Consider the following 140,702-nt stretch of genomic DNA (forward strand, 5'->3'; position numbering starts at 1 on the left):
CATTGCTCTGATCCCTCCGCCTCTACCTTCATGTGGCCTTCTTACCTGGGTCTCTGGTTCCCAAATTTCCCTCTGCCTTTCTCTCACAAGGACAGCAGTCATTGGATTTAGTGCCCACTCTGATCCAGAATGATCTCATTTCTAACTCCCTCACTTAGTTAACCTGCAAAGACCTTTCCAAATAAGGTTTCATTTACAGATGCCAGAATACTGGAGTGGGTAGCCTTCCCTTCTCCAGGGGATCTTCCCAACCCAGGAATCGAACTGGGGTCTCCTGCATTGCAGGAGAATTCTTTACCGTCTGGGCTATCAGGGAAGCCCCACCGGTGCCAGGAGGACGTATCTCTTTGGCAGGGGGTGGGGGTGATGGAGGGGGATGAGGAACAAGGCAACCCACTCTACCATCATGTAACCAACATCCCATATCAAGAACCAGAACACCAGCACAGCCCCCCAACACCCATCGTCTCTGCCTGGCAGGGGGTGAACCGCCATCGTGACTTTTTTCCCCTCAACTTTTTATTTTGAAAAACTTTCAAACTTTCAGAAAAGTTACAGGAATAGTACATGAACAATTCTCTAAGCTTTGGCTAGATTCACACATTCAACTGTTAACACATCAACACACTTGCTTTCCCTTTGTCTCTCTCTCTCTCTCTCTCTCTCTCTCTATATATATATATATATACATATTTATATAATACATTTTTTCTGAGCCACAAGGAAGTTAGTTGCAGATGTCATCATAGTTTATCCTTAAATCCTCCACTCCCTAATCTCCAAAAAACAAGGGCAGTCTCCTACCCGAAGTGAAGTGAAGTGTTAGTTGCCCAGTCATATCTGACTCTTTGGGACCCCATGGACTGCAGCCCACCAGGCTCCTCTGTCCATGGAATTCTCTGGGCAAGAATACTGGAGTGGGTTGCCATCTCCTTCTCCAGGGGATCTTCCTGACCCAGTGATTGAACCTGTCTCCTGCATTGCAGGCAGATTCTTTACCATCTGAGCCACCAGGGAAGCCCAGTCTCCTACATACAACTATCCAATATGTAATCTATTTTCAAATTTTTCCAGTTGTCCCACGAATATCCCTTAATGTGGATTTTTTTTTATTTTTATTTTTTGCTTATTTGGCTGCACTGGGTCTTCGATCTTCATTGCCGTACACAGGATCTTTGTGGCCTGCAAACTCTTAGTCGCAGCATGCAGGATCTAGTCCCTCCAGCCAGGATTGAATCTGGGCCCCCTGCATTGGGAGCAGAGAGTCCCAACCACTAGGCCGCCAGGGAAGTCCATTTAATGTGGGCTTTTTTAAAATTGAGAATCCAATCGAGAGTTTCACATCACTCTTAGCATTCATGTTCTGTTTTTAAAATCATTGTTATTGCTTTTGTAATTTTCTGGCAAGACAGAGAGTTGGCAATCTTATGTCAATTCCCAGACACTTTGGGAAAAGTACTGGTCCTGGGAGTCCCTGCTCTTGGCCAGCAGCACAGTCCAAAGGACATTTGTGGTGATGATCTATAGTTTGTGCTGCTCAGTATGATTGCAAACAACCACATGTGGCTTTTGAGCATTAGAAATGTGGCTAATGAAACCAGGGAATGGATTTTCAAATTTTATTTAATTTTAATTAAAACAGCCACACGAGCCCTACGGCCATCAGTTCAGAAGGCTTGGTTCTAGACCAACTTGAGCACAAAGCTCAGGCAGACTGTGGGTCTGAATTCTCTTGTCCATCCCCACGGAGGTGCCGAATGATGGGAGGAGGGGAGAGGGAGGGGCCCTGAGGTCTAAGGTGGTCTTCCCATCTTGCCGGCCCAGCATCCTCATGTCGTTCCTTCCTCAGTGCTCCATGCATATTTATTGAGGACCTACTATGTGCTAGGCCTGAGAATAAGGTTTGAACAGTCTCTGATGTGGTTTTGTCAGAAAGTGAAAGTGTTAGTCATGCAGTCATGTCCAACTCTTTGTGACCCCAAGGACTGTAACCCACCAGGCTCCTCTGTCCCTGGAATTCTCCAGGCAAGAATACTGGAGAGGGTTGCCATTTCCTTCTCCAGGGGATCTTCCCAACCCAGGGATTGAACCTGGGTCTCCCGCGTGGCAGGCAGACTCTTTACCAACTGAGCCACCAGGAAAGAGGTGGTTTTGTCAGAACGGATGATAAATGTCTGGGGACATGTCTGTCTCACACACTTTTGCCTCTTCCTGAGGTCAGGGGCCTGGCTTGGCCCAGTGTCCAGTTAAATAGTTTTTGGAATGAATGAATGAACAGGATGAATGAAAGTGGGGGGTAGAGATTGGGGGGGGGTAGAGGCTTCCAGATTTCTTCCGAGAGGCCAGGACAGGATGGACAGGAGAGATAATGCTGTTTATCGAGAAAGGGCTGGCTCAGCTCAGGAGACCGTACTTCCTGTCCAGGTGCTGGCCCTGACTTGCTCTGTACTCTTGGCAAATCTCTTCCCTCCTCCGGGCCTCAGTTTTCTCATCAGTAAAAAAAGAGGTGGTTGGGCTAAGATGAGAGCTCAGGGCTCCTCTCGGAGTCAAGGTCAGGATCAGCGGAGATGGGGAACTGGCCAGCACTTCCTCTTAACCTTTGGTTAGGCTGTGGTGTCCTTGAAATCAGTTCCTTGAAAGGGTTCAGGGGCTTTAAAAGTTGGGGAACCCCTGAGCCAGAAGAGGCTCCCAGAGCTTGTAAGGTCAGACTCAGGACAGCCTGAGTGGGGTTTTGGGGAAACTCCCTGGCTCTCTGCTCTGGGGCTGCACTTGCCGGAAGGTGTGCTTGCCAGGACCTTTCCTCTGAGATGACGATGCAGCCTCTGCAAAGCATGGGGGTGCGGTTTGGGAAGTGAGCCTTGAATCTGGGGGTAAAAGGGGAGGGGTGTGTACATCTCACCCACACAGGGACTGAAGAACTGGAGCCTCAGGGTTTGTGCAACTTGCCTCACCCACACATGGGTGACTCAGGCTGAAACTGGATGCTGTGTAAGGCACACACTCTGTCTAAGCCTCCTTGGACAGTATCTAGAGAGTTGCTTAATTGTCTTCCACCAATGCTGCTGCTCTGACAGGTGGGCCCAAACTGGAGGTTGTCAAAGCTGCAAAACCCTGCTCCTTTTTCACATGGCAAACTCCTATTCACTCCTCAAAACCCAGCTTGGGTGTTGTTCCTGCTGAAGACTTCCCTGACCTCTGTCCTCTCTCCCATACAGTTAATCACACCGTTTTCCAATGTGCACACTCTGGACCCAGACTGCCTGGCTTTGAATCTCTACTCTGCCACCTAATAGCTGTGATATCTTAGAAAAGTTACTTAACTTTTCTGTGTCTCTATTTCTTCCTCTGAGAAATGGGAAAAATAATAGTACTCACCACATTGTATAGTCATAGGATTAAATTAATTCATACATAGACATATTTAGGAAAGTACCTGAGCTCAATAAAAAGCTGACCACTATTACTATTTTTTTTTAAATGTTTAAGAAATACCTGTGAATATAGTGAACACAGCAGATAAGGGTCCTGCTGTCACAATGATCTCAGCCTGTGGGGAGAGATAGATGAATAAACAGGAAATTCACACTGAATTATGAAAAATGCCACAATAAGGGAAGTGGTGAGTTGAGGGGAATCATGGGAGCATGGAAGGGCCCCCCTTCCCGGGTCTGGCTGGTCAGCAGCAATTTTTTTTGGAAGAAATGACATCTCAGCTGAAATCTAAAGGATGAATAAGAGTTGGCCAGCATAGGGGGAGGGTAGAGAGGGGAGATGTGGGAAGGGTTTGAGGTGGGGGGCGAGTAGAAAGTGCAAACACGCAGAAGCCAGAGGATGAGTTTGGAGGGATAGAGCAACAGAGTGGGTGGGCGGACGCCCTTGGCTTGTACTTATTGAATTATTGAATGCAGGTCTTTGTGGCTGGTCTCCATCCTGGTTTGTGAGCTCCTTCAGAACAAAGCTCATGTCCTCTTTCATTCCATCTGCTCAACTCCCAGCACCCATCCTGGCACTCAGCAGGGCTTCCATAAATGTTTGCCAAATGGAAGTGAGAGATGAGAACCTTGCCTTTCCCATCAGGGAGCCATCTCCGGCAACCTTTTCCTTTGTTTATACTTGTGAGTTAGGCATTCTTAATAGCCGTGCAGAGTCAAGTTCATTTGTGTGTTCAGAATTGTCATCTGCTGTACACCCCAGACTCCTATGAGTAGGAGGCTTGTGTCAGGACAAAGTCAAGTTTCTGACCCAACAAGGGGACCACAGCCCCCACTCCTATGAGGCTCTCTCCCTACACCTTTGGTGTCTGTAAGCTATCAAGCTTTAGTGTGGATACAGATGGCCTGGGGTGCATGCAGGTGATGCAGATTCTGACTCAGCAGGTCTGGGGCTCAGCCTGAGAGTCTGCATTTCTGACAAGCTCCCAGGTGATGCAGATGCTGTAGGTCCATGAATTATACTTTGAATAGCATGATGCTAGACAACAACTCGGAGAAGGCAATGGCAGCCCACTCCAGTCCTCTCGCCTGGAAAATCCCATGGACGGAGGAGCCTGGTAGGCTGCAGTCCATGGGGTCGCTAAGAGTCGGTCACGACTGAGCGACTTCACTTTCACTTTTCACTTTCATGCACTGGAGAAGGAAATGGCAACCTACTCCGGTGTTCTTGCCTGGAGAATCCCAGGGACAGGGGAGCCTGGTGGGTGCTGTCTCTGGGGTCACACAGTCGACACGACTGAAGCAACTTAGCAGCAGCAGACAACAGCTGGGGCTTCCCAGGTAGCTCAGTGGTAAAGAATCCACCTGCCCAGCAGAAGAGGTGTGCACACGGATGCACAGAGGGAAGACCATAAGAAGACCCAGGGAGAAGATGACCATCTACAAGCCAGAGACCTCAGAGAAAACCAACCCTGTCGACACCTTGATCTTGAACTTCCAGCCTCTGGGGCTGTGAGAAAATAAATCTCTGTTGTTTAAGCCCCCCAGTCTGTGATACTTTGTTTTGGCAGCCCCAGCAGACTGACTGATACAGAGGGAATGGATTTAAGATTACACAGGTTGTCAACTGTTTGGATGACATGGGAGTGGGAGAGCACATAGGATTACATGCAGATGGTTTAGAAATTGGGAGGCTCAGGGCGGAGAGAGTGCCATGGATAGAAGCAGGAGGGGGACCCCACAGGGAGGAGCAGGGCTGGAGAGAAGTGGGTTTGGACCATGTTGCCCTGGAAGAGGCTCCTGGAAACGAGGCGGGCAGTGCTTGCAGTTGAAGACGCTCAGGGGTTGAAGCGAAGCAAGACAACGGTCCTTGTGTCAATTGGGGCCCTTGGTTGTGAGCAATCAAAACTGGTTCAGGCTAATGTAAGCAAAAACGAAAGGCATCGAAAAGGTTTCTGGAGCCTCCCAGCAGTAATGGGAGGCCAGACTAGGAAAGTGAGCTGGAGGTAAAGGGAGCTGGTCCGCTGTGGGCAGGGATAGCCATGGAGAACTCTCAGGGCCGCTGGGCTGGCAATGGCACTTGCACTCAGCAGATTCCTTCTCTGCCTCAGATGGGGCCTAAGAAAGACTGTCCATTACTGGGTAACCAAATAAAGACATAACTCCCATCACCATGTAATGAGCTCACTGTTGCTGTTTAGTCACTAAGTCATGTCTGACTCTTTGAGACCCCATGGACTGTAGCCCACCAGGCTCCTCTGTCCATGGGATTCTCCAGGCAAGAAGACTGGAGTGAATCACTCCCTTCTCCAGGGGATCTTCCAGACCTAATGATCCAGCTCGCTTCTCCTGCATTGGAAGGCAGATTCTTTTTTTTCTAATCCCTAAGTCTCCTGTCTCCATAGAGGGATGCTAGAGAAGGATACTGGGTCAGGTTTGCTGGAAGGCAGATTCTTTACTACTGAGCCACCAGGGAAGCCCCCAGTGAGCTTACTACTCCCATTCTAAAGATGAGGAAACTGAGGCTCAGAGATGGAAGGTCATTTACACCCAATTCAAGTCCAGGGCTGTCAGATTCCAGCCCCTTCCACTGCACCAGTTGTCACATGGTAGGCTTTTCATGGAGCGTGTGGTTGCAGCTGGAAGGGCCTTGGTGGTGGTCTCCAAGCCAGGCCCCTTCTGAGGCCAGGAAGGAGTCTCATCAATCCGCTGAAAAGCGGAGCTCTCTCGCCCTGTCTTCTGGGCTCCCTGTCTTTTCCCGCTGGAGAAATCCCGCATCGCCTCTCCTCGGGGGCTAGGCTGTGGTTTCAGACCTCAGGAGACTTCCAACACTTGCCCTCCGCCGGCCTTCCCGCTGCATCCGCGCCGAGCAGGGGCCATCTTCCCGCATCCCTGCGCCCGGGTTTCAGGCGTATCCAAGTCCCAGGGCTGCGTGAGGCTCGAACACATCTCAGCGGGCTTTGTGAATACATTAGTTTTATTTTCCCCTAAAAGGCCACGGGAGGGTGGGGCAGGGGGAAGAGGGGTGGAGCACTGGAGGTCGATATGCAAATACATGCAGATCGCATCCAAATAAGGGTGTCCCGGGATTAATGGGATTCTAAGGCATTCAGCCGGCCCAGGGCACTGCAGCGGAGCAGCCAGAAAACGGCTCTCTCGGGAGGGCTTCTCGGGCTCCGTTTCAGAGCGTGTGCTTTGAAGCAACGTCTCCGCAGCACAGGGGAAGGAAGAGCTGCGGAAATAGGTTCTGGATACTTCCTGGCAAAATGTTCTCCATTGCTTCAACGATGTTGGGGGTGGGCCGGGGGTGGGGAGGGGTGGAATCTCTGAGCCTCTCTCAGTTACCACAGCCTGCGGGGGTCACTGATTTGGAAACCTGGCGAGCTTGCTAACATCCAATTCCGGGCCCCACTGATTACTGAATCAGAGTCTCTTGAGAATCTGTTTTCAGTGGGTTTTTTTTTTAAGTCCTCAGCCTTGGGAAATACTGATGCAAACTACAGGCTCTTAATCCGGAGTCTCTTACAGGTTTCAGGGGCTCTGTAGGGGTTGCTCTAATTCCTAGCTGCATATGAGAATCGTGGGGGGCTTTAAAAAAAAAATCCCAGTGCCCAGGCCGCACCCCAGACCAATTAAGTCAGAATCTCTGGAGGTGAAACCCAAGCATCGCTGTTCAAAAGAAAATCCCGAGAGACTCCAATGTGCAGCCAAATTTAAGAAGCACTGCTGAATGGATATTCTCAGGAGACATTTGTTACACCTGTGTTCTCCTCCGGGCTAAATTTAGCTCCAGGGCCTCTGCCCTGGTGGTAAAGAAGAAGCCTCTCCTTCTAGGAAGGGGACTGTAGTTAGGGCTGAGGTTCAGCAGGTAAGCACCTGTTGTTAAGATATTGAAATATTTCCCTACCCGTTGGTAACAGATGTTACATGGAATCCTTTAAGTGCCCCAGAGCCCTTAGCCCTCTCCTCCAGACCCCAAGGCCTACAGATCCAGGAATGAAAGGGTTTATAATGGTCACACATGCATATCCACTCTCTGTGGGGCCTCCTGGAGTTCCTTGGCTGGAGTCACTTCTGACTGGTGCAGGGTGGTAGTGGTAGTGGTTGTTAAACACTTGTTTGTGTTTGTTGAACATCAATCCTAGTTATCATACTGGGGTGAGGATGATCGGTTTTGCAGTCATAAAGGGCGAGATTCCCACCTAATTTGGGTGTGACCTTGGGCAAGCAGCTTCATCTCTCTGAGCCTCAGTTTCCTCATCTGCAAATAGGGTCAAAAACTCTCCCTCTCACCCCTAATTTATTTGGCTGTGCTGAATCTTCCCTGCTGTGTGGGCTTTTCTCTAGTTGTGGCCAACAGGTCTACTCTCTAGTTGGGGTGCAAGCACTTCTTATTGAGGAGGCTTCTCTTGTTTCTGACCACTCAGGCTTTAGTAGTTGCAGTTCCTGGGCTCTAGAGCATAGGCTCAATAATTGTGGATCACGGGTTTAGTTGCTCCACAGCATGTGGGATCTTCCCGGATCAGGGATCAAACTCATGTCTCCTGCGTTGGCAGACAGATTCTTTACCACTGAAGGCCCTCAGGCCTTCTCTGCGGGCCACCAGGGAAGCCCCTCCCCTTCCCCCTTCGGGTGAAGCTCAAGTAAAGCTGAGGTCTCAAACTTGAGCGCACCTTGGAATCGCTTGGCAGATTTGTTAAAACAGAAATTGCTGGGCCCCACCCAGAGGTGCTGATTCAGTAGTCCTGGGGTAGGGGGTGGAAGGGGAGGGTCTGCATTTCTAACCAATTTCCAGATGGTGCTGATGCTGCTGGTCCCATGAGTACTTTGAGAACCGGGGAACTAAAAGACATGTGAGAAAGTGTGCCCGGCCAAGAGTAGAGATGCAACCCAGGCACGTAAAAGGGCCAAAGCGGCTGCCAGTTGCCCTGTGTGCTGTCTGGGTTTTTCTCTCCTGCTCTGTTCCCCAGGGTTCTGCATGTATCTGGCCAGGACAGCTGAGCGACCATTGAATGTTTAACCTGGGGTTTCCTGAGAGTTAGCGCGCCCCACCCCCCCCCACCCCCCCCCCCCCCCCCCCCCCCCCCCCCCCCCGCCAACACACAGACACACATTGTAAACAGCACCAGATTTAGACCTTTCAAGGCTGCAAACACTGAGAGTATGGTTCCCCTCCCCCATGTCATCCAAAGAAAAACAACACTAAAGCCTAAAATGACTATATAAGGAAGTCCACCAAAGATCTGACTTTTCCCATGCAGGCTACTTTAAGGTTTTTTTTTTTTTTTTTCAAATATCAAAAACAATCTTTGTGGCAGGAAGGGATGAATAAGTGGAGTGCAGAGGATTTTTAGGGTAGTGAAACTACTCTGTATGATAGCATAATGATGGACGCATGTCATTGCATCTTTGACCAGACCGATAGAATGAGCACCATCAAGAGTGAGCCGGAAACTATGGACTTTGGGTGATGGTGATGTGTCAATGAAGTTTCATCAATTGTAACAAAGATACCCCTCTAGTAGCGGATGCTGAAGACAGAGGAGGCTGTGAATGGGTGAGGGCAGGGGTATGCGGTAAAATGTCTGTACTTCCCCTTCAATTTTCCTGTGAACCTGAAGTTGCTTGTGCTCACTCAGTCATATCCACTCTTTGTGACTGTATGGACTGTAGCCTGCCAGGCTCCGCTGTCCATGGGATTCTCCAGGCAAGAATACTGGAATGGGTTGCCATTTCCTCCTCCAGGGGAATCTTCTCGACCCAGGGATTGAACCCTGGTCTGCTCTAAAAAGATTAGTCTTAATTAAACAAATACAAAAAGTTTTTTAAAATACAAGCAACCTTTTAAATGTGTATTTAGGGGCTGCACCTGCTCTGCTGGGACCCCAAGCAAAGTGTTACTTGCCCGTGGGTAATCCCATGCCAAAGGAACTGGTCTCAGTGCATCCTGTTTCCCCCTCAATTCGCACACCTCTCTCTCCACAGTGTCATCAGTTCTCAAGGTCATGAACTCACCTTAAGGGAAACTCTACTTGACTCTTCCTCTGCCTCTTCTAGCTACCTTGATCTTTTCTTTACCCTCTTTTATTCACCCCCCTCCATTTTTTTTTCCTACAGAGCCCAAATAACCCACACCTGTCCTCTCTGTTGGTTCCTAGGCTTTAACCCCTTTCAGCCTGTCTTCTGGGCATCTTCCACCCCCCAGGTTGCTTCCCCCATTGACTTCCTTCTTGCAAGATCCAGTGACCGGTTCTTAGCACGAGATGTGGAGTCAGAAGGTCTAGGCAGGAGCTCCGTCACTCATCAGCTGTGTGACGGTGAGCAACATGAAGTGCTTCTCTGGGCCTGGGGTCCATCACCTTAAAAATGGCTTCCAATTTCTGCCTCCCACAAATGCCAAGGGATTCTGCAAGCCCAAACTCAAATAGGATATTGAGAAGATCAGCCGTGAGGCACTTGGATACGCTGTCAAGTGCCCCTACTCCAGCGCTGACAGAACCATCGAACTGAGGTGGCGGGGGGACGTGTGCACAGCAAGGAACAGCATGCTGTGTCAGATGTGGGTTGAGTCCCAGGCCAGCTCCTTGTTAACTGTGCAGGCAACTCCTTGAGCCTCACAGATTCTTCACCTGTAAAATGGGCTCATGAGTCCTAATTTGTGAAGTTCATTGTACAGGGGAGAGCACTAGAGTGACAGAATCCTAAGAGGTGATTTTCTTCCCACCTCCATACCCATTGTGTACTGAAAACTTGCAGTGTCTAATCTCACTTAATCCTCCCACAACACTTTGAAGTAAGGACTGTTTTCTTTCCCATTTTACAGATGAGGAAATGGAGGCAGAGAGAGACAACGTAACTTGCTTAAGGCGGCACAGCCTGAAGGAGTAGAAGCTGGAACTTGAGTCCAGGAGGGCTGATCACAAAGTCTATACTCTGTGACTTCCTATGTTGTTGTTGCTCAGTTGCTCAGCCGTGTCCGACCCCATGAACTGCAGCACACCAGGTTTCCCTGTCCTTCGCTATCTCCCTGAGCTTGCCCAAACTCATGTCCATTGAGCCGGTGATGCCATCCAACCATCCCATACTCTATCGCCCCCTTCTCCTCCTGCCCTCAATCTTTCCTAGAATCAGGGTCTTTTCCAATGAGTTGGCTCTTCACATCAGGTGGCCAAAGTATTGCAGCTTCAGCTCTAGCATCCAGTCCTTCCAATGAATATTCAGGGTTGATTTCCTTTAGAATTGACTGGTTTGATCAGAGTCTTCTCTAGCACCACAGTTTGAAAGCATCCATTCTTCGGCACTCAGCCTTTTTTATGGTCCAACTCTCACATTCATACGTGACTACTGGGAAAACCATAGCTTTGACTATATGGACCTTTGTCAGCAAAGGGATGTCTCTGCTTTTTTAATATGCTGTCCAGGTTTGACTTCCTATAGAAGGAGCTCAACGCAGATAGGTGGTAGGCACAATAGTATTGTTATTATTATTAGCGTCTCTTCAAGTCAGCTTGGGAATTGCCAACACCCTGGAGCTAGAATGGTAGGTGCGTTTGTTGTGGGGGAGCGGGGCAGGCACTGGAATGATGCTCTCCCCTCGGGGCAGGTGGTGTCTTGCAGTCCACACACCTTCCCGCTTGGTCCCAGACAACAGTGTCTTCCTCATATCCTGCCAGGGCCTCTCAGGGCTGCCCCTCCCCTCTTGGGCATGTTTGGGAGAAACAGGCTTGGAGTTCCCCCTGTCTGGAAGCAGGGAGCGAAGCCTCATCTCGTGAGGCTGACCTCGGTCTGGGGGCCTGGAGTTATTAATAGCAGCCTGCAGGGCTGTGTCATCTAGCTGGTGACTCAGGGCTCCAGGATCAGCCCCCTCCCCAGCCTGATGGGGCCTCCTGGTTGAGGGGCTTCGAGTCCAAGTTCTGACTCCAGACAGGGTTGGGGGGCTGCTCACCTGGGGGTGGATCCTGCTCTCCCAGAGTCTTGGCTAAATTCTGTTGTGGTATTGGGGAAGGAGGGGCTGGGGGAAGTGGGGAAGGGATGTGGTGACAGAACCACTTCCTGCCACTGCTGTGTTGAAGGCCGAGCTCCCTCAAGTTCCCCTTGGTGGGGGTTGGGGAGCCCAGAGGTAAAGGAGGAAGTTGGGAGGAGTGAGGAAAGGCAGGTTGGATTGACTCCAGGAATCAAATTCTGGGGTTCCTGGCGGGGTTCCCTCTCTCTGTTCCCCAGTTGGTAGGAACAGCCAGCTGGCCTGGAGGGAATCATAATTAGAACAGCAGCAAGCACTGTTACCATGGGTCAGGCACTTTATCTCTGTGAACTCATTTGGTTCCCACAGCCCCATGAGGTAAGCGCTGTTATTTGCCCCCATTTTACAGATTGGAAAATCGAGGCACCGGCAGGTTATGTCAATGACTTCCAGTAAATTGGTGCCAGAGCAGAGACTTGAACTTCTCAGCTCATTTCCAGAGCAAGCCTCTTAGCTACCACTCCTTTTTGCTCCCCTCCCACTCTGTCCCTGGCTTGCTCTGTGACCTAAGGGAGGTAAATTCCCCACTCTGGGCCTCAGTTTCCTCATCTGTATGATATTGGAATAGATAAATATGCCTCCTTCTTGTGATACATGTCTCTCCAGTACTAATTACTCATTCAGTTTTTCCCTTACTGGACTTTCAGCTCCATGAGCTTGGGGACAAAGCCTATTTTGGCCACTGCTATATTCCCCAATCTTAGCACGATGCCTGGCCCATAAAAACTCAACAAATATTTCTTGAGTAAATGGTCCTTAAAGGTTTGAGGATTGTCATCAATGGCTTGAATATGTGATCAAAGTTCTGGACCCTTTACATTAAAAAATCAACATATATCAATAGTTCTCAGCTGAGGGTGTCTGTGCCCTTCCTACCCACCCAGAGGACATTTGGTAATGTTTGGCAACATTTCTGGTTGTCACAACTGGCAGGGGGAGGTGCTACCAGCATGGCGTAGAAGCTGGGGGTGCTACTCAACATCCTACACTGCAAAGCAGAGTCTCTCGAAACAAAGAATTATCTGGCCTAAAACATCAATACCATTAAATCTGAGAAATGTGACATATATACACAGATAATGGCATTTTGTACAACTGATGGCAAGTTGGTTAAAGCCTATGTCTGCTACCAGCTGAAGATCCCCTGGATTGGAAGGTGTCTATGTTTCCGTCTCTAAGGTCATGGAGTCATTCTGCTGGACTTCCCTGGTGACCAGTGGTTAGGACTCTACCTGCCAATGCAGGGGACACAGCTTTGATCCATGATCTGGGAAGATCTCACATGCTGTGGAGCAACTAAACTCGTGTGCTGTAACTACTGAGCCCACGCACTTTAACTACGGAAGCCCATCTCTAGAGACTGTACTGCATAACAAGAGAAGTCACTGCAATGGGAAGCCTGCTCGTCGTAACTAGAGAAAGCCCGCGGGCAGACACACAGACCTAGTGCAGCCAGAAACAAGTTAATTAATAAAAATAAAGTCAAACTATATTGCTGGATGATTCCATACTCTCAAGTCTGGAATATAGTTCCCCTGAGGCCCCTGTTGCAACCTCTAATCCCCAAAGACCCAAGCTTCCTCTCTGATCTTCAGTGGACGCCAGGGATTAGGAAAGAAGGGTCCTGTTTTTTTCTCCCCTCCCCCATTCCATCTCCCACAACTCCCCTCTAACCTCTGGTCATCTCAGTTCCTATAAATGGTAATAAAGATGAAAATTTTCAGAACCAAATAGCCCTGGGCTTGAGTCCCGATTTCATGTATTAACTCACTGTGTGGTCATAGCCAAGTTCCTTAACCACTCTGAACCTCAGCGTCCTCCTCTAGAAATGGGAGGGGTACTCATTAAACCTACCTCACAGAGTGATGGGGATGAAACGAGATGCTTATTAGGAACTTAACAGAGTACTCGACATGGTAAATCTCTAAAAACTGCATTATTATTATGGTTCGGAAGTGAAATGACTTGCCCAGGGTCACACAGCCAGGAGATGGCAGAGCTGGGACTTAAAACCAGAACAGTGTGATTCCAAAGCAGGTGCTCATTCACTGTGAACACCAGGGCTTCAATTTTCCTATAAAGGAAGTTAACTGTCTCCATCTCAGAGACTGACTTATGAGATAAGCCTATAAAGTGCCTGGCACGTAGTAAGTCCTTTAAATACAGCAACTTGTCAGATTGTTGCTGTCATCCTTCTCAAATAATGCTTTGAAGAAGGCAAATATAGATCTCGCTGCACACTGGCTGGCTGGGAAGAAGGGAGGGAAGGAGTTTGCTGGTTATTGGCATAAGGGGTGATAACTAGGGCTGGAGTTTGTGCCAACTTCCCTCTACTGACAATCAAAGAACTCTTACAGGCTGAGGGAGGGGGCTACATGCAGAAACAGCATAGTCAACTCTGACAGTCATCTTGACGTTGGTCATCGGTGGTCTGACCGGCATCACCTTGATTGTTTTGAGGTACGGTTCATCTTCAGCTCCAGGGTCGATTTGTTTCCATTTCTTGAGGCCAGTTTTTGGAACTGTGGCAGCTGATGTCATGGCTACGTCTGGTCATCATGTGGTTAACTTTTCACCTGGTGGCGGTTTCAGTATCTGTAAGACAGCTCACAGGATATGGCTCAGAATATTACCTGTAGCCCTTGAGAACAAACTAAAGGTCCCTGACATGTTTAATGACTAAACTAGTATCATTTGGTCTCCTTTCCTTTGTTTCTGCATATTCTCACTTTTCTGATTAAACTTATTCTTTGGCTAAAGTTTTTCCACAGACAAAAGGCAGGCTGAGGACATGCAGGCGGGGGTGGTGGGGGAGCAGCAAGGACCATAGTGTCCTGCTCTGTTTCAAGGCCACACAGCAGATTAGAGTCCAAGACCCCCCTCTTCCGATTCCCAGTCCGATTCCTGGTTTTGGCCCAAATCATGAAAAGTGATCACAGCCAACTCTTGAATATTTGCAACATACACAGTCCTAGGTATTTTATGTGTTTGATCTCATCCCCACATCAATTTAGGGACAAAGAACCCTTTTAAATGTATTTTTATTTATTTATTTTTTGGACCTCACATACATTTATTCAGTTGACTGACAGGCAGTGTGGGGGATACAGATTTTTCTTTTCTTCCACACAAATCATCAGATGATTACACACCATCTCCCCAAGTGGAGAAGTCTAAATCAGTGGATAGAGAATATAGTCAGCAGCCCGCTGGACAGATATTTACACGTAATTACAGGGCCTCTGGGCTTCCTTGGTGGCTCAGTGGTAAAGAACCTGCCTGCTAATGCAGGAGAAGCAGATTCGATCCCTGGGCAGGGAAGATCCCCTGGAGAAGGAAATGGCAACCCACTCCAGTATTCTTGCCTGGGAAATCCCATGGACAGAGGAGCCTGGTGGGCTGCAGTCCATGGGGTCACAAAAGAGCTGGCCACAACTGAGCGACTAAACAACAACAACAGGACCCCTGCCACAGAATGTGCCAGGCCTGCCCCACCCCACCCCACCCCTCCAGTCTCTGCCCAAACCCTCCTCTCCCATCCCAACCTCACTGCCTTCAGCTACAATAAGTACCCCAGGGCCTGGGACATAGCAGACCACTGAGAGGGCTGCCGCCCTGAATGGCAGGACCCAGCCGGCTATGGAAAAGGGGTAAAGTTCAAAAGGGCCCCTTTTTACAGCCGAGGAAACAGATTCACAGTGGTGAAGACATTTGCCCAAGGCACTGAAGGAATGAGGCCATGTCTGCTGGCTTCCAGACGCCACAACACTCCCACCGTCCCCACCTGCTGCACACCCCCCCCCCCCCCAACTGCTGTGCTATTCTGAAGGATCCAGTCTGTTGAAGACCAGGAATTGTCTCCATGGAATTCCCCGATTTCCACCAAGCGGAGCCCACTCCTTCTGCCCCCAGGTGGAGCAGGGAGAGGAAGCTGAGTCAAGGCAGGCTTCCAGGGAGAAGAGGGCAGAGCCTGGGAGTGTGAGGAGGGTCCACGGAGGGCATCTGATCAGGAAGCGGGGATCGTCTGGTTCAGACAGAAGTCTCAGGAACTTTCCATCCTTTTCCCTTAGGCTGATCTCTAGGGGGTCTTCCGATGGAGGGCTCAAGGCCTCCTCCAGCCAGCCCTGCCTGCCCCCCTTCCTCTCATGCAGTTCTCACAAGCTCTGCAGTTTGCAAAACCCAATCCTTCCCTTGTGGGCCTGTGGTTTCCTGTTGGGTCTGGGGTCCTGCCTGACTCGGCAATGGGGGCTGCGGGCAGGAGGGAGGGGGGGAGGTGGTGTAAGCCCGTGCCTTGCCTTCTCATGCTGGGACTGCCCAACACACACACACACACACTCACACACTCACACACACACACACACACACACACACACACACACACACACGCCATGTCCTGAGTCAGCTCTTGCCAGTGGCCTGTCAGAGAGGGGCGGGGTCACTGACTCAGTTGACAGCCTCTTTAAAGCCCCCAGGAGGGCGGCTGCAGCCAGACCAACTGCTATCCTCACCATGAGCCCCCGGCAGCCCTTGCTCCTGGCGCTCCTGGTGCTAGCCTGCTGCTCTGCTGCCCCCAGACCACGCCAGCCCACCGTCGTGGTCTTCCCGGGAGAACGACGAACCAACCTCACCAACAGGCAGCTGGCAGAGGTAGGCACACTCCCCCATCTAGAGTTGGGAAGGGCTGGCCAGGAGTCCCAGGAGGGGCGCAGGGTCTCAGACGAGATACTCTGGGGCTTGTTGTGGGGGGGAGGTGATGGGCACCTCTGGAGAACAGCACTGAGAACGGGCACTGGGAGATTCTGGACAGGGACTGCTGGAAACAGGCTAATGAGGGTTGCCTAGATGGGCAGTGGGAAATGGGGAAGGGGCACTGGAGGGTTCTGGAGTGGCGATGGGATGAGGGCTAACAGGGGTAAACCCTAGGGGGCCCTGAGGGAGGCACTGGACAGGGGCATCCTGGAGTGGAATGGAGCTGAGGATGTCCACAGGGAGGGGAGATTCTTGGGGTGGGCATGAGCCCTGGTATCCAGGGTACAGAGTACTGGACACTGTCTGTTGCTGGTCCCTGAGAGCAGGGAGGGATGCAGCCCCTGCCCGGTAAGGCAGAGGACGGGCTGCGGGCCCCGCCGCATCTCTGCCCTTGCTTCCGCAGGAGTACCTGCACCGCTATGGCTACACCCCGGGGGCAGAGCTGAGCGAGGACGGCCAGTCCCTGCGGCGAGCTCTGCTGCGTCTCCAGCGGCGCCTGTCCCTGCCCGAGACTGGCGAGCTGGACAGCACCACCCTGAACGCCATGCGAGCCCCGCGCTGCGGCGTCCCGGACCTGGGCAGATTCCAGACCTTTGAGGGCGACCTCAAGTGGCACCACCACAACATCACCTACTGGTGCGCGGCGGGGCCCCGCGGGGGCGAGCGGGGCGCAGAGGGTGGCGAGAGGCGGGTCCCCGCGCGGCGCCCGTTGGCGAATACGTCCCATCTTAGGCCAGTCCATGGCTTTCTCTGAATGTGCCCGCCTTGAGGCAAGTGGCTCCCCCTCGGAGCCTCCGTCTCCCCCATCGGGGGGAAATGGACCTCGCCATCTGACTCCAAAGAGAAAAATGCGTCTGAAAGTGCTTTCGAGCTGAAAGCGTGGAGCGCAGGCAGCGCTGTGTATCTGAAGTCTAGGAGACACCGGGTGGTGCTGCTGGCCCCGCTCCCGCCTCTCACTTCTGCCCTCTGTCCTACTGCCTTTTCCCTCCAGGATCCAAAACTACTCGGAAGACCTGCCGCGCGACGTGGTTGACGACGCCTTTGCCCGCGCCTTCGCGCTCTGGAGCGCGGTGACGCCGCTCACCTTTACTCGAGTGTACGGCCGCGAAGCCGACATCGTCATCCAGTTTGGTGTTAGAGGTGAGAACGCGAAGAAGGGGGAAACCGGGAGAATCTGAGATGGGGACAGAGTTGGGAGGATCAAAGAGAGATGAGAGGGGGGCCCTGGACCTGGATTTCTCTTGCCTGTCCCCGAAGCCCTGGCGGCCGCTCGCCCTTATGGCGCCCCCTCCTGACCGACACCTCACTGCACTGGGACAGCAAGTGTTGGACAGCGGCTCTTAGGCCGGATTTTAGCCCGCAGTTAGGCCAGCGCCCTTGGGGAGTGCACAACCTGCGCAACCGCACGCGGCTCACTCTCTTCTCCACCCGCTTCTTCAGAGCACGGAGATGGGTATCCCTTCGATGGAAAGCATGGGCTCCTGGCACACGCCTTTCCTCCTGGCGCAGGCATTCAGGGAGACGCTCACTTCGACGATGAAGAGTTGTGGTCTCTGGGCAAAGGCGTTGGTGAGATCCCGAGCTGCCCTGGCCCCTACTCCCTTCTATCACGCGCATCACCGGTCCCCCTGACCCCAGTCCCCCTTTCCCGCAGTGGTTCCGACCTACTTCGGAAACGCGAAGGGCGCCGCCTGTCACTTCCCCTTCACCTTCGAGGGCCGCTCCTACTCCGCCTGCACCACGGACGGCCGTTCCGACGACATTCTCTGGTGCAGCACCACCGCCGACTACGACGCCGACCGCCAGTTCGGTTTCTGCCCCAGCGAGAGTGAGTGCCCACCCTCCCGAGGGTCCAGAGCGCTGGCTCTTAATCCCAGCTCTGCCACTCTTAATCCCAGCTCTACCACTGATGCCGAGGGTGGCCTGCGAACCCCTCTCCTGTTCTCTGGGCCCAGTTCCCTCCTCTGTGAGACGAGGCGAGAAAGGGGAGGTGGACACAGGAGGCTCGTGGGTCAGTAAACTCGCGGCACCTTCAGTTAATCGTGCGGGCCTCCCAGGACTTTACACCAACGACGGCAATGCGGACGGCAAGCCCTGCGTCTTCCCGTTCACCTTCGAGGGCCGCTCCTACTCCGCCTGTACCTCCGACGGCCGCTCCGACGGCTACCGCTGGTGCGCCACCACCGCCAACTACGACCAGGACAAGCTCTACGGCTTCTGCCCGACCCGAGGTACCTCTGACCCACCTACCTGATTCAGCCTCCCGCCCTCATTCCGAGTTGGTACCCAAGCGTGGCCCTTCCACCCGTCCGTTTGTCTTCCCGCTCCCGTCGGTGCTCAGGACAGCCTCGACGCTGCCTGCAGTCACGCAGCTTCTCCCCTAGCCCTCCAGATGCCGCCGCCGCCGCCGCATCCGCGGAGGCGTGGCCTTTCAGCCAGGCTTGCAGCCTCGTCCTAGGTCTGCGATCCCCGGGCCCCGCCCATCATTCTAGCCAGATGTCGGCTGTGCCCCACAACTCCCCCTGGGCTTTTAAAATAAGCCTCCCAGTTTCTCCAGCTTCTCGATTGGCCCGTCCCCGGCTCTTCATTGCCCCCCAACACCCCGCCTCCACTTGGCTCACCCGAGATTCTGGTCTCTCCAGTCGATGCGACGGTGACCGGGGGCAACGCGGCGGGGGAGCTGTGCGTGTTCCCCTTCACCTTCCTGGGCAAGGAATATTCGGCCTGCACCACAGAGGGTCGCAATGATGGGCACCTCTGGTGCGCCACCACCTCCAACTTCGACAAAGACAAGAAGTGGGGCTTCTGCCCGGATCAAGGTGGGCGGGGTGCCGAGGTTCCGAGGCTGGGGCCTCAGCCAGGGCAGTGGTGACGGGGAGGGATGCCCCGGGCTGGGAGCTCGGTCCAGGGCTCCGACCTCAGGCTCCCTTCTTTCGTCCAGGATACAGCCTGTTCCTTGTGGCCGCACACGAGTTTGGCCACGCGCTGGGCTTAGATCACTCTTCCGTGCCAGAGGCGCTCATGTACCCCATGTACAGATTCACCGAGGAGCACCCCCTGCATAGGGACGATGTTCAGGGCATCCAGCATCTTTATGGTGAGGGCGTGGGGCAGGGGTAGAGGGAGGAGAGGGAAGGGCTAGGTTCTGCCGGCTCGGAGCACCCCGAGAATGGGGAGGAGGGGAGAGTTAGGACTCCGATATCTGTCTTTGAGAGCTCTTGAGGCTGGTGGGTACCTGTTGCCAGGTCAGTGCTTGGAGATGGTGATAAAGAACCTGGACTCTAGAGTGAGACGGACATAGGTTCAAAAGCCAGTCCAGCCACTATCCGGCTAGATGACTTTGGATAGGTTACTTCACCCCTCAACTTCCTCATCTGTAAAGTGGGGCTAACACCTGCCTCATGGGGTTGTTAGGAGGCTTACGTGAGTTAGAATAATGCCTGGCATATAGCAAGCACCATATAAATGTTTGATAGTTTCATTATTATCACCATTTATTATCATTAGTATGTTTCCGCGTCAAAAAATGAAAATATTAAAGAATCTGCTTCATAGGTTCCCCCCCCCCCCTTTCTGAAGATCGAAGGAACTAATGTGCGTTTATAAAGCTCCCAGCACTGTTTGGCACCCAGTTTGAGAGCTCAAAAAAGGTTTCTCTCCCACCAGCCTGGTGGGTGTGTGAAAGGAAGCTGCCAGCCCGGGGTGGGGGAAGGCAGGCTACAACATCTGAAGTGGGGAGAGCGCCAGGGACCTCCAGGTAGGCACAGGGGAGCAGATACTCCAAAGGCACAGAGATGCAGGAACAGGGATTGTCTTACGTGGTATCTCTTTTCAGGTCCTCGCCCTGAGCCTGAACCACGGCCTCCTACCACCACCGCCGCCGAACCCCAGCCCACCGCTCCCCCCACAGTCTGCGTCACGGGGCCTCCCACCGCCCGCCCCTCAGAGGGCCCCACGACTGGCCCCACAGGGCCCCCGGCAGCTGGCCCCACGGGTCCTCCCACGGCTGGCCCTTCTGCGGCCCCGACGGAGTCCCCGGATCCAGCGGAGGACGTCTGCAACGTGGACATCTTCGACGCCATCGCGGAGATCGGGAACCGCCTGCATTTCTTCAAGGCTGGGTGAGGGGCGGGGCCGCGCGGTCGTGGGCGGGGGCTTGGAGGCGGGACCTGCCTGTGTCTCCCCGCCCACTGGCCGTCGGTTCCAGGCTCAGTGCCCCGCCCCTCCTTTTTCGCGTCCCCAGGAAGTACTGGCGACTCTCTGAGCGAGGGGGCCGCCGGGTGCAGGGTCCCTTCCTTGTCAAGAGAACGTGGCCTGCGCTGCCCGGCAAGCTGGACTCCGCCTTTGAGGATCCGCTCACCAAGAAGATTTTCTTCTTCTCTGGTTAGTTTCCGTCTTTCTTCCTCCCCTGTGCTGTGCTTGGTCGCTAAGTCGTGTCCGACTCTTTGCGACCCTGTGGACTGTAGCCCACCAGGTTCCTCTGTCCATGGAGATTCTCCAGGCAAGAAGACTGGAGTGGGTTGCTATTTCTTTCTCCAGGAGATCTTCCCCACCCAGGGACCGAACCCGGGTATTCCTCATTGCAGGCAGATTCTTTACCGTCTGAGCCACTAGGGAAGCCCTGATATTTAGCAGGGCTGAATTTCAGCCCTCCTCACAGCACCCTGGCGCAGTCCTACCGAGGGGCTTTGCTCCTTGGGCACGGAGACTGCGGGCACGCCTGGCGCGGAAAGGCCTCGCTGCGTTCTCTCTTGACATTCAAAGGGGGTGTGTACCCCACTCCCTGCCCCAGACCGATGTGAGCCTTTCTCCGGCAGGGCGCCAAGTGTGGGTGTACAAAGGCGCGTCGGTGCTAGGCCCGAGGCGTCTGGACAAGTTGGGCCTGGGCCCGGAAGTGGCCCAGGTCACCGGGGCCCTCCCGCGCCCTGGGGGTAAGGTGCTGCTGTTCAGTGGGCAGAGCTTCTGGAGGTGAGATTCCCGGGGACCGCCAGCAGGGGGAGCCCGGGCGCCTTCCGACTGCCGGCCGACTCAGCATCTGTCTCCTCGGTGCCGTCCTGCAGGTTCGACGTGAAGACACAGAAGGTGGATCCCCAGAGCGTCACCCCCGTGGACCAGATGTTCCCCGGGGTGCCCATGAGCACGCACGACATCTTTCAGTACCAAGGTGAGGGCTGAGAGCCAGGGTCAGGGGGAGGATCCCTCCCAGAGATACCTCACACGGTAGGTTCCCCTACCCTGTGTTGTTAGTCGCTCAGTCGTGTCTGACTCTTTGTGACCCCACGGACTGTAGCCCGCCAGGCTCCTCTGTCCATGGAATTCTCCAGGCAATAATACTGGAGTGGGTAGCCATTCTGTTCTCCAGGGGATCTTCCCCATCCAGGGATTGAACCCGGGTCTCCCACATTGCAGGCAGATTCTTTACCATCTGAGCCACCAGGGAAGCCCCTGCCTTAGTGATTGGTCAAATTCCCAGCCAGAAAGAAAAAGCTGGTGGAGACTGAGGCAAATGCCCCGTAGTGATGAGTTCCCTGCAGAGGCAGGGATCTTCCCAGACCATTTGATGACACAGGGCCACAACCAGAACTAGAATCCAGATTTCCTGCTTCCCAGCTGGAAGCTCTTTCCCCTATAGCACAGGACACCTGGTTTGCATGGAGGCTCTATTAGACCATATTTATCACGTGCCTGTAATATGCTAGGCACCATGCTGCCACTGGGGATACAGTGATAAATAAGACATTTCATAGATGTGTGTGTGTGACTTTGGGCAAGTCACTGCTATTCACAGAGCCTCAGTTTCCCCATCTGTAAAATGGGGATGGTAGCTGGAGTTAACCCTTTCATTCTCTTTCCTACTGCTCACCCCCAATCAGCAGACAACTGCTGTTGACTCAGCCTCCAAAATATTTACAACCTCCTTTGCAGATGCCCTAGTCCAAGCCACGCTGGTTGTCTCAATACCTTCAAATATATTTTCTGAGAGGAGGGAGGGGCTAGGAGGGGGAGGGCATGCAAGGTCGAAGGAACTAACACAACCTGATCTGACCCCTCTCCTCCCCCCTCCCCACCCCCTCCCCCTACTCCTGTCATCCCCTTTGCTCTGCTCCACTCACACCAGCCTCTGGCTGTTCTTTGCACACATCAAGGTCATTCCCAGCTTAGGGCCTTTGTGCCAGTTGTTCGCTCTGCCTGGAAGGTTTTTTCCCCAGATTGTCACTGGGATGCCTCCCTCTCAGCCTTCGGGTCTCAGCACTCAGGCCACCTCTTCAGAGAGGCCTTCTCTGGCCCTCATTATCAATTCACTCGACTGCTCACTTACATTTCCTTCATCGCTTTCCCTATTGTCAAAACCAATCTCCTTTACTTATGCATTTGCTTGTTAATCATATGTCTTACCCCACCTGCATGTAAGCACCCAAAGAACTGAGATCATGCCTGCATTTTCCCTCTGCTGTAACAGTGCCTCTAACAGTGCTTGGCGTGATGAATGTTGGATGGATGAGTGGGATTTGTTGAATGAATTGTTCCGAGTATCGACTGTGTGCCAGGCCCTGTGTGTGCCTTGGACATGGAGGTCTGTGCCCTCCAGTATCTCCGGGGTGGGGTGGGGAACAGACATGTCTTATGGAAACCTTGGGAAGATTTCAAAAGGGCAGGAAGCGAGACTGTAAAGACCACACTCCTGTTGGTGTCCATGTGTGGGGGAGAGCTGGAATCACCCCTGTTGGTCCATTTTCTCCCTTGCAGAGAAAGCTTACTTCTGCCAGGATCACTTCTTCTGGCGCGTGAATTCCTGGAATGAGGTGAATCGGGTGGACTATGTGGGCTACGTGACCTTCGACCTCCTGAAATGCCCCGAGGACTAGGGCTCCCAAGCCTGCTTCAGCACTGCAGTGGAGGCCCCCTCCGGGACCCTCGCAATAGGGAATGAGCCAGTCTGCCGGATCCCAACTAGTGGATCTGTTCTGAAGGACGACGAGGAGGGGAGGTGGGCTGGGCCCTCTCTTCCCACCTTCCTTTCTTGTTAGAATGTTTTTAATAAATGTGGATTCTTTAACCTTGAGGAGCAGATTTATGTATGGTATGCATGCCTGCATGTACGTATGTAACTAGCAGAGAGCTTACAATACGCCAGGCGGTGTTCTAAAACACTTCATAAATATTAACGTTCAATCCTTCCTATTAGGAAGGTATAACGAAATTATTCCTATTTTATAGCTGAGGAAATGGCCAGCCTAATATTCATTCATCAAACATTTATTGAGCCCTTACATGGAGCTGGGCCTTGTGCTGGGCCCTGGGGATAGAGAAATGAGTTGAACTACATTTCTCTCCTCAAGGACCTCTCAGTAGCCCTCAAATTCTCAGGTGCATGAGAGCCCTCAAAACTTGTTTAAAATGCAGGCTCCAAACTCCATCTCCATTCTCAGAAAGTCCACCATAGTTATAAGTGATGATTCTGTAGCTGGTGGGGGTGGCATCACACTTGCAGGTGTGACCCTTTATTCTAGAATAATGGGGTGTGTGTGTGTGTCTGTGTGTGTGTGTGTGACTCTGCATGTTGTGGTTACAGTCAGGAAACATTTCTCAGCCAAGATGACATCTGAGCTTGAACTAAATCTGGAAAGGTGAGCAAGAGTTTCTTCCTGGGCAAGGAGGACTGTCTTAACCATCAAGCCTAAATATGTTCCTACTCTCTGACCCTCAGCCATGTGTGCACAAAACAACACCTAGATGAATGTAAGCTGCATCACTGTTCAGAGACTGAGACACTGGCAACAACCTAAGTACGCAGATCTAAGGCAGTGGATACAGAAAATCCAGTGACGTACATGATGATAGGAATTACTCCTAGGACAGCACTGACTATATTCCGGGCACTGTTGCACATGCTTTGGTGTGTTAACACAGCCAGTCCTTAAAACAACCCTATGAGAGAATGGATACATAAATATGTATGGCTGAGTCTCTTTGCTGTCCACCTGAAACTATCACATTGTTAATGAGCTATACTCCAACATAAAATAAAAAGTTTAAAAAAACCCCACAACTCTATGAGAGTTGTACTGCTCTTAGAGGTACTATTACTATTGCCATCACTCCTTCCCCCGCTTTATAAATGAGGTAACTGCTGGCACAGAATTACATAGCTCACCTGCACTCTCTGAGCTGGTAAGTGATGACCCTGGGATTGGAATGTGAGCTCTTGGGGCAAAAGCTGGGAGGAGAGAAAAAGCAAGAGGGCATTTCAGTTCAGTTCAGTCACTCAGTCGTGTCTGACTCTTTGCGACCCCATGGACTTGCAGCACGCCAAGCTTCCCTGTCCATCAACAACTCCTGAAGCTTGCTCAAACTCATGCCCATTGAGTCGGTGATGCTGTCCAACCATCTCATCCTTGCTCGTCACCTTCTCCTCCTGCCTTTAAGCTTTCCCAGCATCAGGGACTTTTCAAATGAGTCAGTTCTTTGCACCAGGTGGCCAAAGTATTGGAGTTTCAGCTTCAGCATCAGCCCTTCCAATAAAGAGGGCATTTGGGGCAACTAGAAATGGCTCAGAACTCTAACGTGTGGTTTGAGCAGAGAGGGTTCTGGAATGGTTGAAATAGGGATGGGTGGTCTGGGCTACATGAGAGAAGGTTGAAGTGGCAGGCTGAGGAGGATGGATTTGATCTTCTAGGGAAGCAGAGGAACTTGACCGAAGGGTTGTTGCAGGTGAGTGGAGGTGATGGCCTTGGTCAACTTTGATCATCGTCCACACCCAGGGTCAAGTGGGAGTTTAAAGAGGGCTTTAGACAACTTTCTCCTAAGATTCCTGTGGGTGGGGCCCTCTCTCCTAATTCTCACTCAGGAATGATCCACTCCCATTGGAATACAAACGTTCCTTAATATCACCTGTTTAAAATCTCTCTGGACCTCTCTCTCTCAGTTCTGTTCCATTTCTCTATTCCCCACTCCCAACTACAGGAAAACTTCCCCAAAGTACAGTCTAGACTGTCTCCCATTTTCGCCTCAGTTGTTTGCAGCCTAGTTCCCACTCCACTCCTCCACTGAAATCACTCTTTTTAACACCTATGATCTTCCTTAGCCGGATGCAGTAGGTACTTCTCTGGGCTCATTTCATACCATCTCTTGGCTTGTTGGACTCAGTGAATAATGCCTTTTCTTCCTGAAATTTTGCTTCACTTGGTCTCTGGGTCAGCCCTTTCTCTGCGTTCTCTTCCTCTCTCACTGGCTAGATCTCCTGCTTTCCAACCTCTAAATGATGGCATGCCCTTGTGTTCAATCCCTTGAAGTCTTCTCTGTGTACACTCATTCTTTGTGATCTCTTCTAATCCCGCAGCTTTAAATAGCATCTCTCTGCTAAAGATTCTGTAACGTACACCCCCAGCCTTACCCTCTCCCCTGAACTCTCAGATGTTCGACTGCCGACTCCACATGATCCTTAGGTGCCAAAGAGGCATCTCAGCCTACCTGTTTCAACTGAGCTCTTGGGCTCCACCTTCCAAACACACTCATCCATGGGTAGTCAACCACGTTAATAAAAGACAACATCATCTGCCCTCAATCAAATGTAACACCTGATAGCCCTAAAATCTTGGGACCTGTTAAGCTCCTTATCCCGGCACACAATTTCTCATCCTTGGCACTACTGACAATTTGAACTGAATTATTCTTTGTTGTGGGAGACGGTCCATACATTGTGGGAGGCTTGACATCTTCCTCCAGGAGGTATTGGGATCCATGGACAGATGCTAGACCCATTCAGGGTAAGTCTTCCTCCCTCTCTTGTGGGCCCTAACATACAGGCAAGTGACGGGACATGATGGTGAATCTGTTGCTCAAGGCCATGTAGCCTCTACCCACTGGATTGCTAGTACCACCCTCCTCCAGTTGCGACAACCAAAAATGTCTCTGGATATTGCCAACTGTTCCTTGGTGGGCAACAATGCCACAAGTTGAGAAAATTGCTCTAATGTAACAAACATACAGACAGGTAGACCCTTCATAAGTGTACATTTCAATACATCTTCACAAACTGAACATGACTGTCTCATTAACATCCAAATCAAGAAATAAAATATTCTGAGCACCCTAAAAACTTCCTCATGCCCCTTTTTAATCACTACCTCCTCACCCCTTTTGAACTGTGGTGTTGGAGAAGACTCTTGAGAGAAAATTCTAGGAGATGGTGAAGGACAGGGAAGCCAGGCATGCTGCAGTCCATGGGGTCACAGAGTTGAACACGACTTAGTGAAAGAACAACAAACACACTCTTTTGTGTCTGGCTTTTGTTCCATATGATATTTTATCCACATTGTTTGCGAATTGTAAGATTGTTCATTCCCACTATGGTCCTCACTCTATGAACGTACCACTACTTATTTGTCCACTTTACTGTTGATGGGCACTTGGGTAACTTTCAGTTTGAGGTTATCATGAATAATGCTGCTATGAACAATCTTGTCAATGTCTTTTGGTGAACAGGAGCTGTCACTTCTTTGGGGCACAAACCTCTGAGTGGAATTGCTGAGTAGACAGGCATGTCTAAGCTCAGCTTTAGCTGACTGAACAATTTTCCAAAGTGATTTTGCCCAACTCGACTCCCACCAGCAGTGCATGAGAGTCCAGGAGCCCTCCCTGACTCCTCTTTCCTTTACATGCAACATACAATCCAGCAGAGGGTCATGTAGGTTTCTACTTCCAAAATGTATCCGGAATTGGACTGCCACCGCCCCAGCCTGGCGATCATCGCCTCTTAGCTGGTAGTTGCAGGCGCCTCCTAGTTAGATTCCCAGCTTCCACTCGTGCCCTTAGCTGAGTCCTCACCCCGCAGCCAGAGTGACCCTGTTAACATGTAAGCCACAGCACATTGCTCCCCTACTCAGAAACTTCCCATGGCTTCTCTTATAGATAAGAATCCAGACTCTTCGACAAAGCCTTCAAGTCACAGTATGATCTGCTCTCCTCTCCCCCACCTCATCTCTGCCCCATTGCTCGCCTCTCCACTCATTCTGCTCCAGACACACTGGCCCTCTTGCTCCCTGAACTGTCCTAGAGCCCTTGCACTTGCTATTTTCTCTGCTAGAGGGCTCTTCCCCCAGACCTTTGCTTAGCTGGCTCCTTCTCATCTGTGAGGGCTCAAGTCAAATACCACATCTTCTGAAAGGTCTTCTTACTCCATCCCTTAAAGTAGTCCTTCCCCCTAATCATTATCCCTTGACCCCACCTTGTCTTCTTAACATATACCACAATCTCAAATTGTCCTGTCTATTCATTTGCTCACTTGTAATCTTTCTCCTCTCACTCATTAGAATGTAAGCCCCACGAGGACAGGAAGCCAGTCCATCTCATCCGATGCTGTATCCCCAGTGCCCCAAACAGTGCCGCAGGGGCGCGATCAAGATGTATTGAGTGAATGAAATCCAGTTTAGGAGACCTGAAAGTGAAGTCGCTCAGTCCTGTCGGACTCTTTGCAACCCTACTGACTGTAGCCTACCAGGCTCCTCCGTCCATGGGATTTTCCAGTCAAGAGTACTGGAGTGGGTAGCCATTCCCTTCTCTAGGGGATCTTCTTGACCCAGGGATCGAACCCAGGTCTCCTGCATTGCAGGTAGATGCTTTACCGTCCGAGCCAGCAGGGAAGCCCTGACCTAGACGAGGAGAACCCGAGCTCCAGGAGCCACACACGGGGACACCTGGTGCCGGGGTGGCTCTCAGCAGCGGGTTGGATCCTAAAGAGCTTCCAGTGGAATTGAGGGCCCAAGGCCCCAGAGCCACGTGGCCAGACACGGAGGCACACAGCCCGGCGGGCACTAGGACCCTGCGCGGCGCTGCGGCCGGCGGGGGGCGGCCGGCGGGGAGGGGGAATCCGCTCCTTCTGCCTCCCGGAGCCGGGTTGCGGCCACTTGTGCGATCCGGGCCGGTTCCGCGGCCGCCCGGCGCCTCTCCGCACCATGAGCCGCAGGTTCACCGTCACGTCGCTGCCCCCCGCGGGGACCGCCGGGACCTCGGACCCGAGGCCCCACCGGCCTTCAGCCGCAGACCTCCGCCGCCGCCTCTCGGGGGAAGACGCCAAAGGTAGAGGCCGCGGGGGCGGGGCTTGTTGGGTGGGCGGGGCGAGGCAGGGGCGGGGCCACGGCGAGCGGGCCTTTGGTTGGGAGGGGAGGGACTGGGACCGGTGGGGAGAGGGTCGGTCCCCTCGGAAGGCCGGAGAAGGGAGAGGAGCTGGGCGCTGGGAGACCGAGGAGGGCTGCAGGAGCAATGGTGAGGGGAGGGGCCAGATTCGAGGTGGGCGGGGACACACGGAAGAGGGTGGAGCTAGAGGGGAGGGGGCGGGTCTTATGATACAGAGGTTAGGGCCTCGGGAGCTGAGCCGGGGCGCAGTCAGGGGGCGGGGTCATCTCGGGTAGGGGGCGGGGCGAGGGGCGAGGGGGCGGGCCTTATGATACGAAGGCTAGGGCCTCGGGGGCTGAGCCATCTTGGGTAGGGGGCGGGGCTAGAGGGAGAGGGCGGGCCGTGTGGGTCCAGAGCCAATGGGAGGAGGCAAGACCATCCTGGTTTGCGGACAGAAAAGGGCGGGACCAGAGACGAAAGGATTCGGGCCAGTAGTGTAGGGGTGGAGTCAACGGAGGGAAGAAACATGAGCCCAGGTCGCTAGGTCTCCAATCCTTAGTGCCCCAAGAGGCGTCGGGGACAGCTCCTTGGAGATCCCGGAAAGAAGACAGGAGAGAGAAGTTTGGGACCCCGGGCAGCTAAGATCCTGTGCGCAATCCGTGGGGATGCTAGTCCTGTCCCTGCGGGGATTCACTTAGCTCCCTCTGCTCCAGTTCCACAAGCGGTGGGTAGAGCCAGCTCTGGCGGGAGCAGGGGCATCTTCCTGGAGGACCCATCGCGGTGGCCTCATAAAGGAGGTTACATACAGGGTACAGATGAGAGAGGAGGGAAGGGATCCTTCTAGGCTTCGGTGAAGAATAAGCATCCTGGATGCACACGCAGTCTTCTCCGCAGGGGTCCCCTTATGCCTCTAAGGTCTGGGAGGAATGTGGAGAATTCGCTTCAAGTGGCCCCAACGTGGGGAGGATGAGCCTCCTCGGGCCACCAGGGGTCGCTGCTGAGCCGCAGGTGAGCTCACCCTGACCCCAGCAAACTTAAGCACCAAAAACCCTTTTAGGGGTTTTATCTGGCGAACCTCTGCATTGAATAAATGACCAAGCTGAGGCCTAAATTTCCACAGGGCTCCAGTCCCGTGAACCAACCGCATCCTGAATGTGGTCACTCGGATTATGGGGGGCTCTTTCCTTTCTTCATCTTTCCCATAATGTCTGTCCCTTTTCTCATTTTCAGTGATGTTCTTCCCATTCTTACAGATTTAAAAGTCAGAACTCTGGGAGCCATCAATGCCTCCTTTTCTCCTCCTGCAAGATCTGAGTGGTCCTCATGTCTTGGTCACTTCCTTCAAAACTCATCCTGAATCTGGCCACATCTCTCCTGACATCATCACCTTGCTCCAAACATCCATCATCTCTCATGTGGCCATGACCCCAGCCTCCTCACTGGTCTGCCTGCTTCCTGTTCATAAACACCCCCATCATTTGTAGGATAAATGGCAAACCCTTTAGTTGGTCATTCAACATCTCCCCTCCTCTGCTCCTGGTATACCTGTCCCTGTTCTCCCCACCTCCATTAGCCAGGGAAACTCCTACTCACTCTGTAAGTTATAGCTCATTTAACCTTTTCTGAAACTCTTTTTCACTTTCTCTCACTTCTAGGCAGAGGCAGACATTCCTCTTCTGCCCACCCAGTGCACCATTATAGCACATGTCCCAGTGGATGGAAGTTATTTATTTGTGTGTCTCTTACATATCCAGGGCAGGGACCTCATCCTTTTACCTTTGTGTTCTGACTGCCAAGCGCTCAGCTGGGCATTTAGTACGTGCTTACTGCTCATCAGGTGAGAGGGGGAGGGGCTGTAGGCTCCTAATTCCTCTCCCTTTGCTTTCTCTCCTGCCATTCCCCATCCCCCAGCCTGAAAATAAGATGGCTTTCTCTCTTATCTCAAGGCGACTGTTCAGTCTTCCTGTTCCCATTTCCAAGCTCCTGCATACTGAAGTAAAATAAAGCTCCCAGTGTTGGCTGTGCAGGTGTGTGTGCAAATTGGATGTGAATCTGGAATGCCGTGGGCTTCTGGCAGAGGCGGTGTGTGTGTATCTTTGCATGTCTTGAGGGAGAAGCATCCCACGTTAGCTCTGTTGACCCGTGGGACAGTCAGTGAGTCAGTGCTTATGTGTGTCACTGTATGCCAGTGTGCTGACTGGCATGTTGCTGTGTGTATTTCTGTGTCTATCTGTGGGGTGGGTACCTGTGTGCATGAGGTTACTGAAGTTCCATCTTCAGAGTAATTTGGGGATTTTTCCCCCAAACGTTAAACTTGTTCTTTTTGTATTGGGGTCTAGCTGATTAACAATGTTGTGGTAGTCAGGTGAACAGGGAGGGAACTCAGCCATCCATATAGATGCATCCATTCTCCCCCAAACCTCCCTCCCATCGAGGCTGGCACATAACATTGAGCAGAATTAAGGTCCTTGTTGATTATCCATTTTAAACATAATAGTGTGTACATGACCTTCCCCAAATCCCTAACTATCCCTTCCCCTAATCTGGGGATTTTTAACCTCTTAGGCCCTGAGACAGCCTCCAGGACCTCTCCTTGGTAGGCCAGTATGTGGGGAAGTAGATAAGAGCTCCCTAGGAGAACTTAAAATCTGGCGGTATCTTTCCCCCAGCTGTTCTTGAGCCAGTGCTCTGGCTCCAGGGGGATGCTCTCCCCACCAGCTGCCCTCACCCAGGTCCTAGGGGAGAGATGGCAGCATGTGGAAGGTGGGGGAAGGTTGGGGGAGCCTTTTGTAGTTCATTTACTTACAAGCATTGTCTTTCATTCTGGACCCAGGGAGTGGAGTTTGTTGTCCCTGGGGGTGCTTCCTGTTGCCAGAGGATAGGAGGGGATACGACTTATGGGGAAGGAATGAAGCAATTCAAAAGCTGATCCTTGAATCTACCACTATTCCTGGGCTGCAGCCCACATGCCTCAGTTGCCTCATCTGTACCATGGGAAGATTGATGATTACTTGGCTGGACCTGGGATCAATTGTTACAACTCTGATCTACTCCTCCATCCTTTGTATTGGTCCTTGCTATGTCTGTTTCTCACGGAGGAAGACAGAGCATTGTGAAGAGTGCTGGGCATGGTTAAGACTAACAGGAGTTGAGATGTGTCCCCTGGAGTGAGAGGAAGCCAACTTGTGCTAGGGGGATGGAGCAAGACCACAGTGTAGCCCATCCACACTCTAGCCCAGGCTCTGTGGTATGGCCTTGGGCACATTGCTTCCCCTCTCTGGGCCTCAATTTCCCCAGCTGTATATAGAGAAGTTGAACAGGAAGCTATCTGAGGGTCCTTCTAGCCATAAAAATGCTTAGATTCTTTGATGATCTAGAAAGGTGATGTTCTCTACCTCCCCCATACCCAAACCTCATGTTTCAGTCTCTATCTGTAAATTGGGAAGAACAACACTGAATTATTGGTATAAATATCTGATCTGGAGCTCTCCAGCCTATCCAAGGAGTTCTCCGGTCACCCACTCATCAGCCCAGGACTCTGAACCTCACTGCCCACTACCTCAGCCCAAGGTGAGCCTTGGGAATTACCATGGCAACAAACTGGTTATGAACGGGGCTGTAGTTGCCATGGTGATGGGCTGCTCTCTCTCTCTCTCTCTCTCTGTCTCTCATCCCCCTCACCTCCCCTCCCCTCTTCTCAATGAACCAGAGTGATCAGCGGGCACCAGCTTCTCCAGGTCGGGGGGGGATGGGGGTGGGTACAGTGTGAAGGGGGTCCTGGTTGAGAAAGAGGGAAGATGGACTGAATCTGTAGAGGAATGGGGGGCTGTCGGGGTGCCATTGCCATGGTGACAGGGCTGCAGCCTGTTAATTAAGCCCCTGGTTACCACGGAGATGATGGTGGTTGACGTGTCTGCAGCAGGCCCTGTGTGTGTGTGTGGGGGGGGTGTGCTCTGCCCCAGACTCATCAATTCATGGTGAGGGCTTGGGTCTAGAGGAGGGGCCCTCCCAGTGGGGAAGAGATGAGTGAAGAATGGAGTTCAGGGCCTTAGTTCCATGAGGCCAGAGCTGGGGGTGGGTGGTTTAGGCTGTGGGGATAGTGATATAGAGACAAGGGTGGATAGGGACTGAGCCAGAAAGAGGAACACTATGCCTACCTTTCATAGAAAGAGGACCCCATCAAGTGGCTCCAGTTTCTTCCAAACAGCTCCTTGTCCTGATTCAATGGCTGGGACCCTGGGCTGGAGTTCAGGGAGCCATATTCTGGTCCCTAGTCTGCCACAGGTTCATCCCATGGAGCGAATTCATAGCTTTCCATTTCTTCCAATTTCCCCAGATATGAGGGCTGGTTAAAAAATAACTTACAAAGTTCCTTCCAGTGTCCAAATCCTGATATTAGGAGGCAGTTTCCCTGACCTTCTCTCTCTCTCTCTGTCTCTCTCTCTCTCAGAAGCATAAGTGGATGGGGAGATGAATTTTAGAGACTCAGAGTTGAGAAATAAGACCCGTGGCAGGCTCTGCACCTCGTGATGATTTAATGACAGGATGCCCCTGGCCGTAGATCCTCCGAGGGCTCTGGGCAGGGATGGGGTGCTGAGCTTGCAGCCATGTTCCTGGGGCTCAGAGCTGAGGGTCACCCTTACTGGCCAAGGCCAGGCTGCCAGTGCAGGAGGTGCCTGCGATGTGTTTTCTGAAAGCCTCACTGCAGAGGCTTGGCCTGAGGCCAGAATGGGCATCAAAGGACTGGGTCTCCCCTTGTGGCTATCTCCTTGGTTGGTCTTGGCTCCTTGTGAAGAGCTCCATGCATTTGGTCTGAGATAAATGGAGAGCACATGGAGAATTTTCAGGGTGGGAAGAAGGCCCAGGGATTATGCAGCTTCACTCTTTCATTCTATAGATGGAGATACTCAGGGCCTGAGAGGAACCCAGATTTGCCCAAGGAAATGCAGAGTTTTGTGGCAGAGGACAGGACAGCACCACTATCCCCTGAATCCTGGATGCCTTGTGAGATAGGAGATCTGGTGAGGGTGCCCAGATGGGACAACCAGGGGAAGAGGATCATGCCTGCCTTCATCTACTCCCTTGGGATCTAGATCTTCTCTGTGGGTGGGCTCAGTCCCTCCCTGAATGGCCAGGGCTCTGGACCACAAATGGAAAATACCCCCAGGGGAACATCCCACACCCAGGATTGCTGAAAAACCTCAGCATTTGTTTCTCAGCACTTCTCAAACATATTACACGTTTTATTGTATTACTTGTCTCTACAGAGTAGTAGAAAAGCATAATGGTGGTGGTGGTGGTTTGTGAAATGCAGTGCTTAAAAATTCTTGAACACTGGCCTACCCACCTGCAAACCCTTTAACCCCTGTCACCAATTTAAACTCATTGCAATTTTTGTGTGTGGGTGGGTGGTTTTCTCTCTGGGAAAACCAAGAAGGCCAATTCTCACACCTTGTCTGAATAGCTAGCTCTCCACCCTAAAGAGTCCTTCCAGTGTCCATAAAATCCAGTGAAGGGGTTATCTTACTGGAGGATGCCTCAGAGTCCCACTTCAGTTAGCTGCTGAAGACTCTGTGGTTGAGCCAGTCTGAAGTCAGTGACACATGTGTGACAACAGAATCTGAGCAGCAGGCCCTGTCCATGGTCCTGAAAAACTCACGTCCTAGAACTGGATCTCTAGTGGTGCAGATTTATTTTTTCTAGGATCCTTGAAGATCTTCTGGGCCCACCTCCAATTGCAGGCTGAGAGGCTACTCTGGCCCTGCACCTCTGAAGCCTGAGCACAAGAAAAGGGAGAGAGTTTATCTCCAACCCAGTCCCTGTTCCTTTGTTAGTAGCCAAAGATCAGAGGCACTGAGCAGTTTGGATATGACTGCATTTTTGCCTCTTCTGTTGGAGGCAGGACCCATTTCAAAAGAGGTTATGTTGAGGAAAAGAGTCCTAAACTGGAATAAAGGAAACTGGATTCTAGGCCAAGTTCTGCCATTCACTGGCATTGTGTTCATAGGCAGTCATTTCCCCCCATCCCCATCAACAATGGGCCTTAGCTTTTTCACCTGTAAAATGAAAGCTATACATTAGCTAAGATGATTGAAACCATCCTCTCCAGGCCTGGAACTCCGCTGAAACTTACAGGGCTACTGCTGGGAGCTTGGGTGAGTCTCAAAAATATTTCCCCTTGATCTGCTCTCTTCATTGGATGTTTCCATCTTGCTGGGGCTCAAAGGGTCCACACTGCTGATACTGCTTCCTAAGATCTTTCCCCACCAGCTCGAGCCTGGAGTCTTGGAGTGCTGAGGGGGTCCCAGGACAATCAAGCTTCTAGGGTACTGGTGTCAGGGGAGGGGGAGGAACGCAGAAAGCATGTCAGCTCTGGAATCCTCAGAAAGCAATCCTGGATTAGGGGATTAGACTCTCCCGCCCCAGGAGAAAATCTGGTCCCAAACTGACAGGCGGCCTCATTCTCCCCTCCCCCACTCCACTCCTGGCCAGCCTGCGACCGGCCTGCCCTCCCCAGAGGCTGCACCATCCCTAGTGGGGAATCGGCGCTCCAGAACCTCACTGCCGCCTTCTCTCCTCCTCACCACCTCTCCTTCCCAGGTTCCTTGCGCCGGAGTGGGGTGGGGGAGGGTCCCTTGTTTTGGGACTCCAGTGATTTGCCTTTGAGGTGAGACGTTGAGACCTCTATCGGTCTAAACAGAAAGAAAGGGTTCACTGCAACTCCTCAGACTCATGCCTCCCATTTTAAGCCAGGATGAGCCAGACAGTTCAGCCCCTGACCCTGACCCCTCGGGGGCCAGCACGGTGCTTGAGTTAAAGGCTCTGGCCTCCACACATCCCTAGCTCCAGCCTCCTGAGCAGCGATTGTGGGCGAGGGCACGATTCCACGCCGTTCTTCAGGGCCGGCCTCCCCAGCTTTGCAGGCAGGCTCTCCAGGGACTCATATTCCACGGCGCGCTCCCCCTGCCGCCTCAGATCCTAGCATCTTCTCTCTAGGGGTTAGCCCAGACCCCCGGCCAGGCAGCCGCTGCGGGGCCGCCTCCCCGCGGCCGCGACCTAGTTCCCTGCCGTTATTTTTAGGGCGCGGGATGGCACCTGCCCACGTGCCGGCCCCGCCTGCGCTGGAGAGTGGGGGGCGGGCAGAGCTGCGTCTGCTCCTGGGAGGCGAGGCCCCGTCCCCCGCAGCACCCTCTCCATCCCACCGGTGCAAGCCCCCAGGTTCCGTGCGAGGGGGCCTCCGGGAGCGCACTGCCCGCCCCTCGTCCCCTCTTCTTCCTCCCTCCGTCGCTCCCCCCCCAAAACCCCGCCAGTGGCTCACGCCTCCTGCATACGGGATGAGGTGAGCCGCGCCGCCGCTGAGAGGGGGCGCGCGCGGGTGTGAGCGTGTGTCCGTGTGCGAGTGTGTGTGCGCCGGGCGGGCGGGCACTGCAGCTTCTTCCTCCGTGGAGCGGAGAGCGAGAGAGAGCTAGAGCGAGCGAGAGCGGCGAAGGCAGGCAGAGGGGCGCGGGCGAGGCGGCGCAGCCATCCCCGGGCCCGGCGCCGCGCCGCCACCATGCTAAACAACCTGACGGACTGCGAGGACGGCGATGGGGGAGCCAACCCTGGTAAGCTATCGGGGGCGGCGAGGAGAGGAAGCAGCCCTGGGGTTAGAGACCGAGCGGGGGGCCGCCTCCTTTGGAGGCGAGGCTGGGATTGACCCGGGCGGTGGGCGCCCAAGTCGGCCTGGAGCCTAGCTCCATTGGAATGCGCCAGGCTCTGTGCGAGGTGCTGGAATGTGCCGCGCCCGGGGCCAGAACTGGGCGCCGAGGGCTTGCCACTGCCCACGGCCCGGGGGCAGACGTGGGCTAGCTAAGCAGGGGAGTCGGTGGAAAAGGGTTGGAAGAGCTAGTATGGGCTGACGTGGAGCTCGACGGGCGGGAGGAGGGCTCCTTTTCCCGAGAAGGGACCCTGGCGTCCTGGTGCAGAGCGCGGGGGTTGGGGGGGCGCAGTCTGCTGCAGTCCCTCGTTTTGAGACTTCAGCTGCAAGGTGGGGGGAAGGTGCCTATGGGGGGGGGGTTGGAGCCATATGACAGCCCCCGTCCGGCTGCGGCGTCTCCTTAAGGGGTGCAGCCCGGGCCCCCTCCCCCAAAGCTGCCCGAGGTCCGACCTCCGACTGAAGCGAACCTCCTCTGGGGATTTTCAGCTCTACTTTGCCGAATCTCCTTCCTCTCACGTTCCCATGGGTTCCTTTTCAGGACGGGAAGCAAGATCACCCTCCTTTCTTTCCCCTTTCCCTTTCCTCTGGGTACCCTGGGATAGCTGTGAGGTTTCCAGGGTGGGGCAGAGGGGAGTCTCTCTAGTCACCTCTGCTAGCTTCCCCAGTGAGGCCTCAGGAATGGGGTCCCAGCGGCCGAATCCCCGGCGCCGTGGCGCGGACACTGCGGACGCGCTGCGGTGGGTGCGGAGACTCGCTAGGAGCAGAGGGGCTTGGAGCGAGTCCTCTGGCGGCTCTCGCTCTCCCCCGCCCTCCTCCGCGGTTTCCCTGCTCCGAGGTCTTCGAGGCCAGCCACCCCCTCGGGCTCCCAGGCCCCCCGCCGCCCCCCAGCGGTCTCAGCCATCCATCACGGCTGTCAGCCGCCCCCACCCCCCACCCTCCAGCGGCGCTGCGTCCCTTGCGCACTAGCGCGCCTCCTGCTCTGGCTGTCTGCGCTCAGCGCCTTCAAACGCTCCCCTGGGCATTGCTTGACCCTCTGGGCCAAGACTCCTGCAGACCTCCCCTGGGGGATGGCCCAAGGGCCCTAAAGGCTGAAAGCACAGGGTCCTTCAGGGACTGGCAGCCTGGACTTGAAGTCCTCCGGATCCTGGGTCCAAGTCAGAGCCAAGTGGTCGCTTGGGAAGGCTGTGGACATCAGGGTCCCTCATCCTCTGACACCCCTTCTTCCTCCCTGAAGCTGAGTAGGGGCAGGAACTATTGGCTGTCTAACTCATCCATCTCCCCAGTGACCCTGGGGTCAATCCGCAGGCGCCCTCCTCCATAGCAGGTTCAGGCTGCGGGAGGGGGGTGGTTTGGCAAAGTCGAGTCTGCAGCAGAGCCGGGCATCCCGTCGCTGCTCCTAGGGAACGAAGGTGGGGGTGTCATTCCCACATGGGATCCCCTTCAGATGTTTCCACTCTGAGGAGGGGGCTCTGCTCCCCCAGACACAGGGTTTGGTCCAGTCCCCCAGGCCCTGCTTGCCCTACCCTGACGATGGCGCCTTCCTGGGCCACGGGATTTCTGTGGGGTCTCAGGTGGCCTAGAAAAGAGTGTGCAGCAGGACTCCAACTAGGAACTCCCTTCAGTTCTACCCCCTCCCCACAAGTTTTCCAGACTCTGAGTGTAGCAGACTGGTCTGCAGACTTTCTCTCTCTCTCTCTCTGAGTGGCCAGGACCTGAAACTAGAGCGGCCAGGACCTGGGTCAGGCATTTTGGCCCCAGAGAGAGAAAGAAGGCCTCCCAGTGGCACCTGGAGACGGTGATGGGGTGGTCCAAGGACCTCCGGGGCTTGAGGGAAGACCATCAAACCGAGGAAATCCGGCATCTCTGAACTTAGGTTCTTGGAAATGTAGGAGACCTAGGTCCTGACCTCGGGGAGGTGGGAATGACCAGAGAAAGTAGGCTCCTCTGGACTAAAGAACACAAGAATATTGTCTCTGGCTCCCAGGTCTCCATTCCTCTTGGGGTCTGACGCCGTCCCCTACTCCCCTCATCTGACTTGGGGATTCCCCCAGGCCTGGCCCCAGGCCCCCAGGGGAGGCTCCTTAGCCCGCGCCGCTAGTCTGTTTCCTCCCTGGGAGCTCTGGCGGCCGCAGCTTAATTGAAAGCCGATTCGGGCTGAGAGCTCCCAGGGGGCGGGGGCGAGGGCGGGGGCGGAGAGGGCTCAGCCACTGTCTGGCCCGGCCTCTCGCGCGCGCCGCACGGCGATCTCCCAGCCTTCTGACTCCCGGCTAAGGGAATGGGGGCGAGATCCCCCTTCGCGGTCCTGCCCCTCTGAGGGCTCATGAAACTCACCCTTCCCCCTCAACCGGGGTTCCAGGGAGGGGTCGAAATCAGCCCTGGCAGATCAGGCTGGGGCCTGGCGTCCCGTCCAGACGGAGGGTGGAAAAGCGCGATCCAGGACAAGCCCACGAGCTGCCCCCTCCCCTGCCCTCATCTCCTGGCTGGGATCCGGCCCGGAGTCTAGCTCCGCGCTGCGCGCCGCGTTACATAAGCCGCTGCGGGCGCGTGGCCGGCTCTGCTCCGCGCTGCGCTCTCTGCCCGCGCGGTCGCCATGGAGACCGGCGCGGGGCTGCTCCGATGCCCGGTCTCCGGCCAGGACGCCCTCTTTTCCGACCTGCACGCTCCGCGCGCCCCCAGGAAGGAGGAGGGGAGGGGTGTGAAAGGAATGGGGGGCTCTCGTGCCTGACGGTCTTAACCCCGAAGAGCCGCGGGGAGGAGAACGCACAGGAGTCGGGGCCCCTAAATCTTGTCGCTGGGGAAGGAGTGTGGGATAGGGCGGCCAGGGTTGGTGGGGTACCACGTATATTAGTAATATTCGGGATTGTAATAGTAATACCAATAAGTACACTTATGCGCCCAATACACGCATGCCGAACAAGCATTATTTTACTTAATCCCCACCACAGCCCTGAGTTAAACACGATTATTATCCCTTTGCAAAGTAGGAAATCGAGGTTTAGTTTAAGTGACTTGCCCAATGGGTTGACACAGCCAACGAAGTTGGAACTGGAACCTATATCTTCTTGACTCCAGCCTGTTTTCTTAACCATTAAGAAACGGTTATCATCTCATCTCATCCCCAGCCCTCTAGTTCCTGCTATAATGTGGTGACACGAGGCCTCTTGTCAGCATCTTAAAAATGAAGAGGGACCCACCTTACTTTTTTTTCTCCTGCTCTCTAGCCCCAAAGAGCTCTTCCGAGACCTGAAGGGTCAGGAAGGGAGCCCGGGGTAATTCACCTCAACAGACTTTTTGCTGAGCACCTATTATGCGTGCCAGACTCCCACTGGCAGGACCGGTCTGCTAATCCCAGGAACTCATGTACCTGAGGAGAAGAGTGAGTTGGTAGAGGCCCCATTTGGTGATCAGGAGTTCTTGGCTTGATGAGTGAAGCGGAGGTAGTGGCAGGAGACGGTGGGCGGTGGGTTTCCCTTGAGGACGTGAGGCATCACTTCCACAGTTTTGAGTCAGGATGAGACTGGATTTCTAGCAGGTCATGCTTTGGGGACGGACCCTGGCTGAGAGACTAAGGGAGGTTTTCAGGAGGAGAGGATGGGGAGGATTTGAGCAGAATGGAGATGGAGAGAGAGAGAGAGGTCAGGAGATGAGGGGACAGGAAATTCAGAATATGTAGGGCCTCCACTTCACTTCTGTTTTGGTCATTGGAGTCCAAAGAGATGTCTACTACTGGGATTCAGCCCTGAAAATTGAGAAAGTGTGATGGCTGGAGCCACGGGAGTGTGCCTGTGTGTGTGTGTGGAGGTCTCTTTGAAAGGACCCTCTCCTTAATGCCCTAGAGACTTCCTCCTTGCATGATCTCATCCAGGCACATGGTTCCACACACTTGCTACACAACTTTTCACGGGCTACCCCTGATTCTCATGCCCAGCCTCTCTCCTGGATCCCAGGCTGATCCATATATCCAAGGGCTTCTGGACAAGTTCTCTTGAGTGTCCTACAGTGCCTCACCATCAATCAAATTCAGCCTCTTCCCCACCCCCAGTCTCCCTCTTTTCCCTCCATTTATTAAATAGCACCATCCTCCACCCATTTACCTCTGCTAGAAACCCAGGCATTATCCTAGATCCCGCCTTCTCACATCCTCACGCATCTGGCATAGAAATGTGTGCCAATAATTCTCTAGTTTGCTCACTTTTCCACACTGCTCTGGTCTGGGGTATCATCAGTCCTTGTCCAGATTTCTGAAAGTCCTTAGCTTCTGCATTTTTTTTTTCCTATTTTTTTGGCATGTGGGATCTTAGTTCCCCAACCAGGGATTGAACCCATCCCCCCTGCAGTGGAAGCATGGTGTCTTAACCACTGGACCATCAGGAAAGTCCCCCCTAAATAACTTCTCTATTCTTCGTCAAAAGGCCAGAGTGATTGCTCTAAAACACAAATTTGTCTACGGTCCTTTTTTGCCTGAAACTCTTCAGTGACTTCCCACTGTCCTCTAGATGAAGTCCAAAATCCTTAACTTGGTTGGCTAGTCACTTAAGGACCCAGCCCACACCTACCTTCCTAGCCTCATTTTCTTCATATGCTTCTCCTCCATCCTCCAGCGCCCCTCCCCCCATTCCCCTTCCTTAGACTCCTCCAGATCAAACTTCTTTCAGGCCCTGTAACCCAGTCCAGCTCGCTCTCACCTCTGGGCCATCGAACACGCTGTTCTGCTGTTCTATCTGCCTGGAACACCCTCCCGGCTCCCTCCCAGTCTAGCTCTTACTCATCCTTCAATTCTCAGCCAACACGTCACTTCCTCTGGGAAGCCTTCCGTGACCCAGACCAGGCTGGGCTGAGTGCTTCTTCCGTGTTCCCACAGTCCATCGTTCATATTCTGCCCCACAACTTACCACTCTGGGTTGGAAACTCCTGGCTATGGGTTTATCTCCCCTGCCTTTGGGTTCCCCAAGGGCAGGGATGGTCTTAGGCTGTGTTTTATTCCCCCACCCCCAGGCCCACACAGGCATGCAGGAGACATCCAGTAAATACACAATGACTGAAGATGAACCAGGGTCACAGGATATGCCAAAGAGGGTCACTTTTCCAAGAGGCAGAGTATCCTGGGGGCCTCAGACTGCAGTGGTCTCTGCCTCCCCTCTAGGAAAGAGCATGCTTCCACCCTCGCCCCCCAAACACCAGAGTGGGCCAGTTTCGGTCAAGGAGGGAACTCTGGAGAGTCTTGGGTGCCCTGATGAATGAAGTAGGGCCCCCCACCCCCAACCAGAGCAAGGAAGTACTTCCACATTCATTAAATACCCTGCACATGTCAGGGAGTGCACTAGGTTTGTTATACAGAACTAAAATTCTGCAAGGGTGGTAGCATTAGCTCGTGTTTTCAGTGTGTGGACTGAGGTTCAGCGAGTTAAAGTGGCCATCCAGCTGGATGCCCCGGCAGACGGGCAACAAACACTTGATGCCAAGTCTCTCACTCCTCTGCCTTCTCAGGTGATGGCAACCCCAAGGAGAGCAGCCCCTTCATCAATAGCACCGACACAGAGAAGGGGAAGGAATATGACGGCAAGAACATGGCCCTGTTTGAGGTGGGTTGCTTGGGGTCCTGGGACTCCCCCGAAGATTCAGCTCCACCTTCATCAGCCGTTCCCTCCCTCCTTCCCTGGGGGCACTGTCCCCTCCTCTCTATCGCTCCCTCAGGTCCGCCTTCCTTGAACCTCCCCATCCCTTCTTCTCTTTCCCTTTCCCCCTGCTCCCCCACGTCTTATCCTAACCCCCTCTCTCCCTTCCCCTTTCATCCCAGTCTCAACGGCTTGCCTCCTGGTCCCCATCTCTCTCTGTCTCCTACCACCTGGCTCACCCTCCTCTAGACCCTGGTGCCCCAACACCAACAATTTCCCTCCACAGGAGGAGATGGACACCAGCCCCATGGTGTCCTCCCTGCTCAGTGGCCTGGCCAACTACACAAACCTGCCCCAGGGAAGCAGGGAGCACGAGGAGGCAGAAAACAACGAGGGTGGAAAAAAGAAGCCGGTGCAGGTGAGGGCCTTGGGGAAGAAGGGCTGGGGGAGGACAAAAGGGCTGGAGGAGAGAGAAGGCGGGCGAGGAAAAAGGGATTCAGGTGAAGGGGTGGATGATGGAGACAGAAGGATAGGAGGTGGAGGCGGAGGGAGGGGATGAGGTGTAGAGATGGTGGGGGAGGGAAGGGGGATGAAAGTATGGGGAAGAGGAGAGGGCCTGGGGTGCTGGTAGGGATTGGGGGCAGCAGAGACTGACGCCAGCCTCCCTGGCAGGCCCCCCGCATGGGCACCTTCATGGGCGTGTACCTACCGTGCCTGCAGAACATCTTTGGGGTCATCCTCTTCCTGCGGCTCACGTGGGTGGTGGGCATCGCAGGCATCATAGAGGCCTTCTGCATGGTCTTCATCTGCTGCTCCTGTGTGAGTGACTCCCTCCCCTCGCCCGTTCCCTGATAGCTGGGGGTTGAGCGGGCACCTGGGGGTGGGAGGGGAAGGGAAGGGGGGTGGGGAGCACGAGACCTGAGCTTTTTATATGAACCACTGCGTATAGTCCTGGAGAGGAAATTAGGTCTGACGGGGCCTTCCAGCCTCTCCCAGGCTCATCCCTGATGGCCATCAACCAGGTGTCACCTGGATCTGTGTGGGTGCAGGTGCTGCAGACTCATTGATAAAAAAAGATAGGTGTACATTAATAAATTAGATCCACCTACAGCCCCACAACAGTTAACATTTTGGTGGGTTTCGACTCACAAGAAAACGGGATGATGGGTCCCAAACAGGTCTGGCTGAATTCTTCCCATTCACTCGAAAAAAAAACCACATGTTCACTAAACACCTACTTTCCGTGACATTTATGCTTCCTCACGTGTGACCTGCGATTCCCCCCTTGACATGTGCAGTAGCCAGTGCCGAAGCTGGTACACCTGCCTATTGAATAAACGAAGAAACAGAGGCTTAGAGAACTGAAGTGACGTGTCTCCTCCAGTCAGACAGCTGGTCAGAGCCCAAGCTGGGGTTTCCAGAGCTCTCTGATGCAAGAGCTTGCGTTCCTTCCATGTGCTGGGTGAAGAAGAGGTTTTTCTGGACAAGAAGGACTTGGCAGGAGTAGGAGTTGGAACCGTACCAAGGAGAAACTCAGTGGAAGAGGACTTGTGGGTTTGGCGGGTGCTTATGGGGTAGCTGCCGCCCTGACGGTGATCTCTGTCCTCACAGACGATGCTGACGGCCATTTCCATGAGTGCAATCGCAACCAATGGTGTCGTGCCTGGTACGTGATGGGGCCGCCTGGAGGGGAAGGGGCCCTGGCCGGGTGGGAGGGGGACCTGGGTGGTTGAAAGGAAGGAGGGGCAGTGCCCAGAGCTATGGGCGCCCTCAGGAACCCCAAGAGGCAATACTGCAGGCCTGGGGCTGGGCTGTGATGTTTGTGGAGTCAGTGGGGGCAGCCTTCTTAAGGGGAGGGGAAGGAGGCTGTTGGTGGTGTTGAACGGGGCGATGAAAGATCTCTTCCCTTTGTCTGAGACCCTCTTCACCATCATCCTGTTTTTGGAGCCATGACCTCCTTAGAGGGGTAATTAGCAACATGGTAATTAGTGCTGTAAAACCCACTCAGTGTTTGGCTGGGTCTCCCGCTACAGCCTGTAAGGCTTGTGAGGCCCAGGGCAACCCCCTTCCCACCACTGTCTCTGATCCCCCCCTCACCCCTTACAGCAGCCCAGGGTCCCTTGAACCTCTTGCCAATACTGGATTCTTTCTGCAGCTGGCGGCTCCTACTACATGATTTCCAGGTCTCTGGGTCCAGAGTTTGGGGGTGCCGTGGGCCTCTGCTTCTACCTGGGCACCACGTTTGCTGGGGCCATGTACATCCTGGGCACCATTGAAATCCTGCTGGTAAGAGGGTCCGGGGAGGAGGTGTGGGTTGCGGGCTGGCAGTCAGTTAACAGATACTCCCTGGACACCTCCTGTAGACTGGGTCACTCAGTAAGGCCAGAGGGATATCAGATGTGGTTCTGTCTTTAAAGAGTTCATAGTCTAGTTGGGGAGACAGGATACACTAATTATGTAACGTGAACAGCTGTCGTTTATCAGGCACCCACTGTGCTCTCAGCAGAGTTCCAAGTGCTTTACAGTCATTAGCTTGAATCCTCACGAGGTTTAAGTATTATTATGCCCATTTTACAAATGAGAAGCTCAGAGAGGTGAGACGACTTGCTCAAGGTCACTCGGCGACTGACTGGCAAGAGGTGGGTCAGGAAGAGTACAGTCATGGTAGAAATGATAACAGTCATGTCCCTCAATGATCGCCTACTACGTGCCAGGGGGCAGTGCTAGGCACTCTGTGGATGTGAACGGTAGAGGGCAGAGGCTGGCGGGTTGCTGAGAAGAAGGAGCTGAGAAAGAGATGTCAGAAGCAGTGACTGATGAGCAGTCAGGGCCCTGGGCAGTGTCTGAAGTGGACAGCTGCTGACTTGGGTCTCAGTTCTTCCTGCCCCTGCAGGAGGAAGTGGGAGCTGAAGGTTCCTTGGTATATAGAGAGCCAGGCTGACATTTTCCAGACACGTATTCTACCCAGGCCCCGTGGCTGGCCATGTGTCGTTTTATTTTATTCTCACAACTCTTGCATGAGTTAGATATCTTCATTTTACAGGTGAGGAAGGCGAGGCTCAGAGAGTTAAAGGGGCATGTGGAAGGGACGTGAAACTGTGTCTTTCTGACTCTGAAGCCTGTGCATGTCCACCCGACTGCATTGCTTTAGAGAACTAGAACTAACAGATGTTTCAGCTTCTGGCTTGGGGACAGATTGGAGAAGTCCAGAGTCAGGAAGGATAGATGGGGAATAAAAGACCCAAGAAGCCAAATTGTGAGAGAATAATAATAGACCTATATGGCTTTTACAAAATTAAAAAATTATTATAAAAGTAATTCTACCCATTGAATTGGAAAATTTAAAAAAATAAATTGGAAAAAATCAAAGACTGTTAAAAGGGAAATAACAATCTCCTGAAGAAAGTCATCATTAACGTTTTGGCGTATCTTCTAGTTTTTGTGTTTCTTTATGATATTGCATTTTGTCTTTATAAAACTATAGATTTCTCTAATAGTTCAAAACTTTCTTTGCAAATATCACTTACAACTGAAAATAACTTTTGTAACAATATAAATATATTAATATTTCATATAGAAAATATGGAAAATACAGATGTGCAAAAAGAATAAAGATTATTCACATTTTTACCATTCAGGGGAAACGACTGTTAACATTTTGATGTATCTACACACAGACAGACATATATACACACGTATGTGTGTATATATTCACATGTAAGTACACATATATATATTTACAAAAATGAGATAAGACACATTCTCTTTAAAAATAGATTGTTTTTATCCAGTCTAACAGGGATAGCTTTTTAAAGTTGGTTCATATAAATCTTTGTTGTCCTTTTTAGTAGCTACATAATCTATTTGGAAATACCATGATTAATTTACCCAAACCTCTAGGGATGAATGTCTAATTTATATCTGCCTTTCTAATTAAATAATAAAGACAATAAATAATCATTAATACTTATACTTGATAACACAAATGATAGAAATTAATAATTTCTCCTAGCATTTTTGCAGTATCATCTTTTAATGACTGTATAATGACTATATATAGTCTTCGTGGGACAGACCCTATCATTGGATGTCTTTCCTAGTCTCGGATTACTGTAAATATGCTGTGAAGAGTTATCTTTTTCTCCAAAGCCCTGCCTGCGCCTCAGGTTATTTCCTTGGGGTGGTTCTTCGTTGGTCCCCACGGGGTTGCCTGCTTGACCGCCGCACCCCTTTCCCACAGGCTTACCTCTTCCCAGCCATGGCCATTTTTAAGGCAGAAGATGCCAGCGGGGAGGCGGCAGCCATGCTGAACAACATGCGTGTGTATGGCACCTGTGTGCTCACCTGCATGGCCACTGTGGTGTTTGTGGGCGTCAAGTACGTCAACAAGTTCGCCCTCGTCTTCCTGGGCTGTGTCATCCTCTCCATCCTGGCCATCTATGCTGGGGTCATCAAGTCTGCCTTCGACCCACCCAACTTCCCGTAAGTGCGGCTGCTCTGCGCGTCGGGCACCCTCCCCCTCCTCCCGGGCTGGTTTCAGGGTCTTCACACTAGTCTCTGCCACCCCCAGCCTGCCCCTAGCCCTCAGAATCAGAGTGGTTGTGGATCCAGAGTAAACTCTCTTGGGAGGGAAAACCTCTCCTGATTTCAGGTAAATCTCTTTAGGGTGGGGTAAGTTTTTTTAGAGGTGGGCACAGTTTCCCTTGCAAGGGTCAACTGCTTGCTGGTGAGCTGGGCTTCCCAGGTGGCTCAGAGGTAAAGAATCCACCTGCCAAGCAGAAGATATGGGTTCAACCCCTGGGTTGGGAAGATCTCCTAGAGGAGGAAATGGCAACCCACTCCAGTATTCTTGCCTGGAAAATCCCATGGACCGAGCAGCCTGGCAGGCTACAGTTCATGGGGTCACAGAGTTGGACACGAGTGAGCACGCTCACTCAGGTGGAGTTAGGAAGAGTCAAGTGGAAAGATTTCTGAAGGGATGACCAGTCCATGTGAGGGAAAGCTTTCTTGGGTGGGGAACAACCTTATGGAATGAGACAACCTCTTAGTATTAAACACCTTCTCTATCGTAGGACAGGACACAGAAGAGAGGGTCTACGGGCTCAGGTCCCTCTTGGTTCAGCCTGTCTCCCTAGGACGCATTTCCCTACATAACACAGTTCAGAAGAGTGGCACATTGAGACTGCTGTCCGTGGTGCTGAAACAGCCTCGCAGGAAAGCAGTGGTTCTCTGCCCTGGCTCATACTAGAGTCACTTGGGAGGGAGGAGATTCCCTAGCGGACCAGTGGTTAGGAGCCTTGAAAAAATGCTGATCCTGGGCTCCATCCCAATTAAGTGGAAATCTCTGGATGTGGGGCCCTGGCATCTGTGTTTCTTCGTGCTCCCCTGGCAGTTCTACCATGAAACCAGGGCAAGATTACATCCCTCCCCACCTTCCTCCCTTGTTTCTCTCCCTAGGATCTGCCTCCTGGGGAACCGCACACTGTCTCGCCATGGCTTTGATGTCTGTGCCAAGCTGGCGTGGGAAGGAAATGAGACAGTGACCACACGGCTCTGGGGCCTTTTCTGCTCCTCCCGATTCCTCAACGCCACCTGTGATGAGTACTTCATGCGAAACAATGTCACGGAGATCCAGGGCATTCCTGGCGCTGCCAGTGGCCTCATCAAAGGTCTGAGGGAGGGAAGAGGTCTGGTGTCCAGGGAACACTGCAGGGATTGTGGACTAATCAGTTAGGATTAAGGGACTCTCTTTGGGATTCAGTTAAATTCGATCCATTTTAATTGAGCACCTACTCTGGGCCATGTTCTCTCCTTGGGATCACAGAGGGGTAGAGATGAAAGGGAACCCTTGCGTGCCTTTTCATTTAGTGGGAAAGAAAGCCATCAGTTTGGCGAGTATTCACTAAGCACCTGCTAAATGCCTAGCGCTGTGCTGAGCATCAGGAACACAGCATAAATAAGTCACAGTTCTTGGCCTCAAGGAGTTTAATAGCAGAGACAGATGTAATAGCAAATAAATTATGACATGTGTAGATGTGCATTCAATGAACAGAGTTCTCCCAAGGGAGGGAGTGGTCATGTGTATAAGGTGGTAAGACAAGGCCTCCTGGATTCATCTGAGAAGGGTTTTGAAGACCAAATAAGAGGCTTTCAACTATACAAAGGGAATAAGGGAATTACAGGCAGAAGAACAGCTTGCCTAAAAGCATGCAAACACAGAAGGGCATATTGTGCCCTTCCAACCATGAGTAATTTGGTATGACTGGGGCATAAAGTGCAAGGGAAGGAGGGGCAAGAAATGATGTCGGGGAGACTGACATGAGCCAGACTGTGGTCAGCCCTGGAAGCCATGTTGAAGAGTTTGGACAGTGTTCTGAGGGTGATGAGGAGCCGCCAAAGGGTTCTGAGTAAGAGGTGGACATGGTCAGTTTGTTGTTTCTGAAGGTTCACTCCAGCTGCTAATGTGGATGGGTTCAGAGCAAGGAGGGAACTGAGTCAGGGAGTCTAGGAGGAGGCTGATGCTGAGTCCCGGTGAGAGATGATGGTTTTCTTACTGAGAGTGGTGGATGACAGCAAAGTGGTTCTCCATCAGGCCTGTTTTGCTCCCCGCCCCCCTGCCCAGGAGACAGGTGGCAACATCTAGAGACATTTTTAGTTGTCACAACTGAAGAGTTATTACTGGTATCTGGTGCGTAGAGGCTGGGATGTGGCTAAATACCCTACAACATGAGAGGACAGCCCCCCCCACACACACACACAAAGAATTGCCTGTTCTTATCATAGTTATCACTACAAGTTAATAGCACCAGAGTGGAGAAACACTAGAAAGGCAAGAAGGGGTGTATTTGAGAAATATTTAGGAGGAATAATGGATAGGAGTTGGAGATGGTTTTGAAACAGAGATGGGGAAAGGCAATAGTTGTGGGCAATGTCTGTATCGATGGTGGTGCCTTTTACCAAGATAAGGGGTAAAGGAAAGGAGCCGTTTGCCATGAGTGGGTGGCAAGATCAGTTTGGGACCTATTGAATCAGTCTGAGATAGGTCTTTGTTGTCTATGTTCCCCAGTAGATTGGACCGTTTGAGAGCAAGGACTAGATCTGATTCATGTGCAAAGCCCCTGGTCCAGAGCAGGAGCTTAGGAAATGTTGGTGGAAATAAGAGCTGGTTAATTTTGACCCTTCTTTTTGTCCGCCCTGCCTCCTGGCCCCAGAGCTCTGGCACCCTGATATCTGAGAGTCATGTCTCCCCCACAGAGAACCTATGGAGCTCCTACCTGACCAAGGGGGTGATTGTGGAAAGGCGTGGGATGCCCTCGGCAGGCCTGGCAGATGGTACCCCCGTCGACATGGACCATCCCTATGTCTTCAGCGATATGACCTCCTACTTCACCCTGCTGGTCGGCATCTACTTCCCCTCAGTCACAGGTGAAGGGGAGCTCAGAGAGGGAAGACTCTGCCTGGGAGTGGATGGGTAGGGAGAAAGTCAATCATGATGTGGGGAATTTCTTAGTCCAGTAGCCCCATTACATAAGCAGGAGCCAGTTCACCTCCCACTGGACAGGTGAGGGGATTAAAGCCTGGAGTAGCCAAGTAACACGCACAAGCTCTCACACAAGTCAGGCCAGGACTAGACTCCTGGGTTCATGACTCGGAGGCTGGTGTCCTTTGTCTGGTCTCCCACGGCTCCTGTCCTAGCTGCTCCTCTGTTCACAGGGATCATGGCTGGTTCTAACCGCTCTGGGGACCTGCGGGATGCCCAGAAGTCAATTCCCACTGGCACCATCCTGGCCATCGCCACCACCTCCGCTGTCTGTATCCTGCACGGCTGGGCGGGGACCACTGTGGGTGGGGAGGGCTAGACGGAGGGTCTCTGAAGCTGCTGCCTCATCTGGCTGGTTCAGGAGGGGTGGGGAGGATGGAGAATGCCACCCTGGGGATTCTCCTTCATCCTCTGCTGCAGACATCAGCTCCGTGGTCCTGTTCGGGGCCTGCATCGAGGGGGTCGTCCTTCGGGACAAGTAAGTAAGGGGCTCAGGGACGGTCCTGTTCTGGGGAGGGTGGGGTGGGCGTCAGGGGGCTGGGTTCTGGGAAGCAGAACCCACGTGGTGCAACCTCTGCTTGCACATTCCAGGGCCAGGATCCCCTCTGCCTACTGAGGCAGCACCTTCTGTTTTAAGACAGTGCCAAATGGTCAGTTTGTTGCTCCTGAAGGCTCACTCTGGCTGCTAATGTGGATGGATTCCTCGCAGGGAGGGAACTGAGTCAGGGAGTCTCAGGGAGTCTAGGAGGAAGCCAAATGGCACTGTCTGAAAAACAGAAAAAGCTCTTCTTGATTCTCATACTGCATCACGTCACCATGTGATGAGGCCAGAATCCCCATTTTCCAGATGGAGACACAGTTTAAGATATATGCCCAGGATGATGCAGTCTTGTACAATTGACCATGTACTCAAATCATTATTAGGGGGGAGGGGCAAGACAAGGGGAGGGTGTTAAAAGGTACAAACTACTCTGTGTAGAAGCAATAAGCTGCAAGGATATACTGTTCAGCACAGGGGATACAGCCAATATTTTATTAATAACTAAATGAGGTATGACTTCTAAAAATTGTGGATCACTATGTTGTAAACCTGAAACTTATATAATCTTATGTACATCAACTATATCTCAATTAAAAAAAAAAATTGAGTTGCCACTAGTACTAAGTTCCAGGCACTGTGCTAAGCATTTTACATACATTATCTCCTCATTCCTGCCACCAATCATATGAGATAGGCTTATAATGATCTTCATTTTACAGCTGAAGGAACTGAGACATAGAGAGGTTGAATGTCTTGCCCAAGGTCACACAGACAGCCCACGTCATCAGGGGCTTTGTCTGTCCCTTCACCCCTACACAGCCAAGCCCCGTGGTGGACGTATGGCTGGCTGCGCAGTTGGCATGGGAAACCTTTGGAAATCTAGGTGGCATTGCCCACCCAGCATCTCCTATCTTTACTGCTCCCTTCCAGGTTTGGCGAAGCTGTGAACGGCAATCTGGTGGTGGGCACCCTGGCCTGGCCGTCCCCCTGGGTTATTGTCATCGGATCCTTCTTCTCTACCTGCGGGGCTGGGCTGCAGAGCCTCACGGGGGCCCCTCGCCTGCTGCAGGCCATCTCCCGCGATGGCATAGTGCCCTTCCTCCAGGTCAGTGGTGGCAAGGCGTGGGCCGATAGTCCACCCCCTATGCCAGCCAACCAGGCCCTGCCCAGCGAGGCCACCCGGTGAGCAGAGGCCACAGCAAGCCTCGAACTGCCTTCTGGTCCCTTCCTCTCTGTGATGCCACTACGAAAAATGGGACTTGGCCCATCCTCAGGGCCATCTCTTTGGGCAGGGTTGTCTGCTCTTAGGGAGAAAAATAAATGCTCCTCCTTGGGCCCTGTGACTGGGCAGGGACTCAGGGAGACAGCCAAAGGGCAAATGAGAGGAGGGTGCTCTCTGTGGTTCTTTAAAAATATATGTATATGATGAACTCCGTCACGGCTGCTTGCTGGCCGCCTGGAGCTGCTCCTCCATCTGTCCCCTCCTGTTCCCCTTCAGGGATCATCTGAACTTCCCTGCACTCGGGTACCAATGTCAGGGTGGGAAAGATACAGCAAAAACCTGGTATCCCCTTGGGTCCCTTTAAAGGATGAGAGGCACAGCATCCCTCTCTCTGCCTCTCCTGTACTGGTCCCCAGGACTGCAGGAGCGAGACAAGAAGTCCCTAGGGTCTCAGGCCCCTGTGATGGTTACTGTATCCTCAGGTTTTTGGCCACGGCAAAGCCAACGGAGAGCCAACGTGGGCCCTGCTCCTCACTGCCTGCATCTGCGAGATTGGCATCCTCATCGCGTCCCTGGACGAGGTCGCCCCCATCCTCTCTATGTGCGTCCTGGCCTCCTGCCCTCCCCATCAGCTCTGGGGATGCTCCAGCTGTGACCCTGGACAGCCCCCCCTGAACCACTTTAATGAGCCCAGTGTCGTAGAAACATGTCCTCTGTTGTACAGATATTCATCCCACGTGCACTGGGGCATGCTGTAAGGGGATCTGGCCTTTGAACCCCTTCCTACGCGTCAGAACATGACTCGGCCACCTCCCCGGTCTCTTCCTCCCTTCCCCCCTTTTCTCTCCCTGTGAGTCTGTCTCTGCCTCTCCTGCATCTCTGCCTCTCCGGGGCCTTTCTGTGTTCTAGGTTCTTCCTCATGTGCTATATGTTTGTGAACCTGGCCTGCGCGGTACAGACACTGCTGAGGACGCCCAACTGGCGGCCACGCTTTCGATATTACCACTGGTGGGTGCCTGTCCGCCCCCGCCACCTCATCCCACAGGACCATCCTCTCCCTGGCCCCTCACCCCAGCCTATCCCCTCCAGGTCTCAGGATCCTCAACTCCAGCTTTCGTAGCCCAAGTAGCATGAGGAAAGTCCTGGTGAAGGTCTAATTATGATGACAAGTAATAACAGAAGACAGCATAAACAGTCCCAGCTAGAATCCCTCTCATGTCCATAGTGCTCAACACCTGTCAGTCTTGATGAGGAAGCCTCAGTTTCCCCAGCTGTGAAATGGGACAGTAACTGCACCTACCTCACAGGCACCTCTGAGCCTTACAGTGCTTAGGGCGCAGAAGGTGCTTCTTGTGTGGGGCCGGACTTCTGCCCATTCTGCTTGATGGTTCCTGATCCCCACAACAGGCTGGTGGGACAGACGGGGCGGGTACGATCATGCTTATTCTACCAAAAGGAAATGGAGGCTCCGGTGGAGAAAGGGATGGGCCCAAGGTCACCCCCGCCCCAAGGCTATGGCACACCTAGACCAGAGCCCAGGCTGCCTGCCTCCCTCCCACCTTGGCACCCCTGCTGCACCAGAGCCTCGTCCCATGTTCCTTCTGGGAGATCTTGCCTCCAACCCTCCCCAGAGACCCCTGCCCTCAGAAACCACCTGGCAGGGTGGTCTGCCAGGGCCTGAGGCACTGGGCCGGGGCAGTGTGGTGACCAAGGAGCTGGGTGGGGCCCTGTCTGCGGCTGCTCATCCACCCAGAGGCTCCAGATTCTGGTGGTGCTCCTGGAGATGATGGCGTGGGCTCCCCTAGCCCTGGCCATAGCCTCCCAGGTCTGGCCCAGGCCCTCCCTGCCCCATCTAACTCTCGCCGTCTGAGCCCTGGGCACCAGTGAGAACCCCGCCAGGGGCTCAGAGGCCGGGTCTCCCTCCCGCTGTCCAGGACACTCTCCTTCCTGGGCATGAGCCTCTGCCTGGCCCTCATGTTCATCTGCTCCTGGTACTACGCCCTGGTGGCCATGCTTATTGCTGGGCTCATCTACAAGTATATTGAATACCGCGGGTAAGGCGGGGCGAGGCTGAGCGACGGGAGGGGGGCGAGGAGGGGAGAGAGGTGATGGGAGCTTGGGGGGTAGGGGTGGGGTTAAGGCCAAAAGGGAGAGAAGATGGGGAGAATGGAGAGGAAAGCGTGAGGGGGTGAGACAGGAGCAGAGGGAGGTGCTGAGGCTTTGAGAAATGGAGGCGGCCAGGAGCCACCGCCCTTCTGAGCCCGAGGTGGACGGCTCTGGCTCCGCACTGTGGGGTGGGTGCTTCTCCCTGGCACTCCCCGGCTTTCTGCCTCTCTTGATCCCCCCTTCCCGGCCCCCAGGGCAGAGAAGGAATGGGGCGATGGGATCCGAGGCCTGTCTCTCAGCGCTGCTCGCTACGCCCTGCTGCGCCTGGAAGAAGGGCCCCCTCACACCAAGAACTGGAGGTGAGTGATGGCGACCAAAGGGGAAGGCAGCGGGGCCTGACCCACCCCGCCTGCTTCCTTCTGCTCTGGCTGAGTGGTGTCCAGCCTCATCTGAACCCTTCCCCCCCTGAACCCTTCCCCTCTGTAACGCTGAGGCTGAGCTGAGGTTCCACACATTTGTTCTCCAAAACCCTACCTGCCATGCCAGTTTCTAAGCATCTATCCATCCCTCCATTCATCACATCATTTGTTAAAAAAAACACATATGAACACATGATCTATGCACCGCCCCCTTCCAGTCTCCAGGGACGTAGTGAGCTCACAGTTCCCTGGAGAAGGCATGTGCCCAGACAGGTAAGTGGAGTATCAGAGAGCATTCGCCCTAGGAGAGGTGGGATCATCCACTTTGAGAGTTAACAGGGCCTCTTAGAAATCTCTAGATTAGTAACAATCTCTCTTATTGGTTTCCCTGGTGGCTCAGATGGTAAAGCATCTGCCTACAATGCTGGAGACCCGGGTTTGATCCCTGGGTTGGGAAGATCCCCTGGAGAAGGAAATAGCAACCCACTCCAGTATTCTTGCCTGGACAGTCCCACGGACAGAGGAGCCTGCTGGGCTGCAGTCCATGGGGTCGCAAAGAGTCAGGCACGAGTAGAACTTCACTACTACTACTACTATTTGATTCACGTGAAAACCAGGGCTTAGGGAAGGTCTCAGGGGTTGTGGAAGGCAAACCTAGAGCCAGAATCTTCCCCTCCCGCCTCTCAGCCCAGGTGCCTTCTAACTGCTTGCTCTGCAAGCCCTTCTTCTCCTTCAGGTTCAATTTGCTAAGAGTAAAGTCTGGAACTCTGGAATGAGGACATCGTGGACTTGTCCTCACTCATGTCTACTAAACTGGCCTTTTAGAGACTGGAGTTTTGCACAAATAGTCTGTGAATCCTTAAATGCTTAGCACAGGATCTAGCCCAGAGTAGGTGCTTAGAGGATGCTATCAAACTCATGGTTGGCTGGGGAGGCTAAATGAATAAGGAAATGAACAGATAAATAGATGGGTAGATAGCTGAGTGAATACATGTATGGGAGTGTGGTTGGGTGAATAGATGAATGTGTGGATGGATGGTGGTAGGTGGATGTGAGGGTAACTGAATGAATAATGCATGTGTTGGTAAATTAACGTGGATGTGAATGGATAACCGAAGGATAAAATAGATGGATGGGTAGGTGGATAGATGGATGGATGGGTGGTTGAGTGAGATGGTACATGGGTGGGTGGGTGGATGGATGAATGCATGGGTGAGTGAGATGGATGCAGAGATGGATGGGTGGGTGGATGGAGAGATGTGTGGGAGATGACTGGATGGGTTGATAACCTAAGGACATGGGTGGATGGATGTTTAGGGGGATGGGAGTATGGAGGACAGGCAGTTAGTGTACGGAGTATGGGTGTATGAGTTACGGTGCTTGGGGAGGTGGTGGATGGATCACGTGATCTTGCACCCGCTTCAGGCCACAGCTGCTGGTGCTGGTACGTGTGGACCAAGACCAGAACGTGGTCCATCCACAGCTGCTCTCGCTGACCTCCCAGCTCAAGGCAGGGAAGGGCCTGACCATTGTGGGCTCTGTCCTTGAGGGCACCTTTCTGGATAACCATCCCCAGGCCCAGAGGGCAGAGGAGGTGAGTATAGGCCTTGCTGGGGGGCATGTGGCAGTTGGGAAGACAGCCCCTTGCTCCTTTCCACTTTCTTCTTACCAGCTCTGCCATGAGCTGGGGCTCAGGCTTCTCTGTCCTCCTCCTCAGAAGTTGTGTCCAAGGGCTCAGTGACTAAGTTCCTTAGAATCCAACCTGCAGAACCCAAGATGATCAGGGCCAGAAGGGCCCATTTTATGGATAAGGAAACTGAGGCTTAGAGAAGTCAGGTCATTTGTTTAAGGACAGAAAGCAGAGACTCAAAACCTAGACTCCTATTGCAGCTTTCTTCTGCCAAAGAATAAATCTTTTAAAGCGTTTTCACATTGGTGGATTCTTCCAGTTTCCACACCACATGGGGTTGACAGGGTAAGTATCCAGTGTAGCACAGGAAGAGACCAAGGCCCAGAGAGGGAAAGCAGCTTGCTGAAAGTCACAAAGCTGGCTGCAAGCATAGCAGGATTTGAACCCAGGTCCTGGGGGCTGGATTACCTGCTCTCGTTCCTGTCTACTGGTCATTGCTCACGGAGCAGTGGGCAGTGCCAGTGTGAGCTGGGGCAGCTGGGGTCTGCAGTAAGTGGCACTAACAGGTGTCTGGTGGGTGGCAGAGGAAGTGGGTTCTGTCTGTGATTCAGGCCTCTCTCCCCTCGGGGCCATGGTTAGAAGTGGATAGGGGAAAGCGGGCCTCAGGGAGGTGAGATGACATGGGGTGGGGCACCCCTAATGGCTTGTGACAGCCGCTGTTTCTGCCTCACTGGGCCGTTCACACAGATCTGTCAGGGCCCAGGGCTGGAGGCCTACACTGGTCACTTTAATTCAACATGCAGTGGCTGCACATGTCCTGGGTACCAGACACTGGGGTAGGCCCCGGGGGACACGGAGAGGTGGAAGACCAAACCCCACCCCTCAAGGGGGTCACAGGCTGGTGGGGGAGACAGAACATACACAGAAGGCTCCCCAACCCATCTGAAGTTGACAGGTGCTACCTTAGAGTTAATAACTACAGAGTAAGAGAACGTGTTGATGATCTCTCAGGCTGTATACTAAGCTCTACTCACAACATATTATGTCATTCTCCCTCTTCCTAAATGAGGTAGCTATCACAACACCCATTTGACAGATGAGAAAACTGAGGCTCACAGAGGGAAGTGATTTGCCCAAGGTTACTCTGCTCTTATTTTCAGCCACTGCATGCTGAATTAACAGACTGGGGCAGAGGCAGAAATTGGAGCCCTTTCTGTTTGACATTAGGGGATTGGTTAAGAGTGTGAAGGATGGAGTCAAACCCCTGGATTTGACCCTCTACAATAATATCCATTATCCATATGCCCTGAAGCAAGTATTAATTTCTCTGAGCCTCAATTTCCTTAGCTATAAACTGAGAGTCATAAAAATGATTCCTTCATTACACAGATTGAATACATGTTTTAAATGCCTACTATTATGCTAACTTAAAAAAATCGTTAAAATCAAATTGCCCGGCTAAGCAGAGGAGACTAGTTTCATTCTGGTCTGGGTGGAGGGGTGGTGTCTGAAGAAGGTGATGGTTGAACTGGGCCAGGCAGGGTGTCATGGACAACCTGGGGGAGGGGGGTCTGGGGGGTGGGGGAGAGCTTCCCCAGGGAATCTGTGAGCCATGGCAGGGTGATGGCAAGCACGGGGTCTGATCATGAAGAGCTTTGCTTGAGTAGCGGGGAATAGGGGCCATAGGTGATGAGGTGCCAGGGGCTGACACGATCAGAGCTGAGCTTCAGGAAGATCGGGATGATGGAGAGGAGAGATGGGAGGTGGGGGGGTGCTGCAAGGGGCTGAGCGGGGCCAGGGAGGCCTGGGCCTGAGGCTGGTCCTTTTCTGATCCCTGCCACCGCAGTCCATCCGGCGCCTGATGGAGGCAGAGAAAGTGAAAGGCTTCTGCCAGGTAGTCATTTCTTCCAACCTGCGAGATGGCGTGTCCCACCTGATTCAGTCCGGGGGCCTCGGCGGGCTTCAGCACAACACCGTGCTTGTTGGCTGGCCCCGCAACTGGCGACAGAAGGAAGACCATCAGACGTGGAGGAACTTCATCGGTAGAGCAGGCTGGGCTGGGAGTGGCGGGGGGGCTGCGTGGAGGTGGGTTCTCCTTCTTTGGGCCTGGGGACCGCTTCCCAGGCATCACAAGTATGGATTCAGCATGTGCAGGTGATGGCGTTCAAGGCTGGCCAGGTGCCAGACACTGTGCTGGGTGCCCAGGGCCTCAGGTGTGAAGGAGACAGACTTGGCTCTTTGCAGGGCTCAGAACCCTGCAGGGAAGGCAGTGCAGGCCAGTGGGAAGACCTACAGCTTTGAAGTCACCACTGAGGCGCGGGTCCAGATCAAACCTCTGGCCCTTCGTTGCTGTGTGATTGTTCACAAGTTTCCCCCCCTCTCTGAGCATCAGATTCCTTGGTAGTAGCGGATAATAAGTCATATAGTAACTAGCACTTAACGGACTGCGTTCCGTGTGCCAGACAAGTGGCGGCTTTCTCTAAGTCTCAGATTCTCTCAGCAGGCCTGTGAGGGCCAGGCATGGCTGTCTCTGTTTTAGTGGCGTGAAACTGAGGCACGGAGAGATGAAGGTCATGGCAGCTGGTAAACCCTGAGGCTGCTTTATCAGTAGATCCCAGTTAGAGGGTGGCTGGGAGGATTAAGTGAGCGCTGCAGGGTCGCCTTCTTAATCAGAAAGGGCAGGTATCCTTATTACCACTTGACCAGTGGGGAAACTGAGGCCCAGAGAGGTTTTTTTTTTTTTTTTTGGCCAAGTTCAAACTAGGCCCAGGAAGATGGGGCTTTTCTGACTTCTCAGTCCAAGGCTGAGGTGGGAGGCAGGACGGGGAGGCGTGCTGGGCGCCAGGAGGGGACCAGGGTCCCTGTTTTTCCGTCTGCCATCTCCTTGGCCTCCCCCAGAGCTGGTTCGGGAAACCACGGCCGGTCACCTGGCCCTGCTGGTCACCAAGAATGTCTCCATGTTCCCCGGGAACCCCGAGCGCTTCTCTGAAGGCAGCATCGACGTCTGGTGGATCGTGCATGACGGCGGCATGCTGATGCTGCTGCCCTTCCTGCTGCGGCACCACAAGGTGCGTGTGCGTGCGTGGTCCCGTGTGCGTGTGCTCGTGGCCACGTGCGCGGGGGGCTCCCGGGCTCCCGCCCTGCCCGCCTCCGTGTGAGAGCCTGGGAGAGGGCTCCAGTCACCTCCTTTATTCTGAGGTGTTGGGGACTGACTGTGGCTCCCCTGGCAGATGTCCTTGAATTATAGAGGAGAGCCGTGTTTAACTCAAGCGAGTGATGCTTCAATGGGAGGGGGGCCCCTCACCTAAGCAGGGGCATTTTTGTAGGGAGTGGCCGCCGAGATAGAGCATTGGTGGGCTACCTGGATGTGTGGGAAGGTGGGTAGGAAGGGTGAGGGGCGAGGTCTGGCCCTGGGTCTCCGCATGGCATCTGGACTGGACCTTCCTGGGTCCCCTTCATCTCTCCAGGTTTGGCGGAAGTGTAAGATGCGAATCTTCACCGTGGCCCAGATGGACGACAATAGCATCCAGATGAAGAAGGACTTGACCACATTTCTGTACCACTTACGTATCACCGCAGAGGTCGAGGTGGTGGAGATGGTGAGTCCCCAGGAGCTGCCTCTGACGCTTTGGAGTCCCGCTGGCCTCTTTGCCCTTGAGCCCAGAACCAAATAGGGGAACCCCAGTACCCATCAGTTTGTGATGCTAGGGTCCTCCCCCCACCCCCCAATCAGCTTTTGACTGTGCTGGGTCCCAGTTGTGGTACCTGAGGTCTATTTTTGTGGCGGGTGGCATCTTCAGTTACAGCCTGTGAACTTTTAGTTGTGGCATGGGGGATCTAGTCCCCTGACCAGGGCACCCCCATCCACTTTTAAGCCTCTCACATGTTCACCCAAGAGCCTTCCACCCATCCATCCATCCACCCACTCACCCACCCTGCCTTGTCTCCTTTATAAGAATAGACATTCAGGGCAAGCATGTGTATCCTAGAAAGCACCTTATCTGTAATTGAGTGTCCCTGTAAATAAAATCCTGCTAGACTCAAAAAAAAAAAAAAAAGAATAGACATGTCTAATAATGCTGACTATGTGTGAGGCACTGTTCTATGCATTTTATATATACATTACTTCTCACAGCAATCAATGAAATAGATGCAGTTATCCAATTATCAGTGTTTCCATTTTACAGATTAGGAAGTTGAGGCACAGAAACATTAAGTAATTTGCCCCAAACGTGCACCAAGTGGCCGAGCCAGGATTCAAACTCAGGCAGACTGGCTCTAGAGTCCATGCTTCTAGCAGTTACACTCTAAAGCCTCTCGTCTGTCCATTCTGCTCAGCACCATTTACTCGTTCCTCTAATGGTATATTCATTAATCCGCCCATATATTCATTAATGTATTTATTCACTCACTCACCCATTCATTCATATGTGCATGTATTCATTCATCTGTGTTCCTTTTTAAACTTCTTCCTGCTCTCCATTCACCCAGGTAATTAATTAATCAACTCATTCATTCATTCACCCATTCATTCACCCAGTCCTGGGCTTGGCTGAGGAGGGAATGAGCTGCCTCGCCTTCAAAGAGCATCGCCCCCTGCTTTGTCCTAGGCCATTGGACAGGGAAGCCCTAGGCTGGCAGCAGGAAGGGGGCCTGCCTCCCTCTTCTTGGCCTCGCACCTGAGCTCGGAGCTCATGCTCTCCTCCCTGCCCCTCTCCCCCGTCCCACCCCTGCCTACCCACAGCATGAGAGTGACATCTCCGCTTACACCTACGAGAAGACCTTGGTGATGGAGCAGCGTTCCCAGATCCTCAAACAAATGCATTTAACCAAGAATGAGCGGGAGCGGGAGGTGAGGTTGCCCTGGCTGGGCTTGGAGTGTCTTAAGCTGCTGCCAGCCCTGGGGCTGCACAGGTTTGGGATGGCCCACTCCTGGCTGCTGGCATTGCCGCCTCCTGGCACTGGTTCCCCGGCAGCAAGGGTGCACGCTGCAGCTGCCTCTCTCCAGCCTCCCAGCCAGGATGCAGAGGGGCTTTGGCGAGGGTGACAGATCTTCCACTCTCGACGTGACTTCTGGGGCCCAAGGGAGAAGAGTGGAAGCTAAATGTGTATGGATGATGATTCCTCAGGGGTGTGGGCTGCCAGTGTGGGGGACAAGGTATCTTATGATAGACCCTTAGAGAGTGAGTAATGAGTGGATATTTCAGGATACAGCTGATGATGAGAGCTGGGGGCAAACCTCCTAGGGTGTGGATGGTGTGTTCTCAGGGCTAACGGTGATGAGCTCTCATGGGGTAAGGCTGGCTGTAAGATCTCCCCATGTGGGTAACGTGGGCCCACCCGCTCTCCGGTGTTTGGATGAAAGCCTCACCCCAGCGAGTGGGGTCCTCGGGGCGGGGGACAGAAGAGCTCTCGGAGGTGGGTGACAGTGCAGTTGTCAGAAGTGGGACGTGCACCGACCAGCCAGAACTGGCCCTGAGGTAGAGCTCAGCTGGGCCAGGTGTCAACCCTTTGGTCGCTGGGGAGTGGGGAGGCCAGGGGTACTGGAGAGGAGTTGGAGTGGCCATATCCACGGGGCAATAGCTATTTGGTGTGGAAGCATCGCAGTATTTTAACAACTGGTAGGTCCCAAAAGTGCACGTCCTGGCTGAACATCAGCGTTGAGGGTAGCTCTTTGCAGGGCATGGGTAGTGATTTCCATGGCACCAACCTGTGTCCCTCCCTAGATCCAGAGTATCACAGATGAGTCTCGTGGCTCAATCCGGAGAAAGAATCCAGCCAACACGCGGCTCCGTCTCAACGTCCCAGAAGAGACAGCTGGTGACAGTGAGGAGAAGCCGGAAGAGGAGGTATGCAGCTCGGGTGGTTTGGCTGCAACCAGTGGGAGCAGAACCTTTGGCCTCCAAAGGAATCACATGCCTTCTTTCATCCCTCAGGTGCAGCTGATCCATGACCAGAGTGCTCCCAGCTGCCCCAGCAGCTCACCGTCTCCAGGGGAGGAGCCCGAGGTGGAGGGTGAGGCAGATCCAGAAAAAGTGCATCTCACCTGGACCAAGGACAAGTCCGTGGCAGAGAAGAACAAGGGCCCCAGTCCTGTCTCCTCTGAGGGCATCAAGGACTTCTTCAGCATGAAGCCGTACGGGCCTGGGGGCTAAGGGCTGGGGTCTGGGGTGAGCCTACAGGGTCTTTGCTCCCCGTGGAAAGCAAATGAGCAGAAGGGGTCCTGGTCTGGTAGTCGGAAGGCCCAGCCCAGACCTCTCCTTGGTTGCCCCGTCTGAGGACTCAGGTTGGGCTTGATTGCTAAGGGTCAGAACGCACAGGTGCAGGCAGTGGAAAGGCGAAGGCTGGGGGGCTGGGAGCGCAGGACTAGTCTGCACACAGGGTGTTGATGGTGGCTCAAGTCCTCAGCTTCTCCTGCTTTTTCTGACCCCTCTCCTTTTTCTTCCTCTCTTTGCTTCTCTTATGTTTCCTGAAGGGAGTGGGAGAACTTGTAAGTGCTTCAGAATTTTTAAATTCTCTCCTAGGTTGGCCAGGTTCCCTACTCTTCTCACTCTGCCATGAACCCTCAACTCGCGCCCCTGACCTCTGGGGTCTCTGAGTAGCCCAGCTTGGAGTGGTCTAGGGTTGGTGGTCCCTGGCTTGCAAGGAGCAGATCCCAGCAGCCCAGTGCTGGGGGCGGGGGAGGTGCTGGAAGGGGCGACTGGATCCAAGTCCCCCCTCTCTCCTAGCCTTACGTGCCCTCCTCCTCCCTGGCTTCCTCCCGCAGGAACCAATCCAACGTGCGGCGCATGCACACGGCCGTGCGGCTGAACGAGGTCATCGTCCAGAAATCCCAGGGTGCCAAGCTTGTTTTGCTCAACATGCCTGGGCCTCCCCGCAACCGCAACGGTGACGAAAACTGTATCCTGGGCTTAAAATTGGGAGGAAGGAGGGAGGTGGACGTCAGGGGACTTAGGTCCTAGCCCTGGGAAGGAAGGGCTGAGCCGGGTCCTCTTCAGAATCAGCACCTAGGACAGGGACGCGAGCCCGGCGATCTGCGGGCGCCCAACGGGAACCTGATTCCTTGGGGGAGGAAAGGGGACTGTCTTTCTCCTTGACGGGCGCTCAGACATGGAATTCCTCGAGGTTCTCACCGAGCACCTGGACCGGGTGATGCTGGTCCGCGGCGGAGGCCGCGAGGTCATCACCATCTACTCTTGAGAGCCAGGACCAAACACCCGGGCCCGAGCGCGTCCGGCCCGCGGCCCCGGAGCTCTCGCCGCGTCCCCCGCCGCTGTCACCGTTTACATACAGACCCTGTGCCCGCGCCCTGGCCCCCTTTCCCCGCTGCCTGAAGCCCGGAGGCCACGTCGGCTAGGGCGGACCCGGAGAAGACCGCCCCGCCCGGAGACCAGAGTCCCGTTGGCGCGTCGGCCCCGGCCGTCCTTTTTCTAAGCCCGGCCTCGCCCCGCCGGAGGAGACGCTGCAATAAAGGTCGGAGGAAGCTGCGGAAAGGAGCGGACCTGGGGCTTCGAGGACCCCCTCGGTCGTCCGCCCGGCCCCTTCCCTCTCTTCCCTCGCCCCGCCCCGCCCGCACTCTGCGTCCCTCCCCCGGCGGCCTGGAGCGCGCGGGGTGGCGAGGATGCGCCCCGCCGTCTGCGTTCTCCTTTCTCGCGCGGCCGCGGGCGCGAGCCGGCTGAGCGTATACATAGTGTACAGGAGACATCGCGTGTATTTTTAACGTCCCCATATTTCTGTGACTTAGAAGCGCAACGGACTTCTCTTCTCGCCGCAATCACGTTCTCCCGCTGGGGGCGCGCCCAGGGAAGGCGGGGGGCCTCGGGAGGCTGGGTTTTCCTTGACGTCCGAGCGTTTGAGAGCAAAAGTGCTTTTAGGCCCAGGCGGGACTCGTGGTCCCTCGACCACCCACTCCTTCGACGCCTCCTCACCCTTTCCGCGCGCCCTTGGCTTCCGACCCTTCTTCCTTCCAGATCTTTTCGGAGACGAAGTGAGACAAGTGTCCCAACTTTCCCTGGATTCGCCTCCCAGCGAATGTGAGCTTCCACTGTGGCTGCAGACACGCGCGCAGCCTCTTCTTATCGGCTCTTTATGCAAGCTGGGGCCAGGAGAGGGGAGGGGCGTTCCTCAAGCCAGAGGAACCGAGAGAGGCCCTCGCCCCCGCCCCCAGGAAGCCCCGTCCCGGTGCCTTCGCTGGGGGAGCAGGCGTCTCTCCTCCACCGGCTTGTCGCCTGCTCCCCCTATCCCGTGGCTCTTCGCCAAAGACTGAAATCGGGGGGTTGGAGGGCGTCCCCTCCCCCGGAGTTTCCTCCCTGGGACAGGTGAGGGAGGAGGGGGCGGTTCTGGGTTTGGGGCCGGATCCACCTGGGTGGCCCTAGCGCTGCCCCTGACATTTCCTACCCTGTTCCCATCCGGCAACTCCGGCCTCGGGGACCCAGCCGCCTTCTCCGCGTCTGGGGGCCGGGCCTTGCTGCCTAGCAGCGGCCTCTAGCTGCGTCTCCCAGGCACCTGGGCCTGGGGGAGGGCTGGAGTCGGCACTTGCTTAGTTCTTAAGCGCCTCTCTGCCCTCCTCCAACTAGGGCCCAAGGCCTTTGGCTTCTCCAACACCAGTCCTTGGCGCTTCTGCTCCGCCAGCCCGGCCGGAGGTGCCCTCTTCCCTTAGAGAAACCCCGTTGGCCAGGTTCCCTTCCCCCAGGGCACGTTACTAAGGGGGACATGCACTGCATGCTCGTTCCAGCGCCCTCTGGGGCTGGGTACAGTAACTCCAGCCCCAGGGCCCTGACTGCACCTAGTTAGACATCCCGTCCACCTCCCAGAGCTGAGGCTTCTGGGTACTCCTGACCTCACCACCTCCCTTTCTTTGAGCCCAAGGCAGAGCTGGCGCTGGTGCCGTCTAGACTGGGTCAGGTGTGGCTGGAGGAGGTTTGGACGCCTGCGGTTAGACCAAGGCCTCTCTGAAGTTTGATCAGGGGGCTGGATAGATTTTTCCGGGTAGTAATCAGAAGTTGGAGGTATTAGACACCAGCACTTCCCACCCCCATCCTCCAAGACCTCCCTCTGAGAACCACAGCTGGGTCTAGCCTTCTGGGAGCCTAGCACTCCCAGGCTGAAGTGGTGGGCTAGGCAGAACCGAAAGGGGGCTGTATTAACATCACTTAGGGAACCAAAGTTGCACTATCTGGGCCCAGGCTGTCTGGTTGGCAAGAGCAAAGTTTCCATTGATGAAAACAGACATCCCACAACAAAACCCCAAGTTTTCTGTGCTACATGTGCAATATTTGTTATGAATGTTATCACCCGTCACTCATCAACTTATCTTTATAATCATGTAGCTAGATGTTTCATGTCCATTCAAGTGACTTTTATTCTGAGTGCAATATTTCAATAGCCTTGTAGTGATAACTAGTGTTGCTTTTGTTTTAGACGATCTATGTGCAGGGCAATGCAATGAAGTTGAAAACCCTTGTAAATAAGAGAGGTTGCAAACCAAATCCAGAGTACTTACTACTATTACTAGGCCTGCCTTTAATTTTCAGTGTTTCAGTATTTCGCATTCTGCCTCAGTATTGATCTCGTGTTCTTTGTGCCAAGATGAAAAGGAGAGGGTTGGTTCTTTCCTTTATTGTTGAATGCTCCCATTTAATGCTTTATAGCTTTTACTGTATTAATTTTTTAGACTCCCGTCTGCACAAAATGCAATAAAAATAATTTTATTATACCCTTCACAGCCTGAGGTGTGCTGTTTGGACACTCCAGGGAGAAGAACTAGTAGGTGGAAAGAGGGGTATTCAAAGTGGGCCCCCGTGAGGATCCCAGACTCTTCATCAGAAACACCGACCACCACCGACAGAAGAGTTGGCTGGGTTGACCCTTCAGGTCTGGCTGCCTGGTTTGTGTCCTGAGAGTTCCGTAGCCCTGTCAAACATCTGAGATAGTGAGCACCTCCAGCTCAGGATGGGCGCTGTCGGTGTCTTCATCCCCAATCTACTGGCGGCCTTGTGCCAGTCACTTCACACCATTTCCTGGTGGGGAGCTCCATGAAATGCCCTCCAGCGCCCCCACCTGGGATGCTGGTTCTGCCAACCCCTTGCATAATGAGCTGGCAACTGAGACAAAATCAGAACAGGAGAGCACCCCTCTCTCCATTGCCTTTTGGTCAGAAATGGCCTCCTCGCCATTGTTTTCCTTAGAATAAGCGGACAAGCCTGACACACTCAAAGTCTGCCACAAACAAGGATGCTTACACACCATCATAATTACCCAGCAGGCTTTTACTCCAAACTGCGGTTAAAGCTTCTAACTAGGGGAGCTGTAGGAGAGAAGCTAGGGTTAAGAGGTTTTGAGGCCTGACTGCAGGCTGAGGACAAGCGGGGGCAGACCTCACGGCAGACTGAAAGCAGTCAGTGCTGTCAGGGAGCCTCCCCTACAAACTCTGGAAAGCAATGCCACAGAGAGGCCCTACGGGGATTCTCACCCAAAAACAGACGACACAGCTTTCACTTTTCCATTTTAATTAAAAAGTAATCATTTCATTTTATTAACAACACAGGAGTTTCAAAGAGGAAAAAAAACCACTATATAACACAAACAGGTCAGAACATAAAACACTGCCATCTGGGGACCTTGAGTTTTGGAAACCAATGTTTACTCAGCTACCGGCAAGGACTCAGCTGAAGTCACTGCTCTCCCGTGTCTCCGCCAGGGGTCCCTTGAGGCTGATCCACAAGGCTCTAAGGAGCACCATCCCTAGGGAGAAGGCAGCTTCCTTTGGCTCCACTTAGAGCAGCAGGCAGAGGTCCTCCCTCTAGTAACTTCACTCTGGCTCAAAAGTTTTGAACAGTCTCCTGAATCAAGAACACGTCTGGCTACCAAAAGTCTGACATCAAAATGGTCCCTACCTCCTGCTGCTCAGAAAACAGAACAAGAGCCTGGTTTCTGGGCCAAAAGCTCAAAGCAATCACTGAAAAAACAGGTGTTCACTGCCAGAGTCTAGAGCGGTCTTCTCAGAGCCAACTCCATGAAACTACCACTGGTGAGGAAGAGGCTGACAAATGTTAAAGGGTTAAGAGTGGTTGGGGCCCAGATTCACAGTTTGGGTTAAACTGCTGGTGACCGATGCTGTTCAGTCCATGGAAAATCTTCCATTGCAATGAAAGCCACAAAGGAAAAAAAAAAAAGAGAAAAACCAAGAACCAACTACTCTGGGTCAGGCAGAAAAGTGCCTGCCATGGCCCCTCTTCAACTCCAGAGCAGCCTGCTTAGCAGCCCTCAGGCCGCCCCCACACATGTGGGGCGGGGCGCACCGGCGCCGTGCCCACCAGGCCCAGCCTGCGCTCTACAACCCCACACAGGGACGCAGGCAGGAGCTCGTGCTTGGGTGGGCCTGCGTGAGGCCGAAAGCCTGGGGAGGCTCAAAACGAACAAAGGCAGTGGCTCTCGCCATGGAAGGACCACCCCACATGCAGCCAGCTGGGGCCTGGCTGCTTCTCCTCCCCCACCCCCACATCGAGCTGACAGAGACAAATGAAATACAAACGGAGCCCAGACACCTATATTGCCCATGACCCCAGAGATATTTATTTTCTATCAAAAAAAAAAAAAAGAAAAAAGAAAAAAAAAATAACCCCAACAACAAAAAATACACCTCCAAGGCAGTACAAACTCTGACTCTGGAAGGAATAAGTAACAACAGCCTTGGGCAGAAGAGAGCAGGTGGTAGAAACTTATGACATTCGATGTGGACCTGGATATGCGCAGAGAACATCCTCCAAGTAACTCTACTTAGGACGCAACAGGTAGGAGGCCGGGGGAAGAGGGGCCTGGGGGAAGTTGAGATTTAGCCTCAGTAATGCCTCTGGTACGATCCCATGGGGGCCTGCGGCTGCCCCACCTGTGCTGTGGTCTGGCTAACCAGGTGGGAGAGAGCAGGGCCACTCTGGATCAGGGTGTCCAGAGCTTTCTGTACACTTGGATTGTCAAAGTTGATACTTGTGGAAGACACAGGCCTCTGGCTAGCCAAGTTGCTGGCAGGTGCCAGGAGGGTGGAAGGCTGGCCAAAGAGCCCTTGGGAAGGAGCCCCAGGCCTGGGGCCCATGTTCCGAGCAGATCCTGCCTGTCCCAAAATGCTTGGAGGCTGATTGCCAGAGGCCTGTGATCTTTGCTGAGGCTGGCTGTTCGCTGCTGTGGAAAAATTCTGGTTCTGGGTGTTTCCGGCAGCAACTGAGGGGGATGCAGAGCTGCTATTGGCCGCAACCGTGCCACTGTTGAAGAGGCTGAGGATTTTGGCCTGAAGCTCTTGCTGGGAGGTGGGGGGTGCAGCTGGAGTGGGTGTAGCAGACGGGAGCACTTGGCCACTCTGGAGCGGTTGAGAGCTTGGCTGTGTCTTCAGTGAGGCACCCGAGGTCGCCCCGAGTGGTTGACGGGAAATCGGGCCTAGAAGACAGAAAGAGGAGGTATCTGGTTAAAAAATACCCTCCATGGGCAGGAGGCTTAGCAGCCCAGGGAAGAACAACAATCACTGATTACATCAATCACACAGTACACAGACTATAACATTGATTTCCCAAAGGGGCCACTTCATAGTATGTGCTGTTTTCAGTAAACAGCTTAGTTTCCCCAGAGAACTACTTTTAAAAAAAAGGGCATCCATCTTGGTTCCCAGGGAGTCAGCAATACTAGCCCACCCACCACCACATTAACTACAGGGATCAGAATTCAGTATCCAAATCTTAAGTTACCATTATTACACCAGCAAGGATGGCCCATGCGGGAAAACCCATGGGATGGGCTCATTCCCTTATGCACCCCAAAGACCCCTGGGCCTGCCACCCTCCCAACAGAGCCTGGGGGTAGAGAAATGCAGAGTCAGAACTTCACCTCGGCCCTGCCACGTAGCTCACCAGGCAGAGAGTCGGCGCTGCTCCTCATAAGCCGCTCCTTCCTCTCTCGAAGGTAGTTGATGATCTTGTCAGTCTCTTCAGCAGTGAGGTACCTGTTGTCGGCCAGCAGGTTGATGAGGCTTTGGATGGCTGGAGGGTGCCCCCCGCGCATCCCTTCCTCAGGGCCTCCTCGCTCTCTTTCCTGGAGGATGGCTTCATCAGCCATCTTGGCCGCCTGTCTGGCAATCTCCTCGCGCTCCTTCTCCCGGCACTCATTCTTATAGCGCTCATAATTTCTGGCCACCAGCACCATGGCGTCTGCCTGGGGCATGTTGCGATGCTCTGTAGGAGGGAATGACATGAGTTATTTTCTCCCATGACAGATTTCAGTGCCCACCTGCTGAACTCTACCAAGCCTTTCCTGACCTCAAACAAGCAAGAAAACCATTTCACTGACAAAAAGCCTTGGAATGGGGATGGGGAGAGGTGGGAGGGAGGGGATGCAGCTGGGAAGACAGAGAATGGGTTTCTTCAGTGGGAAACAGACACCCTTGTAGAGAGCTAGTTCTGTGGGGAATTCTTAGATCACAGACATGTAGTAAAAACCAGAGAAACACGACAGTCTCTCACAGATTGAAAAAGACCATGTGGAGAATAACCACAGGAGGCAGGCCATGGGGGTCCAAACAGCCCTTCTGTAAAGCCTGGCTTTCCACCGCGCTCCTCAGGATAGAGTTGTCTGTTAATGTATCAGTTCAAAGGTTATGGATTAAGATCAAATTATGATCCTAAATAACCTCCTCCCCTCACCCTTGGGCAACAAGATTTATAAGGTGGTGAGAAGACTTCTTGGCACTTGATATAAATGTCTTCACACATCTTGAGGACTGCTCCTCAGAGAGGCGAATGACCTACTGGAGAGGCTTCTACACTCTATGCTAATGGGTAAAACTGGTCAGGCAAATAGAGGGCCCAGGGTGGTGGAAGAAGGGAAAAGTCTATGCTGTGAGAGCAATCCGCAAGGCAGCAGTTGACTGAGTCTCAATAATCTGGGGGCAAAAGACTAAAAGTTACTTCAGGGAAGGACTTCAGGAAACCTCCCCTGGGCCTCCAGGAGGTCAAGGCTGCCTCCCTCTTCTCAAAGTCCCTCCACTGACTTCTCCAGCACACTAACAAAGAGTCTCCTAACTGCCTGGCACATGCTTTGCCCCTCATCCCAAAGTCTGGTGAAAGCAGGGGCTCCACCGCGCTCAGTGCAGGGTGTGCCAGAGCGGTGCTGGAGCTGGCTCTCGCTGGGGCGAGCAGACTGTGCGCCTCTCTTCCCAACTTGCCCTGAAGTGACTTCATATTGGTGGCTTGAAATAGAACACAGTGGGAGTATTTACACCATGGAAATCAGCAAATTCTATAAACCACGCCGTCCCCACCCCAGAACTGGCTGTTAAACATTTGCCAACACATCACTGCACATACCTAAGGGCTGAATGTAACGTCATACACAGCAGGCCCAGAACTGTATCCAGTGAAAGAAGATCAAACAAATAAATGACTATGCAAGTTTCTGCCATGCACTTATAAAAGGGCCCTACCACATTTGAGCTGAAATACCTTTTCCTAAAACCTGCTGCTTCTGAGTAAGCCATAAAAAAATTAATGAACTAGCATCTGGAAGTTTCTGGAATTCTAACCCACGGGGGCCTCCATACCTTGCGGGGTTCCAAACATGATGTTGACTGTACAGGAGCGGTGAATCTGGTGTTGCTGGGTGATGACAATAGCAAAGGGAGACCCTCCCCTGCTCACATCCTCCAAGGCTTGGGACAGTGATACTTCCGTGTTGAGGAAGATCAAATCTACTACCATGCCTAGGTCTCGGACCTTCCGCCCCACAGATTCAGCATAATCTCTGTAGAAACAAACAGGATCCAGTTGAGTACTCCCTGATCAACTCCCAATCTGCACAGTGGCACCTCAGCCAGAAGACTTCAACTCCTAGCTCTACCAGTGTCTCCCTAGCACCTTCTTCAGGCTCCAAGAATCTAAACCAATTCCTTCTCTTTATATTGGCTCAGAAGCTTCCAATGGAACAGTACTTAGTATCCCAGGCCCTTCTCTTGATTCTCTGGTCTGATGGTCATTCCTAAACACCATCCTGTTGCCTAAGACTTGTAGCACATTTCTGTCTTGGCAGAGGCTGTACACCATAGTGGAAAAAGCATGGGTTTTAAATGCTAGAGACAGGTTTAGATCTTAGCCCTAACATTTACTTGCAAAGTTGAAGCTTTAAGCAAATCCCTTTACCTCTTACAAACCTCAGTTTCTTTACCAATCAGACAGGAATAATACGGCTCAGCTCATATGTCATTTCCTTAACTTTCTCTCCAATCTAAATCAGATCCTTGATATATTTCTTCTCATAAGACTCATCACCAATACATTTATTTTTGTCATCTGTCCAACTAGGGTATAACCTCCACAAGAGGAAGGGGCCATGTGTGTTTTGCTCATTAGCATTAAGCTTCAGGACCTAGCACCTGCCACACACAGAAAAAATTTGATGAATGAATACACATGAAACACGATTACTATGAAGATTAGAAAAATAATTTAAAGCGCTTAGCACGGAGTAGTACAGAGTAGGTGCTCAGAAAATGATAGCTGTTATGATGCATTTAAAAATAAAAAGGCAAAAAAGCTATCTGCAAGTTAAAGCAGCATCTACTTCTAAACAAGGCAGTCCAGAGCCTGTGAACTCCGCCTGCTGTTTGGTGTCTCAACACCTATTTCCCTAGCTTCTGCCTTGAAAATTAGCTCTTTAACCCCAAACTGCTAGAAAATACATGAAGTTATTTACTAACCACATGGGGAAAGGGAACATAGCTACTGCCAAACTTGCAAGCTGCTACACTCCCTTCTGCACCTCTGAGCTGCTTATTCAAGGAAAGAATGTGAAACAGAGGTAGAATAAAATAGTGCTGTGAGCTCTGGCTTGGCTAGCACGGTCACCTAACAGCTCTGCAAGGCCATGGCACTTCACAAAGAAAGCCAGTTTCTTGGCTGACGAATGCAGAGACATGCCTTCCAAAGTATTAGGGACTCGGGGTTCTCTCACAAAGAGGACATCTACTGCTTTGCCTGACCAACATACATGCCCTCGGATTTTCCTTTGGGGAGGCACCCCTTTACCACTCAGTCTACACCAGTTCCACGGGGTTAATCCCACTTTTAGCACTATGGGTGGGCACATGACCTAGCCCTGGCCAATCAGGGCATCCCAGTACTGCTGGCCAAAGTGACAGTCTAGGGATGGGAAATAATTCCAGGACTTCAGGTGGAAGCAACAGGAAGCAGCAGCTCTCTTTCCATGGGTTTGCTAAGCTAAGGAGATTCATGTCTCATGTCAAGAGCTAGCGCTGTTCTGTCTTTTCAAGTAGACAGCTTGTCTGAGAGTGAAGGCAACACAAAGACTAAGTCATTATGAGAGGCTGACCCTGAATGCAGCCATGCCTGAACGTCCCAGTCAAGCAAACTAAAAATTTCCCTTTGGGCTCAAGCCAGTTTGCAGTGGGTTTTCTGTCATCTACAACTGAAAGAACTCTGGTTAACACAGTACAGCAACGCCAGCGTACACAGCCTGGCAGTGGGTACAGCTGCCAAGAAGACGACTAAACTTCTAATTTCTCTTCTGCTTCTTCTCCTCACTCAGGGAAAATCCAAAGGGTTCTTACTTAGTCTGCTTGTTGACCACAATCACAGAACAATCAACAGGCCTCTCAGCATCAAAGCGTCTCTGGATTTCCTCAAAATACTGACGATAGAGCTCTTCTCTACGACGTTCCTCACGTTTCAGACGCTCTGCAGGATGACACCAGGGAAAACTGAAACATGGACCGTGCCTTTCTATAAAAATAAGTCACAGACCTTATTTTCAATCCTGAACTACTTGTAGGCAAAGGTTGTAATATACACATCTCCTCTGAAGTAATCCTCTAGACTACCTCCTAAAAAATTTTTATTTTTTTACTATTATAAGTTCATTAAAATGGAATGAATGGATTACAGGGCATGTCTGCTTTAATCTGATACATGCTACCAGAATGTCCTCTAGGAAAGGATATTACTAATTCATCCTTTCTTTGGGGTGGATCACCTAGTGCTATTTCTCCATATCTTGGTCAACACTGAGTTTTGTCATTTAAAAAAAAAAAAAACCTGCCAATTGATAGGCAAAAGATAGTATCTCATTATTATCCTAATATTCATTTTTGGGACAACCATTTAAGATTCTTATTGACAGGTAATTGTAATTTGCTTAAAAAAAAAATCAGGTAATAAAAAAAAAAAAAGCACAACAAAAAATCCCAAACAAAACCAGGCAGTAAAGTATAAGTTCTGTAACAAACTAAAAATGAGGCTCTTAACTTGACCAGGAATAAAACAACTTAAAAATCTTAAAGATGTATTAAATACACTGAGAAAATCAAGGCTTTAAAAAAACATGTCTTTATCTAAAAAGTAGATGCTCTTAGGTAAAAATTATAAATAAAACAACTCTCCCCACATACGACACAGGTAATGCAGACAGCTATATTTATTTGGGCAGTGAGCAAAAAGCAAACATTTAACCTCTTCAGCTTCAATCTTTGGTTCATTTCTTTTCTTTTTTTTTTCTCTTTATTTTTACTAGTTGTAGGCCAATCACTTCACAACATTGCAGTGGGTTTTGTCATAATACATTGACATGAATCAGCCATGGAGTTACATGTATTCCCCCATTTCTTTTCTTATTGATAGTATTTCATATTTATTTCTTCTTGTTGGGTGACTAAACCAGATGACAGTACTACTTTGCATTTTAAAAATGATTTTCAAGCTGAATGCTCTCTACAAATGAACAGGCCGTTTGTATTTCTTCTTTTCGTGAATTGCTGAGCCAAGTCATTAGCTCCTTTCCAGCTGGTTATTAGTTTCCTCTTTCTTTTGTAAAGTGTTCTATTTGTGATAAGAATAAACTGTTTGTTCTACTTTACCTTTTGCACGAGACTGACTTTCTGGGCCTGGAGGGCCTCGTCCATCAAAGCTATCTCTGTAACGGTCAAAGTAAGCATCATCTTTCCTCCTGCAGTAGTCATCCATTCGCAGGTATCGGTCATAAGAGCCTTCTCTCCTGAAAAGGTAAAGAAATGTGCACAATGTTAAAGGTTTTATCCTGCAAAAATCAAATACAGAGAATTCTTCAAGACCCAGCTGTCTGTGAGGATGACATAGTAAGGCACAGAACTTTGGGATTAGGAAAGAAAATTAGTATCTGGGACTTACTGCTCATCAGCTCTGTGGCTGGGACTGAGTTAACCTACCTTTCAAAGGGACTGGGCGGATGTACAGAACGCTCTCAGCATAATGTAAGCTCCCTGGCCCAAAGTAAACACAAAATAACTGGTAGTAATTATTGATATTAGTTTTGAATAACCATTCTAGGCCCTACCCCAAGCCTCCTTCCTTGTGCTTTTTAAAAATCGTGGTTAAAAAATAGAACAAATCAAAAAAGTATACATATATAAAATAATTTTCATCATCCTGAACAATCTGAACAGAAACTCACCCCCAATCTCTGTAACTTCTAATCTACTTTCTATGAATTTGCCTTTTCTAAATATTTCATATAAGTGAAAACATATATTTGTCTTTTGTGACAATGTAGCATATTTATTTCATGTAGCATATTTTTTAAGGTCTATCAAGGCTTAGCAGGTATAAAAATGACCTTTCTTTTTATGGCTGAATAATATACTGTATGGATATATCATACTTTTTAATCCATCTATTGATGGACATTTGAGTGGTGTCTACCTTTTGGCTACTGTGAATAGTGTTGCTATGTACAGTCACACCCATCTATGTGAGTTCCTCTTTTCAATTCTTTTGGATATATATTCAAGAGTGGAGCTGGTGGATCATTAATTCTACCACACTTAACTTTCTGAGGGACCACCAAACTTTTTCACAGCGGTCATACTACTTTGCATTCCTACCAGCAATGTATGAGGGTTCTAGTTCCTCTACACTTTGCCAACACTTCAAAAAAAAAAACTAATAAAGCCATCCTAGTAATTATGAAGTGCTATCTCATTGTGGCTTTGATTTGCATTTCTCTGCTAACTAAGGATGTCAAGTATCTTTTCACATATTTATTGGCCATTTGTACATCTACCCTGTGGTCCTGCATGGCCAAAACAATTTGCACTCCCATCTTTTTCTCCATTTGCACAATGGTGCCATTCACAGCCCACAGAAAGAGACCCAGATTCATTAAGTAAAATCCGTCTTCAATCACATATTCAGCAAGTATTTATTAAGCAGCACATCTCTCATGGTGATAGACACCGGAAACATAGGCCTAAGAAAGGCACTGCTATAGAGTTTTCAATTAGTTCAGCAGAACAAACATAAAAAAGACTGCTACCAAAAACAAACAAACAAAAAGCCCAGCAAGCAGAAGGGCTGCAGAGGTTACCTGTACATGGGATCTCGGGACTCTCTCATCTCTCTGTATCTATCGTACATGGGATCTCGGTGATCTCGAAAATTCCTAGTTTCTCTCAGGTCACGAAAGTCTCTAAGATCCCTCATGTCCCGAGCATCACGCATACTTCTGCTGTCTCGGTGATCCCGAATGTCTCTGGTATCTCTGTGGTCCCGCAAATCTCTGGGGTCTCGCATGTCTCTGCCATCTCGAGCATCCCGGCCATTTCTGCCATCCCTGGGCTCTCTTCTTGGACTTCCTCGAATGGGCGATCGATCACGTCTTGTATCTCGACTATCTCCAAAGCCATATGGATCTCTGTGGGAGGGGGCAAGAAGATGCTAAGACAAAGGAACTGAAGGAGTTGACCCTTGACCTCTTTACTGGAGAAAGCCCCCACCCTCCAAGCATTTTTCTCTAAAACACAGCAGTCAGTGAGAAATAAGATTACAATTTTAAGGACAGTCACCCATCTGGTCAGCAAATAAAGACTAGCAGGTTTTAGAATCTCCAAAGATTAGGATATTCAAGGAAGAATGTATGATCCACAGCCAAGGGTTTTGACTGGGGTCATAGTGTTTATCAGATTTTGGGGGGTAACTCAATATTTTGTATACATGTCAAACTATCATCTCTATCTCAACAGGTTTTCAAACTGAAAGGGTCTTCCCTCATTCATTTCTTCCCACCAAACTTGTTTGAAAGAGATTTTAAAAGGGGAGAATAGTTGCTGCGTTGGGGGGTGGTCATAATAAGGGGCAAGACTCATGAAGGAAAAATGAGCAAATGACACAATCTCGTACAAGGTTGGCACAATCTTATACAAAGTAATGGTGATCCAAGGAGTTATCCTTAAAAGTACAGAAAACGTTACTTAAAAAAACATTGAGCAGGATCAATCAAATAAAGGGGAAAGAAGAAAGAGAAGTACAATACAAGACACACAGTCAAGTACAGGAACACTCTATCTTCTTAACATATGAGTAGTGGTCTCTCTCAGTCTAAAGTTTATGTAGAACCTGGTTCCTTCTGGTCAAGGTAATCTTTGTTTAAAAACAAAAGTGTTTGAAGTCACAGGTGTTCGGCTTGATCTGATTCAATATTCTCCATGAGACAATCTACCCCACTGGGAACTCATTCTCAACATATTTAAAATTAAGCTTCTTATTCAACCCACTCAGGCGCAGTCAGACCTTTTCACTTTTGCCAAAAATCATCTTCCCAGTTACCAAGGTTTAAGTTCTTGAGAGTTAACTTTGATTTTTCTTCCCTATCAAGTCACTTGAATACTCTTTGCTTTTCTTGTTCATTCCCATTGGACTTTTAAGTTCAATGCAAACCCTTATTCTATGCTGGCACCACCAAGAATTTTTAAGATACAAAACCAAAATCCAACCTTCCAGATTTCAATTCTTTCAGCAAATACCAGATAAACCATCGATTTCCACCTGTTACCAACTGCAGCTTGGCTATCACGCTTCTGGGCACTCTTCCCTAACAAATTTGGCCCCTTTCCATTTATTATTTCTTCCTCATTTCCTGATCCAACTTCCTTAGTTCTACTTAAGCTGTTCTTATGACTTAACTCACATGTTCTTATGACTTAACTCAGTATTTCTGTTCATATGGCTTTTCATCGTGGAATGATTTTCCTGCACTAACTCAAGTATCACCCAACGCTCAAAGCCAAGTTCATGTCCCATGTCTTCCAAAAAATATTCTCTATCTCTGGAGTAACTGCTAATCTCTCCTGCTAAACTCTTAGAGCACTTACTATTTCTATTACTCATCTAGATCTGATTTACCTTTTTACAATGTCTCCTTGTAAGACCCGCTTTAAGGATTACCTCCTCCGTAAAACCTGCCCTGAACTCTTGATCTTTTCCAGCAAAAAGGTCCCTCCCCCAGTCATTTCCATCTCAATAAACGGCACATCTATCTACTCAGTTGCTCAAGCCAGGAAACTGGATGTCATCCTTTCTTTTAAAGCCCTATCTATCCACTCTTCCAATGACATTTCCAAAATCGGTTCACTCTTTCTCTGAAATCGATATCCATTCTGCCCATGTTTCTTTCTCCCCATTGGAACCAATGAAGGCCAACCCCAAACCACCTTTCCCCAAAACCACAGCAGAGCCTTCTAAAGTAGTCTCCCCATTTCTGCTCTTGCCTGTTTCCTAATCTTCTTTTAGATTACTCTAGAACCATCTTTTAAATATGTAAAACCCTTCGCTGGTTTCCCAGAGTATTTAGAATTCAGTTCAAAATCTCTACTGAGGCTAATAAGACTCTGCCCTGCCTCAGCTCTTGTTTCCTCCAAACTTATTCCGCCCCCTCCCTAGTCTGCGTCTTTCTTACCATATTAACTTTTCAGCTGTAACTAGTCAAGGTTTTTCCCAATGCCTCTCACTGTGCAGCAGGAACTACTCCACACTCATTTTTCCAGGTCTCAGGCTTAACCATCCCTTACTCCATGATTCTGTTAGTTTAAAACTTTGGTCCCCACCCCCCCAAAAAAAAACAACTTTGGTCCCTAAATTTTGGCCACCTTCTCTCATAGCACTGTTTCACTCATGTTATTTATCACAATTTGATGTCACATATCAATTTACTTGTTTAACACCTGTCAGCCCTACTAGACTGCAAGTCCATGAAGACAAGGACTGTCAGTTTGACTCCATGATAAAGCCACTACATAGGCTTATATTGTCTGGCATAGAGCAGATGCTCCATGAACCTGTTACATGAGTCTTGCTCTGCACATATATTTCTATTGCTGCACTTATCACACTGTTCTGTAGTTATTTGTTTGCAATGGCTTCCCTACCAAACAGTAAGCTCACTTGAATGCTTTGTATCCACAGGACACAGCACAGAGTTCAGTAAATGTTTAATAAACTAAGTTATTCAACTAAACTGTAAGCCTCTCAAGAGTAGGCATCATGTCTTCCTCATATTTTTGTCATCTACCATGATTACACATATAGACATTCATCATGATGCCCTCAGCTTGGAAGAAAACGTCATTTTCACTTCATCCACATGGTCACAGCAAAAACAATTTAAATGCCAACTTTGTTTCTGTGAAAAGTCCTTGTCATATGTTTTAAGGCTCACAAGTACTCTTGATTGGTGGGAGCAAACATATGGGAGATCAGAGAATTTAAATGAGGATGGCTAAAGAGTTTTCCCACTAGAATAAAGTGCAAAGTAACCAAGACTCTTACTTCAACTTTTATTATGTCATATAATCCCTCTAACACATGTAACATCTGATATAGTGTATATTGTGGGCAAACACCCAGGATCCAATGGGAAGGGACAACTGTAAAGTATTTCTGGATTAATGATCGGCAGATAAACCTGCCTTGGGGAGCAGTCAGAAAAAATTCATTAGAGGTGGAATCAGATTTCAAGTGCTCTTTGGCAATCAAGACCGAAAGAGATCATGAACCTGACAGACCACAGACCACACACAAAGCCATAGGCTTGAGAAAACAGGATGGAGGGTGGGGACAGGGATAATACCACCACATCATGGCACTTTTCACAGCCTTAGGATGATTACAAATGCCACATCCGGTTCTCATTCTTTTGAATCCACTGAAATACCTTACTCACCTGTCGAGAGTTTATTCCTGGAGGTTGACCACAATACCCTAGATTCCCAAAGTCTAGGCTCATGCTTCTAGTTTGAGAAGGCAAGCAGTCAATCTAAAGTCTATGTGCAACAAAACTACAAATTCCCCCTTAATTACCTTCTAGGTAAAAATGTAGAAGAGACGATATTCACAAGGGGAAGAAGAACCAAAGGAGTAGCAGAAGCAGGGACAGAGAGGAATAGCAAGGCTCTAAAAGGAAAAGGGAAAGCTTTCTTTCCTTTCTCCAAAAGACAAGCAGTATGGCAGACTGCTTTTCTTCTGGAGACAAAAACAAAAACAAAACAACCCTTTAGGAACCAAACAAAGACCTCCCCAGAACAAAAGGGATCCTGGTGTTGGCCCCAACATCTTTCTCAAAATAAGAACCAGATAACAAAAAGGTGGTACAATGTGCAGGATTCAGAGTGCCGCAAGGATGAAGCCTGCTGAACAAGATGCTTGGCCTCAAATAACAAGTGGGTTAGAAGCAAGTTTCTGGAGAATGAAGTTCACTATATCATCCCATGGTACCAAAGTTGTTTAACTGGAGACCAATGCACTGTACCCTCAGCTACTAGGTCACCAGAAGCTAAAAAGAAACTGAACAACAGTTAAAACTTCAGAACCAGAGTCCACAAACTGAAAGCAGTTGATAAACATCACTAAAATTCTGTTGCAAATTCCTCATCTATTCAGCAGGATGGGGAAAAGCCAATGCTCTTTTGCCTTGAGAGAAATGGTAGTCACACCATTTGAAAACATCTGAGAGGTGAGGAGGGAGGGATGAAGGAAAAGACCATGGCTCAGATGGCAAGTGATATGCTCCTGGCAGAAGTGCTTCTCTTCCTGAGGAGCACTAGGCATTTGAGAGTTCTTGGATAACTGATGGACTCTGAGCTTCTCTTTGGCTAGAGGCAGCCTCAAGCCCAGGATGGTGTTCTTTGGCCTTGGCTGTTCAGAAGGTCAGGGAGGAAGGCCTCTGTCCTTTTCTTTGTCAGCTTCTCCTTTTTTCTTTCTGTTCACTGGAATATTTTCCTTGGAAAGCCAGCCTTCTTTCTCCTGAAAAAAAAATCCATCAACTCTTTGTATTTCTGTTCTGTCACAGATACTGTCCACAAATACCATTCTCTAAAAGGCTGGCTGCTGTGTGATGTTGATCCCCCACCAGGAGCTCCATGCTACCGTCAGAGACAACAGACTTGTACAGAATTTTGTAACTGGGTGCAGGAAGGCTAACGGGTGCAACAAGCTATCGCACCTTACAGATCCAAATTTTGTTAAGTGCCCATGCTTCTCCCTAGGAAGCGCACTGATAATTTTCTCAAACACAAATGCAACTCTTCTGTTGGTAGAGAGGTAGCACTTGTTGAGAACTGACGGATCTTAAGTGTTAGTGCACAGCCCACCTACAGCTAGGGCAGTCTCATACCCAAGAAGCAAGCAGTTATTAAAGGAATTAACACTGTGGATACATAGAAATCACCTCAGGCCACGTAAGAAACTTGTCTGCAGTTAGGCTTTTTCTTTTCTTTTTTAAAAAACTGAAATATAGTTGACTATGGCCAGGTTATTTCTGATGAACCAATCCTTGATGACTTTCACCAACGAGGCACCAGGCCTAACATGCTTCACGAACACATAGAGAAATTCTCTGCAGAGGTCTTGATGTAGACAAGTTAACTCTATTTGCTTTTCCTCAGGTCATGAAGGAAGGCTTAGAAAGTAGACTATCACTTAGAGGCCATGTCTGCAGAAGGATAGTCCAAGACCTGGACTGCTGAAGTGCTGAGCTGAAGATGGAAACTGAGAACTGAGGTGCGACTAGAATCATGATCCGGTCTCCGAGGATGGTTAAGGACTGATGCCTAGCACCAATGCTAGACAACTTGCATGCTAACTATGCAATGCTCTCAATGTGCACAGTGGAGTCCAATGAAGAGGTCCAAGGGTTAAATGATGAGAATTCAGGCTGAAATGTGATCCAGAGCAGGGATCCCTGATGCAGAATTCTGTGCTTGACTGGGCCAGTACCCATGAGAACCACATTTCCACAGCTGGAGTCGTTAGGGAGGCATATTACTGAACGGAGAGCAATGCCAGCAGAACTGCGGCTTACAGAGACGTTTGAAGAGGTGATAATCCTGTGAAAATTCCCAAAGATACTGAGGTGTTTTGACACTCAAGGTTAAAGTCCAGCAAAATAACTGTTACAAAGGTCTTGCCAGCATGCTTAGAAATAATTTTCTTATTAAAAGTAGCAACACTGAAGAAACAGTTACAACTTAAGGGAAATGCTTGCTATAGGTAGCTTTTTTTTTTCTTCCTGTGAACAATGCATTCCTCCATGGTTGGGGGCACATAAAATGTTTAGGGTTGCTAAATGAAGGCAGCTGGATTGCTGTCAACATACTGGTACACTTGGAATTATCTCAAGGTTTTGACTGGAAGCAAGCACCTGAAGAGTGCGTGCTAGCCAGTGTTCACCCTCAGAGAAATGATTAGCGCCTTCCAGACTAGTATCTTAAGAGACAATATACGATAAGCACAATGATCAAAACGTTAGTGTTCTATCTTGAATACAACATTCAATTTATCTGACTTTACGGTTTGAAAATTTTTATTTTTAAATGGAACAAAACTGGGACTCTGCTTAGACTTTTAGACAGGGCTCAGAATAGATTTTTTAACTAAATGTGAATATCCCTCTTCCCTAAATCTTACTGAGTATGACTATATGAAACTTAATCATGCTAAACGACACTTTGAGGAACCTAGTTAGGGATGGATCACCAAGAAGACTGATTTTTAATGGATCTTTAATTAGCCTAGCTGTCCCTCCTATTGATTATAAATGGGAAGCCACAGTCCAATCCATGTCCCAAATGACCTCATCTTAGAATTTATTTTTGAGGAAGACGATATATTAAAATGAAAATGTAAGTGACATATGTTTATAAATCTGGTAAGGAGAACATTTTAAAAGGCCCCCTCCAATGTTGTTTGTATGTTTATCTTGGGGGGGGTGCTATAAAAAAAGAAAGAAAAAAGCATTCTTCCATTACAGATGAAATTTTAGGCTGGGATGAAATTAATCTTTTACATTTAATGCTCAGGCAATGGCAATACTGGATTTCAAGCAGGGGAGTAAGCTATTTCCCCAACATTGCCAATGCTTAGTGAATACCTACAATAATGGGAAATGTTAAAAGCATCTGGTTAGGTATACTTTCAGTGGAATGACATATAATATTCTTATCACAGCACAGATGAGAACTACTTTTTATTCTGTGACGTGCAGCCCCACCTCCTTTTTGCCTGTGGAAACACTACCTGACATCACAGACATCATAAGGATACACAGAGCAGGAGGATTTTACCAGGGGCGTGTCTTTACAGTGACCAATTCTACACTCCTATAAGCTACCTACCTCAGAAACATACACATTTGAGCTCCTTGGAAATTGGATATACACCGCATCTCCTTTCAAGTTATTTAGCAACCACAGCTTCCAGTGGAGCCCCATATGTCTGACTATTAGATGCAAACTCTCAGTCACTTGCATTCCATGTTTACTAGGGCAACGAGGAGCAACACTGAAGGGACTGCCCAACATCTGCAGCGTGGTTAGATGCAGCACAACGGAAACAGACATTATATGGATCTGCTGAAGTTCCAAAGCATTCATTTATGTTCTTTAGGACACTCACACATATACACAAAATCAATCAATACCGTATTTTCCTGCAAGCTGCAGGCATTCCTTATGGTGTCAGAGAAAACAAACAATACCAATGTATATGCTCACTTCTGCAGTGAAACCAATGGATGACCAGGGCATCCAGCTAACAGCTGTGGTGCAGCTATAATTGTGGTGTTAGATTCAACTTCCAGGCAGAGTGCTCAAAGAATCTAACTGAAATCAGCAGCATTACTCTGTCCCTAAGGTCTGCTTGAACTCTGCAGAACATACCTGTGTAATTTAATCCTGGTAGCTCAGAAAATACCATCAGGTCCAAGTGGGCGCATGTACAAACACAGAGCAGCCAATCCTTCCTCTAAGTAGGTAACAAACTATAGGTGTTTTTGTTTCAAAGCAGGACAGCGATATGTTATGTGTAAGTGCCCAGTTAGCTGGGTATACCCCCAAGTGACCTGTGGAGCTACCAGTACAGACTAGGATTTGTTGTACCCAGCATGTTCACTCATCATATGAAATGTAGTTTCCTGTGGTATATAGTTTAGGTACACAGTTTACTGTGGAAAACTGGCATTTTACTTAGGGGCAAAGGCAAAATCCATACTGAGTATCCACTTGGGCCATGAGGAGACACCAGATATGAGATATGTATGTCTGCACTCCACACAAAACTGCACACACTGCATCCACTTGTGTGCTACTTATGAGGCCAGACAGTTTGATTACAACATACTCATCTTTGGTGTAATGGCAACATTAATGAGGGTCTTCTCTGGGACCAATTTAATGCATATCTTGAAGGTACACATCAGGACTGTCTCTTTTGTAAATAGTGGAAGACTATTTGGGGAGATGCCTTTTATTTCCAGGAAAACTAAGAAAAAGGGAGACTTCTAGAGGTAGGGTGTTTTTGCCCTTTTTATTTCCCCTCAATAGGTAACCCAAGCATGCGAGCGCACAGGGGATCTGCAGCACAGGCACAGTAGCAATCTCTCAAGCAGCACTTTCTGTAAACCTGGGTGAACATCTGGACCGGCAGCCATGTGGAATGAAGAGTCGAGCCTGCTGCAGGGCAGCGCAGCACACACCAACGACCCTCAGGCACTCCTGCTGTGGAGGCTCCCACTGACACGTGAGCGGGGGACACACAGAGGTTTATCCTCTTCCAATCGCCTGCAACTCACGGTGCAAGCTGAACTTGCTGGGTTTGCCACGGAAAACAAAGCTTCCTCTGCATCTCCTGATGTATGTTCTAAAAAAGCAGCAAGGCCCTTCACACAGGTTCACGTTCTTATTGTTTGCTTGTGCGTTTCTGATTTCTTGGGGGGGAAGAAAAGACCCTTGATGTACGAAGTTGGGCTTAACTCCCCAGAGCCCAACTCTCCCAAGGTAACTCACTGCTTCAGGGTACTTTACCTTCGTGTGGGGCTGGGTCTTGATGGAGCCGTATTCATATTTCTTCTTTCCGCTGCCTTATTAATATCTGAAAAGAATAATCAACCCATCTGTTCAATGCTACGGAATAAAAACAAGATCATCAGCACATTTCAAATGAAAGCAACAACAAAAAAACTACAATGACAACCAGATGGTGTGAGAAGATCCATTCAGCAGACGCATAGTCACTTGGGCAATTTTTATTAAGTTACGGCAGCACGCTGTCATGGCTTGGTAGAGAATGTCCCTCAGTTTTCTAGCTAACACATAATTTGTGTAAAACTGATTATGTCAAGGCTTTAACACTGCCAAGCTTAAACCTAAAAACTGCCCCCGCCAAAAGGGGAAAAGGTTGTCTTCTAAACTCTTGGAGAGCCAGATGTATGATCCTTTTTTGAGGGGAGCAGAAAGAAAGAAAGAGAATTTTAAAAAGAGAGAGAGAGCAAGGGCAAGTAGTTCCATTTTATATTACAAGGAAGTAATGGTTGGAATCCACTGTCTTAAAACATCTAATATTCCATGAAGCAGGGGTGCCTCTTAATTTGCCTTGTGGCATTCTATTGGATGGAATCTTCCAAAATGAGATGTAGGAAAGAAATTAGTTTTTTTCTAAACAAAGCATATGACATGTTAATATTTATAACCCTCATAGGTAAGCACCTATGAATAAGAACTGGCATTTGGTAAGGTTAAGTAATAAAACACTCATTGTAGGTTTTCATTACAGAAGCCTGGCATATACAACTAGATAAAGAACAGTGGAAACATAAACTCACAGAAGCCAATCTGTGTAGTTAAAGCCTCTCGGCTAAAAACAAAACAAACCTACTTTGCAAAAGCTGAATGAAGCAAGTAATAAAAACACCATATGTAAGTAAGAAATAAAGAAATAGCTAAAGAAATGTACCAATCTATGCTCAAAGATAACGCCTGATAATTTTTATATGCCTTAAAAAATAAGTAAGCACATTAAAAATTTCATACTTTAGTAAATGGAGAAATAAAACTGCTTTCTGCTGCAGTGTAATTTTATTCCCCTTGTTCCATATCAAGCAATTAACAGTGTATCTAATAATGACATTAAGTGGTATTAAACAATCACACAATTAGAATTTAAAACAGTGATTTTAAATAGCTTTGAAAATAGTAATTATGTGTGTGAAAAATTCTAACCAGCGTCTTATCACATGAAAGATCACAGTAATGACAAAACTTAAAGAGGTCTTGTATGTCTTTAACCTGCTATGTTGTCAACTACTGAGTTCCTGTTCAAGTGAGAATGATCTTCAGTTCCATTTTAAGTCAGAAGTCCATTATCTTTAGGAGAATGGCTTTTGACTAAACTGAAGGTAACACATCTAAACAGTCAGAGAAGTATATTCTACGTAAAATGCTTCTTAAGTTTCTAACTGAGCAGACACAATCCCTCTACCTTTATAAAGAATCAGGAAATATGTTCCACACAGAAATTGGCCAGTAATACCTGACCATGGGTTTGGTATTGCATGTCACAAGTTACAACCCTTAAAATTCACTAAGGCCTGACTTTTTTTTTTTTTTTTAATATTTATTTATTTGGCTGCACTGGGGTTTAGTTGCAGCATGCAGGATCTAGTTCCCTGACCGGGATCGAACCTAGGCCCCCTGCATTGGGAGCGCAGAGTCATAGACACTAGACTACCAGAGAAGTCTCAAGTCCTGAAATATTAACACATGTTAAGAGACAGATCATACAGGGAGTATCTAGTTTCTTCTGTATGTAATTGTGAAGAGTATCAGTTCAGGTTTAGAAGGGCTTACTGACCTAGTCCTCCCACTTACTTTGTACTGCTTTCTAATATAGGGTGACTATGATTCAGAGGAAATAGATGGGGAAGACAGTGGAAACAGTGTCAGACTTTATTTTTTTGGGCTCCAAAATCACTGCAGATGGTGACTGCAGCCATGAAATTAAAAGACACTTTCCTTGGAAGGAAAGTTATGACCAACCTAGACAGCATATTAAAAAGCAGAGACATTACTTTGCCAACAAAGGTCCGTCTAGTCAAGGCTATGGTTTTTCCAGTGGTCATGTATGGATGTGAGAGTTGGACTGTAAAGAAAGCTGAGCGCCAAATAATTGATGCTTTTGAACTGCGGTGTTGGAGAAGACTCTTGAGAGTCCCTTGGACTGCAAGAAGATCCAACCAGTCCATTCTAAAGGAGATCAGTCCTGGGTGTTCACTGGAAGGACTGATGCTGAAGCTGAAACTCCAGTACTTTGGCCACCTCATGCGAAGAGTTGACTCACTGGAAAAGACCCTGATGCTGGGAGGGATTGGGGGCAGGAGGAGGAGGGGAGGACAGAGGATGAGATGGCTGGATGGCATCACCGACTCGATGGACATGAGTTTGAGTCAACTCCGGGAGTTGGTGATAGGCAGGGAGGCCTGGCGTGCTGCAATTCATGGGGTTGCAAAGAGTCGGACACAACTGAGCGACCGAACTGAACTGAACTGATGATTCAGAGAGAAATGTAAAGTCTTTGATTACTTAAGAAGTTTTCAAAGTATCTCTGGAATACATGGGGGAGTGGTGTTAGTGGCGTGCACATTTCTTTTAAATAAGGACCATATTTCCCAGCAGAATTCCATGTATTATTAAATAGTCATGTAAATAAAACTCATCTAAACACTGACTTGACTCAGCAAACACTTAGGTGAGACTATGGAATACATGGTACTACTATAACTGTTGTCTATAAATACTATATAATTTTGCCCTCATCATATGAAAAGGACTACTGCATTGTATAATTATATCCAATTCTGCGAGGGCCATTAAATATAGGACTGGGGAGACCAAAATACTCATGTACCATGTACCTTTAGGGCAAAACTGGTTGCAGTTAGAATGATGGAGGTAAATATTTTCCTTTGAAGTTCGTGAAATTCTTTGCAATCATTTGAAAGATTATTTAAAAAATTCAAGATTGTATCTTTAAACCATTCTGACTGTAATTTGCCTCCTAGTATCCATTTTCATGGAGGAGTCCAAAGTAATTGTTTTTGGATGGTGTGGCTTAAGTTTCTTTTGCAGAAAAGAGAACTTTGAGACCATTTTCTTAATTTTAGGGGTTAGCAAACTTTTGGTATGGTATAGCAGCTATTTGTTTATTCATTCCTATTAAAGAGATCCTTAAATCTCCACCTGGAGTAAGATATGGACAAAATGAAACTTGAAACATTTTGCCAGTCTCACTGCCATCTAAGAGGACTGCTCAGGTTAGGCTAGAGGTGGAGGCGTTTTCAGTAAGAGTTACGAAAAACTATCACCACCACCAATTCACATACACAAACAATTCTAACATATGTGCACACAGAACTTTTGGAAAACCTAAGAATTTGGAAACACAGAAAGAACAGAGAAGCTACCAAAAGTACAAATAACTTCAGAGAGCTGATCATGGTACAACAGCGATTTAAAGCAGCAGAAAAAACAAACCAACAAACCAAAACCTTGCCCCATCCCAATTTTCTGTCACACAATTTGAAAACCCATCAACTGGAGGTTCATTTGAACAAGTTTTAATTTGAAAATGCAAATACTGGGACTAGTAAAGGGGGTTTTTGTATTAATTAATTGAATCAGATTATTCTCCTTCTAAATCCTTACTGAGATATGTAATTTACACCAAAGAAATAGAATACTTCAAAGACAGTTACAATGGAAAACAGGACTATTCTAAACAAGTGCAGTATGAACTGTAACATTTGACAGTACCACCACTGGTTGTTGAAATAAGTCCTAACCACTGGACTGCCAGGGAATTCCCTACAATTTCAATAAATGATTACAAATGAAATAAAGCTTGCCAAAAGGTCTAGTTGAAAAGCAACCAACAATGAGGAATTATTAAATTGGAAATACATGATGATAAAGATAATGCTACTTGAGAAACCATACTGACAAGACAGTGAATATGAGACAGTAACTCCCAAAATTGGGAAGGGAAAAGACAGGACTTCTCCCTTAAACCATATTTATGAAGATGACTTTGATGATATATTGTACCATCAGGGATATTATGAGTTATACTGTAAAGAGTTAGGGAGGAGAGAATGCTTGGCTTGCTATTTCTAAATCAATGCTTTAAGCTCACTCTGAAAACTACACAATCCCACATATTTGGTTATCTCCTTCAATTTCTAATTGAAATAATTATTATATCCTTAATGGTATTAGGATATTATTCCAAAGAACAGGAATGGTGGAAACAATATAACTTATATTTACAAAATACTTACTCTGTCCCAGAGCCTGTACTAAGAATGTTACGTGCATTATCTCAAGCAAACCTTTCTACAACTCTTAGAGTTGTATTATGATCTCTATTTTGAGAATGAGGAAATCAGAAGTTTAGAGAAATTAGGTGACTTATCTGAGGTCACAAGATGATCAAAAGGCAGAGACAAGGCAGAGCTAGAACTCAAAACCAGGTGTGCCTGACACTAAAGTGCTTAAACATGTTATGCTGCCTCCAACAGGGAGCAGAAAGAGCTGGTTTCCATTCTGAACACTGGTGAGGGCTTCCTGATCAGATGCTGATGAAACCTGGAAAAGGCAGTCTGTGCTGGTCATACCAGTGTTTAAGCACCCCAGACACTCAATAGGGTAGGACCTGCTTATTCAATTACAACTTTGATTTCTATCACCTCAAACAACAATGTTTCTGGCTTTTACTACTGATATTCTATTCACTATAACACCTCAGACATAAATTCTTTATCAATATTTAATTTCTGGCCCTTTTTACTACTTTTGAGGAAAGAACCTTGGCTGGAATCAGCAAATCTGAGTTCTAGTCCTACTTTTCTGGGATGTGGGGGACAGGATTTAGTCAAATCACTTGAATTCTCTAAACCTAATAAAATGGATATTCTACCTTACTTGTTATACTGATTCAAGGAGAATATCAACTAAGAGAAAAAGCTCACTAATTTGGACCAACAAAGGTTGAGCTAATCTAAACTACTAAAAAAGTTGGAGCAACAAAAAATTCAAAATACAGGTTCATTTAAAAAGGTAAAATTTCAACTGAGCTGTACAAGTAGAGATCCTTGTGCTATGCTTAGTCTCTCAGTCACGTCCCTTAGTTGCTCAGTCGTGTCCGACTCTTTGCGACCCCGTGGACTGTAGCCTGCCAGGCTCCTCAGTCCATGGGGATTCTCCAGGCAAGAAATACCAGAGCGGGTGGCCATGCCCTCCTCCAGAGGATCTTCCCAACTCAGGGACTGAATCCAGGTCTCCTGCATTGCAGGTGGATTCTTGACCTTCTGAACCACAGGGAAGTCCAGAGATCCTTAGAGAACTAAATTAATGAACTTAAAAAGTACTGTTTATAATAAGGACATCAAATGCTTCTATACATAACCACGCATCACACTCTGTACTAGGTCTTAAGACATAAGGAAATAATAAGGCTAAAGTCTCTGCCTTAAAGGAGTTCACTGTTTAATAAAGAAAAGAGGCACATGTATATAGATAATCACAACATAATTTAAAATGGGATTATGGCAGAGATAAAGAAGGCCTAACTATGCGTATGTGTGTGGCAGGGCGGAGAGAACACTGGAAGGAATAGGCGACAAGGGATGGGTGGAAGGGGTTGGAAGGCCTAAAAGTAACATTTAAACTGAGTCTTGAAGAATGAATTTACCAGAAAATAGAGAAGTCACTGCAGCATATGCAAAGGGAAAGGAATGGTCTGAAGGGCATAATAAGAAATACTGCAGGAAGTTTAATGTAGGAAATGGGATGATAGGAGCAGGAAAAGAGTGGAATTACAGATGTAAGCCAGGGCAGACTAAATAACAAAAAAAACCTGTTATGGAAAAGGAAGAAACTGGTGGCAGGAGGGCATGTTAGGAGGTTATGAACTGAACTACCATAAACAGAGTTTCAGTGAAGTCAAATTAATGAAGGTTTACTGTATGCTTATTATTCAAAGTAACAGGGGATTATTTAAATCTATGACATTCAAAATATTGCCCATTTATAAAATAATGTTCCTCGAAGATCACTGGTTTGACATTAAAGGGACTAGAGGGGAGAAAAATATCTAAAAGTTAATGATTTTACCTTCAATAAAGGGATATAAAATGAACTGATGGCCAGAGGAATCATTATTCAATAGCCAACCATCCACTGACGAGGAACAAATAGACAACAAACCTTATTTTTTCTAATATCTTACATTTATCATCTTTAAGTGTACAGTTCAGTAGTATTATATATACTTACAAATATAAACAGCTGGGCAATAGGTTGCCAAAACTTTTTCATCTTGCAAAATTAACTCTCTTATACCCATTAAACAACTACCCATCCTCTCCCTGCCCATATATATTTTTTCTTTTCATTCTCAACATCACATTTCTTTAATGAAGATACATAAGTGCCACCTGAGAAGATGTTTAAAAATGGGATTCCCAGACCCCTTCTCAAACTTTCAGTATCTGAGGATAAAGCCTAGGAATCCAATCCACACTTAAGCAAGTTTCTTGGCAGGTATCTGGGAACTACAGTGCTACTCTATTATTTATTTATTCCTGTAGTTTATACAGAATGTATGCTTAAGTGCCCCATTTAAAAACCTCTCTAAACTCCTGTGTTCAAGGGGGAATAGTTCATAAACTGTCACAAAGAACATGTGACAACAATGGCTAACATCTGCAGACGGGTCAGCTGGGAGTGGGGTGGGAAGCTGCACCCAAGAACACGTGTTTCCAACGAGCTGCTCTAGTGACTCTGACGCTATCCTAATGTAATCTTCCCAAAGACTGAAAAAAAGTTCAACTATATATTTATAACTCTAAGTTTTAAAATTGAATGAAAATCATCTTTTTCCTATTTTTTCTTTTGGATGTCAAAAATAATTTCTGAAGAGAGATTAAAAACAAACTTCTTGTATCATCTCTATCTCAGTCGCCAACTGCATAATTAAGTATGCAACCTAAAAGCCAAATGACTTGTAATTCAAAGTTCTTCACAGCTTGCTCACTAGCTGCAGAATCAACCTAACCTTCAGTAATTCTATCATTCCAGATCCAAACCAGGAGACCACTCAAAATATTTTTTAGAGCTAAAGTTGTAAGCCATTCTGCTTTATAACTGTTCATTAATGCAACTTAAGTTCTCCTGCTCTTTGCCTAAAGTTGTTGGTCTTTGCATAGGTCAACAATAATGTTTTGAACATGAAATAAAAGGAAAAAGTCTTATGGTTTGGAAAAGTTCTGATTCTTTGAGTGGAATTATTTTCTTAACATTAATGCAATTAGTCCAGTTGACCTATTATCTTTCATTTCTTAGTGATTAATAAAGAATGAAAATGACCATCCCTATAAATATTCATATTTGGTGGTAATAAAACCACCATTTAAAAAGCAGCAGGCATGCTGGTATCACACATTTAGCTGTCAGTATAGTTCATATTTCCCTCATGTGCTGCTGCCTCAGACAGTGCCCTAACACTGATCCTTTCCTTAATGCCTCTCATTAATGAGAATTACAGAGGGTAATTTTCTGTTGCTTATTGCCCTTTTAACTTCTCAGTAGTTTACTTCAAGTTACTGAATAGTCTAGGCAAATGTTTATGCTGTTCACAGGACAAATCTTTAGGCACAAAAAGGCTGACGGAGCTTTTAAAGTGTTTGTCTTAAAGACATATGGTAACTATTAGTTAACAGCAAGGTACAGAGAGCAAATTTAGAGTAGCAGAAAGAGTAGTCCGTTTGGGGGAAACACTACAACCACAAGATTCGTGGGAGGAGAGCAAGAGAAAGGCATCATGATACCTTCCTCTCTTGAACATCCACACTGCATGTGTTTAACATGTTAAAGCCTCTGGGAAGTTCTGGAGTAAGAACACTGCTTTTTTACCTTAACATTTCCCAATTTTTTACCACAAAATCTTTTATCTTCAATATGTTCTACTAATATGTTATTTGGGCAAGGAATATGACCTCTATGAGCCACTGTTTCCTCATATGCAAAAAAGATATAAGACTGGTCTACCTATCTCACAAAACGAAAGGAGGGAGAAAATGAGTTGGGATTTGTAAACCTGCTTTGTGAACAATAAGCGCTGCCTGTTGTACTTTATCATTACCACCAAGATAAGAGTGAGTGTAGGAAGAGATGTTTAATTTCTCCTGTGGAGAGTCAGAAACAAAGAAACAATGTAAATGGAACAGAACAGAATAGTAAATATACTTCCTCCAAAGGTTTTCCATTCTTTTTTTAAAAAATAATTTATTTATTTTAGTTGGAGGCTAATTACTTTACAATATTGTAGTGGTTTTTGCCATACACTGGCATCAATCAGCTGTGGGTATACATGTGTTCCCCATCCTGAACCCCCCTCCCACCTCATCCCATCCCTCAGGGTCATCCCAGTGCACCAGCCTTGAGCACCCTGTCTCAGGCATTGAACCTGGACTGGTGATCTATTTCACATATAATATACATGTTTCAATGCTAGTCTCTCAAATCATCCCACCCTAAGGTTTTCCATTCTTAAAAGCACAACTGAATTCCAATAATTTGCTCAACAGCAATAAGCTGTACAAAGGCACTGCCATCTGCAGGCGATGGAGAACGAATGCTTGCAATGGATACTTAAAATGAAGTTTCAAAGCATCAGGTGCTCTTTCTCATCAGACTTCTAAAGCCTTTCCAAAAAATGTTTATTCTTAGCTTTTGAACACTAGTAGATGAGGTTCCATTTACTGAAGTTCTGAAACTGACTGGACTAAAATAAAATTCTCATTTCTTCTCCACACAGGACTGCTGCTTTGAAATGTGAAAAAATTACCTTAGCCTTTCAAAAATTATACATTGTGCCTGCACAAAGTAATCCCAAGGAATAAGGAATTTTTACAGTCTTTGAGGAAAAAGCCCTTGAAAGGCCTATGCTGACTTTTCTGAGTTCCCTCTCAGTGAGTTAAAATAAATCTGCTCTCTCATACACAAAAACAGAGGTTATGAACAGACTACAAATAGAACACCACGTTAACTAAGGAGTAAATCAATTTGTCAATGCCTTCTTCAAAGTGTGGTGTTCAGAGGCCTGGGCTATTCAACAACTTGCACCTAGAAAAATTCCTTCCTCTGGGCCTTCTCCAGCACAGTCTACAAGGAAAATCACTGTTTCTATGTTTTATGTTAAGACTGTCGGAGGTTTCAAAAACATATCTGGAGGGTGACAGACGAGTTAAAGGAAAGGCAAAGAAACCAGAATGCAGGAAGAAACTGATGTCGACATATTGCTAAGTGATTTCCAATAGTCACAAAGCAAAGTTTGGGCTTTACTGTTTTGGAAAAGTCAACACCAGTTAGTTTTCACACCCAGACTGACTCATACACAAAACATGAAATCTAGAGTTGTCAAAAAGCAGATCCACCGGCGTTTGCAAAACATTTTTTTTTTTAAACTATCTGGTACCACACCACAATGCTGCAAGAAAACCGAGGAGACACACCGGCTATTCTGGAGCGCAGTTTCTCTCAGAGTATCCCGCGTAAGTTAACGATGAGAACGGTTTACAACGAGAAAGCTTTTAACGTTAATTATTACCCCCGAAGACCCTAGGGCGTTTCATGGAATCCGCTAAGTCTCAGGGGGAAATTCTGTACACAGCGCTAAAGGCAGAAGGACCACAATTAACCCCACATTCCTAGGGCAGCGTTTCCCAAAGCGTGGAACGCAGAATAATTTCAGGAGGAATCAGGACGCACTGTTTATTTTGATACGTAAGTATTTATTTCTTTATGAGCATTAAAGAATTGGCTTTCCATTAAACGGTCGGTGATTTACGCTTCCACCTTAAACAAATGTATTTTAAAAAGAGGGGAAAAAATGTCAGTTTAAAGAAGAAAAAGTAACATTTGGTAAATAAATAGCTGTTCAGATGGGTACACGGATGTAAAAGTGCAACGCGAGAGACTGAAATTGGGGAAACGCCGTCCTAAAAAAAGCCCTCCCGGCCAGCCGTCGGGGTGCAGAAAGTACCCAGGTTCCATAGACGGAGAACCAGCCGGTTGGGACGCTGGCTCGGTCGCTAGTTGCCAGGGTAACCGCGGGCTCGGTCGCTTTCCCCGTTTTCTGGGCCCGGATCCGCGCTATTAAAACGGGTGTGTGTAGGGGGAAATATCACATTAACAACGAGACGCCTCGAGGATGCTGTCAAGGGGCCGCGAGGCGGCGGCGACGCGGGACAGCGTGTTCGGTTCGCCACCCAGCGCCGCGCGCCCCACAGAGAGCCCGGTGAGGCCAGCCGCCTCGGCCCGGGTTCGAATCCCGAGTGCGCCACCGACTAGCTGAGGACCCGAAGGCGAGAGACTTCACGTTTCGAGGAGACGTGGGATGTGCGGCCCGAGCCTATAGAGGAGCCCCACAGGGCTATTATCGGCGGGTCGTGCTCAGACCGCAAGCGGCGGTGCGGCGCCGTCGGCCCCGAGCCCACCTCCTGCCGCCCCGGCTGACCGGGCCTGCGCTCGACGGTAGTCAAGAGAAGGCCGCGCCCCGCACCGGGCATGCGCAGCCCGGCGCGCACCCGCAGGGGGGCCGCGGCCGCGGCCGCGCGTTCAGCGGGCCCTCCCGCTTCAGCCTTCCCATCCGGCCCTGGGCCCCCTCAACCGTCAGCCCCACGCCTCGGCGGACGGCCACCGCTTCCCGGCACTCACCGCTACCAGCGCGGCGGGCTGCTGGCCACTTCTCCGCCTCAGGCCCGCCGCCGCCGCCTCCGCCTCAGCCCACCTGCCCGCCGTAGGACAAAGGCGCCACCAACCGACCGGCGCGGGCACGAGGCAATGGCGGCCGGGGCGGGGAGTAGGGGCAGAGGGCGCGCACGCAGCGGCAGGCGCGGCAATGTCGCAAGAGCGCGCGTGTTTGCGGCAGGACTGAGTTGGAGCGTCGATCTCCTTAGCGATGAGGGCGGGGAAGTGGCTCGCGCGGCAGTTGAGAACGCGAGGGGTTGCCTAGCAACGGCGTCCCCGGGTGAGGATGTCCCAGGCCTGGTCGCCACCACCCTAAAGGGCTTTGCCTTTCTTCAGATTTTCAGAGTGCCTCCTTTCCTCTGTAATTGTGGAAAGAGATCATTTAAATCCTGGAATACTTTGATTTCGCCCTGTATAAAACTCAACACCTATAGATGTGTGTATTGGAGACTAGTACATATATTCATATAACCTCCGGATCACAGGGAACAAAGAGAGCAGAGAGGTAGAGAAAGTGTTTTGTTTACATTTAAAGAGTCTGTGTGGAGAAGGAAACGGCAACCCACTCCAGGATTCTTGCCCAGAGAATCCTGTGGACAGAGGAGCCTGGTGGTCTGCCGTCTTTGGGGTCGCACAGAGTCGGACACGACTGAAGCGATTTAGGAGCAGCAGCAAAGCGGCTGTGTATCTTGTTTAATTTCACTGACAAGAGGCAAAAGGATTCTGGTGATATAGTTACAGATTCATCTTGAGTTCTTTCTTTCTTTCTTTCTGGAATATTCACTCAGTGTCAAATATAAATTTCCCAGAAAGTAATTGATCATGGAAGCATGTAAAATGTTGTATTGCTCATTTAATCTGCAGAATATATTTGTCACAGGAAATGGAATTTGCTCACACAATTGTAAATGCACTCTGTTAATCACAGTGATGGCTATATGAATCAGGTAGGCTTTTTGTGAGTTAGGAAGTGCTGCAAACCCCATGGGTCAAGTTTTTGTCCTTGTGAATGTGTGTGTTAGTTGCTCAGTCGTGTCCAACTCTTTGCGACTGCATGAACTGTAGCCCATCAGGCTCCTCTGTCCATGGAATTCTCCAGGCAAGAATACTGGAGTTCGGTAGCCATTCTCTTCTCCAGGGGATCTTCCAAACCCAGGGATCGAACCTGGGTCTCCCGCACTGCAGGCAGATTCTTTACCATCTGAACCACCGGGGAAGTTCTTGTGAATAGTGTATGCAAAATAAAAATGGTGGCAGTGGGATTTGAATATTATGAGAAATCAGATTTCTTTGACACCAATTCATAAGGTCCCTCCACTAATTTATTCCCTGAATGTTTATTATACACCTACAAGGTGTCCTTATGATTTATTATACACCTACTTGCTATCATGAGCGAATGCAGACCCATCCCTGCTGTCTTGGAGATTCAGTGCAGTGGAGAGATAGAATTAGGCGAACAATCACACTTGTGCACAAACAAAAATAACTGAAGGAAAGAAATCGGGATGCACTCTATTGTCTAGGTTTTCTCCTTATGAATAGTACAGAGTGTGTCTGATGCCTATTAGCAGGTATGCTTGGCCTTTAGATCCTTCCCGTAATTCATCATGGCATCTGGGAAAATGGAAGCTGTGTGGTTTTATCCTGCCTTGGCTGAGAGGTTCTGAAAGCAGATAGGAACTTCTACTGCCAGGAATTTCCCCTTTACTTTATCCCAGGTTGCTCACCCACTCTTGGTGAGAAGTCTCAGGGTTTTGTGGATTCACCTGCTTTCCTGATATCCTTTTCTGTGTCAGGTGAAAAACCACACTTGACTCAGTTCAGAATCTTCTGTTTCTTTCCTTGATTCCTGCTTTTTGGTGCTTATGTCATAAAGTGGTACTCTTTTCATTGTTTGGTTGAATACTCTTAATTTGGGGTGATATCCTTTAACTTTCTATTATTACTTTTTGGTTAGATATACAAGGACAGAGATACTGTGACTCAACTTCATCTTGTTACTTTACCCACCCAGAAGTTTTACATTATCTGTTACTCTTCACAACAACTCTATATGATACTATATGCTTTGAAATTTTTATTTTTGTTTCTGGCTCTCTGTTCTGATGCTATATAATTTAAACTTTAAAAATTCCTTAATATTTCAAACATACATTAAACTACATAAGATAATATAATGCATACCTTTCTACGAACTAAGATTCTCCTTCCATTTCCTTCCTCTCTCCTATAAATAATCACTCTCCATACATTTTCAGGTATATTTTGTACTAAGTTGCTTCAGTTGTGTCTGACTCTTTGTGACCCCATGGACTGTAGCCCACCAGGCTCCTCTGTCATGGGATTCTCCAGGCAAGAATACTGGAGTGGGTTGCCATGCCCTTCTCCAGGGCATCTTTCCAACCTAGGAATCGAACCTGAGACTCCTGCATTGGCATTCTTTACCACTGAGCCAATGGTAGTCAGGGAAGCCCATACATGTCAGAGTTTTCTAGAATACACACCTTAGGAGTGGAATTGATGACTCTGTAGTATACCACATCTTGAACTTTAGGAGGTTTATAGCCAGATTGCTCTCCAAAGAAGTATTAGTATATACTCGTGCAAGCAATTTATAAATACCATTTTTAGATATACTTGCCAACTTTGGGTATTTTCTGACTTTATTCATTTATTTTTGCTTATGACAATAGGTGTGAAATGATATGTTTTTTCAGTTTTAATTTTCCTGAATTTAGTGATATTGAGCATTTTTTCTTACCAGCTCTCCAGGTTTCTGCCTGATATTTCTGGACCATTTTTCTACTGGGTTTATTTATGTTTTCCCTATTGATCCATAGGAGTTATTTACATATGCTCGATACTGATCTTATGTTAGTTAGGTCTTCTTTCTGTGGTTTGTCGATTTACTTTGTTGATGGTGTCTCATCATGGAGAAGTTTAAAATTTTAATGTGGTCATATATTTCGATCTTTCCCTTCATGGTTTATAGTGTTCTGCGTCTTGTTTAAGGATTCCTCCCCTCTTATGATGTCAAGTAGATATTCTCCTTGGTAAGTACTATTAGTACATCAATTTTACAGGTGAATCAATTGGGGCATCAGTTGAGAAATTATATGACTTGCCTAAGGTCATAGAGCATTGGAGGTGAGTGACTTGGGTTTTTGACTCCTGGGTTGCACTGCACTCCACAACTGATGAATCTCTTGCCACCCTGTTTTGCTAATTGTCTCATGAGAGCACTTCTTAGCCTTTTCCTGTAGACAGAGGATGTGCAGAGCTCAGACAAGCTGCAGATTAAGTGTGGTCCTCATTTACTGCATCATGAAACCCTCTGACTCCAGACTTCACAATACTTAGAAATATTTTGAAAATCTTCAAATAACTTTGGCTATACATTAGAGTTGCAAAAGTAGTACAAAGAATTCCTGAATGTTCTTCACCCAGATTCCCCAAATGTTGAGTATTTTACCTTGTTCAATTTGTAACTGTTTCTCTGTATTATTGAATCTACTATGCTAGATTAAATTATTAGTATCTCTATGTTATCTTTGCATTATCAAACCTATGATTTGAATTTCACCAGCTGTCCCACTAATGCCAGTTAGAGCAAAAGAAACAAAAAAAGTTTTTTTTCTGGCCCAGAATCCAGTGTAGGGTTTTATGTTGCCTTTTAGTTTTCAAGTCTCTTCCTTCTCCTTTAACCTGCAACATTTCTTCAGTCTTTCTTGGTCTTTCCTGACCTTGACATTTTTGAAGAGTTCAGGCCATTTATCTTAAGGACCATCCCTCATCCAGGCTTTCTGATGTTTCTTCTTTGTTAGACTCAGGTCAGACATTTTTGGCAGGAATACACAGAAGTGACGCTGTGTCCTTCTTGGCCAGTAATTTTCTTTTGAGTAGAACCCTCTACAATATTATGTCAATAAATGCATTTTTCCAGGCAAAAGAATTAATATCTCTTATTTCCAGATCTCAGAGGATCCACATGACATAAATAAAGGCCCAGAAGTTCTTCCTTCCTCTGTGCTGGTCTTGGTGGGAATCCTTGCTCAGTAAGATGCTCTGAGGGAGACAGAGAGGGAGGCACTGAGAGATGGGCCATGCCTTCTCCCAGCCCATTTCCTACACCTTCATCCCCCCCACCCCCCGCCCCGCTCCCTTCTCTGCCGCCTCTTTAACTGCTACTCATCCTAAGGGCTTTAATTTAAATCTCACCCCCCTTCCCCATTTAGGATAGAGACTTTATTTTGGGGGGCTCCAAAATCACTGCAGATGGTGACTGCAACCATGAAATTAAAAGACGCTTGCTCCTTGGAAGAAAAGCTATGACCAACTGAGACAGCATATTAAAAAGCAGAGATATTATTTTGCCAACAAAAGTCTGTCTAGTCAAGCTATGGTTTTTCCAGTAGTCATGTATGGATGTGAGAGTTGGACTATAAAGAAAGCTGAGCATCGAAGAATTGTTGCTCTTGAACTGTGGTGTTGGAGAAGACTCTTGAGAGTCCCTTGGACTGCATGGAGATCCAACCAGTCAACCCTAAAGGAAATCAGTCCTGAATATTCATTGGAAGGACTGATGCTGAAGCTGAAACTCTAATACTTTGGCCACTTGATGCGAAGAACTGACTCATTGGAAAAGACCCTGATGCCAGGAAAGATTGAAGGAAGGAGGAGAAGGGGACGATGGAGGATGAGATGGTTGGATGGCATCACTGACTCGATGGACATGAGTTTGAGTAAGCTCCAGGAGTTGGTGATAGACAGGGAAGCCTGGCGTGCTACAGTCCATGGGGTCACAAAGAGCCAGACACAACTGAGGTCATGAACTGAACTGATAGGAGAACAGACTATGCATTCAGACTACTTGGGTCCAAATCCTGGCCCTACCATTTACTAGCTGTGTGACCTTGGGCATGATACCTAACCTCTCTGTGCCTCAGTTTCCTCCTTTGTAAAACAGAGATAGTAAAAAGAACTGTCTCAAAAGATTATTGTGAATGTTGCTGACTTGACATATCTAAAACACCTAGAACAGTGCCTGCCATGAACTGCTCAGTATGCATTAATTAGCTGGTAGTAGCTTGCCAGCCTATGGCACACTCTTAAAAAAATTTTCTTTAATTTATTTATTTGACTACAGTGGGTCTTAGTTGTGGCACACAGGATCTTTTAGTTGTGGCTTGTGGAATCTAGCTCCCTGACCAGGAATGGAACCTGGGCCCCCTGCTTTGGGAGTGTGGAGTCTTAGCCCCTGGACCACCAGGGAGGTCCCTGCACTGTTATAGAACTGTGCTTTTCTATCCTAAAATTACTTTTCCAATCAGAGGCTGTGCAATGGAATATGAGGAGGATTTGGGAGTTACCTCCTAATCTCACAGCTGAGGATAAACGGGTACTAAATATAAAGCAGGGGCCCTTGACCTGAGGTTCACAAACTGGGAAAAAGCTACTTCCTTATTTTCATTTACCTCTTACTGAAATTAAACTTTTCTTTCAATTAGGAATGTAGTCAACAAACAATAGTGTTAGCAGAACCTGCTATGTTGTCTCCAACAGAAAGCACAGATATTTCAAGTCACATTACAGTTGTGAGGGAGATCTTGAATTATTGTTTATGCTCATCATTATTTTGAAATTATGTAAATTTTAGGCTTGCCACAAGATATTATTATTTAAACCATTAATTAAGCATATTCAATGCTATATCACACCTTTGTATTTATAATATTTTGATGACTGTATTTCAATATAATTAGTTTTCTTTGTAACCTTATCTATCATATTTTATGCATTTAAAAACATATCCTGAGAAGGGTCCATAGTCTTCTCCAGATGGTCAGATAAGTCCATAACGTTATACACACAAAAAAAACTTAAGAATCCTGTTCTAAAAACAGTATTCAATCACTCTATGACATAAATAGTAGCAATATTTGATATATCTGCTAAAGCAAAGGGAATAAAAGCAAAAATAAACAAGGCCTAATTAAACTTGAAAGTTTTTGCATAGCAAAGGAAATCATCAACAAATTGAAAAGACAACCTACAGAATGTGAGAAAATATTTACAAATGATACGACCAATAAGGGGTTAATATCCAAAATATGTAAACAGCTCATACAACTCAGCATTAAAAGACCAAACAACCTGATTAAACAATGGGTGGAAGACCTGAATAGATGTTTTTCCAGTGAGGAAATGCCGATAGCCAGCAGACATGAGAAGATGCTCAACATCGCTAATCACCAGGAAAATGCAAATCAGAACCACAAGCTATCACCTCACACACCTGTTGGAATGCTTATCATCAAAAAGAACACAAGCAACAAATGTTGGCAAGGCTATGGAGAAAAGAGAACTCTCATATGCTGTTGATGGGAATGCAAATCGGTGCATCCACTGTAGAAAAGAGTAGGCAGTTTTCTCAAAAAACTAAAAATCGGAAATTCCATGGCAGTCCAGTGGTTAGGATTCCATCCTCTCACTGCTGAGGGCCTGGGTTTAACCCCTGGTTGGGGAACACAAGCCAAGTGGCATGGCATAAAAAAAAACCCCAAAACCCCTAAAAATAGAACTACCAAATGATTCAGCATTTCCACTCCTGGATATATATTCCCCCCCCAAAAAACCCACCACTAATTTAAAAAGAGACACACACCTCAGTATTCATAGCAGCATTATTTACAACAGCCTTGATATGGAAGCAACCTAATTGCTCATCGGATGAATGGATAAAGAAGATGTAGCTTATATATACAATGGAATAGTACTCGACCATTAAAAAGAAGGAAATTTTGCCATTTGCAACAACGTGGTGAAATAAGTCAGAGAAAGACAAATGTTATGATATCACTTATATGTGAACTCTAAAAGATACAACAAACAAGTGAATATAACAGAAAAGAAGCAGATTCACAGATACAGAGAACAAACAAGTAGTTACCAGTGGGGAGAGAGAAGTGGGGAGGGGCAAGGTAAGGGTAAGGGGCTAATAAATTCTTACGCATAAAATAAACTACAAGGACATATTGTACTTCACAGGGAATACAGCCAATATTTTATGAGTGTAAGTGAAGTATAACCTTTAAAATTGTGAATCACTATGTTGTACACATGTCACATATACATCAACTTTATTTCAATTAAAAAAAATGTGGTCGCTGACTTGGGCTTCCCTTGTGGCTCAGGGTGAAGAATGTGCCTGCAATGCAAGAGACCTGGGTTCAACTCCTGGGTTGGGAAGAATGAGATGAGAAGCTCCCCTCTGGGTATACTAAGAGGTGAGTCAGTCATGTCTGAGGACTTTATACATATCGTTATTTAATCCTTGCAACCCTTGTATTACTAGTCCCATTTTATAGATGAGAAAATTGAGGCTCAAAGAGGTAGATAAATTACCCAAGGTCATAGGACAGTATACTAGAAAGGAAATCTGTGCTTTTAGTGACTTTAATATCTTGCTTCCTATGTAAATCCTCTTAGTCTTTCCAGTACCCTGCAAAGTATTAATAAGTATCCTATTCCTCCATTTTACAGATGAGGAAACTGAGACTCAAAGTGGACAAGTTATTTTTTCTCACAGCTAAACAACAGAGTCAGGATTCAAACCTATATCTGTCAGGTGCCAAAGCCTGTGTGTGTCCCACTGTGTCCTGCAGAATTACTGAAAGGTACCATGGAAGTGTAGCCTTGAAGAGCTGATGGTTTATCAGATATATGCCTCAGGCAGACCTTTTCAGGCCATCCATTGGGATTAGATGGTTTGGAAAGAAATCACTTTTCCTGCTTTTACTATGGGGTCACAGAGTTCTGTGGGGAACCTCTTCGTGAGTGTGAAATACACACTGGCATCTGAAAGACTCCATTAGCTGCTATTGTCTAGACAGTAAAAGTAGGAAGCAGGAGATAAAAGAATACACAAGTAGGAAGTTCTGTATTGGGCTCATGCTGAAACAGAAAGAACCATTATTTTGAAACCATTAATGATGAACTTGGTAAAGATCAAAGTAGTCTTGTGACCTGTAAATCTAATGAAATGAAAATGAGGTAATGGTATGTTTTATAACTATTGAGGTTCTGAGAAGCTGGAAATTATCTCAGCATGAATACTGTAAGCGAACAGGGAACAATGGAAGCCATCTAGAAAAGGATCTTTATTCAGCTTTATTTATAGCAGGTATTCGTCTTGTCTTTCAACACAGGGATCACAAAGGAGTCTGTTTCACCTTGCAGGGTGTATGAAAATAAAACGGCTGTCACAGTCCCTATCACTTCCTTCCGAAGAACATAACATAAGGGAGAGAAAGGCGGAGAGTGCTGTGAAGAGGGGGCTGGATCGCTGGGGCTAGGAAAGGTGACAGGAGGGAAGATAAAGAAAGAAGAAAAAAACGAAGTGATTCTTCCCACCATCATCCAACCCTCATCCTCTAGACCCAAGCTGTCTAATACCATAGTCACTAGTGATACACGGGCTTTCCAGGTGGCGCTAGTGGTAAAGAACCCTTCTGCCAATGCAGGAGATACAGGAGACCTGGGTTTGATCCCTGGATCTGGAAGATCCCCTGGAGAAGGAAATAGCAACCCACTCCAGTATTCCTGCCTGGAGAATCCCATGGACAGAAGAGCTTGGCAGGCTACAGTCCAGAGAGTCGCAAAGAGTCGGGCATGACTGAAGTGATTTAGCAAGCAGCAATATGCAACTATTTACGTTTATTAGGAGTAAATAAAAAATCCGCTTCCTTGGTTGTACTTACCATCTCCCAAGGGTTTAATAGGCACATGTAGTTTGTGGCTGCATCATTGGATGGTGTAGATACAGAATGTTTCTCTGGAAAGTGCTATTGGACAGCACCGATAAACATCCAGTTCCACCTAGAATTCAAAGTCTAGGACAAGTGGAACCCTGTGACTGTATCACCCTCAGCCCATGGGAAGACAAGAGCAGAATCTTCTGAAGTGGGATATGAGAGCTCCAGGCTTCTGTGTGACCTAGCACATATACTCTCTAGGACTCAGTTTTCTAATTTAATGATTAATATAAATATTTTAGTGGATATTATAGGAAAATCACATAATTCTTATGATAATCATGTGAGCTATTAGGCCAGTTTTTTTTTAATTGGGTTACAGTTGCTTTATAATATCGTGTTAGTTTCTGCTGTACAATGGAGTGAATCAGCTATATGTGTATACATATATATATCCCCTTCCTCTTGCGTTAGGCCCATGTTAACAGAGGAGAAACCAGAAGTCAAGAAAGTGCTCAGAGCCACATGGTTGGGAGCAGAACCTGACTTCGGACTCAGGCCTCTGACTTCAGAGGCCACATTCCTGCCCACCTAGCTACTCCACTTCCTGCTGCTCGGTTCCTCCTACACAAATGAAAGTGCCTTCGTCGGATTCTCCCCACAACAGAAACTGGAACAAGGACTTAAATGCAACTAGTTTATTTAGGAGATGGCCCCAGGAAGTGGAGATAGGGGTGTGGGAGAAGTGAAACAGGGAGGGGAAGGAAGCCATTGCAAGGTTGGTTAAGGACCAGGCTGCCCTGTGGGCAGTGGGGCTTAATCGTGACAGGGAGAGGGTGTGGAACACACACTCTGAGTTATCCCGCCAGGGGGTGAGGACTGCAAGGAGAGCAAACCAAGGAATCCTGAAGGGAATCAGCCCTGAATACTCATCGGAAGGACTGCTGAAGCTGAAGCTCTGATACTTTGGCCACCTGATCTGATGAGCCAACTCATTGGAAAAGACCCTGATGCTGGGAAAGATTGAGGGCAGGAGGAGAAGGGGACAACAGAGGATGAGATGATTGGATGGCATCATTGACTCAATGAACATGAGTTTGAGCAAACTCTGAGAGATGGTGAAGGACAGGGAAGCTTGATGTGCTACAGTCAAGTCCATGGGGTTGCAAAGAGTTGGACACAACTGAATGAACAGCAACAAAGGGATGAGGGGGCTAGGATATTCATCCATCAAATCCTTGTCATTGTAGATGGCTGTTCCCAAGGGCAGTGACTCTGGCACTTCTGTCCAGACATCCTCAACGCCTCAACAAGCTCTTGTAACCATCCAAGGCCCCCCAGGCAGCGGCCATGGGTGCTTGAAGTAGGGAATAGGAACATGTACGTGGAGGGCATGTGAGTGGGGTACCAACAACATGCTACGTAGGAGACTGGATTGAATGCTGTCTCTAAGAAACTAATGGATAGCTGAGCTTGGCATTAGGTATTTTTACATCGTAAAATCTGAAACCATAAAGATTAACAGCCTGCCAGAAAATGTTCACAGGGAAAGCCTGGAGGTACAGTTAGACATCTGAGCTGATTTTCAACATGGATGACAGAGTAGAGAGTTAATACCTTTGGTGGCGGAGGAACTCACTTTAGATAAGGTAATCAGGGAAGGCCTCTCTGAGGAGATGCCGTTTACCGGGAGAGCCCAACAGTGAGATAGCAGAGGAAGAGTGAAGGACAAACGCTTGAGGCAGAGCGAGCAGCACAGGCTGGAGGGGGGAGCCGAGAGGCCTCGCCGGCTGTGGGGTAGCAAGCAAGTAGGCCAGAAGAGGGAGAGGTCAGCGGAAGCCAGATAACACAGGATCTCAAGGCTACGGTAAAGAATTCGGATCCCTTCCTCCAACCAAAGTAAGTAAGGAAGTGTTAGTCTCTCAGTCGTGCCGGACTCTTTGTGACCCCATATGACCCCATGGACTACAGCCCACCAGGCTCCTCTCTCCATGAGATTTTTCCAGGCAAGGATACTGGAGTGGGTGGCCATTTCCTTCTCCAGGGGATCTTCCCAACCCAGGGATCAAACCCAGGTCTCCTGCACTGCAGGCAGATTCTTTACCGACTGAGCTACAAGGGAAGCCCCTTCTCCAACCAAAGCCATCTCCTATTCCAGATCTCAGAGTCTGAGAAGGCTGAGGACCAGACATGAAGTCCTCTTTGTCTAGGCATCAGGACCAGCCAAGCCAGTGAGAGGCTTTAACCAGATCATGATAAAGATTTTCTGTGGGGGGGAGGATGGGGATATACATATACTTATGGCTGATTCATGTCGTTGATTGGCAGAAAACAACACAACATTGTAAAGCAATCATCCTCCAATTAAAAATAATAATAATAAAAAAGAACTTCTTTGTCAGCTCAATGGTTACTTTTGCTAGCTCTTAGGTTTCCTTAGTTTCTGATTGGGTTCTTTCCTGAGTTTCTTAGTTCTCTTTGATAAATTCCCGTCCAGCTCTGCCCAGCTGAGGGGAAAGATTTTTGTCCACGGCTGGGCCTGGGAATCCCAGCTGGAGAGTCCGGTCATTTGGAGGAGATGGGCAGTTACTTTGGACGGTGTGGGGATGAGCAGGTGGATTCCAATGCATCCTTTCAGTCTCATGTCATGGCCCCACATTCATTCAACAGTTGTTTAGCATCCAGCATGTGCCTGGGCTCCTTGTGGGCCTCGGGCGATAAAAGTCCTCTTCTCCAGGAATCAAGTCAGGTCTGAGTGAGGACCCAATCCAAAGGTCATTTTTGAGAGTTTGCTTTACTTAGGAGCTGGTAAAGGCCACAGGCCCAGCCTATGTAACCCGCATTCCAAATGGGAGGCAGTACTTTCTCTCCAGGGTTTACTAGTGGGGCAGAAATGGTCCCATATCCCTTAGCCAATCCCTTGCTTTCCTTTTCCTTGCCCATATAATAATCCTGGGGAGGGAGGAGTTCTCTGCTTTTATTGAGGAATGTAGTGTCTATGGCAGAAGATAGTTCCCGCCCCCACACCTTTCACTGGGAGTCCCTCCTGGATATTGAGTCCAAGAAGGGGATGCTGGGATATTGTTCCCCAGGGGTGGGGGTTACTTGGCAATGGACCTGCTGATGTCCTCCTGTGCTTATCTGAGCAGGGGAGAAGAAAGGTGGAGAGGGGAGGAAGTAGAGTCGCTGACCAGGAGGTGTGAGTTTTCTCTGGGTCAGGTGGATGCTCCAATAGCTAGGCTTTCTGGTACCCCGCTCAAGCAGACTGACTGCTGAGAAGAGGGTCCCACCAGGGGCAGGGGCCCTGCTGGTGGTGGGACAAGTTAGGAGAGCTCAAGTCTGAGCAAGATGCCCCTTGTCAGAGAACCTGGCAGTAAGGAAGACCCTAAGAAGCTTACATGCTCCGTGGATGAAAACTTGCCTCCCGGGGTTAGCCAGGGAAGCAGGGTCAAGCAACAGGGAGAGGGCCGTGTTACAGAAGCTTGTCCCTGCGCCCTCCTCCCAATTTCAATAAGGGGATGGTAGCAGGGTATGTCGGTGAAGGCAATGGCAACCCACTCCAGTACTCTTGTCTGGGAAACCCCATGGATAGAGGAGCCTGGTAGGCTACAGTCCATGGGGTCGCGAAGAGTTGGACATGACTGAGCAACTTCACTTCCACTTTTTACTTTCATGCATTGGAGAAGGAAATGGCAACCCACTCCAGTATTCTTGCCTGGAGAATCTCAGGGACAGAGGAGCCTGGTAGGCTGCTGTCTATGGGGTCACACAGAGTCGGATACGACTGATGCGACTTAGCAGCAGCAGCAGGGTATGTCTCCCAATCAGGCCATGCACCCACTTCCACTTTTTATCCAAACAAATGGGGTCCTGGCTCAAGTGAATCCTTGGATAAGTAAGGGAGAAGATCAAATGAGATTTAAATTGAGTTTGAGAATAAAGCTTTCAAGGATGGAAGCTTAACAACAGAAAGTGATCCAAAAGTAATGCAATCTGCCCAAGATGTCATTAAGGGATGGAAAATGGAGATTCAACACAGCAGGACTGAAGGCAGAGATTAGGGGAAAAAAGCTTCACTATTATATCCCACTGAGTTGAGTCGCCTCAATACACTGGTTCTGTGAGTAAACAGAATAATTGAAATACAGCATGGTAGGGCTGGAGTCTTACCTAGGCAAGCAGCTCTGGGGTTCTGAGCAGGCATGGGGAGGTAGGGGTGTGCATCCCAGGCTGGCTGATGGAGAGGGCTTTCCAGAGAAGGGGCACCTGAGTTGAGCCTTGAAGGATAAGAAAGAGCTGGTCTGGGGACTTCCCTGGTGGCCCAGTGGTTAAGAATCTGCCTTGCAATGCAGGGGATGTGGGTTTGATCCCTGCTCAGGGAACTAAGATCCCACATGCCATGAAGCAACTAAGCCTGCATGCCACAACTAGAGAAAGCCTGCACACTGCAGTGAAGACCCAGCGGGGCAAAAAATATTCAAAGTAAGCAAAGTAAAGTTATATATATAAATTCTAAAATCTTACATTCTTTAAGGAGACTCAAGGAGAAGAAATGGCAACCCACTCTATTCTTGCCTGGACAATCCCATGGACAGAGGAGCCACAACTGCTGAAACTTGCGAGCTCCGGGGCCCGAGGGTCACAACTAGAGTCTGTGTGCTGTAAGGAAAGAATCTGCGTGATGCAACGAAGATCCTGCATGCCACAACTAAGACCCCACACAGTCAAATAAATACTTTTTATTTTTTTATAAATACTTTTTAAAAAGAGAAGGAGTTGGTTGATGAAAGGACAGTGGGAAAGGGCTTTCCGTGCAGCAATGACAAGACAGTCTGGAGCGGGAATTTGAAGGCAGGGAGGAGAGTTAGAGATGCAGGCCCAGGAAACCCATGGCCTTGAGGCCCTGTGGGCTTGTGGGAGTGAGAGATCTGCAGGGCTCCTTCACATCTGAGAGGTGCACAATCGGGTTTGTATTTTAGAACCACCTAGCAGCCCGATTCTGGCAGTGCTGCAGACTTGACCTTCAGGCCCACTTCTCATCCATTTATCTGCATCCCCCTGCCCCCACCTCCCTACAAAGGCCATTTCTTCTGTGATTTCAAAATCCTGGGTTCTTACTCTTCGGAATGTCCTTTGCCCTACTCCCACCACTGAACGCTTAATAGTTTCACCCTTCAGTGGGACTCTGAAATATTGTCACCCTCCCCAAAAGTCATCTTTTCGCTTTCCTCCACCAGCACACTCTTCTCAGCCCAAGATGATTCGATGCCTTCTCTGGGCCCATGCCCGCCAGCCCTTGTCTCCTCGGGATATGCATATACTAAAATATCTTCCCTTTATCTCATCTGGTCTTCACCCCATGGGGCCACCCGGAGGCTACTATTTATTCTTTCACACATTAATTTAAGCTGCTTTAATTGCTGCTATGATATGTTTTATATAATATAATTAATGTTTAATTGTGTACTTGCTTCCCAAGGCAGTTTTGTGAAGGGCCCAATTTTAGAATCAAGCAAATAAAGAATAAGTAATGGCTTAAGTTATTATAGTAACGCCCCCCTCCACCACCCCCCTAGGAATGAAAATGGTGCTTGTGTTTTTCAAAGTGGGTTAAAAAGGGAAAAGATATTTTAATGTTCTCTCTATCCCAAGCATGCTTGTGTGACTTTCATGAAATTCCCTGGTCTCTGATTTCAAGTGTTCTGGGACTATGGGTATCAACTTGAGGTCTGTGTTGAAACTACCAGCTTTGTACCTCCTTTCTGATGGAGACTGTGCTTAGAATAAGAAGTTATCGAACCTATTCACTTATTTATTCATTCAGCAAATGTGTTGGTGCCCAGGACTGGGACAGATTCAGTCCTGCCCTCAATGAGCTCACCATCAAATGGGGCTAGGCATACGGGGTGAGAATCCAGCATGTTAATGCTATGGGAACATGGGAGCAGGGGCGAAGGTGGGGTGCAGTATCTACTTCTGTCTCGGGGAGTTAAGAGGAGGTTTAGCTAAAGAGAAGGTAAAATTTAAACTCATTTGGGGAAGGAGAAGGAAGAAAACAGCAAGACAGAAGAAACAAACAACTGTGCCTTTGGAAAGTGAGGAGAAGGCGAGGATACTTGAAGCCAGCATGCATGGGAGGACATGGCAGGGTGTGAGTGTGGGAAGAGAGGGTGGGGCTGAGTGGAGACTCAGCTGCACCAGGAGAAGGAGTTTGGAGCATCCTCAGATGAGAATCCCTTGTTCAGCAAGGAGACCAAACCAGTCAATACTAAAGGAAATCAACCCTGAACATATATTGGAAGGATCGATGCTGAAGCTGAAGCTCTAATACTTTGGCCACCTGATGTGAAAATCCTGCTCTTTGGAAAAGACTCTCATCTGGGAAAGATTAAAGGCAAAAGGAGAAGGGGTGACAGAGGATGAGATGGTCAGATAGTATCACCAACTTAACGGACATGAATTTGAGCTAACTGGGAGATAGTGGAGGACAGAGGAACCTGGTGTGCTACAGTCCATGGGGTTGCAGAGAGTTGGACAAGACTTAGTGACTGAAAAATAACAACAACAACAGGGTATCAGTTCAGTTCAGTAACTCAGTCGTGTCCAACTCTTTGCGACCCCATGAATCGCAGCACGCCAGGCCTCCCTGTCCATCACCAACTCCCAGAGTTTACTCAAACTCATGTCCATTGAGTCGGTGATGCCATCCAGCCATCTCATCCTTGTAGTCCCCTTCTCCTCCTGCCCCCAATCCCTCCCGGCATCAGGGTCTTTTCCAATGAGTCACCTCTTCACATCAGGTGGCCAAAGTATTGGAGTTTCAGCTTCAGCATCAGTCCTTCCAATGAACACCCAGGACTGATCTCCTTTAGGATGGACTGGTTGTAGGGCAGCGCAAAAAGGTTTCTAAGCAGTGAAGTGCTCCCATCAGATCAGATCCTATGAAGGGAATTGCAGCAATGTGCACAATGAGAGAGAGGGCTCAGAGTCACCTGGAACATAGCAGAGACTCAACAAATACTTAATCGAATGAGCGAGGCTTTTGTGACAGCCCAGGTAAAAGATGCTGAGCCTCTGAATTAAGGCAGTGGCAGAGGGGATAGAAGAGAGGGGATGGGGTTCTGAAAGAAGAATCTACAGGTCTGCAAACGTGCCCTTTGCAGCAGAAGCCAGGAGGACGGGGTTAGCAGTCCGCTCCCATCCTGTGCAGTTTGGCCTTTTGACCCCACCCAGAAACTCAGAGCTTGGAGAGTCATCACCCCAACCACCCTCTAGTTCAAGCTCCTTAGGTTTCACTGAAGCAAACTGAGGCTTAAGGACACCCAGCCCATCAGAAGCAGAGCCTAGACCGGAACCCAGGTGTTCCCTACTGCAGAGGAGAGTGTCAATACTGGTTCAGGAAAGGCTTGGAGGGTCTGAACTGGGGAAATAATAGCTACAAGGACTTGTGCTTCTGCAGAACTAGGCGGTCTCCAGTCTCCTGAGATTCTCAAGGGGTCCTGCGATCCCACGAAAGACGGGTCTATTCTAAGTGCCTGTCTTCAGGTGGCGGAAGGGAACGGGAATGGAATAGAGTCTGGTGGGGACAGCATGGATGGATGGATGGATGGATGGATGGATGGATGGATGGATGGATGGAATGGAGGAGGGGGCGCTCTGGGACGCGGCGCCCACGCGAGGGAATTTCCTTTGAAAGAGAGCGAAACTGTAAGTTGGGAAACTCTTTTCCTTGAAAGGCCCCCCCAACCCTCCTTCCACTACCCAGCCGTGGCCTTCCCGTTTTCTGGGAACTTCCTTAGGCCTCTCCATCCGCGGCGTTCGACACTTTCGGTTCCGCAGGGATTGCCGGAGGCGGCGGGGAAGAACAGGGCCGGATGGGGGAGTCTTCTCAACACCCATAGGGATCTCTTTCCACTCCCTTCGCCTCTCTCCCAACCCCTCATCCCCATCCCCAGAAAGCGGCTGCCTCCCTCCCGCTCAGCCTTTGTAGTCCCAGGGGGCGGCGGGGGGGTTCCCAAGAAGAGCTCTCCTTGGAACCACGCCTTCCCGCTTCTCCCCGCTTCCTCCCCCAAAGCGCGTCCCTAAACTCCTTGGGGAATTAGACTCCCCGGGAATGTCCTGGGGGAAATCCCAGGAAGGTGTGTCTCCGGGAGCTCCGCCCCCCCGCCAGTGAGGCCGGCTGCGATTGGTCCCCGAAGACCCCGCTTCTTTCCTGGGCGGGCCCCCGGGCCGGGACAGGGGAACTGGAAGCGGCCAAGTCCGGGCGCGCTCTCCTCCCGCCGCCCGGTTCTCATCTCGCCATGGTTCGTCTGCTTCTGCAGTGTCTCTTCTGGGCCTGCTTTCTGACCGCCGTAAGTTGAAATTCCGTTCCTACCAGAGGCGGGAATTTGAGATTAGAGAGTAGGGAATGGGAAAAGAAGCGATACTTCGGGCAGGGGACCTTCTGAGCTGATTTTGGGGTGGGGGTGTGGAAGCTGGGTAAGGTACCCGGGGTCATGGCTGAATGAGATGGGCTGTTTCTCTCTCCTCCCAGGCTGGGGTGGGGGGGTCCCAGGTGGTCCACAGAGGGCGCCTAGTGGGGTCGCCTCAGGAAACGCCTAGGCAGCGCAGATGAGGTTGGGGGTTTCGGCAGCCTTAAGCCTTTATCTAGTCAAAAAACTGGAGTCTGGGTCTGCCTCAGAGGCTGGCCCCAAAGAGACGGTGAGGGGTTTCAGAAGTGAGAAGGGAGGCTAGCCAAGGGAAGGGGCGGGTCTGGCCGTTTTCCTGCCTCTTTCCCGTTGTGGATAGATGCCAGCCTCTGTGAGTCGTTATCACCTCCTTGCCAGCTGGGATGGCCTTCTTCCAGGGCTTCTTGCGGGAGCAAGGGATGAGGGCAGAGGCCCAGGTGCTTCTCTGAGAAGGCTGGGAGCTTTTAACATTCCCACTCCAGAACCAAACCGTGGTGATCCTCCCCCTCCCCCAACATAGGAGGAATACCCAAGGCTGTGTCCCTGCCTCCGGAATTTAAGATGACATAGGGGACTCTCAGGGGGAACTGAACAGTTCATGGGACCATGAAAGGGCTGGGAGACCAGCAGGGGTTTCTCTAGGTACCAGAAGGGCTCAGATATGCCCAACCAAGCATATCTCCGGGATTTTCAGAGTTCCACACTTGACTCGCTTCTAGTATTTTTGTAGTTCCTCATTCTGGAGGCTGGGAATCCCCCAAGTACCTGACACTGTCATCCCCACCCCTCTGGTCTCCCCCTAACTTTCAAGGGCTGTACTTTCTGGCATGAAGGCAGGGCAGGAACGACCCATGAAGTAGGGGTCAGCAGCAAGGGGAGAGATGCTGTGGGGAAGCTGCTCTGGCCCCAGCACTTTCATTTTCACTGTAAGCAATGGCTCTTAGGGAGAAAGGAGGCAGGAAGGGGGCTCTTGGAGGAGAAGTGGAGGAAAAGCCAGCGGGGAGAGGGTGAAAGGTGGTCTGGGCTTCTCAAGAGCCAAGTCCCAATTTTAGCTCCAGGTGGAGATGAGGCTGTGACAACAATATCTGGGGCTATTTATTGAGAGCCTCCTGTGTGTCAGGCTTGGAGCAAAATACTTTACATGCATTCTTGGTCTGATTTCTTCCAACTCCCCCATTATACAGATGAGCAAACTGAGGCTCACAGAGAGAAAATGGCTTGCCCCAATCCACTTAGGTAGGTGAAACCTGCCGATAAATCTACATCTGCCTGATTCCTGAGCCAGCCTCTCAGATGGTGAGAGTCTCCAAGCTCCCACATGTCAGAAGGGTCGAAACTGTAAAGTGGGAACTGGGATTTGACACATTTTCAGAGGAGGGGCTATGTTTCTCATATGTTTGAAAATGGCCTAGAGGATTTTTATTGCTCTGGGAGTGTGGGGGGAAGGTCCATGGGCTTGTGGGGAGAACGCTCATGGGATGGTGTGTTGTGATGTTATGGTGGGAGCAGTGACCTTTGCTGTCTCCTTCCCTGCTTGGGATAAGATACACTTCTGTAAGTAATTTGCCCCCCCAACCCAGGTTGAATGAGAGCCACCAATTAGGTAGGATCTTGGTAGCCAGGGTGCTGGGCAACCCAGCAGATACTTATGTATGTACGATATTTAAAAGTGCCATTTAATGAGCACCTACTATGTTCTGGACACCATACCAGGCCATATTCATCCATTCTTTCTCATCTTCACAACCTAATCCATGCATGCGTGCATGCTAAATTGCTTCAGTCGATTCTTTGTGACACCATGGATTGTAGCCCACCAGGCTCCTCTGTCCATGGGATTCTCTAGGCAAGAACACTGGAGTGAGCTGCCATGTCCTCCTCCAGAGGATCTTCCTGACCCAGGGATTAAACCCATGTCTCTTATATCTCCTGTATTGGGAGGTGGGTTCTTAACCACTGGGGCCACCACGTAGGAAGTCCTAATCTGTGGGGCAGGCACCTCTCCAATTTTAGAGTTGTAGAAACTGAGGATAAGAGAGGCAAAACAACTAGTTAAGCGTTACAAAGTCAAGACTGGAGCTTTAAGCTGTTTGACCCTTAAAACTGTTCTTTTCACTGGCTGTTCCCAAAGTGTGAGATGATTTTAGAGAGCATGCGATTGCTGTTGTTTAGTTACTAAGTCATGTCAACTCTTCTGCAACCCCATGCAGATGTGGAATTAACAACATAGATTCATTTTGCAGTTCTGTTTAAAATCCTTTTCAGTTTTTCAAGAAGGAAGTCGCTGGAGCTAGAATATAGTTAATTCCTGTCAAATGCCTTCTAATCCTCCTTTTAAAACAAAAATCAGGAGCGGGCCTGGGGTAGAGGTCTGTCAGTAAGCAAAGCAATCAGCTATGGTTTAATGACATTGTTTTGTTTCTGCTGAATTTATTTTTAGGGTTGCCTTTTATTTAAGAGAAGTGATACTAGTTTTTCTCTCATGGCAATGCTATGAGGTTTACCTTGAAAATAAATGTATTTAAACAAACAAGAAGTCATGAATAGCATGGGTGGTACCTGGATGTAGTGACAATAATGCAGGTGAGACCCACGTTGATGGAGAGAGGGAGTATTGAGACCTGAGTTCTCATTCGGATTCTATCACTGCGTGACCTTGGGCAAGTGAATCAGCCTTTCTGGTCCCTAGTCTCACCACATGTGAAGTGAAAGAGTTGGATTTTATCCTTCCAGCTGCTCCATCCTGTATTTCATGAGGGAAGGGTTGGATGATCAGATGATGAGAGGTTGGAGGGAGAAAACATGATGAGGCTCGGAGAGGGGAAGAGGGTGGGGAGCAAAAGAATAGAAGGAAGAGGCCAGATGCTAAATATAGCCCCCATTTGGACTAGGACCAGCTGGAGTCAGCCAGCTTCAGGACTCCAGGGTAGATGCTGGAGTCCTCGTGTGCTCTTGGGTCTCTGGGGAGAGGAAAGACTCAGCTGTCAAACCAAAAGGAAGATCTGTTTAGTTCAATGAATACTGTGAGTTAACAGTGCAATCGCTTTGTAAGATATCAGAATGATTCTCTGAGTACCTTTGTCATCATACGGTTTCGTTAAAAACAAAAGCAATATATAATACACAGGCCCCCTTTTTCTGCTTTGTACTTCCACTTTAGTTCTAACCTCTGTCCTGGCTGATTTGCACCTTTCTGTCAAGGAAGCTACAATTGAGAGTTCAAGATCCCTTCAAGTCACCCAATTCTGTTTTTAGGTCCACGCAGAACCAGCCACTGCTTGCGGAGAAAAGCGATACCCAGTGGACAGTCATTGCTGTGATTTGTGTCCGCCGGGTGAGATGCCGACCCTCTAGCCTCACGTGGGACCTGTCTTGGTCTGTTGGCAGACGCAGATCACATGTGTCAACTATAAGCTTGTGTCTTAAATGACCCCTGGGATTCCCTGTCCCTGTCCCAGGATGTTCTGAGCTTCCTCTCTGCCGACCCAGAACTAGGGTTCCTATCTCTTCTGCGTCCTATACCAGAGTATGAAGGCTGGAAGGCTCTGGGTCTGCTCTCTTTGAACCCCCCTCCCTAAAGCCCAGCCTTACCACTTTTCAATGAAGTGTCTGACTCATTGGGTTGGCTGGAGTGCCCTCATTTCTGGATGTTTTCCAGGACAGAAACTGGTGAACGACTGCACGGAGGTCAGCCAAACAGCATGCCAGTCCTGTGGCAAAGGCGAATTCCTGTCCACCTGGAACAGAGAGAAATACTGTCACGAGCACAGATACTGCAACCCCAGTACGCGGGCTGCGGGGGAAGGGGCCCTTGGGAGTCAGGCTGATATTCCAGCTCATTCCTGACAGTACAGCCATCCTGGCTTTTTTTTTTTTTTTTTAATAGCCAGGGTCTGTTCTGATTGGTTAGAGTCTGGGTTGTCTTGGTTGTTACCTAATTTGATTGCCCTCCCTGCTAGGAAGAGGGTCTAAGAGAAAAGAACAGGAAATATGAAGATCAGGGGCCCCTGGATCACGGCTGGTAAGGGGTTCCCATCCTTCCTTCCTGCCTGTCTCTGCACAGACCTAGGGCTCCAGATCCAGAGCGAGGGCACCTTGAATACAGACACCACTTGTGTGTGTGTTGAAGGCCAACACTGTACCAGTCACACCTGCGAAAGCTGCACGCCCCACAGCTTGTGTCTCCCTGGCTTCGGGGTCAAGCAGATCGGTAAGTGGCCTGTCTGCAAATCAGCTCTAGAGGCAGGAGAGAGGAGGCAAGGGCCCAAGGAGAGGGGCTGGGCAGCGGGCACTCCGCCCCAGAGGCGGAGGGACCAGCCTACGTTGATATCTCCACCATAGTCGGTTGGAAATGGAACCTTTGCCTTCTGCCTCCCACTGTGGGCATCAGCCTCGGGAGGGCCGTGGGAGAAGCCTCCTTAGGGGCTGCCTGCAGCAAGGGAAGGTGTGTGCTGCGGGGAGAAGTGCTTTGAAGCAGGATGCCCTTCTGGTCTTGCCTGCCCACCGGTCCCCCTAAGAGCCAGGGGGTCCACTGTGATGATCAATGCCTCCTCCTCCCCCTCAGCTACAGGGGTTTCGGATACCATCTGTGAACCCTGCCCGGCCGGCTTCTTCTCCAATGTGTCGTCTGCTTTTGAAAAGTGTCACCGTTGGACAAGGTATAAGGACTCATCCCTTGTGCTTCCTGCCCCAAGAAGGGCACGGGACCTGCTTCCCTTCTCTCTGGCCACCTGTCCTTCGGTCCCCACTCCCCACGTCCACACACACTCACACACCTCTAGAATGTCTCGAGGGACCCCACGGCTGACCAGACAGACACTTTCGGCATTTCCTGCCTACCCTCTTTTGGTGGTAATAGACACTGCTGCTCTCTGATCTTTGGTGAAATTCTCCCTCCATGGGGGCACAGTGACACTTCTCTTCCTTTCCTTGTACCCCTCTCAGCCCCTCCTTCCTCCTCCTGAACTGGTTTTCTAGGCCTTTGTTCTAGGCTCTGGTCTCCTCTCACTTTGCCCACCTCCCCTGGACCATCTTTTCCACATCCATGGCTTTGGCTACTATCCCCCTTTGATCATTCTCCATCACCATCTGTCTAGATTTGTCTCCTAGGTCCCAGACTGTTGTATCTATCTGCCAAGGGTACACCTCCTCGGAGGTGAGCCAGGGGCACCTGCCTGCTCCCTTCACCCGCTGTGACAGGCACAAACATGCCTCTGGGCACCTGTTGCAGCATCCCCCTCCGTCTCCCCCAATCAGTCGCTAGGTCCTGTCTGTCTAACCTTCCAAATGTTTTGGGACTTTTCCTCCTTCTCTCTAATCTTCCCTGTCACCACCTTAGTTTGGACCTCATCACTGTGGTCTGGATGATGCTGTAGCCTCCTCACCGGCCTCCCTGCCTCTATCCTCTCCCTTTCAGCTGGCTCTCCATCCCTTTGCCAAAGTAAGCTTTCCACTGTTCTCTTCGGAGCACGGCACTCCCTGTTTAAAATGCTCCATGGCTCTCTGCGCCTTTGGGATGAAACCCCAACTCCTCTGCACAGCCTCTGACCTCCCAGCTCCATCTCTTGATCTCTTCCTGACATCATGTTGCTTGCAATTCCCTCAACACACTGTTCGTTCTTTTGCATTAAACTCTTCTGCCTGGAATATGCTTAAGCACACGCCTGATTAAGTTTTTTTTTTTACATTTAATTTGAAAAAATGAGTAAGACAGGCGTGAGGACAGAAGGCACACAAGGGCCAACAGTGATATGTCCCCTTGTCACCCTCAGCCATCCTGCAGCCACTGGACCAAGCGTGTCCTTCTAGAGATTCTCTGCATAAACAAAGGCACACACATGCAAACGGATCTTTCACACAAATAGTAGCATCCCATATACACTGTTTACTGTCTGCCTGTCTCCAGTAGGTGGCAAACTCCTGAACTATAGAGACGATCTTTTTTTTTTCCCATGGATGTATCCCTTATGCCTGCTGCATAGTAGGTGCTCAATAAATCTTTACTGATAAATGTTGACTGAGAAAGGGAGGCACCTTGGCTTGGTGGAACCAGAGCACTGGGTTCCAAACTCACTAAGCTTAGAAAGGGTGTGTCTGTGTGGAACTGTGACCCTCATCTGAGCCTTGGTGTCCTCATTCAGAAAATGAGAAAGACCTTCATTTCACAAGGGTCGAGGAAAAGACATGTAAGTGTGTTTCAAAAACTCTTAAGCACTCTTCTCATATACGTGCTTTCTTTGAAGCTTCTCTTTTTCCTGTGTTAGATGTTTTGTCCTTTGTGATGTCCTTCTCTGTCCATCCCTTTCCATTCCTCCTGGGAACCACCTTGGTCCAAGTCTTCATCATCTCATGTATGACTTGGGCAATGGCCTCCTGGCCAGCCATTTTTCTGTTGTTTTTCCTCCTGGGAGATCTTTGGCCGTTAAATCCTCTAGCAGCTTAAGTCATCTGGTTGGACGCTGATGCGACCCACCAGCTGAATCCAGTTGAATCCAGTAGAAAGCTGCATGGCTGATTAGTGATCTGGTTCTAAAGACCCAATTTTCCAGAGTTTCCTTATACCATCTGGCTCATCACCCACCTAATCCTTAGTATCATGTTGTCCTGCTTAAAGAGAGTATGTTATTATTGTTGTTCAGTTGCTAAGTTGTGTCCGACTCCTTTGCAGCCCCACAGCCTGTAGTCCACCAGGCTCCTCTGTCCATGGGATTTCCCAGAAAAGAATACAGGAGTGGGTTGCCATTTCCTTCTCCAGAGGATCTTCACCCAGGGACTGAACCTGTGTCTCTTGCATTGCAGGTGGATTCTTTACCGCTGAGCCCCCTGGCATGCCCTAAATATACTGATGTTCTAAATTTTACATCCCTCAAGGGGCCACTGAGATCTAACTTCCCCAGGGAAGTCTTTCTGGATGACCAGAGATTCTCAACTGAGCAGTTTTCTTCCCCAGGGGACATGTGATGATATCTGGAGATATTTTTGGTTGTCACAACGGAGGAGGAGGATACTACTGGCCTCTAGTGGGGAGAGGCCAGGGATGCTGCTAAACATCCTATGGTATTCAGGACCGTCCCCACCACAGAAGAAAAATTATGTGGCCCCCGGACATCAGTGGTGCCAAATTTGGGCAGTGCCCTCATCCTTGCATCCCACTCACTGTGGATTCTGTCTCCTCCACTCTGAACCATTCCCAGTTCAAGTGCACTTGGCACTCATCAGAGGCTTTCCCATCCTCACTCCTCCATGATTTACCATCGTCTTTCCTCTGTACTCATGAGTTCTAGATGAACAGTCCGTGTCATTCCCATAACAACCAGCTCAGGAGAGTGCACATAATACATGCTTCGTGACGTGGACTTGTTGGTTGTTGGCTGTCTCCCTCTGGGGTTGGAAATCTCACGACTGGGGAAACTTAGTGTCTCTTTCTGTGTGTGTGTGTGTCTGCATGTGCACGTATGTGTGTACTTGTGTCTGTACACAGCTGCGAGAGAAAAGGCCTGGTGGAACAACATGCGGGGACGAATAAGACAGACGTTGTCTGCGGTAAGTCCTGGAGAGTGGGCCCCAGTGGCAGGCTAAGAAGGTGGGGAGCTGAGGGGGAGCCTGGGGTACCCGGAAGCACTGGTGGGGAAAGAGGACGGGGAGGTTAAAGCAAGCGGAGGCGGCAGTTTGGAATTGTGGCGAGCTAGCTCTGCCGCTTATCTGTGGGGCCTGGGCAAGTCACTCCCTCTCTCTGAGCCTCAGTTTCTCCATCTGTAAAATGGGATAATACCACCCCCCCAGTAGGGCAGTGTAAATACCTGGCGTGGGCTCAGGCATTTTGGAAGCGCCCCCTCAGTGCTCTTCTGCCACCCTGCACATTGAGGACCAGCATGTGTGACACTGTTTCCTCTCAGGGCCTCAGTTTTTTTTTTTTCCAGCCGTGCCACATGGCTTGCAGAATCTCAGTTCCCTGACCAAGGATTGAATCCCAGCCATAGCAGTGAAAGCCCGGAATCCTAACCTCTAGGCCACCAGACACCTCAGTTTTGATTTTAAAATGAGGAGGTGACTTACAGCACAGATCACAGACTCAAATAACTACAGGGATTAGGCAGGATCCAGTTAATGAGTGAAAAAGATCAGGGGTAAGAAAAAGATGCTCTGCTTTTCCTTAAAATTCACTTTCCTCTTGGCATGGTTGGGACTGGGGTGAGGCGAGGGAGGCACTTGCCTTGGGCACAGTATTTAAGGGGGCACCAGAAAAATGCTTTCATCAAGATAGATATTTGAGGCAATATTAAAAAAAATAAAAATTACTGTAAAAACTCCATAACAAATAGAATAGCAACAGTTTAAATAAAGACAGGCTCCAACCCTGTATTTGTACAACCAGCCTCACTTGCTTTACCATAATCCCGACTCCAGTTCCAATAAAACTTTATTTAAAAACAGGCAGCTGGCCTGTGGGCCAGAGTTTGCTGATATGATTTTTCAAAACATGACATTAAAATATGACTTATTTGGGACTTCCCTGGCAGTCCAGTGGTGAAGACTCTGCGCTTCCTATGCAGCAGGCATGGGTTCAATCCCTGGCCAGGGAACTAAGATCCCATATGCTGTGTGGTGTGGCCAAAAAAATACGACTTATCTTGATTACTGAGCTTTTGGGTGTCCCCTTCAGTTTTGTCCTGAGGCAGTGCTTCATTGGGCTTACTTTAGTCCTTACCACACCTCTGGTCTTTTTTTCCCCAGTTTCCCACATAGAATAGAGACTTAGACACAAGAAACACTTTCCCTTCCCCTCCATTCTTCTATAACAAAGACAAGGGTGCAGATGTACATGAAGCTGGGCCTTGGTACTGGGCAAAGAGTAGGGAGGGGTGGGGAGCGTGGGGAGCTGGTAGCGGCAACTTTCACCACTCAATTCTGGTCAATGAGTGGCAGGTGGGCTGCTGGCCCCCTGGGGCTGGATCTTCCAAATTTGTAAGAGAAATCAGATACCTAAATTTTAAATGTGCAATCTCCTAATTTAAAAATGTTGGCAAATATTATAAATTAAAAAAAAAAAAAACCACCACACATGCCAGTCACAGTAAAGACATCTGCTGGTCACATTTCTACTTGGGGCCATGTGTTTGAAATTTCTGATATAGATGTGCTTAGACACAGAAGGGTTTTAGAGTCCAGCAAAGCACACCAGCTTTGGGCAAAAGGGTGGGGAGCCATGGCTGAAGTCTTGCTCTCTCCAGGTTTCCAGAGTCGGATGAGGACCCTGGTGGTGATCCCCATCACGATGGGAGTACTGTTTGCTGTCCTGTTGGTATCTGCCTGTATCAGTGAGTCCCCAGGTGGGGAGGTGATGGGGCAGGAGGGACAGTTGATGGGTCACCCGTTTTCTGATCTTGCCTTGCCAACTCCCCATCATTTTTTTCCCCCCTCTCTAGGGAACATGACCAAGAAAAAACAGGCTAAGGTAGGTCACCCCAGGGAGCAGTCTAAGACGGGAAATAAAGACTGATTCATTGTTGCCTATATGGCAACAAAATTGATGCAGGGCCAGTCCCCTCCCCCTCCTCTGGGCTTGGGGCTTCTCCCCTTTTCCCCTTTTCTCTTCTCTCAAGATCACCTTCCCCCAGAGCTTCCCCAGCACCACTGGCAAAATCTGACATTTATTCTTCTTTCCTGGGAGAACTGCATCTTCCGAGCCTTGGTGTGGGGTCCAGGAGTGGGTGATGGAGGAACATTTCCTTAACCCGGGGGCTCCCCTTACGGAAGCTTCGTGACACCCTCCGCTGTGGCCAGCAGGGGGCAGGACGCACCCATGGAATCAGCACTGACCCTTGGTTTGGGAAAGGCAAAAGGGGCGAGGGGTGGGATGGCTTCCAGGGGAGGGCTCAGAAGTGTTGCTAGCGGCAACCCCAAGCCTTGTCTCCCCAGGCCCTGCACCCTGGAAGGCAGGATCCCGTGGAGACGATTGATCCGGAGGACTTGACCGGCCCCCAGCCACCTCCTCCGGTGCAGGAGACCTTATGTTGGTGTCAGCCGGTCACCCAGGAGGACGGCAAGGAGAGCCGCATCTCCGTGCAGGAGCGAGAATGAGGCTGCGGGCGCCCAGCGGAGTGGCAGCCCGGGCACATGGACACCAACCTGGGGCTGCTGCTGCGGGGGAGGGCGACAGCCGCCCTCTGCCTGCACCCCTGCAGCCCGGAAGGAGTTCACCTTGGGGCGCCTTTCACCCCAGCCCTGGAGCCCGTTCAATCTCCCAACCTGCTTTTAAGGATGGTAACAAAACTTTGGGGAGGACACACAATAATATCCACTAGACCTTCCACCCCAGCAAGCGGTTCATTGCTGACAGATGTCATTCGGCGGCTGCTCCGAGCCCAGGAGGCATGTACATGGATATGCATCGCAGTATTGTTTGTGACAGTGAGCAACTGGAAACTGCTTAACTGTCCATCACCAGGGGACTGGCTAAATAAAATTGTAATATATTTATGCAACAGATCTTAAAAACACTGTCATGGTGTGGGGGTGTAGGTTGCAGAATGGTGGGCACAGAAACTTTTTTTTAAAGCATGTAACCCAAACTAGGTGGCTCAGTGCTAAAGCATCCGCCTTCCAATGCAGGAGATGCAAGAGATGCGGGTTCAATCCCTGGGAAGATCCCCTGAAGGAGGAAATGGCAACCCACTCACTCCAGTGTTCCTGCCTGGAGAACGCCAGGGACAGAGGAGCTTGGTGGGCTACAGTCTGGGGTTGCAAAGAGTGGGACGTGACTGAGCATGCACACATAGCCCAAAACAATATGATCACCTGCTGCTGCTGCTGCTGCTGCTAAGTCGCTTCAGTCGTATCCAACTCTGTGCGACCCCATAGACGGCAGCCCACCAGGCTCGCCCGTCCCTGGGATTCTCCAGGCAAGAACACTGGAGTGGGTTGCCATTTCCTTCTCCAATGCATGAAAGTGAAAAGTGAAAGTGAAGTTGCTCAGTCATGCCCGACTCTTGGGGACCTCATGGACTGCAGCCTACCAGGCTCCTCCGTCCATGGGATTTTCCAGGCAAGAGTACTGGAGTGGGGTGCCATTGCCTTCTCCAGATATATCACCTACAGATACGTATATAAACATAGTGTGTTATATATGTGGGTATAAACGGGGGTCCCGGAAGGACACACAGAACTGGCACAGCTCGAAGAATTGGGCTGTCTCAGTTAGGTAAGAAGGGTCCGGGGGAGGGTTGGTTAGAGAAAGATTTGACTTTCCCATAATGCTTCATTCCCCCCCCCCCCCCACCAAAGAAGAGTGAATTCACACACTGCTTATGTAATTAAAAAGTCATCAAACATGTAAAAAGAAAAGCGGGGGTGGACATGCTGGGTGACATGAGCTGCCTCACATGCTGTCAGGCTCTCAGAATTAGGGCGCCTTCTGAGCGTAAATGAGAAAAGTCCCCAGGCCGCGGCCTCTCCAAGGGTGGGTTCCACGTGCCCTCACATTTGGCACCCTGTTTGCAAAGGGGTTTTCCCGTGTGGTTCACATTCTCGACAATAGCCTTTGGGGCAGGCAGGGCCAGCATCCCCCTACGTCTTTATCGGAGGTGGAAATGGAGGCTCAGAGAGGTAATTTCTAGTCACACAACAGTTCAGAGCGGTGCCCCTCAGAGCGCCCCTTCCCGGTCCTGGGCTGCTTTTTCCAGCCCTGCCTGCTCTTTGGAGCCTACATCTGTGGCCCCTTCCCAGGGAGCTCCCGGGCTCCCCACCTCCTTTGACCTCCCAAATGCCATAGGAGCCTCTGACGGCTTCTCGGTCAGATGGTGCCCCCTTCCCCCTAAGCAGTATCTGGGGATAAAAATAAACCGTCCTGTTCTCTTTTCCTGCTGTGCCAACTGAGGGGGAGCCTAGCCAGGAGGAGCAGCAGATGGAGTGGGAGCAGAGGGGAGGGGAGGGGGGAGGTTGTAGGGCAAGAAGGAGAAGGAAGGGGATTGCAAAGCCCCAGCACAAAGACTCCTGCTGAAGATGGGGCCGGGCTGGTTTAACCCAGGGACCTCACCCCTCCACCCCCACCGTGAGAATCTGCTTTGGATTTCCCAACCTGTCCTGCTGCCTGGAGGGTGGGGGTGGAGAGGGCTTGTCCCCATTGGAGGCTGTGAGGGCAGCTGGGAGCCGGGAGAAGGCACCTGGCTTGGCAACCTTCCCAGGAGAGAACCATTTGGAGGCACCAGGGGGAGCCGTCTGGTTCAGAAAGCAGCGTAAAGTGGTGGAAGTGGGGGGCGGGCGGAGGGGAGCCCTGGGCCCTCACCTCTATCCCCCGCCGAGAGCCCAGGGAAGCCTGGTGACTCAGTCGTAAAGAATCTGCCTGCCAAGCAGGAGACTAAGCTTTGATCCCTGGGTCAGGAAGATACTGGAGAAGGAAATGTATTCTTGCCCAGGAAATCTTGAGGACCCTGGAGGGTTACACTCCATGGGGCTGAAAAGAGTTGGATACGGCTTAGTGACTAAAACCACAACAGAGTCTAAAAGCTACTGCTGCTTCTCTACAGGACAGTATGGCAGAAAGAGACTAAAGACCCAGGTCGGCCACCTATTGTCTGTGTGACCTCGGGTAGGTCATGCTCACTCTTTAGGGTCTCAGTTTGCCCATCTGGCAAATAGAGGAAATACAACGGGCAGATGCTATGGATGCCTCCTTTGATCTCTCCTAGTCACTGGTTCTCAGTCTTGAGCATGTATCAGAACCACCTATAAGACCTGTCATTAATAAAAGACAGATTGCTGGGCTCTGCTGCCCGTGTTTCTGATTTAGTATCTTTGGGATGTGGCCCAAGACGGTGCGTTTCTACAGGTGTCCCAGGTGATGCTGCTGGTCCAGGGGTCACACTTTGAGAACGGCCACCCTCGGCATTCACATTTCTTGCTCAGCAGTCAGTTTCCTATTGCAAGTACTTGGGGCTTTCCCTGGTTTTCAAAACAGGCTTGGTGCAGGTGTAGGGCAGGTAAGATGCAGCTGGGTGAGCAAATGCCCTGAATGTGTGCATGCGTGCTCAGCCGCACCCAGTCATGTCTGACTCTTTGCGACCCCATGGACTGTAGCCCGCCAGGCTCCTCTGTCCATGGGATTCTCCAGGCAAGAATACTACAGTGGGTTGCCGTGGCCCTCCTCCAGGAGATCTTCCTGACCCAGGAATCAAACCTGCCTCTCTTACATAATGCCCTGAATACTCTCAAACAAATATAAGTGAAAGTTGGAGGATAAATGCCCCAGCTTCCTTGCCCTTGGGAGGGACAAATCTGAGGTGTGTTCTGTACTGTCTCCTAGTTTCCCTAGAGGGCTTGATCCACACATGTCCTCTGTATGGGCTTCCTTTTCTTTTCTGTCTCATGTCCCACAGCCCCACTGGTGCCTCTTGGGTTCAACTCTCCAAAAAACTACCTGCATGCCTCCCTCATTGCAGAATCTGCTTTTGGAGAAGTCTCCTCATTGGCCAAGCAAGAGAAGGTACAATTTTGTATATCTTGCATCCCCAACAAAGAGAAGGGGTTGTTATTCTTGGCAGCTGTAGCAAGTTCTGGCTTCTAAATGGACCTCAGCCAGGAAGTTTCTATGTGACCTTGAGAAAGTTGCTGTCTGGTTTTGAGGCTTCCCCTGCTCAGACATGATGAAGGACTGGAGTTAGGTGAGTTGTAGTGCTCAGTCGCTTCAGCTGTGTCCAATTCTGCAGCCTACCAGGCTCCTCTGTCCTTGGGGATTCTCCAGGCAAGAATACTGGAGTGGGTTGCCATGCCCTCCTCCAGGGGGATCTACCCAATCCGGTAATCGAACCCATATCTCTGGCATCTCTTGCATTGTAGGCAGTTTCTTTACCCACTGAGCCACCTGGGAAGCCTATTATGAGTTCTAGGGAGCTTGCCAATTCTAAAAATAGAGAGGATCAGCCCACACTGTAGGGTCCACTCTGACCTGTGGATCAATGGGTGGGCGTGAAGCTCGCATCAGCCAGAAGGTGGCGCCAAAGGAATGTCCGAAGACCCTGGCGGCTGGCTTTGGGTCTCCTCCTCCTGATGTCCATCCGCCCGAGCCTCCTGCGACTTCCACTCTCCAACTTCACCGGTTCCTCGGGTCTCTCTCCACTGCCTCCTCCACTTAACAAGCATTCCTGCATTCCTCGTGTGGCCTCTCCCCCAGCTAGGGCTGTGCGCGCGTGCTCAGACACCTCCGTCGTGTAGGGCTGTGCAGGACAGCAGTAAGAATGCGCAGGGCCGGAGTGCTCCGTCCGAGGCGCAGGGCTGAGAACGTCACATGCTTGTCTAAAGTCCCTAGGACAACCCCGAATAAGGCACAGTCTCTTCGAACGCCCATTTTACAGATGGAGGCTCAGAGGCTGAATGACTTGCTAAGGTCTGAAGAGTTAGAGCTGGGATTTAAGCCTAACTGGTTGATCCAAAACCTCTGGCCAGTGAAAAACCAGGCGCATGTCATTAGGCTGTTAAAAGGCCATGTGACTGGCCAGGGCAGAAGAAAAGGCCCCGGCAGGAGCAGGTTCCCTTTAGGGCTGGGGTTGGAAGGAAGCTGGAGGGTGAGACAGGCAGGTTGGGGGAGTCAGGATGGCAGAGTCTCTGGGCAAAGCAGCAGCAAGGCTCTGTCCATCTTGTGGGGTCGGGGGAGAGGTGGCATCTGTGGATTCCATCCAGTGGTTGCCCTCTAAGAATGAGAGTTATATATTGCTGGGCACCCAGATTTCTATATTAAATCTCCCAGTGTTTAAATGCTACCAATCCCCCAAATTAAAACAAAACTGTGAGAGCTCAAGACAGCATATCACAGAGGGTTGAAATTTAAAGCGACTGGGAATTTCATTGTGTCCAGCACTTTTCTTTTTTAATTAAAAAAATTTTTGGCCACATTGTGTGGCATAGTTCTCTGCCCAGGGATCGAACCCACACCGTGGAAGTGTGGAGTCTTAAACACTGGACCTCTAGGGAAGTCCTACTTTTGTTTTCTATGAGGGGAGACTGAGGCCCTGGGAGGGTCAAGTCAGGTCACATGTCCCAGGCAGACTGTCTCTTTTCTCTGCACCCCAGCTGGGAGGCTGGAGAGAGTTTCTGCGGCCTTAGGCTCCACCCCGCAACTCTGGTTAACTGGATCTAAAACACTGAAATTCTAGGACTGGGGGGCCAGGGCTGAGCTGGCTGTAATGCCCTCTTAATTCTATGACACCCCCCAACCCCCATCTAGACCTCCAGGCATGTGCTCACACACTCTCCCCTTAAGCCTTCAGGGCCTGGCAGTCGATTCCTTGGGCAGCAGAAGTTATTAAAGAGTCTGCCCTGAAGGATTTCTCTCCCCAAGAGTGATTCTAGCTCAGAAAATTACCAACCCACCTGCAGGGGTGGGGAGATACAGTTTTAATTTGTTTAAAAAAAAAAAAACAAACAAACCATGCTGTGGTCCTGGAGTCTGGGGGATGGGGGGAAGCTCATTGGAGGGGGGTCCTCTGGGATATGCAACATTGCTACAGTGGGGGTGGGGTGGGGTGGTCGGTGATCAGTCGGTGTGCAGCTTTCGCCCAGACAGAAAGTGGGTGGCGGTGGAGGGATTGGGGGTGGAGGGCCCCCTGCTTCTCTATTCCAGGCCCCTCTTCCAGTCCCTGGGGGCTCTCTGCCTCTCTCGCCGCCCGCCACTGGCACATCCCGCTGGGCCCCGGCGCCCAGCTAGTTCGCTGCCTGCTCCTCCCTCCAGGATCTCTTCCCGCCCTCTGTAGTCTTTGCGTCTCCCCCTCCCCACCTTTTGCCTGTCTCCCTGACCGATCACCTCCTTCCCTTCCTCCCAGCCCTCCCATATCACCCCTGTTCTCTTCTGAACAAGAATTCTTGTTTTGGCAAATGACCAAACTCCGACCCGTGTGTCTCACCACCCCCCACCTCCGTCCAAGCAATGCACAGGAAAACCAGCCCACCGCTGAGAGCTTTCCCCGCCCCCCCACCAACCGCAAGTTACAGGTCCTTCCAGACTTGTTTTCTGTACCAAAAATATTTTTTCAACTCGGGCTATTATTGCATGCACTATTTTGTAAGCAGCCTTCTTTGCTTAGCTGTGTACAGCAGACATCTCTTCATGCCAATAAATATAGATCGACAACAAGCTTTTTAATTGCCGCATAGGATTCCATTGTCTGGCTGGAGCCCGATTCAGGTAAGGGCTCCATATTAATGGACATTTAGGTGGCTTCTCTCTTTCCCTCTTGAGTCCCTTCCTGCTTCTATGGCATCCCCCTCTCCACTTCCTCTTTCATTTTTCCCCTCCTCTCCAGCCTTCATCCCCAGCCTCCCGCCCTCCCCATTCCCTCCAAGCCTTGGGGGGCCCCCTGTGGAGGAGTGGGGGGTCGCTGGTGTCTAACACCCGCTCCCCCGTGTCAGACATGTGCCATCTCATTAGTGAGCCTGTCCCCCCAAGTGAGGCAGGCAGGAGCCACAGTGGCAGCGAGAGGCCTAATTGAATGTAACTAATTATTCACTCCCTTAAATGGGCCTGGGAGGGACAGAATTACTCACTCTGAACTGGGGAGACAGGGAACTGGCCGGCTGGCAAACAAATCCTGGGGCCTGCGGAGCCAGCCCTCCTTGGAATACTAATTAGGCAGGAGGGCAGGATCAGAGCCGAGCTGCCTGGCCTGTCCCCCTCCCAGCCAGGAAACCGGGGGTCTAGAGGAGAAATGAATCTTTGCGTGAAGCTGATTGCAGGCCTACCCCATCCTGGACCTGGGAAGGGTCACTAAGGGAACGGGGGTTGGGGGACATGAAATGTTGAGCCTTCCTTTGGCTCCAGGAAGACGGGATTAGTGTTTCAGGTGGAGAGAGGCGAGAGGCAGGAGCACCTGGGGGGATGTGATAGGTGGGGCTGGATGGCAAGAAACCTCAGGCCCACCTGGAGCTGCCGGGACCCAGCTGGCTCCAAGGAGGGGCCCCTTTGCTCCCGAGCTGTCAGGGGCAGAGCGAAAGACTGATTACGTTCACGATCCTTATGGCAGCCCTCCGGAGTGGCAGGCTCCTTAGCTAAGCCAAGGAACACTGAGGTTGGGAGAAGGGATGTGGGTGATTCATCCCAGATCAGAGCCAGCATGGGCCAGAGCCGGGGCTCAGCCCTCTTTAGCTGCCAAGCTTGAGCTCCTAACCACCGAGAAGGACCCAAACCTCACTCCTGACAAATCAAAATGTCCTCAGTGTGGGGGTGGGATGGGAGTCGTCCAGGCATCAGTTTTTTTTTTTAAGAGCTTCCTGGTGATTCTAACATTCTGTTGTTGTTTGTTGTTTAGTCTCTAAGTCCTGTCCCACTCTGCAGTCCCACAGACTGTAACCCGCCAGGTCCCTCCGTCCATGGGATCTCCCAGGCAAGAATACTGGAGTGGGTTGCCATTTCCTTCTCCAGGGGATCTTCCTGACCCAGGGATCGAACCCACGTCTTTTGAATTCGCAGGTGGGTTCTTTACCCCGAGCTACCAGGGACTCCCTCTAACATTCTACCAGGTCTGAAAACCACTTGTTTAGACCTTAGTTCCCTATGAGTCTCTTCTCTGGGGCAGGGGCGGGGTGGCCTGGGCAGGGAGGTGAAGAAAGAAGACCTGAATGTGGCCCCAGGGAGCTCTATGCTGAGCAACTCCTGCAGGTCAGAGGTGAGGATATGGGGAGATGCAGAAAGGAGAGTGAAGGGGGTGTGTGTGTGTGCACGCGCGTGTGTGAGATAATCGTAATCCTGCCATGTTATACAGACACTCCTCACACAGGATCTCATTTGATCCTGACAACAGACGACAGCTCTTTGAGAGGGTATAGTTATCCTTGCAGCTGAAAAAGGTGAGGATCAGAGAGGTTGAGTAAGTGGCCCAGGGAAGCACAGCACAGCCAACATCCTGGCTCTCCTGGGTTCCAAACCCCACGCTCCTTTCTCCGCGGCGGCTCCGATGCTGCTGCTTTGTTTGTGATGTCTTCTCCAGCAGGTGCTAGTGTGGGCGTGCTGCTATTCTGTGTGTGTGTGCCTGCGTGTTAGATGGGTCTGTGTGAGCATGCCTTTCCCTCCTGAAAGGGGCTGGCTGTTCACCAGCCTCCCACTCCCGCCCAGCACAAAGCCTCCTGTTGACCACTGAGAGGAAGGGGGAGAGGGCAAAAGCCCCAGCTTCTTTCCCCCTTTTCCCAAAGCCAGTACCCACTCAAGAGGCAGCCTCCCCTCGATGCTGGGGGCTGGCGAGGGGCAGGGGAAGGCAGATTACCCTGCCAGCCAAGTCAGCCTTGCTTGTAATGAATGTGGAGTGAGACCTCTCTGTAGTCCTAGGGCAGGGAAGTTTCCCCTGCCCCCTGAATGCGCTGCCCCTGCTTTGGCCCCCAGCAAGGGTGGCAGGGAGAGAAGGATCACCCCCCTCTATCCACCCTTCCCAAGTGCAAAGGACTTCGTGGGGGCTTCACAGAGGGGCAGTAAATTTATGAGCCCAGCACAGATCCCCCAGTCACCTTGTTGGCCGATCCATCTTCCTGGAGTCAGGGATGACGTGAAATTATCATGAAATACATCTCCAGATGATGGAGGTGCTGGTGGGTTGGGGACCAGCAAGGGTGCCAGGGGCAGAGGAAGCTGGGGCTCAGGTGGGAGGGCCGTTGCCACCCCCTCCTTGACTGAGACCCAGAGAGGGGGACCCTGCTCACTTTCCAGAGTCTTTGGCTGGACTGGGGCAGCTGTGTTCCATCTCGGCCTCCAACTTCCCTGCTCAATGAGACTCTAAATCCACCAGGCTGCTTGTAGGACCTCAGCTCTGATGGGGCCATGCTGCAGGTCTGCTAAGTCGCTTCAGTCGTGTCCAGCTCTGTGCGACCCCCTAGACGGCAGCCCACCAGGCTCCCCATGTTTCCAGACTCCCAGAGTCAGAGAGACGGGCAGGGCGAGCTGCGCAGGGCAGCTGGATTGGAGGAAGGGCTGGGTTCTGCATGAGCGGGTAGGGGCAGCAGAAACAGGGTCAGGACCATGGTCCTGGGTGATGCTCCACACCTGTGGTTGCCCACCTGTAATCATGGGCAGGGACCAATCAGAAGGCCTCTCAGAGGGACGGGGTCCTTGGAGGCTGCCCTGCTGCTCTTGGTATTAACTCTCCAATCTCTGGGAATGAGGAGAGAGTCACAGGAGGGACCAGTGTTCAAGGGGTGCTACTTGGCGAGCTTGGGGTAGCACCTAGTTACTGCTATGTATGGAAGTACAGCGGACCCTTGAACAACATGGAGGTTGGGAGCACCCACCCTCTATGCAGTGGAAAATCGACGTGTAGCTACAGTTGGCCCTCCGTATTCACAATTCCACATTCAAAGATTCAACCAATTGCAGATTGTGTAGCACCATAGTATGCATTTATTGAAAAAGGTCTGCCTATAGATATTTTATATAAAATATCTGCATAGATATCTGTGCCGTTCAAACCTGTGTTTTTCGAGGGTCAAGTGTAGTTAGTATTGTCCCATGCCTTATAGCAGGATGGGGGGCTTCCCTGGTGTCTGCAGTGCAAGAGACCTGGTTTCAGTCCCTGGGTTGGGAAGACCCCCTGGAGAAGGGCATGGCAACCCACTCCAGTATTCTGATCTGGAGAATCCCATGGACAGAGGAGCCTGGTGGGCTAAAGTTCATGGGGTTGAAAAGAGTGGGAGACGGCTAAGTGACTTACACTCACTCACTCATAGCAGGATGGTGTGTTCCAGCTGAATGCCAGTCTTGGAGCCGGTCCCCAGGACCAGTGGTTCCTCCTTCTCCCTTCTTGCTGGCAGTGTCTGGGTCCCCTCCCCAAAGACCCTGGTCTTGAGGCCACTGAGTCAGAGGATGAGCCCAGGGATGAAGGGCATCCAGGGATCCCCAAACGCAGGGTGCCAGAGCCTTCCTGCCTCTCCTCACCCCCACTTCAGCCAGCTCTCAGGGGACCCCCATCCCCCAACCCTGCACCCTGAGCACTGAGCTGGAAGCGGATGCAGCCAGCCAGCTGGGATGTGGTCATCCGGCCTCCTGAGCAAGGCCAGCTCTTGCTGTGGGAAACTGTTGAGGCTCTGCGGGGCTCCCTGGGCAGGACTGGCCGACCCCGCCCACCCCGATCTAGCCCCGGGACTCCTCCCCTGGGAAGGGGCACGGCGACTCTGGGGGATGGTAAAAGTCCAGACAGTCAGACCAGCCGCACCTAGTGGTGTTTTGGGCTGGGCGGGGGCCCTGGAGTGCAAGTGCAGCCCCGAGGCAGTGGGGTGGGGGGAGCCAGACACAGCCGACTCTGGAAATGAGATTTGCGTTGTTATCTGTGCTCGCTCAGGCCGAGGGCCTTGGGCATTAGCTAACCTGTCTGAGGAGTTAAGAAGTTGGGGGGGGTGGGCGGAAGCAGAGGGGTGGTGGGAGCTGAAACACAGGCTGGAGTGGAGGGAGCACCTGCTGGAGTGTGTGTGTGTGTGGGGGTCCCTTGGGGGGGGTTGTATTTGTGCCTTTTGGTTTTCCCAAAGTGTGTGTGTCTTTCCCTGGTTTATGTGGATGTCCTTTAAAGGGATACTGGGTGAGTACTTGGCTTCTTGCTCATGTATTGAGATTTTTCTTGTGTGTGTCTGTGTGTGTGTGTATGTACACAACCACACATTCCCAGCAGTTTGATGTGCACATGCTCTATCATACCCCACCCCCTCAGCAGCCTGCAGGTCCAAACAGTCTAAGGAATAGAGCAGGGGTGGGGGGGGGCAGGGCACCCAGAGGGTGGTCCAGGGAGAGCTGGGCCCTGGAGGTGGCCCTGGCCTGGCAGGGAACAAAGGGCCAATCAGTGGAGAGACCAGGAGAGCACTGGCTGATTGAGGAAGAGGAATTAGCCAGGAGCCTCTTGGGGCCCCGCGGGGGGTGGCGGGGGGCTGGCATCCTGATTAGGGAGCGGGCGCAGCTGGGTTCACCTGAGCTGCAGGCAGGCGGGCAGCCCGGGGCAGGGGGAGTTTGGGCGTGGGCCGGGGATGAACCACAGCAGGGCCTGGACTGATGACCAGGGATGGCAGGGATGGACTACAAACAACAGATGTCACCATGACCCTAGCAGCTCCCGGCTACCCAGGGTTCTCAGCGCGCCTGGTGATGGAAGTGACATCTGCTACTCAATCCTCACAACGCAGGCTCAGCCATTCTTCGGGCTCCTGAATGAGGACATGGAGGCTGTCGTTGTTGTTCAGTCCCTTAGTCATGTCTGGCTCCTGTGACCCCATGGACTCAGGCTTCCCTGTCCATCATCATCTCCCAGAGCCTGCTCAAACTCATGTCCATTGAGTCGATGATGCCATCCAACCATCTCATCCTTTGTCGTCCCCTTCTCCTCCTGCCCTCGATCTTTCCCAGCATCAGGGTCTTTTCTAATGAGTTGGCCTTCGCATCAATGAGGGGGTGCACAGCTCCTAATCTAGGTTGACTCGACTTCTGAGTCCTCTTTTTATCTTTATGCCACCATCCACGACAGGCCCCAGCCCTCTGCTACATCACCAATGGGAAGAAGTTATAGGGGTACAGATTGCAGGCACAGGAAAAGAGGGATTTACCAGTCATCCTGACCAGCAAGCGCTTCCCTTGTGGCTCAGCTGGGAAAGAATCTGCCTGCAATGTGGGAGACCTGGGCTCAATCCCTGGGCTGGGAAGATGCCCTGGAGAAGGGAAAGGCTACCCACTCCAGTATTCTGGCCTGGAGAATTCCATGGACTAAGTCCACGGGGTCGCAGAGAGTTGGACACAACTGAGCGACTTTCACTTTCACTTTCTCAACCAACAAAGCAGCTTGGTAGGTGATGAGACACTCATCACTGGAGGTATGCAAGGAGTGGCCCACTGATGGAGGGCTTCCCTGAGGGATAGGAGGTTGGGTTCCATTTTCCTCCATCACTGTGATATGGTCTTGAGTCAGAGCCCCTGAGTTGGAATCCTCACTGTGTGACTTTGAGCAACTGGCTAGCCCTCTCTGTTTCAGTTGTCGCATCTGTGAAATAGAGGAGTTTAAGGATTGAATTCAGAGGACAGAATTTTTTCCAGGAGTCATGTATGGATGTGAGAGTTGGACTATAAAGAAAGCTGAGCGCCAAAGAATTGATGCTTTTGAACTGCGGTGTTGGAGAAGACTCTTGAGAGTTCCTTAGACTGCAAGGAGATCTAACCAGTCCATCCTAACGGAAATCAGTCCTGAATATTCATTGGAAGGACTGATGCTGAAGCTCCAATACTTTGGCCACCTGATGCGAAGAACTGACTCATTGGAAAAGATCCTGATGCTGGGAAAGATTGAAGGCAGAAGCAGAAGGGGATGATAGAGGATGAGATGGTTGGATGGCATCACCGACTCAATGGACATGAGTTTGAGCAAGCTCCGGGAGTTGGTGGTGGACACAGAAGCCTAGCGTGCTGCAGCCCATGGGGTCGCAAAGAGTCGGACACGACTAAGCGACTGAACTGAATTGAACGGAAAGCACTCAGTATTCTAACACTGTGTGTTAGGCGGGGTCAGAGAGAGCTGGGGGAAGAGGAGGGACTCGGGATAAACAGAAAGTAAAGTGGAAGGAAACGCAGGTGTCGGTTCTGAGGCTTGAGGGGTTAGGCGCGGACTCAGGTGAGACGGGAAAAGTCCCCAGGCTGCTCTGCTCCAGCCTAGACCTCGCCTCCCCTTTCAGGCTGTTACCCCCTCTCCCTCCATGCATTTCCTGCCCAGTTTCTCCTCTTCTATTTCATTCTTCATCCTCATTAATTTGACCACGTCACCCCCTCATCCATAGCCTTGGATGACTCCCCTTTGCCCACGGAAGTGATTCTCCAAGTGCGTCAGGAGAACCCAGAGAGTTGGGGACCACCTTAGGTTATCTTGAGTCTCTTATATAACACTTACATGATCTGGAGTCCCTTAGGGAATTTTCAGTTCTCTACTAAAGCCAAGGAGGACATCTCCATTTGATGGTATTTTGTCCTCTACACCTTTATCAAAATGAGGTGAGGCTCAGACTCAGAGCTGTCAGCAAGAACTCAGTATCACTGATGTGTTCCAACCATTTCCTTCTCAAAGCACCTCTCCTCTTGGCTCCCCAACTGCACGCTTTCTTCTTTATATCCTCTTCCCTGGCTGCTCCTCCCCAGTCTCCGGGATTGTCCTCTGGGGCTGGCCCTCTAAAGCTGGTGTGCCATCGGGCCCCCTCTTGTCTGGACTCTGTCCAGCCCCACGGACTTCAGCACCACCAGTGAGTCCCCAGCACATCTCTCCAGACTCAGAGAGGAATGTCCAGCTGCCTTCGTGACATCACCACTGGATGTCCATCTCGACCTGAAAGTCCAAAATGGAGCTTGAGTTACCCCACACCTCTGCCTCCCCTCTTGCTCGCCCTGTTGCAGGAGATGCTTAAACACCTAGGGGTTTCCTTGGTTCCTTTCTCTTTCTCACCTGCCCCATCCAATCCATCAGCTATACGCGTTCACTTTACCTGCGAACCATATCCTGCTGCTACAGCCACTTCCCTCCATCACTTCTTGCTCTGGCCCGAGCCGTCCCCGTCCCTCACCTGCATGTTCAGTCACCTCTGCCCTGGTCCTGTAGCTCCCACCCTGCACCCCTACAGTCCACCACGCAGCAGCCGGAAAGGCTTTTAAAAACAATGCTCAGATGATCTCCCTCCGCTGCTTAAAAGTTTCAAAGGGAATTCCCTTGTGCTTACAAAAAGTCAAGCCCTTTGCACTGGTTTACAAGGACCTGTGTAGCCGGGGTCCTCTTCGGTCAGTTTCTCCCTCTTCATCCCCACATGACTCACCCCCTTGTCCACTCTGTTCTGGCCCCACGAAGCTCAGTTCCACCTTATTCTGTCCGGCATTCGCTCGCCCTTGATCTTTGCATGCTCAGGATCTTTTCTTCCTTTTGCTGTCTGCATGAGGGTCACCTCCACAGAGAGGACTTCCCTGATCATCCAATAACCAAGTCACTCCAGACATGACCAAATCGGCCTCTTCAGGCACAGCAGAGCATGGCACATCTACTTGTTCCCTTGTTTGCTTTTTGTTTTCCCCATGGAGCTATAAACGTCTTCCCTGGTGGTGCAGTGGTAAAGAATCCACCTGGCCATGCAGGAGACGCAAGAGTCAGGGGTTTGATCCCTGGGTCGGGAAGATCCCCTGGAGAAGGAAATGGCAACCCACTCCAGTATTCCTGCCTGGGTAATCTCATGGGCAGAGAAGCCTGGTGGGCTACAGTCCATGGGGTTGGAAAGAGTCGGACATGACTGAGCATGCATGCATGCATGCACGCACGTGTATAATTATGAACCAAGAACTTGAATTAGTAAAATGTCCAGGAGGATCATTAGTGGGAACCTGTCTGGTTCACTGCTGTATCCCCAAAGCCAAGAATGGTGCCTGTGTCATTGGAGACAATTATTAAGTATTTGTTTCCTGAATTAATAAATTACATATATATATTACAATCACCTTTGATTTATGATGGCTATCACTGTGTTTTCCCACTGTAGATAGAGATTTAAACTTTCCCTTTAAGAATAAAGAAAAAAAAAAAGTGAAGGAGATCTTATAAGAGAATTGTATCCAGACTATTAAAGAACTCTTACAACTCAACAATAAAAAGACATCATGGTTAAAAATGGGCAAAGGATTTGAATCGACATTTCTCCAAAGGTGACATGCAACTAGCCCATGAGCACATGGGAAGATGCTCAGTATCTTTAGTTACTGTGTGTGTGTGTTAGTGGCTCCGTTGTGTGTGACTCGTAACGATCCCATGGACTGTAGCTCACCAGGCTCCTCTGACAATGGAATCCTCCAGGCAAGAATACTGCAGCGGGTTCCTATTCCCTTTTCCAGGGGATGTTCCTAACCCAGAGATCCAACCCGTTCCAGGCAGATTCTTTACTGTCTGAGTCTCCAGGGACGCCCCATTAGTCACTATGGAAATGCAAATCAAAACCACAATCAGATGCCATTTTAAACCCATTGGAATTTAGCTACTAGGATGACTAAAAATGAAAAAAGACAATAGTAAGTGTTAGTAAAGATGCAGAGAAGTTGGAATGCTCATATATTGCTGGGGGGATTGTGAAATGGCGCAGCCACTTTGGCGATAGTCTGGCAGTACTTCTTCCTCAAAAAGTAAACACGGAGTCATCATATAATTCAGCAATCCCACTCCTAGGTGTATACCCAGGAGAATTGAAAGCATAGGTCCACACAAAAACTTCTGTGTGAGTTGATAGTGAAATTATTCAAAAGAGCCAAAAAATAGAAACAACTCAGATGTCCACCAACTGGTGAATATGGTATATCTATCCAATGGAATACTATTCAGCAATAAAAAGGAATGAAGTACTGCTATATGCTTCAGCACATCTGAGTGGACCCTAACACCAGGTTTCTTTTTTTTTTTTTACAGTTGTTTTATTTTTATTTTTATTTTTTTTAATTTATTTTTTCAGTGGGTTTTGTCATACATTGACATGAATCAGCAATAGATTTACACGTATTCCCCATCCCGATCCCCCCTCCCACCTCCCTCTCCACCCGATTCCTCTGGGTCTTCCCAGTGCACCAGGCCCGAGCACTTGTCTCATGCATCCCACCTGGGCTGGTGACCTGTTTCACCATAGATAGTATACATGCTGTTCTTTCACAACATCCCACCCTCACCTTCTCCCACAGAGTTCAAAAGTCTGTTCTGTACTTCTGTGTCTCTTTTTCTGTTTTGCATATAGGGTTGTCGTTACCATCTTTCTAAATTCCATATATATGTGTTAGTATGCTGTAATGTTCTTTATCTTTCTGGCTTACTTCACTCTGTATAATGGGCTCCAGCTTCATCCATCTCATTAGGACTGGTTCAAATGAATTCTTTTTAATGGCTGAGTAATATTCCATGGTGTATATGTACCACAGCTTCCTTATCCATTCATCTGCTGATGGGCATCTAGGTTGCTTCCATGTCCTGGCTATTATAAACAGTGCTGCGATGAACATTGGAACACCAGGTTTCTAACTGAAAAAAGCCAGTCACAAAAGGCCACATCACATATGTTTGATTCTATTCATCTGAAGTGTCCAGAATAGGCAAATCCATAGAAACAGAAAATAGATTAGTGGTTACCAGGAGTTCTGGGGTGGTGGCGGGGGCAGCTGGGAGGGAAAATTGGAAATGCCTGGTAACAGTTGATGAAAACGTTCTGAAATTAGATAGTAATGCTGATTGTGCAATTATGAATATGCTAAAAAAAAACATGAATTGTACACATTAAAATGGTAGATTTTATGTGAGTTATATCTCAATAAAGCCATTATTGAAAAATAAAGTTTAAAAATGATCATTGAAAGAAAAAAGCCAAGAAATTCATGAGTCTCCAGCACAGTCATGGAAGAGGAATGTGAACGATTTGAAGCTGGCTTATGGGGACTTCCCTGGTGGTCCAGAGGTTAGAACTTTGCACTTCTACTGCTGGGGCACAGGTTTGATTCCTGGTCATGGAACTAAGATTCCACATGATGCATAGTGTAGCCAGAAAAAAAAAAAAATAGATGTTGGCTTAAAGGCTTACAGGGATGAAGTCCAGACATCACAGTTTAACATTCAAAGCTTAACTCCGGTTTTGTATGCTGCTCTTCTCTTTAATCTGGTCACATTGGGCTGCTCCCTGTCTCCGAAACAGGAATCTTTAGCGCTGCCTTGTCCTTGCAAATCCTTGCCCCTGACTGGGGTGCTCGCTCTCATTTTCTCTATCTGGTTTAATTTGGTCTGGTGAATATCTGCGGGACGGCTAGGTGCTGAGGCTTCTCAGATGGCGCTAGTGGTAAAGAACCCACCTACCGATGCAGGAGACTGGAGTTCGATCCCTGGGTTGGGAAGATTCCCCCAGAGGTGGGCACAGCAATCCGCTCCAGTATTCTTGCCTGGAGAATCCCATGGACAAAGGAACCTGGCCGGCTGCGGTCCATAGAGTCACAAAGGGTCGGACGCGACTGAAGCGATTCAGCACGCATGCCCACACGTGGTATATGCCAGGCTCTGTGCCAGGTGCTGGCAACACACTGCAGAGAAGTGAAACGGACACGGTCTGGGCCCTGGGCTGGCTCCCAGGCAGGACGAGGGAGATGAAAGAGTACCTGGCAACACACTGGAAGGAGAATCTGGGATGCTGGGAGCACTGAGGCCGCAGAGGTGCAGCGGAAGGAACTGACAGAGCCTGAGGGGTCCAGAGGCGACAGAAGAGGGGATGTTTCAGCTGCGGAGTTTAGCCAGGCAAGGAACAGAGGGAAGCGTGTGACAGGCTGAGGGAACGGGCTAGGCTAAAACCTCCGACAGAGCACAGCAGGGTGGAGGAGGCTTCAGAAGGTGGACCGACTGGCATGTAGCCTGGGAGGTGGGGAGTGGCAAGAAATGGTCCTAGAGGGAGAGTGGTCAGGCGATTGGTGCTCGGGGTCCTTGTTGGTCATGCCAAACATGCTGGATTTTTAATTCCAGAGCTCAGTTCAATTCCACAGAATATTATGCTTATTTTTCTTCAAATCACTGATCAGCCCTGGCATTATACATCCATCTGTTTATTGCCTGCCCCCCTCCTAGAAAGGACGTGAACTTTGTGTTGTTGACTGCTGTGTACTCAAGAGCCAGAACGGCTCATGTAGACGCTCCATAAATACTTATCAAATGCATGGATTTACACGCCTGTCTCCTCTGCTTCACAGTTATTTAAAGTCAGGGAATGGCTGGATTCATCATTATGTCCCCAGGGCCCAGCACAGAGCTTGGCACACACATGGTGCTTAATAAATATCCAGAGAATAGGTGAATGAATAATTGTCTCCTTCAATAGGCTACAAATTCCTAAAGGGCAGGGATTGCTTGATATATGTTCTCAGTGGCCCACACATTGTCTGGCAGACAGCAGACACTCAGCAAAGATTTGTTGTAGGAATGGAGAGTCCCCTCTGGATGGGGCCACTGGCAGGCTTGCATTGGGAGCTAAACCTGGCACACCTTCCAGGGTATTAGCTCCCAGGTAGGCAGGAAGGGGAGATCCCCAGTTGTCAAAGGGTCTCCGGACCCGGCTCCACAGGTCTTGCCGACAGGATTAGCCTAGATGTGCCAGGTAGCCAGGGAGACTGGGAGCATCAAGGAGGGCTTCCTGGGGGTCAGAGACCACACCACTGCCCATCAGGCCCCAGCCCCGCCCCTCTTTGGTGATTGGCAGGCGGCTCCACCAATGAGACGTGAGTGCAGCTGGGGGTGGAGGTGATGGGATGGGACAGATGGTGGGTGACAAGGAAACCCCCATGTTCTCCTCCATCTGTTACATTTAATTGACTTCCCTCAGAAAGAAAAAAAAAAAAAAGATAAACCAGTTGCAAGGATGAAATTGCTAATTAAAAGGCCCTCTGATTAGATAGACAAATATTTACCAATTATGCCTGACCCTGCCTCTCTCTCTCATGTCTGCAAACTCCCCCATCAGCATCATGACTGCTTGACACCCAGCTGGTGGCTCCTCCACCAATCCCTCTCCTGGGGCTCAGACTGGCTCCTGGTGAAGCCGGGTAGGAGAGAGGCAAATACGACAAATAGTCATTCAACAAACACCACGCCCAGGTCCAGGCTCAATGCTGGTCCCCAGAGAGCCGCATCAGGATTGCCGAGCCCAGTGCTGTGGGTTGTGTGCTGCGCGAAGGTTCGGCCCAGGGAGAATGGGGCTCCACTAGTCAGCCTGAGACTCCTGGTGGCAGAAGAAGATTTTTCTTTTTTTTTTTTTTTTGCACAATGGGCCATTAGCTTGCCAACCCATGTTCAGAGGATCATGCCTGTATTTTTTTTTAATCCACACAGAATGGGCTAATGACAGCTGAATAGAGATGACTGTGATTCAGTTCCTGAGCCATGGGCTCTTGGGAGAGTGGGGGAGAAAAATCTACCTATGATGAATAAACGGTCATTTAACATTTATTGAGCTCCTGACGTTTGCCAAGCACTGTGCTAAGTGCTGGGCTTCCCAGGTTGCGCTAGTGGTAAAGAGCCGGCTGCCGATGCAGGAGACATAAGAGACGGGGGTTGATCCCTGGGTCGGGAGGATCCCCTGGAGAAGTGAATGGCACCCCACTCCAGTATTGATTGGAGAATCCCGTAGAGAGAGGAGCCAGGCTGGCTACTCCATGGGGTTGCACACAGTCGGACATGACTGAAGCGACTTAGCACGCATGTGCTAAATGCTGGGGGAGAGAGAGATGAGTAACACATATTTCCTGCCCTCCAGGAGTCCTGTCCACTTGGAAGAGATGGGTACCCGTACCTGGGTCTGCCCTTCCTGTTTTGTTTTCCTTCCTTCATTCCAAATAATCTTCAGGAATACCTGGGAGATGAGAATCATCGCTCTGGACCCACAGGGCCTGCATTTGAATTTTGGCTGTCCCCTGTTCTGGCTGTGTGACCTTGGGCAACTTACCTCACCTCTCTGTGCCTCAGG

The 140,702-nt window shown here is 49.8% G+C and overlaps 4 protein-coding genes and 1 long non-coding RNA gene across 12 annotated transcripts; 3 read left to right on the forward strand and 2 right to left on the reverse strand.

Annotated features, from left to right (window-relative positions):
- Positions 1–15,929: 15,929 nt before the first annotated feature.
- MMP9 (matrix metallopeptidase 9) lies at positions 15,930–23,263 on the forward strand. The gene is made up of 13 exons (XM_043480038.1): positions 15,930–16,098; positions 16,604–16,836; positions 17,192–17,340; positions 17,641–17,769; positions 17,855–18,028; positions 18,258–18,431; positions 18,843–19,019; positions 19,142–19,297; positions 20,036–20,321; positions 20,444–20,583; positions 21,018–21,168; positions 21,261–21,364; positions 22,948–23,263. Exons 1-13 carry the CDS (start codon positions 15,961–15,963, stop codon positions 23,064–23,066), a joined length of 2,130 nt encoding a protein of 709 aa, XP_043335973.1. The 5' UTR covers positions 15,930–15,960; the 3' UTR covers positions 23,067–23,263.
- A 4,807-nt stretch (positions 23,264–28,070) lies between these two features.
- Positions 28,071–64,803, forward strand: SLC12A5 (solute carrier family 12 member 5). 3 transcript variants are annotated; one of them, XM_043479255.1, is made up of 26 exons: positions 28,071–28,278; positions 41,498–41,592; positions 41,912–42,043; positions 42,298–42,444; positions 43,237–43,291; positions 43,781–43,911; positions 45,866–46,107; positions 47,083–47,294; positions 48,880–49,050; positions 49,339–49,437; positions 49,586–49,643; positions 50,637–50,811; positions 51,411–51,529; positions 51,838–51,936; positions 52,863–52,982; positions 53,289–53,393; positions 54,879–55,047; positions 56,930–57,125; positions 57,982–58,151; positions 58,551–58,682; positions 59,828–59,935; positions 60,810–60,932; positions 61,020–61,219; positions 61,559–61,573; positions 61,850–61,983; positions 62,192–64,803. In XM_043479255.1, exons 1-26 carry the CDS (start codon positions 28,155–28,157, stop codon positions 62,281–62,283), a joined length of 3,423 nt encoding a protein of 1,140 aa, XP_043335190.1. In that variant the 5' UTR covers positions 28,071–28,154; the 3' UTR covers positions 62,284–64,803. The 3 variants fall into 3 exon arrangements, with proteins under 3 accessions (XP_043335190.1, XP_043335191.1, XP_043335192.1); XM_043479257.1 differs by lacking the exon at positions 28,071–28,278 and adding an exon at positions 35,526–35,918; XM_043479256.1 differs by lacking the exon at positions 61,559–61,573.
- A 771-nt stretch (positions 64,804–65,574) lies between these two features.
- Positions 65,575–94,137, reverse strand: NCOA5 (nuclear receptor coactivator 5). Of its 5 annotated transcripts, none has more exons than XM_043479260.1 (8): positions 93,983–94,137; positions 83,237–83,303; positions 74,473–74,799; positions 72,989–73,125; positions 71,687–71,813; positions 69,665–69,864; positions 67,980–68,300; positions 65,575–67,512 (listed from the first exon to the last, which is right to left on the reverse strand). In XM_043479260.1, exons 2-8 carry the CDS (start codon positions 83,272–83,274, stop codon positions 66,923–66,925), a joined length of 1,740 nt encoding a protein of 579 aa, XP_043335195.1. In that variant the 5' UTR covers positions 83,275–83,303; positions 93,983–94,137; the 3' UTR covers positions 65,575–66,922. The 5 variants fall into 5 exon arrangements, with proteins under 5 accessions (XP_043335195.1, XP_043335197.1, XP_043335194.1 ...); XM_043479262.1 differs by having other exon boundaries at positions 67,957–68,300; XM_043479259.1 differs by having other exon boundaries at positions 71,687–71,858.
- LOC122448174 lies at positions 77,705–83,230 on the reverse strand. The gene is made up of 2 exons (XR_006271532.1): positions 79,606–83,230; positions 77,705–79,181 (listed from the first exon to the last, which is right to left on the reverse strand). It is a non-coding gene; the product is annotated as an uncharacterized LOC122448174 (long non-coding RNA).
- A 16,840-nt stretch (positions 94,138–110,977) lies between the features above and the next one.
- Positions 110,978–121,715, forward strand: CD40 (CD40 molecule). Of its 2 annotated transcripts, none has more exons than XM_043480083.1 (9): positions 110,978–111,122; positions 114,474–114,552; positions 114,877–115,002; positions 115,282–115,428; positions 115,783–115,876; positions 118,699–118,760; positions 120,449–120,547; positions 120,644–120,672; positions 121,137–121,715. In XM_043480083.1, the coding sequence occupies exons 1-9, from the start codon at positions 111,072–111,074 to the stop codon at positions 121,296–121,298; spliced, it is 849 nt and encodes a 282-aa protein (XP_043336018.1). In that variant the 5' UTR covers positions 110,978–111,071; the 3' UTR covers positions 121,299–121,715. The 2 variants fall into 2 exon arrangements, with proteins under 2 accessions (XP_043336018.1, XP_043336019.1); XM_043480084.1 differs by having other exon boundaries at positions 120,449–120,535.
- The last annotated feature ends 18,987 nt before the right edge of the window (positions 121,716–140,702 follow it).

This window comes from Cervus canadensis, chromosome 10, assembly GCF_019320065.1.
Source record: "Cervus canadensis isolate Bull #8, Minnesota chromosome 10, ASM1932006v1, whole genome shotgun sequence".
Lineage (NCBI taxonomy): Eukaryota > Metazoa > Chordata > Mammalia > Artiodactyla > Cervidae > Cervus > Cervus canadensis.

Excerpts from the sequence above, each read along its gene's own strand:
- MMP9 (XM_043480038.1), top strand. The coding sequence starts at position 15,961 with ATGAGCCCCCGGCAGCCCTTGCTCCTGGCGCTCCTGGTGCTAGCCTGC. Across the intron at positions 20,322-20,443 it reads CTGCATTTCTTCAAGGCTGG|GAAGTACTGGCGACTCTCTG; the intron begins GTGAGGGGCGGG and ends TCGCGTCCCCAG. Across the intron at positions 21,169-21,260 it reads AGTGGGCAGAGCTTCTGGAG|GTTCGACGTGAAGACACAGA; the intron begins GTGAGATTCCCG and ends GCCGTCCTGCAG.
- SLC12A5 (XM_043479255.1), top strand. The coding sequence starts at position 28,155 with ATGAGCCGCAGGTTCACCGTCACGTCGCTGCCCCCCGCGGGGACCGCC. Across the intron at positions 51,530-51,837 it reads GTCGCCCCCATCCTCTCTAT|GTTCTTCCTCATGTGCTATA; the intron begins GTGCGTCCTGGC and ends TCTGTGTTCTAG. Across the intron at positions 58,683-59,827 it reads AGGTCGAGGTGGTGGAGATG|CATGAGAGTGACATCTCCGC; the intron begins GTGAGTCCCCAG and ends GCCTACCCACAG.
- NCOA5 (XM_043479259.1), bottom strand. The coding sequence starts at position 83,274 with ATGAATACGGCTCCATCAAGACCCAGCCCCACACGAAG. Across the intron at positions 74,800-83,236 it reads AGACCCAGCCCCACACGAAG|AGATCCATATGGCTTTGGAG; the intron begins GTAAAGTACCCT and ends CCCCTCCCACAG. Across the intron at positions 69,865-71,686 it reads GTGGTCAACAAGCAGACTAA|AGATTATGCTGAATCTGTGG; the intron begins GTAAGAACCCTT and ends TTGTTTCTACAG.
- CD40 (XM_043480083.1), top strand. The coding sequence starts at position 111,072 with ATGGTTCGTCTGCTTCTGCAGTGTCTCTTCTGGGCCTGCTTTCTGACC. Across the intron at positions 114,553-114,876 it reads CTGTGATTTGTGTCCGCCGG|GACAGAAACTGGTGAACGAC; the intron begins GTGAGATGCCGA and ends GATGTTTTCCAG. Across the intron at positions 115,429-115,782 it reads CTTCGGGGTCAAGCAGATCG|CTACAGGGGTTTCGGATACC; the intron begins GTAAGTGGCCTG and ends CCTCCCCCTCAG.